Below are 144179 nucleotides of genomic sequence, written 5' to 3' on the forward strand. Positions count from 1 at the left end.
GTCAATCTCACCGGCTTGCTGTAACAAAGGATTAACCGTATTGTGTGGAAGATGATTGTTTGCAGAAAACAGTAGAACAAGTATTGCAGTAGATTGTATTTCAGTAAAGAGAATTGGACCGGGGTCCACAGTTCACTAGAGGTGTCTCTCCCATAAGATAAATAGCATGTTGGGTGAACAAATTACAGTTGGGCAATTGACAAATAAAGAGAGCATGACCATGCACATACATATCATGATGAGTATAGTGAGATTTAATTGGGCATTACGACAAAGTACATAGACCGCCATCCAACTGCATCTATGCCTAAAAAGTCCACCTTCAGGTTATCATCCGAACCCCCTCCAGTATTAAGTTGCAAAGCAACAGACAATTGCATTAAGTATGGTGCGTAATGTAATCAACAACTACATCCTTAGACATAGCATCAATGTTTTATCCCTAGTGGCAACAGCACAACACAACCTTAGAACTTTCTCATCCTTTGTCCCGGTGTCAATGCAGGCATGAACCCACTATCGAGCATAAATACTCCCTCTTGGAGTTACAAGCATCTACTTGGCCAGAGCATCTACTAGTAACGGAAAGCATGCAAGATCATAAACAACACGTAGATATAACTTTGATAATCAACATAACAAGTATTCTCTATTCATCGGATCCCAACAAACGCAACATATAGAATTACAGATAGATGATCTTGATCATGTTAGGCAGCTCACAAGATCCGACAATGATAGCACAATGGGGAGAAGACAACCATCTAGCTACTGCTATGGACCCATAGTCCAGGGGTAGACTACTCACACATCACACCGGAGGCGACCATGGCGGCGTAGAGTCCTCCGGGAGATGATTCCCCTCTCCGGCAGGGTGCCGGAGGTGATCTCCTGGATCCCCCGAGATGGGATCGGCGTTGGCGGCGTCTCTGGAAGGTTTTCCGTATCGTGGTTCTCGGTACTGGGGGTTTCGTCATGGAGGCTTTAAGTAGGCGGAAGGGCAAGTCAGGAGGGGGCACAGGGGCCCCACACCATAGGCCGGCGCGGCCAGGGGGTGGGCCGCGCCGCCCTAGGGTTTGGGCACCCTGTGGCCCCACTTCATTTCGTCTTCGGACTTCTGGAAGCTTCGTGGAAAAATAGGTCCCTGGGCGTTGAATTCGTCCAATTCCGAGAATATTTCCTTACTAGGATTTCTGAAACCAAAAACAGCAAAAAACAGCAACTGGCACTTCGGCATCTTGTTAATAGGTTAGTTCCAGAAAATGCACGAATATGACATAAAATGTGCATAAAACATGTAGATAACATCAATAATGTGGCATGGAACATAAGAAATTATCGATACGTCGGAGACGTATCAGCATCCCCAAGCTTAGTTCTGCTCGTCCCGAGCAGGTAAAGCGATAACACAGATAATTTCTGGAGTGACATGCCATCATAATCTTGATCATACTATTTGTAAAGCATATGTAGTGAATGCAGCGATCAAAACAATGTATATGACATGAGTAAACAAGTGAATCATATAGCAAAGACTTTTCATGAATAGCACTTCAAGACAAGCATCAATAAGTCTTGCATAAGAGTTAACTCATAAAGCAATAATTCAAAGTAAAGGCATTGAAGCAACACAAAAGAAGATTAAGTTTCAGCGGTTGCTTTCAACTTGTAACATGTATATCTCATGGATATTGTCAACATAGAGTAATATAATAAGTGCAATAAGCAAGTATGTAGGAATCAATGCACAGTTCACACAAGTGTTTGCTTCTTGAGGTGGAGAGAAATAGGTGAACTGACTCAACATTGAAAGTAAAAGAATGGTCCTCCATAGAGGAAAAGCATCGATTGCTATATTTGTGCTAGAGCTTTGATTTTGAAAACATGAAACAATTTTGTCAACGGTAGTAATAAAGCATATGCATCATGTAAATTATATCTTATAAGTTGCAAGCCTCATGCATAGTGTACTAATAGTGCCCGCACCTTGTCCTAATTAGCTTGGACTACCGGATCATCACAATGCACATGTTTTTACCAAGTGTCACAAAGGGGTACCTCTATGCACTTTGTACAAAGGTCAAAGGAGAAAGCTCGCATTGGATTTCTCGCTATTGATTATTCTTCAACTTAGACATCCATACCGGGACAACATAGACAACAGATAATGGACTCCTCTTTTATGCATAAGCATGTAACAACAATTAATAATTTTCTCATTTGAGATTTGAGGATATATGTCCAAAACTGAAACTTCCACCATGGATCATGGCTTTAGTTAGCGGCCCAATGTTCTTCTCTAACAATATGCATGCTTAACCATAAGGTGGTAGATCGCTCTTACTTCAGACAAGACGGACATGCATAGCAACTCACATGAAATTCAACAATGAATAGTTGATGGCGTCCCCAGTGAACATGGTTATCGCACAACAAGCAACTTAATAAGAGATAAAGTGCATAATTACATATTCAATACCACAACAGTTTTTAAGCTATTTGTCCCATGAGCTATATATTGCAAAGGTGAATGATGGAATTTTAAAGGTAGCACTCAAGCAATTTACTTTGGAATGGCGGAAAATACCATGTAGTAGGTAGGTATGGTGGACACAAATGGCATAGTGGTTGGCTCAAGTATTTTGGATGCATGAGAAGTATTCCCTCTCGATACAAGGTTTAGGCTAGCAAGGCTTATTTGAAACAAACACAAGGATGAACCAGTGCAGCAAAACTCACATAAAAGACATATTGAAAACATTATAAGACTCTACACCGTCTTCCTTGTTGTTCAAACTCAATACTAGAAATTATCTAGACCTTAGAGAAACCAAATTTTAGCATGCTCTATGTATTTCTTCATTAATGGGTGCAAAGCATATGATGCAAGAGCTTAATCATGAGCACAACAATTGCAAGGTATCACATTACCCAAGACATTTATAGCAATTACTACATGTATCATTTTCCAATTCCAACCATATAACAATTTAACGAAGGAGAAACTTCGCCATGAATACTATGAGTAGAAACCAAGGACATACTTGTCCATATGCTACAGCGGAGCGTGTCTCTCTCCCATAAAGTGAATGCTAGGATCCATTTTATTCAAACAAAACAAAAAACAAAAACAAACCGACGCTCCAAGAAAAAGCACATAAGATGTGATGGAATAAAAATATAGTTTCAGGGGAGGAACCTGATAATGTTGTCGATGAAGAAGGGGATGCCTTGGGCATCCCCAAGCTTAGACGCTTGAGTCTTCTTAATATATGCAGGGGTGAACCACCGGGGCATCCCCAAGCTTAGAGCTTTCACTCTCCTTGATCATGTTGCATCATACTCCTCTCTTGATCCTTGAAAACTTCCTCCACACCAAACTCGAAACAACTCATTAGAGGATTAGTGCACAATAAAAATTAACATATTCAGAGGTGACACAATCATTCTTAACACTTCTGGACATTGCATAATGCTACTGGACATTAGTGGATCAAAGAAATTCATCCAACATAGCAAAAGAGGCAATGCGAAATAAAAGGCAGAATCTGTCAAAACAGAACAGTTCGTATTGACGAATTTTAAAATGGCACCAGACTTGCTCAAATGAAAATGCTCAAATTGAATGAAAGTTGCGTACATATCTGAGGATCATGCACGTAAATTGGCTTAATTTTCTGAGCTACCTACAGGGAGGTGGACCCAGATTCGTGACAGCAAAGAAATCTGGAACTGCGCAGTAATCCAAATCTAGTACTTACTTTTCTATCAACGGCTTTACTTGGCACAACAAAACACTAAACTAAGATAAGGAGAGGTTGCTACAGTAGTAAACAACTTCCAAGACACAAAATAAAAACAAAGTACTGTAGGTAAAAACATGGGTTGTCTCCCATAAGCGCTTTTCTTTAACGCCTTTCAGCTAGGCGCAGAAAGTGTGTCTCAAGTATATCAAGAGATGGCGTGTCGTTATTATGAGCTCCCCCATCAGTAGTGGTACTAAGGGCTTTGTCAATTTTAGGCCTATAATAATACTTCTTTGGTTTAGGCACTTTAGAGACATACATAAACTTTTGCTCCTTACCCACATAAGCTTTCTCCTTATATTTAAGAGAAGAAAATGTTGAACCCAAGGTTCCCATAGCCTTTTCAAGTTCATCAATCCTATTGATTTGATCATCATGGACATCACAAGTTCCTAGGACACTAATTCTTTCATCAATTCCTCCTAAGGATTTATCAAGTTCATCAGTTTTATCAAGTAACATTTCCAATTTAGCTTCAATACTTGGAAATTTTTTCTCTATGGTTTCCAACTTTTTCATAACATCTTCAAGAGAGATTTCAGTTTTAACTTTATCAACAGGGGGTATTCCAAATAAACTCTCAATAATGCAACTAGCTTCTAATGTAGGAGTACTTAGGAAGTCACCTTTTGCGAGACTATCAAGAACATATCTATTCCAGCTAGAGATACCAACATAAAAATTCCTGAGTAAAATAATGGTGGAGTGTTTCTTAGTGCATCTATTATGGGCATCACTAATTCTATACCAAGCATCTCTCAAACATTCTCCCCCTCGTTGCTTAAACGTACGAACTTCAACTTCGGGATTACTCATTTTAGTTGTAGTAAATAAAGCAAACTAGATAAAGTAAATGCAAGTAACTAATTTTTTTGTGTTTTTGATATAGCAAACAAGATAGCAAATAAAGTAAAACTAGCAACTAATTTTTTTGTATTTTGATTTAGTGCAGCAAACAAAGTAGTAAATAAAACTAAGCAAGACAAAAACAAAGTAAAGAGATTGAGAAGTGGAGACTCCCCTTGCAGCGTGTCTTGATCTCCCCGGCAACGGCGCCAGAAATTTAGCTTGATGACGCGTAAAGCACACGCTCGTTGGGAACCCCAAGTGGAAGGTGTGATGCGTACAGCAGCAAGTTTCCCTCAGTAAGAAACCAAGGTTTATCGAACCAGTAGGAGTCAAGAAGCACGTTGAAGGTTGATGGCGGCGGGATGTAGTGCGGCGCAACACCAGGGATTCCGGCGCCAACGTGGAACCTGCACAACACAACCAAAGTACTTTGCCCCAACGAAACAGTGAGGTTGTCAATCTCACCGGCTTGCTGTAACAAAGGATTAACCGTATTGTGTGGAAGATGATTGTTTGCAGAAAACAGTAGAACAAGTATTGCAGTAGATTGTATTTCAGTAAAGAGAATTGGACCGGGGTCCACAGTTCACTAGAGGTGTCTCTCCCATAAGATAAATAGCATGTTGGGTGAACAAATTACAGTTGGGCAATTGACAAATAAAGAGAGCATGACCATGCACATACATATCATGATGAGTATAGTGAGATTTAATTGGGCATTACGACAAAGTACATAGACCGCCATCCAACTGCATCTATGCCTAAAAAGTCCACCTTCGGGTTATCATCCGAACCCCCTCCAGTATTAAGTTGCAAAGGAACAGACAATTGCATTAAGTATGGTGCGTAATGTAATCAACAACTACATCCTTAGACATAGCATCAATGTTTTATCTCTAGTGGCAACAGCACAACACAACCTTAGAACTTTACATCCTTTGTCCCAGGTGTCAATGCAGGCATGAACCCACTATCGAGCATAAATACTCCCTCTTGGAGTTACAAGCATCTACTTGGCCAGAGCATCTACTAGTAACGGAAAGCATGCAAGATCATATACAACACGTAGATATAACTTTGATAATCAACATAACAAGTATTCTCTATTCATCGGATCCCAACAAACGCAACATATAGAATTACAGATAGATGATCTTGATCATGTTAGGCAGCTCACAAGATCCGACAATGATAGCACAATGGGGAGAAGACAACCATCTAGCTACTGCTATGGACCCATAGTCCAGGGGTAGACTACTCACACATCACACCGGAGGCGACCATGGCGGCGTAGAGTCCTCCGGGAGATGATTCCCCTCTCCGGCAGGGTGCCGGAGGCGATCTCCTGGATCCCCCGAGATGGGATCGGCGTTGGCGGCGTCTCTGGAAGGTTTTCCGTATCGTGGTTCTCGGTACTGGGGGTTTCGTCACGGAGGCTTTAAGTAGGCGGAAGGGCAAGTCAGGAGGGGGCACAGGGGCCCCACACCATAGGCCGGCGCGGCCAGGGGGTGGGCCGCGCCGCCCTAGGGTTTGGGCACCCTGTGGCCCCACTTCGTTTCGTCTTCGGACTTCTGGAAGCTTCGTGGAAAAATAGGCCCCTGGGCGTTGATTTCGTCCAATTCCGAGAATATTTCCTTACTAGGATTTCTGAAACCAAAAACAGCAGAAAACGACAGCGGCACTTCGGCATCTTGTTAATAGGTTAGTTCCAGAAAATGCACGAATATGACATAAAGTGTGCATAAAACATGTAGATAACATCAATAATGTGGCATGGAACATAAGAAATTATCGATACGTCGGAGACGTATCAGACACCTCTCAAACCATGTATCGGTGGTTATGGTAGCTGGAAATCATCTAGGGAACTGGAAAATGTGCACTATAGCCCATGAAATTGATAGAAAAAATAAAACAGTGAGCTATAGCCCACGAAAATGGAGGCAAAAAACTTGAAAAACACGAGTTTTTGCGACTCCTCTAAAACCATGTATCGGTGGTTACGGTAGCTGGAAATCATCTAGGGAACTGGAAAATGTGCGCTATAGCCCATGAAATTGATAGAAAAAATAAAACTGTGAGCTATAGCCCCAAAAAATGGAAGCAAAAAAGCATGAAAAACACGAGTTTTGCGACGCCTCTCAAACCATGTATCTGTGGTTACGGTAGCTGGAAATCGTCTAGGGATATGGAAAATGCGCGCTATAGCCCATGAAATGGATAGAAAAAATAATACTGTGAGCTATAGCCCACGAAAATGGAGGCAAAAAACATGAAAAATATGAGTTTTTGCGACACCTCTCAAACCATGTATCGGTGGTTACGGTAGCTGAAAATCATCCAGGGAACTAGAAAATGTGCGCTATAGCCCATGAAATTGATAGAAAAATTAAAACAGTGAGCTATAGCCCACGAAAATGGAGGCAAAAAACCTGAAAAACATGAGTTTTGCGATGCTTCTCAAACCATGTATTGGTGGTTACGGTAGCTGGAAATCATCTAGGGAATTGGAAAATGCGCGCTATAGCCCGTGAAATTGATAGAAAAAATAAAACTTTGAGCTATATCCCCCAAAAATGGAGGCAAAAAACATGTAAAACACGGGTTTTTGTGACGTCTCTCAAACCATGTATCGGTTGTTACCGTAGCTGGAAATCGTCTAGGAAATTTGAAAATGCGTGCTATAGCCCATGAAATGGATAGAAAAAATAAAACTGTGAGCAATAGCCCATGAAAATGGAGGCAAAAAACATAAAAAATACGAGTTTTTGCGACGCCAATCAAACCATGTATAGGTTGTTACGGTAGCTGGAAATCATCTAGGGAATTGGAAAATGCGCGCTATAGCCCATAAAATGGATAGAAAACAAGAAAACTGTGAGCTATAGCCCACGAAAATGGAGGCAAAAAAACATGAAAAACACGAGTTTGTGCGACGCCTCTCAAACCATGTATCTGTGGTTACGGTAGCTGGAAATCATCTAGCGATCTGGAAAATGTGCGCTATAGCCCATGAAATGGATAGAAAAAATAATACTGTGAGAGCCCACGAAAATGGAGGCAAAAAACATGAAAAACATGAGTTTTTCCGATGCCTCTCAAACCATGTATTGGTGGTTACGGTAGCTGGAAATCATCTAGGGAATTGGAAAATGCGCGCTATAGCCCATGAAATTGATAGAAAAAATAAAACTGTGAGATATATCCCCCGAAAATGGAGGCAAAAAACATGAAAAACACGAGTTTTTGTGACGTCTCTCAAACCATGTATCGGTGGTTACCGTAGCTGGAAATTGTCTAGGAAATTTGAAAATGCGCGCTATAGCCCATGAAATGGATAGAAAAAATAAAACTGTGAGCTATAGCCCACGAAAATGGAGGCAAAAAACATGAAAAACACGAGTTTTCCGATGCCTCTCAAACCATGTATCTGTGGTTACGGTAGCTGGAAATCGTCTAGGGATCTGGAAAATGTGCGCTATAGCCCATGAAATGGATAGAAAAATAATACTATGAGCTATAGCCCACGAAAATGGAGGCAAAAAAACATGAAAAACACGAGTTTGTGCGACGCCTCTCAAACCATGTATCTGTGGTTACGGTAGCTGGAAATCATCTAGGGATCTGGAAAATGTGCGCAATAGCCCATGAAATGGATAGAAAAAATAATACTGTGAGAGCCCACGAAAATGGAGGCAAAAAACATGAAAAACATGAGTTTTTCCGATGCCTCTCAAACCATGTATTGGTGGTTACGGTAGCTGGAAATCATCTAGGGAATTGGAAAATGCGCGCTATAGCCCATGAAATTGATAGAAAAAATAAAACTGTGAGATATATCCCCTGAAAATGGAGGCAAAAAACATGAAAAACACGAGTTTTTGTGACGTCTCTCAAACCATGTATCGGTGGTTACCGTAGCTGGAAATTGTCTAGGAAATTTGAAAATGCGCGCTATAGCCCATGAAATGGATAGAAAAAATAAAACTGTGAGCTATAGCCCAAGAAAATGGAGGCAAAAAACATGAAAAATACGAGTTTTCCGATGCCTCTCAAACCATGTATCTGTGGTTACGGTAGCTGGAAATCGTCTAGGGATCTGGAAAATGTGCGCTATAGCCCATGAAATGGATAGAAAAAATAATACTATGAGCTATAGCCCACGAAAATGGAGGCAAAAAAACATGAAAAACACGAGTTTTGCGATGCCTCTCAAACAATGTATCTGTGGTTACGGTAGCTGGAAATCTTCTAGGGATCTGGAAAATGTGCGCTATAGCCCATGAAATTGATAGAAAAAATAATACTGTGAGCTATAGCCCACGAAAATGGAGGCAAAAAACATGAAAAACATGAGTTTTTGCGATGCCTCTCAAACCATGTATTGGTGGTTACGGTAGCTGGAAATCATCTAGGGAATTGGAAAATGCGCGCTATAGCCCATGAAATTGATAGAAAAAATAAAACTGTGAGCTATATCCCCCGAAAATGGAGGCAACAAACATGAAAAACACGAGTTTTTGTGACGTCTCTCAAACCATATATCGGTGGTTACCGTAGCTGGAAATCGTCTAGGAAATTTGAAAATGCGCGCTATAGCCCATGAAATGGATAGAAAAAATAAAACAGTGAGCTATAGCCCCAAAAAATGGAGGCAAAAAAGCATGAAAAACACGAGTTTTGTGACGCCTCTCAAACCATGTATCTGTGGTTACGGTAGCTGGAAATCGTCTAGGGATCTGGAAAATGCGCGCTATAGCCCATGAAATGGATAGAAAAAATAATACTGTGAGCTATAGCCCAGGAAAATGGAGGCAAGAAACATGAAAAACTCAAGTTTTTGCGACGCCTCTCAAACCATGTATCGGTGGTTACGGTAGCTGGAAATCATCTAGGCAACTGGAAAATGTGCGCTATAGCCCATGAAATTGATAGAAAAAATAAAACAGTGAGCTATAGCCCACGAAAATGGAGGCAAAAAACTTGAAAAACACGAGTTTTTGCGACTCCTCTAAAACCATGTATCGGTGGTTACGGTAGCTGGAAATAATCTAGGGAACTGGAAAATGTGCGCTATAGCCCATGAAATGGATAGAAAAAATAATACTGTGAGCTATAGCCCACGAAAATGGAAGCAAAAAACATGAAAAACATGAGTTTTTGCGATGCCTCTCAAAGCATGTATTGGTGGTTACGGTAGCTGGAAATCATCTAGGGAATTGGAAAATGCGCGCTATAGCCCATGAAATTGATTGAAAAAATAAAACTGTGAGCTATAGCCACAAAAAATGGAGGCAAAAAAGCATGAAAAACACGAGTTTTGCGATGCCTCTCAAACCATGTATCTGTGTTTACGATAGCTGGAAATCGTCTAGGGATCTGGAAAATGCGCGCTATAGCCCATGAAATGGATAGAAAAAATAATACCGTGAGTTATAGCCCATGAAAATGGAGGCAAAAAACATGAAAAACACGAGTTTTTGTGACGCCTCTCAAACCATGTATCGGTGGTTACGGTAGCTGGAAATCATCTAGGGAACTAGAAAATGTGCGCTATAGCCCATGAAATTGATAGAAAAAATAAAACAGTGAGCTGTAGCCCACGAAAATGGAGGCAAAAAACATGAAAAACATGAGTTTTTGCGACGCCACTCAAACCATGTATCGGTTGCTACGGTAGCTGGAAAACATCTAGGAAATTGCAAAATGCGCGCTATAGCCCATAAAATGGATAGAAAACAAGAAAACTGTGAGCTATAGCCCACGAAAATGGAGGCAGAAAACATGAAAAACACGAGTTTTTGCGACTCCTCTAAAACCATGTATCGGTGGTTAAGGTAGCTGGAAATCGTCTAGGGAACTGGAAAATGTGCGCTATAACCCATGAAATGGATAGAAAAAATTAAACTATGAGCTATAGCCCACGAAAATGGAGGCAAAAAACATGAAAAACACGAGTTTTGCGATGCCTCTCAAACAATGTATCTGTGGTTACGGTAGCTGGAAATCGTCTAGGGATCTGGAAAATGTGCGCTATAGCCCATGAAATGGATAGAAAAAATAATACTGTGAGCTATAGCCCACGAAAATGGAGGCAAAAAACATGAAAAACATAACTTTTTGCGATGCCTCTCAAACCATGTATCGGTGGTTACGGTAGCTGGAAATCATCTAGGGAATTGGAAAATGCGCGCTATAGCCCATGAAATTGATAGAAAAAATAAAACTGTGAGCTATAGCCCACGAAAATGGAGGCAAAAAACATGAAAAATACGAGTTTTCCGATGCCTCTCAAACCATGTATCTGTGGTTACGGTAGCTGGAAATCGTCTAGGGATCTGGAAAATGTGCGCTATAGCCCGTGAAATGGATAGAAAAAATAATACTATGAGCTATAGCCCACGAAAATGGAGGCAAAAAAACATGAAAAACACGAGTTTTGCGATGCCTCTCAAACAATGTATCTGTGGTTACGGTAGCTGGAAATCGTCTAGGGATCTGGAAAATGTGCGCTATAGCCCATGAAATGGATCGAAAAAATAATACTGTGAGCTATAGCCCACGAAAATGGAGGCAAAAAACATGAAAAACATGAGTTTTCCGATGCCTCTCAAACCATGTATTGGTGGTTACGGTAGCTGGAAATCATCTAGGGAATTGGAAAATGCACGCTATAGCCCATGAAATTGATAGAAAAAATAAAACTGTGAGCTATAGCCGCAAAAAATGGAGGCAAAAAAGCATGAAAAACACGAGTTTTGCGATGCCTCTCAAACCATGTATCTGTGTTTACGATAGCTGGAAATCGTCTAGGGATCTGGAAAATGCGCGCTATAGCCCATGAAATGGATAGAAAAAATAATACCGTGAGTTATAGCCCACGAAAATGGAGGCAAAAAACATGAAAAACACGAGTTTTTGTGACGCCTCTCAAACCATGTATCGGTGGTTACGGTAGCTGGAAATCATCTAGGGAACTAGAAAATGTGCGCTATAGCCCATGAAATTGGTAGAAAAAATAATACTGTGAGCTATAGCCCAGGAAAATGGAGGCAAAAAACATGAAAAACATGAGTTTTTGCGACGCCACTCAAACCATGTATCGGTTGCTACGGTAGCTGGAAAACATCTAGGAAATTGGAAAATGCGCGCTATAGCCCATAAAATGGATAGAAAACAAGAAAACTGTGAGCTATAGGCCACGAAAATGGAGGCAGAAAACATGAAAAACACGAGTTTTTGCGACTCCTCTAAAACCATGTATCGGTGGTTAAGGTAGCTGGAAATCGTCTAGGGAACTGGAAAATGTGCGCTATAACCCATGAAATGGATAGAAAAAATTAAACTATGAGCTATAGCCCACGAAAATGGAGGCAAAAAACATGAAAAACACGAGTTTTTGTGACGCCTCTCAAACCATGTATCGGTGGTTACGGTAGCTGGAAATAATCTAGGGAATTGGAAAATGCGCGCTATAGCCCATGAAATGGATAGAAAACTATGAGCTATAGCCCCCGAAAATGGAGGCAAAAAACATGAAAAACACGAGTGGTTGCGATGCCTCTCAAACCATGTATCGGTGGTTACGGTAGCTGGAAATCATCTAGGGAACTAGAAAATGTGCGCTATAGCCCATGAAATTGATAGAAAAAATAAAACAGTGAGCTATAGCCCACGAAAATGGAGGCAAAAAACCTGAAAAACATGAGTTTTGCGGTGCCTCTCAAACCATGTATTGGTGGTTACGGTAGCTGGAAATCATCTAGGGAATTGGAAAATGCGCGCTATAGCCCGTGAAATTGATAGAAAAAATAAAACTTTGAGCTATATCCCCCAAAAATGGAGGCAAAAAACATGTAAAACACGAGTTTTTGTGACGTCTCTCAAACCATGTATCGGTTGTTACCGTAGCTGGAAATCGTCTAGGAAATTTGAAAATGCGTGCTATAGCCCATGAAATGGATAGAAAAAATAAAACTGTGAGCAATAGCCCAAGAAAATGGAGGCAAAAAACATAAAAAATACGAGTTTTTGCGACGCCAATCAAACCATGTATCGGTTGTTACGGTAGCTGGAAATCATCTAGGGAATTGGAAAATGCGCGCTATAGCCCATAAAATGGATAGAAAACAAGAAAACTGTGAGCTATAGCCCACGAAAATGGAGGCAAAAAAACATGAAAAACACGAGTTTGTGCGACGCCTCTCAAACCATGTATCTGTGGTTACGGTAGCTGGAAATTATCTAGGGATCTGGAAAATGTGCGCTATAGCCCATGAAATGGATAGAAAAAATAATACTGTGAGAGCCCACGAAAATGGAGGCAAAAAACATGAAAAACATGCGTTTTTCCGATGCCTCTCAAACCATGTATTGGTGGTTACGGTAGCTGGAAATCATCTAGGGAATTGGAAAATGCGCGCTATAGCCCATGAAATTGATAGAAAAAATAAAACTGTGAGATATATCCCCCGAAAATGGAGGCAAAAAACATGAAAAACACGAGTTTTTGTGACGTCTCTCAAACCATGTATCGGTGGTTACCGTAGCTGGAAATTGTCTAGGAAATTTGAAAATGCGCGCTATAGCCCATGAAATGGATAGAAAAAATAAAACTGTGAGCTATAGCCCACGAAAATGGAGGCAAAAAACATGAAAAACACGAGTTTTCCGATGCCTCTCAAACCATATATCTGTGGTTACGGTAGCTGGAAATCGTCTAGGGATCTGGAAAATGTGCGCTATAGCCCATGAAATGGATAGAAAAATAATACTATGAGTTATAGCCCACGAAAATGGAGGCAAAAAAACATGAAAAACACGAGTTTGTGCGACGCCTCTCAAACCATGTATCTATGGTTACGGTAGCTGGAAATCATCTAGGGATCTGGAAAATGTGCGCAATAGCCCATGAAATGGATAGAAAAAATAATACTGTGAGAGCCCACGAAAATGGAGGCAAAAAACATGAAAAACATGAGTTTTTCCGATGCCTCTCAAACCATGTATTGGTGGTTACGGTAGCTGGAAATCATCTAGGGAATTGGAAAATGCGCGCTATAGCCCATGAAATTGATAGAAAAAATAAAACTGTGACATATATCCCCTGAAAATGGAGGCAAAAAACATGAAAAACACGAGTTTTTGTGACGTCTCTCAAACCATGTATCGGTGGTTACGGTAGCTGGAAATTGTCTAGGAAATTTGGAAATGCGTGCTATAGCCCATAAAATGGATAGAAAAAATAAAACTGTGAGCTATAGCCCAAGAAAATGGAGGCAAAAAACATGAAAAATACGAGTTTTCCGATGCCTCTCAAACCATGTATCTGTGGTTACGGTAGCTGGAAATCGTCTAGGGATCTGGAAAATGTGCGCTATAGCCCATGAAATGGATAGAAAAAATAATACTATGAGCTATAGCCCACGAAAATGGAGGCAAAAAAACATGAAAAACACGAGTTTTGCGATGCCTCTCAAACAATGTATCTGTGGTTACGGTAGCTGGAAATCGTCTAGGGATCTGGAAAATGTGCGCTATAGCCCATGAAATTGATAGAAAAAATAATACTGTGAGCTATAGCCCACGAAAATGGAGGCAAAAAACATGAAAAACATGAGTTTTTGCGATGCCTCTCAAACCATGTATTGGTGGTTACGGTAGCTGGAAATCATCTAGGGAATTGGAAAATGCGCGCTATAGCCCATGAAATTGATAGAAAAAATAAAACTGTGAGCTATATCCCCCGAAAATGGAGGCAACAAACATGAAAAACACGAGTTTTTGTGACGTCTCTCAAACCATATATCGGTGGTTACCGTAGCTGGAAATCGTCTAGGAAATTTGAAAATGCGCGCTATAGCCCATGAAATGGATAGAAAAAATAAAACAGTGAGCTATAGCCCCAAAAAATGGAGGCAAAAAAGCATGAAAAACACGAGTTTTGTGACGCCTCTCAAACCATGTATCTGTGGTTACGGTAGCTGGAAATCGTCTAGGGATCTGGAAAATGCGCGCTATAGCCCATGAAATGGATAGAAAAAATAATACTGTGAGCTATAGCCTAGGAAAATGGAGGCAAGAAACATGAAAAACTCGAGTTTTTGCGACGCCTCTCAAACCATGTATCGGTGGTTACGGTAGCTGGAAATCATCTAGGCAACTGGAAAATGTGCGCTATAGCCCATGAAATTGATAGAAAAAATAAAACAGTGAGCTATAGCCCACGAAAATGGAGGCAAAAAAGCATGAAAAACACGAGTTTTGTGACGCCTCTCAAACCATGTATCGGTGGTTACGGTAGCTGGAAATCATCTAGGGAACTAGAAAATGTGCGCTATAGCCCATGAAATTGATAGAAAAAATAATACTGTGAGCTATAGCCCAGGAAAATGGAGGCAAAAAACATGAAAAACATGAGTTTTTGCGACGCCACTCAAACCATGTATCGGTTGCTACGGTAGCTGGAAAACATCTAGGAAATTGGAAAATGCGCGCTATAGCCCATAAAATGGATAGAAAACAAGAAAACTGTGAGCTATAGGCCACGAAAATGGAGGCAGAAAACATGAAAAACACGAGTTTTTGCGACTCCTCTAAAACCATGTATCGGTGGTTAAGGTAGCTGGAAATCGTCTAGGGAACTGGAAAATGTGCGCTATAACCCATGAAATGGATAGAAAAAATTAAACTATGAGCTATAGCCCACGAAAATGGAGGCAAAAAACATGAAAAACACGAGTTTTTGTGACGCCTCTCAAACCATGTATCGGTGGTTACGGTAGCTGGAAATAATCTAGGGAATTGGAAAATGCGCGCTATAGCCCATGAAATGGATAGAAAACTATGAGCTATAGCCCCCGAAAATGGAGGCAAAAAACATGAAAAACACGAGTGGTTGCGATGCCTCTCAAACCATGTATCGGTGGTTACGGTAGCTGGAAATCATCTAGGGAACTAGAAAATGTGCGCTATAGCCCATGAAATTGATAGAAAAAATAAAACAGTGAGCTATAGCCCACGAAAATGGAGGCAAAAAACCTGAAAAACATGAGTTTTGCGGTGCCTCTCAAACCATGTATTGGTGGTTACGGTAGCTGGAAATCATCTAGGGAATTGGAAAATGCGCGCTATAGCCCGTGAAATTGATAGAAAAAATAAAACTTTGAGCTATATCCCCCAAAAATGGAGGCAAAAAACATGTAAAACACGAGTTTTTGTGACGTCTCTCAAACCATGTATCGGTTGTTACCGTAGCTGGAAATCGTCTAGGAAATTTGAAAATGCGTGCTATAGCCCATGAAATGGATAGAAAAAATAAAACTGTGAGCAATAGCCCAAGAAAATGGAGGCAAAAAACATAAAAAATACGAGTTTTTGCGACGCCAATCAAACCATGTATCGGTTGTTACGGTAGCTGGAAATCATCTAGGGAATTGGAAAATGCGCGCTATAGCCCATAAAATGGATAGAAAACAAGAAAACTGTGAGCTATAGCCCACGAAAATGGAGGCAAAAAAACATGAAAAACACGAGTTTGTGCGACGCCTCTCAAACCATGTGTCTGTGGTTACGGTAGCTGGAAATTATCTAGGGATCTGGAAAATGTGCGCTATAGCCCATGAAATGGATAGAAAAAATAATACTGTGAGAGCCCACGAAAATGGAGGCAAAAAACATGAAAAACATGCGTTTTTCCGATGCCTCTCAAACCATGTATTGGTGGTTACGGTAGCTGGAAATCATCTAGGGAATTGGAAAATGCGCGCTATAGCCCATGAAATTGATAGAAAAAATAAAACTGTGAGATATATCCCCCGAAAATGGAGGCAAAAAACATGAAAAACACGAGTTTTTGTGACGTCTCTCAAACCATGTATCGGTGGTTACCGTAGCTGGAAATTGTCTAGGAAATTTGAAAATGCGCGCTATAGCCCATGAAATGGATAGAAAAAATAAAACTGTGAGCTATAGCCCACGAAAATGGAGGCAAAAAACATGAAAAACACGAGTTTTCCGATGCCTCTCAAACCATATATCTGTGGTTACGGTAGCTGGAAATCGTCTAGGGATCTGGAAAATGTGCGCTATAGCCCATGAAATGGATAGAAAAATAATACTATGAGTTATAGCCCACGAAAATGGAGGCAAAAAAACATGAAAAACACGAGTTTGTGCGACGCCTCTCAAACCATGTATCTATGGTTACGGTAGCTGGAAATCATCTAGGGATCTGGAAAATGTGCGCAATAGCCCATGAAATGGATAGAAAAAATAAGCGTGTGAGAGCCCACGAAAATGGAGGCAAAAAACATGAAAAACATGAGTTTTTCCGATGCCTCTCAAACCATGTATTGGTGGTTACGGTAGCTGGAAATCATCTAGGGAATTGGAAAATGCGCGCTATAGCCCATGAAATTGATAGAAAAAATAAAACTGTGAGATATATCCCCTGAAAATGGAGGCAAAAAACATGAAAAACACGAGTTTTTGTGACGTCTCTCAAACCATGTATCGGTGGTTACGGTAGCTGGAAATTGTCTAGGAAATTTGGAAATGCGTGCTGTAGCCCATAAAATGGATAGAAAAAATAAAACTGTGAGCTATAGCCCAAGAAAATGGAGGCAAAAAACATGAAAAATACGAGTTTTCCGATGCCTCTCAAACCATGTATCTGTGGTTACGGTAGCTGGAAATCGTCTAGGGATCTGGAAAATGTGCGCTATAGCCCATGAAATGGATAGAAAAAATAATACTATGAGCTATAGCCCACGAAAATGGAGGCAAAAAAACATGAAAAACACGAGTTTTGCGATGCCTCTCAAACAATGTATCTGTGGTTACGGTAGCTGGAAATCGTCTAGGGATCTGGAAAATGTGCGCTATAGCCCATGAAATTGATAGAAAAAATAATACTGTGAGCTATAGCCCACGAAAATGGAGGCAAAAAACATGAAAAACATGAGTTTTTGCGATGCCTCTCAAACCATGTATTGGTGGTTACGGTAGCTGGAAATCATCTAGGGAATTGGAAAATGCGCGCTATAGCCCATGAAATTGATAGAAAAAATAAAACTGTGAGCTATATCCCCCGAAAATGGAGGCAACAAACATGAAAAACACGAGTTTTTGTGACGTCTCTCAAACCATATATCGGTGGTTACCGTAGCTGGAAATCGTCTAGGAAATTTGAAAATGCGCGCTATAGCCCATGAAATGGATAGAAAAAATAAAACAGTGAGCTATAGCCCCAAAAAATGGAGGCAAAAAAGCATGAAAAACACGAGTTTTGTGACGCCTCTCAAACCATGTATCTGTGGTTACGGTAGCTGGAAATCGTCTAGGGATCTGGAAAATGCGCGCTATAGCCCATGAAATGGATAGAAAAAATAATACTGTGAGCTATAGCCTAGGAAAATGGAGGCAAGAAACATGAAAAACTCGAGTTTTTGCGACGCCTCTCAAACCATGTATCGGTGGTTACGGTAGCTGGAAATCATCTAGGCAACTGGAAAATGTGCGCTATAGCCCATGAAATTGATAGAAAAAATAAAACAGTGAGCTATAGCCCACGAAAATGGAGGCAAAAAACTTGAAAAACACGAGTTTTTGCGACTCCTCTAAAACCATGTATCGGTGGTTACGGTAGCTGGAAATAATCTAGGGAACTGGAAAATGTGCGCTATAGCCCATGAAATGGATAGAAAAAATAATACTGTGAGCTATAGCCCACGAAAATGGAGGCCAAAAACATGAAAAACATGAGTTTTTGCGATGCCTCTCAAAGCATGTATTGGTGGTTACGGTAGCTGGAAATCATCTAGGGAATTGGAAAATGCGCGCTATAGCCCATGAAATTGATAGAAAAAATAAAACTGTGAGCTATAGCCACAAAAAATGGAGGCAAAAAAGCATGAAAAACACGAGTTTTGCGATGCCTCTTAAACCATGTATCTGTGTTTACGATAGCTGGAAATCGTCTAGGGATCTGGAAAATGCGCGCTATAGCCCATGAAATGGATAGAAAAAATAATACCGTGAGTTATAGCCCACGAAAATGGAGGCAAAAAACATGAAAAACACGAGTTTTTGTGACGCCTCTCAAACCATGTATCGGTGGTTACGGTAGCTGGAAATCATCTAGGGAACTAGAAAATGTGCGCTATAGCCCATGAAATTGATAGAAAAAATAAAACAGTGAGCTGTAGCCCACGAAAATGGAGGCAAAAAACATGAAAAACATGAGTTTTTGCGACGCCACTCAAACCATGTATCGGTTGCTACGGTAGCTGGAAAACATCTAGGAAATTGGAAAATGCGCGCTATAGCCCATAAAATGGATAGAAAACAAGAAAACTGTGAGCTATAGCCCACGAAAATGGAGGCAGAAAACATGAAAAACACGAGTTTTTGCGACTCCTCTAAAACCATGTATCGGTGGTTAAGGTAGCTGGAAATCGTCTAGGGAACTGGAAAATGTGCGCTATAACCCATGAAATGGATAGAAAAAATTAAACTATGAGCTATAGCCCACGAAAATGGAGGCAAAAAACATGAAAAACACGAGTTTTGCGATGCCTCTCAAACAATGTATCTGTGGTTACGGTAGCTGGAAATCGTCTAGGGATCTGGAAAATGTGCGCTATAGCCCATGAAATGGATAGAAAAAATAATACTGTGAGTTATAGCCCACGAAAATGGAGGCAAAAAACATGAAAAACATAAGTTTTTGCGATGCCTCTCAAACCATGTATCGGTGGTTACGGTAGCTGGAAATCATCTTGGGAATTGGAAAATGCGCGCTATAGCCCATGAAATTGATAGAAAAAATAAAACTGTGAGCTATAGCCCACGAAAATGGAGGCAAAAAACATGAAAAATACGAGTTTTCCGATGCCTCTCAAACCATGTATCTGTGGTTACGGTAGCTGGAAATCGTCTAGGGATCTGGAAAATGTGCGCTATAGCCCATGAAATGGATAGAAAAATAATACTATGAGCTATAGCCCACGAAAATGGAGGCAAAAAAACATGAAAAACACGAGTTTGTGCGACGCCTCTCAAACCATGTATCTATGGTTACGGTAGCTGGAAATCATCTAGGGATCTGGAAAATGTGCGCAATAGCCCATGAAATGGATAGAAAAAATAATACTGTGAGAGCCCACGAAAATGGAGGCAAAAAACATGAAAAACATGAGTTTTTCCGATGCCTCTCAAACCATGTATTGGTGGTTACGGTAGCTGGAAATCATCTAGGGAATTGGAAAATGCGCGCTATAGCCCATGAAATTGATAGAAAAAATAAAACTGTGAGATATATCCCCTGAAAATGGAGGCAAAAAACATGAAAAACACGAGTTTTTGTGACGTCTCTCAAACCATGTATCAGTGGTTACGGTAGCTGGAAATTGTCTAGGAAATTTGAAAATGCGCGCTATAGCCCATAAAATGGATAGAAAAAATAAAACTGTGAGCTATAGCCCAAGAAAATGGAGGCAAAAAACATGAAAAATACGAGTTTTCCGATGCCTCTCAAACCATGTATCTGTGGTTACGGTAGCTGGAAATCGTCTAGGGATCTGGAAAATGTGCGCTATAGCCCATGAAATGGATAGAAAAAATAATACTATGAGCTATAGCCCACGAAAATGGAGGCAAAAAAACATGAAAAACACGAGTTTTGCGATGCCTCTCAAACAATGTATCTGTGGTTACGGTAGCTGGAAATCGTCTAGGGATCTGGAAAATGTGCGCTATAGCCCATGAAATTGATAGAAAAAATAATACTGTGAGCTATAGCCCATGAAAATGGAGGCAAAAAACATGAAAAACATGAGTTTTTGCGATGCCTCTCAAACCATGTATTGGTGGTTACGGTAGCTGGAAATCATCTAGGGAATTGGAAAATGCGCGCTATAGCCCATGAAATTGATAGAAAAAATAAAACTGTGAGCTATATCCCCCGAAAATGGAGGCAACAAACATGAAAAACACGAGTTTTTGTGACGTCTCTCAAACCATATATCGGTGGTTACCGTAGCTGGAAATCGTCTAGGAAATTTGAAAATGCGCGCTATAGCCCATGAAATGGATAGAAAAAATAAAACAGTGAGCTATAGCCCCAAAAAATGGAGGCAAAAAAGCATGAAAAACACGAGTTTTGTGACGCCTCTCAAACCATGTATCTGTGGTTACGGTAGCTGGAAATCGTCTAGGGATCTGGAAAATGCGCGCTATAGCCCATGAAATGGATAGAAAAAATAATACTGTGAGCTATAGCCCAGGAAAATGGAGGCAAGAAACATGAAAAACTCGAGTTTTTGCGACGCCTCTCAAACCATGTATCGGTGGTTACGGTAGCTGGAAATCATCTAGGCAACTGGAAAATGTGCGCTATAGCCCATGAAATTGATAGAAAAAATAAAACAGTGAGCTATAGCCCACGAAAATGGAGGCAAAAAACTTGAAAAACACGAGTTTTTGCGACTCCTCTAAAACCATGTATCGGTGGTTACGGTAGCTGGAAATAATCTAGGGAACTAGAAAATGTGCGCTATAGCCCATGAAATGGATAGAAAAAATAATACTGTGAGCTATAGCCCACGAAAATGGAGGCAAAAAACATGAAAAACATGAGTTTTTGCGATGCCTCTCAAAGCATGTATTGGTGGTTACGGTAGCTGGAAATCATCTAGGGAATTGGAAAATGCGCGCTATAGCCCATGAAATTGATAGAAAAAATAAAACTGTGAGCTATAGCCACAAAAAATGGAGGCAAAAAAGCATGAAAAACACGAGTTTTGCGATGCCTCTCAAACCATGTATCTGTGTTTTCGATAGCTGGAAATCGTCTAGGGATCTGGAAAATGCGCGCTATAGCCCATGAAATGGATAGAAAAAATAATACCATGAGTTATAGCCCACGAAAATGGAGGCAAAAAACATGAAAAACACGAGTTTTTGTGACGCCTCTCAAACCATGTATCGGTGGTTACGGTAGCTGGAAATCATCTAGGGAACTAGAAAATGTGCGCTATAGCCCATGAAATTGATAGAAAAAATAAAACAGTGAGCTGTAGCCCACGAAAATGGAGGCAAAAAACATGAAAAACATGAGTTTTTGCGACGCCACTCAAACCATGTATCGGTTGCTACGGTAGCTGGAAAACATCTAGGAAATTGGAAAATGCGCGCTATAGCCCATAAAATGGATAGAAAACAAGAAAACTGTGAGCTATAGCCCACGAAAATGGAGGCAGAAAACATGAAAAACACGAGTTTTTGCGACTCCTCTAAAACCATGTATCGGTGGTTAAGGTAGCTGGAAATCGTCTAGGGAACTGGAAAATGTGCGCTATAACCCATGAAATGGATAGAAAAAATTAAACTATGAGCTATAGCCCACGAAAATGGAGGCAAAAAACATGAAAAACACGAGTTTTGCGATGCCTCTCAAACAATGTATCTGTGGTTACGGTAGCTGGAAATCGTCTAGGGATCTGGAAAATGTGCGCTATATCCCATGAAATGGATAGAAAAAATAATACTGTGAGCTATAGCCCACGAAAATGGAGGCAAAAAACATGAAAAACATAAGTTTTTGCGATGCCTCTCAAACCATGTATCGGTGGTTACGGTAGCTGGAAATCATCTAGGGAATTGGAAAATGCGCGCTATAGCCCATGAAATTGATAGAAAAAATAAAACTGTGAGCTATAGCCCACGAAAATGGACGCAAAAAACATGAAAAATACGAGTTTTCCGATGCCTCTCAAACCATGTATCTGTGGTTACGGTAGCTGGAAATCGTCTAGGGATCTAGAAAATGTGCGCTATAGCCCGTGAAATGGATAGAAAAAATAATACTATGAGCTATAGCCCACGAAAATGGAGGCAAAAAAACATGAAAAACACGAGTTTTGCGATGCCTCTCAAACAATGTATTTGTGGTTACGGTAGCTGGAAATCGTCTAGGGATCTGGAAAATGTGCGCTATAGCCCATGAAATGGATAGAAAAAATATTACTGTGAGCTATAGCCCACGAAAATGGAGGCAAAAAACATGAAAAACATGAGTTTTCCGATGCCTCTCAAACCATGTATTGGTGGTTACGGTAGCTAGAAATCATCTAGGGAATTGGAAAATGCGCGCTATAGCCCATGAAATTGATAGAAAAAATAAAACTGTGAGCTATAGCCGCAAAAAAAGGAGGCAAAAAAGCATGAAAAACACGAGTTTTGCGATGCCTCTCAAACCTTGTATCTGTGTTTACGATAGCTGGAAATCGTCTAGGGATCTGGAAAATGCGCGCTATAGCCCATGAAATGGATAGAAAAAATAATACCGTGAGTTATAGCCCACGAAAATGGAGGCAAAAAACATGAAAAACACGAGTTTTTGTGACACCTCTCAAACCATGTATCGGTGGTTACGGTAGCTGGAAATCATCTAGGGAACTAGAAAATGTGCGCTATAGCCCATGAAATTGATAGAAAAAATAATACTGTGAGCTATAGCCCAGGAAAATGGAGGCAAAAAACATGAAAAACATGAGTTTTTGCGACGCCACTCAAACCATGTATCGGTTGCTACGGTAGCTGGAAAACATCTAGGAAATTGGAAAATGCGCGCTATAGCCCATAAAATGGATAGAAAACAAGAAAACTGTGAGCTATAGCCCACGAAAATGGAGGCAGAAAACATGAAAAACAGGAGTTTTTGCGACTCCTCTAAAACCATGTATCGGTGGTTAAGGTAGCTGGAAATCGTCTAGGGAACTGGAAAATGTGCGCTATAACCCATGAAATGGATAGAAAAAATTAAACTATGAGCTATAGCCCACGAAAATGGAGGCAAAAAACATGAAAAACACGAGTTTTTGTGACGCCTCTCAAACCATGTATCGGTGGTTACGGTAGCTGGAAATAATTTAGGGAATTGGAAAATGCGCGCTATAGCCCATGAAATGGATAGAAAACTATGAGCTATAGCCCCCGAAAATGGAGGCAAAAAACATGAAAAACACGAGTGGTTGCGATGCCTCTCAAACCATGTATCGGTGGTTACGGTAGCTGGAAATCGTCTAGGGAACCGAAAAATGTGCGCTATGACCAGTTAAAATGGGCAGAAAACATGTAAAATATGAATTTTGGTGACACCTGTCTAACCGTGTAGTAATGGATCTGTCGCTGAGAAACATCCCAAAAACTGAAAACTGTGAGCTATAGCCCACGAAAATGGAGGCAGAAAACATGTAAAACACGAATTTTTGCGACGCCTCTGAAACCATGTATCGGTGGTTACGGTAGCTGGAAATCATCCCACTAACAGGAAAATGTGCCCTATAGCCCCTAAAATGGATAGGAAACAAGAAAATTGTGAGCTATTGCACACGAAAATGGAAGCAAAAAAAATGAAAAACATGAGTTTTTGCGACGCCACTCAACACTACAAGAAAAGTTCTGATACTCAACATCCAATTTTCGTCAGGTATGGCCTCTTTTTTGTCGCCTATGGGCCTAACCCGATGATATGGGTTCTGTGGTCCAAACTGCGTCAGGCAAAGTCCTACCACAAATTTTTCGGTGCGTCGTGTTTGGGCGCCCTTCCGCCACGGAAAATCGGACCGTTGCAGAAGTGTTTTAGGGAGGCCGTTGACTGCTGACGTCATGCAAACTGACACGTGGTAGACGTCGTTAACTGTCAGTTAATGCCGTTAACCGGCTGAAACCCCATGGTAGATGGTAGGCCCACACAAGGCCTGCCACGCCTTAAGTGGGCCGGCCCATTTAGTTTGCGGGCCAGGCCAGCTGACTTAGTTTGACCGGTCAACTATATAACTGGGCTGGTCTATTAGGTACGTGGGCCGGGCCTAACCTCTACAGTTGATTGGTCAAAACTTAAATGGGCTGGCCCATTAAGGACGTGGGCCGGGCCGAATGCCTTCGTTTGACCGGTCAAAGGATAGCTGAGCGGGCCCACTGAAAAGGTGGGCCGGGCCGAATGTCTTCGTTTGACTGGTCAACATGATAAATAGGTCGGCCCAGTAAGCATGTGGGCCTAGCCAAATGCCTTTGTTTGACCTGTCAAAAGGCAAAAGGGCCGGCCCACTAAACATGTGGGTCCCACTTTCCTGTTATCGGGGCGGCCCAGTTAGTAAGCGGGGTCCACCATAAAGCAAGTGGGCTGGCCCAATAAGTTAGTGGGCTGGCCCAATAAGCATGTGGGTCCCACTTTCCTTTTATCTGGCCAGCCCAGTTAGTAAGTGGGGTCCACCATAAAGCAATTGGGCTGGCCCAATAAGTTAGTGGGCCGACCCAAAAAAAAGAGGGTCCCACCATCCTGTTATCAGGCCAGCCCAGTTAGTAAGTGGGTCCACCTTAAAGCAAGTGGGCTAGCCCAATAAGCACGTGGGGCCCACTTTCTTGTTACCGGGCCGGCCCAGTTATCAAGTGGGGTCCACCTTAAAGCAATTGGGCTGGCCCAATAAGTAAGTTGGCTGGCCCGTTTAGTTGGTGGATCGGCCCATTAGCCCACTACATAATATATATAGGCCTAGTAAGGCCCAATAGTCTTGTTGGGCCAAGGTGCGTGAAGCCCGTTGTTACTTGTTGGGCCGGCCCATCTGCGAATTGCTATGTTAAGATGCCGGCCTGTTAGGCGCTTTAGGATTTAGCGGGCCGGCCCATATGTGATTTCGCTTAATTGGTCCATTGCCGGGATGGGAATTTGTGATTTAGATTGCGCCAACAACGGCCGGTTACATACTGAGAATATTTATGCAGCACATGATTTCAGTCGGATAGCCTCACTTACCACAAGCATCATAGAAATAATGCGTGAAAGAACCATAGAAACTAACTAAATATTACATCAGCTGCAAGGCTTTGAAAAATATTACATCAGCTGGAAGGCTTTGAAAAAATATTACAGAACCCAGAGAGATTGAATGGTAATTAAACCCTAGAAATACAATGAAGCGATTTGGCAATCTTTTATGTTGTCCGTGCACCACCTATATTTGAAACAAAGACATTACAAGTTAAGACAGCAACAATGGAAAGGCAAAGACACTACAATGTTGTTTGCCAAAGAATTTGGAACTCACCATTTCCTCGTTATAACAAGATCATTGTAATGCGCACAGATAGTCTACCGGTATGGGGCTAATATAGACTACCAATAAGAAAATAAAGAGTGCATGCCGCATAGCAACAGACAGAACATTTTAACGTGGACAGATGGCAAATAATAAGCTGTGAGGTTCCTATTGATGTGTATAATCTATACCAACATAAAAAAATGTGATGTTCTAATCATTAAGCAGCTGAAATAGTGCAAGATAAACAATCAATCGAATTATTTTGTGGCTTATATAATCAAGGACGTCAGAATAAAACAACATACTTACTATTTTCAAGTCCCATGCAGCTCACCATGTTGATACACTCATTGAAGATGTTCGATGTTGCCCTTATTTATAAATAGAGTTTTTTTTACTCTTCATCAAGACACGATCAGTCATGCACATACGAGTTCCAGCATGATAAACAGTATGTATGTACTCCCTTCATCCCAGTGGTATTCATGCATTAAACAACAAAAATAGTGAGCGATGGGCTACATAATTACACTATATATGTGGCTGGAATCTCTCAAGAATGTGTGTTCATGCATATATACACACACACGCAAGCCTATAGTAATACGAAATGTGCGCTGTAGCCCATGAAATGGATAGAAAAAATAATACTGTGAGCTATAGCCCACGAAAATGGAGGCAAAAAACATGAAAAACACGAGTTTTTGCGACGCCTCTCAAACCATGTATCGGTGGTTACGGTAGCTGGAAATCATCTAGGGAATTTGAAAATGCGCGCTATAGCCCATAAAATGGATAGAAAACAAGAAAACTGTGAGCTATAGCCCACGAAAATGGAGGCAAAAACATGAAAAACACGAGTTTTTGCGACATCTATAAAACCATGTATCGGTGGTTACGGTAGCTAGAAATCATCTAGGTAATTTCAAAATGCGCGCTATAGCCCATGAAATGGATAGAAAAAATAAAACTGTCTGCTATAGCCCACGAAAATGGAGCCAAAAAACATGAAAAACACGAGTTTTTGTGACGCCACTCAAACCATGTATCGGTTGTTACGGTAGCTGGAAATCGTCTAGGGAATTGGAAAATGCACGCTATAGCCCGTAAAATGGATAGAAAACAAGAAAACTGTGAGCTATAGCCCACGAAAATGGAGGCAAAAACATGAAAAACACGAGTTTTTGCGACATCTATAAAACCATGTATCGGTGGTTACGGTAGCTAGAAATCATCTAGGTAATTTCAAAATGCACGCTATAGCCCATGAAATGGATAGAAAAAATAAAACTATGAGCTATAGCCCACGAAAATGGAGCCAAAAAACATGAAAAACACGAGTTTTTGTGACGCCACTCAAACCATGTATCGGTTGTTACGGTAGCTGGAAATCGTCTAGGGAATTGGAAAATGCACACTATAGCCCGTAAAATGGATAGAAAGCAAGAAAACTGTGAGCTATAGCCCACGAAAATGGAGGCAAAAAACATGAAAAACACGAGTTTTTGCGACGCCTCTCAAACCATGTATCGGTGGTTACGGTAGCTAGAAATCGTCTAGGGAATTTGAAAATGCACGCTATAGCCCATAAAATGGATAGAAAACAAGAAAAATGTGAGCTATAGCCCACGAAAATGGAGGCAAAAAACATGAAAACACGAGTTTTTGCGACTCCTCTAAAACCATGTATCGGTGGTTACGGTAGCTGGTAATTATCTAGGGAACTGGAAAATGTGCACTATAGCCCATGAAATTGATAGAAAAAATAAAACTGTGAGCTATAGCCCCAAAAAATGGAGGCAAAAAAGCATGAAAAACATGAGTTTTGCGACGCCTCTCAAACCATGTATCTGTGGTTACGGTAGCTGGAAATCGTCTAGGGATCTGGAAAATGCGCGCTATAGACCATGAAATGGATAGAAAAAATAATACTGTGAGCTTGATGACCCACAAGTATAGGGGGTGTATCGTAGTACTTTCGATAAATAAGAGTGTCGAACCCAACGAGGAGCAGAAGGTGTTGACAAGCAGTTTCGATGAAGGATTCACTGTAAATGCTCACAGACAAGTTTTCAGGGGGTTTTGATATAGCAGATAAATAAAATACAAGTAAGTAAAATGCGAGAATAATAATTGCAGCAAGTGGCCCAATCCTTTTTAGCACAAAGGACAAGCCGGTTTGTTTACTTATGATGACCAAACGTTCTTGAGGACACACGGGAATTTAGTCTAGTGCTTTCGCTTCATATAGTTGATTAATCTTCATTGTTTTGATAAGTGTTGTGTGGGTGAACCTATGCTAATGCATCGCCCTTCCTAGGACTAATACATACTTGTGATTAAACCCCTTGCAAGCATCCACAAATACAAGAAAGTAATTAAGATAAATCTAACCACAGCCTTAAACTCTGAGATCCTGCTATCCCTCATGCATCGATATACCAATGGGGTTTCAGGTTGCTGTCACTCCGGCAACCCCACAATTAGCAAACGAATACAAGATGCATTCCCCTAGGCCCATAAAGGTGAAGTATCATGTAGTCGACGTTCACATCACACCACTAGAAGAATAACACCACAACTTAAATATCAAACCATTAAATATTACTCAACATAGTTCACTACTAACATTTAGACTTCACCCATGTCCTCAAGAACTAAACGAACTACTCACAAGACATCATATGGAACATGATCAGAGGTGATATGATGATGAATAACAATCTGAACATAAACCTTGATTCAATGGTTTCACTTAATAGCATCAATAACAAGGAGTAATCAACACCGGGAGAGTTTCCCCTATGAAATAATCAAGATTCAACCCTAGATGCTACAGCGGAGATGAGGTCCAGCGGTGGAGATGACGGTGTCAGTGGTGGAGATGATGATGATGATGATCCCAATGAAGTCCAGCTCGATGACGGTGATGATGGCGACGATTTCCCCCTCCGGGAGGGAATTTCCCCGGCAGATTTCAGCCTGCCAGAGACCTCTTTTCTCTCTGGTGTTTTCCGCCCCGTGGAGGCGGCTATGACTCTCCTCGATGTTCTCTCGCACCTTAGGGTTTTCGGTAGATGAAGTACGCGAAAGGGCGATGGCCGAGGGGGTCGTGGGCCCCCTCCCCACATGGCGGCGCGCCAGCCCTGGGGGCCGCGCCGGCCTATGGGGAGGGCCCATGGCGGCCCTCCTCGGCCTCCCCTTTTGGCTGGCTCCGTCATCTGGAAAAATAGGAGCTTCGGTATATTTTCCGTCAATTGTTGATCTTCAGAAATATTGTATCCTGACGGTGCTTTTTCCAGCAGAATCCTGACTCCGGTGAGTAATTCTCCAATAATCATGAAACATGCAAAATAGGTGAAATAACATAAGTATCATCTCTAAATATGAAATATATCAATGAATAACAGTAAATTATGATATAAAATAGTGATGCAAAATGGACGTATCAACTCCCCCAAGCTTAGACCTCGCTTGTCCCCAAGCGAAACTGAACTCAGTAAACGAGACCACATGTTTATGGAGTGAAGAGTCGATAAATAAAATACGAACAAGAAGCATCACATTTATTAATTCACACAAGACATTCTAGTAAACAACTTCCTCATATAACTCAACTTGAAACAAGTAAAGGGAAATCACAAATAAAGGTGCATAGGAAATCATAATTGGTGCTGGCAAACTTCGTTCTTGGTCAAAGAACAATTAACAGGTTGTACTTATCTTTCGAGCAGAGCCTTTATATTAGAGCTTATATGGCAGATCTTACATGCTCAGTCATAACAATCTCCTCATAATCATTGATAACCTTCAAAGTCATATTCATTCAGATAAAATTTGTACTAAACAAGGAAGAATAAAAGACATTATTAATAGATCACAATATAAATGGTTGGATCACAACAACTCAATTTGTGTCTCTAGCAAACATGTTGGCTTTCATATTCTGAAATTGCGTATGTATAGATGCTCTCAATTCAAGTGTTTTTTCCACCTATGGGGTCGTGGTGGTCCTAATTGGGGGAGAGAGTTTAATCTCTGGCAGAATGAATGTAATGCTGAATGGACAATTGTTAGCCCAGGGAAGAAAAGAGCACAAATGGCTATGAAGGCTATGGAGAATAAGATGCCTACACCCATTATGAGAAATAGGTGGTTAGAAGGGAAGAAACTCAACTTTGCCGAATCTCTTAGTTATCCTGCTTGTAGAGGGTATAAGGATCCTGTGGCTGCATCTGAAGCTACGCTATCTGCAGATAACCTCTCGCAACCTGATTCTGTTCAAGTGCAGCAGGCAGTAAAGGAAAGTTCTAAAATCATAGAAATAATTTTTGAACCATCAGAGTTATCCATGGGCAAGGAAAAGGTTATCGAGGAAACTTCTGCACCTAAAGAAACCCTGTTTGAGCAGCCCAGAAGTCTTGATGGGCTTGATGAGGTGGTTGATGACATTGCTTATAGATTTTGGGAGTGTGGTCGATGCCTTTCCATGGGCCATGATTCTAAGTCTTGTACCAAACGGGTCCGCTGTAGATTCTGTTTCAGATCTGGCCATTTTAGGAAAACTTGCTTAGACTGGTTAAAGCAAAAAAATCAATGCTGGGTGCCCAAAGTTGGTTTGTCTCCCCAGATATCCCCTGACACCGGTCCGTCCGCCGTCTCGACTTCTGCACCTGGCCACCAGGACACATTAATTGCCGAAACAGAGTCTTGCCCGCCTCCTCCACCACCGCCGACAGATCTACCTCGTCGTAGCGCCATGGCTAACTTCGAGCTCAACCCTGCGCATTGGGTTCCGCATGGTTTTCACATCATCGATGGAGGACCGACAAGATTGCCGCGCTCCTTATACAATGCCACTGTGGCTCCTGCGGTTACTCATGGTAACTACTGTGTTGCTCAACTCAATCCTCCTCCCCAGCAGCAAGATGAGATTTTTTGGAGGGATATTATTCGGGATTTCATAGTTAACCATCATCAGCGTGCGGTAGAGAACATGCAGCCGTGTTTGTTTGGTGTTGGTCTCTTTGAGCTGAGAAGTCCTGCCTCGGTTGCAGCTTTGGTGCAGCAGCAACCCTTTGAGATTGCTGATAATGTCTTTGTGCGATTCATTCATCATAATAATAGAAATAATCATCGAGCAGTACAAGGAGCGAGGAGGGGATGGATTATGGTCCAGGGGATTCCTTTTGTCTACCGCAATGATTATGATATATCCAATGCTGTGGCTGCCTTTGGGAAGTTTCATCATTGGTATCAGGATGATGTCTTCAAGGAAAGAACCATGATCTTCATCACCTTTGATTCTCCAGCTTCAGTACCGAGGGACATTGTTTTTGGGAATTATGCAAACATTGGTGATCTGAAGGAAACATGGACTGCTCCTTGCTATGTGATGGGTGTAGAGTTTGCTGATGAAGATCAGATGCCACCTGATGGAAACCCTCATCCTTTACCTGGCAATTTGGTGGTTCCAAATAATATGGTGGTCCTGCCTCCTTTTCCTCAGCTTGGATGGAACAATGCTCCTTTGCATGGGGAGCAAGCCCAGCATGATCCGCTTGGGAATGATGCACAGATGCAGCAAGAGGTAGTGCCGCAGGAGCAACCAGTGGAGGAAGTTGTTGATGATTCTATTGTGGTTGATTTATCAGTTGCAGAAGGAGCTGAAGCAGTCATGGAAGAAGGAGAGGTAAATCAGCCAGTAATGGATGTTGCTGCTTTTCAGCAGATGGTTGGTCACAATCATATTTTGCATGTTGGGCTGGTGCACATTGGCCCTATGTTGCCTCCACACATGGTCATAGAAAGGCTCATCAATTTGGCTCTCACTCGCACTTATTTCTCTGCAATTCCAAAGCCACTCATTTGTCCTCCTTTCAAGTCTGTTTTCCTATCTGAACAAGACCAGCTGTTCAAAGGGTCTTTGTCTCTTTCCTTAGGGCTTGTGCGTGCTCAGGTGACTAGAAGACCTTTGAGTATGGGAACAAGAAGGAGACAAATTGCTACTCTGACTGACTTTCAGGAGTTAGCTGACTCTGCAGATGCTAGTGATACAGTACAAGATCTGGACCCACCATCTTTCTGTGCCACTCCAATTTAGACTGTGACTCTGAAGAAGAGGGGGAGGCCTAGGAAGTCAGAGGCTGCAGTGGTTGATACTGCATACAGAAGGAGCACTAGGAGTTGTTCTAAAAGGGATGGGTGCAGGCCTGTGTCCATGTCTGACACTGCACCTCGTTCCAAAAAGAAAGTGAAGGTTCAGAAGAAGAAGGTTGAGGAAGCAGTGACTGCTATGCAAGACATCGCTACTGTATCAGCTGAACAGCCCCAACAACAGCATTCTGATGATAATGCGGTGCAGATCCCACCTGAAACACCTGTGCACATAATGCAGAATGTTGGGATTGCTTTGGGCATTGATCCTGATATGCTGACAGAGGAGAGGCTTAAAGCTGATCCTAAGGGCAAGAAGAACAAAGATGGTCTAAATGATAGCTGAAGCCAATATGAAGCAGAGGAGTTGTTTCTCCCTAGGCATGATGGTCCCTGGTGTTGCTAGTCCTTTTGGTTATGTATTAATATGTGATCAGGGTGTGTGTTTTTGGTGTTCTTGTTGGTGCATGACTTGTCAGTTATTACAGCCTGGGTTCTCTGTAATATTGCACTTAAGCTTTGACAGTTTCAGTGTTTGGGGCAGTGGAGTTGGTCTCCTTTGCTTGTTAGTCACATGGTTTTTTAATATTTATAAATGTGCCTTGCACAAGTAAGAAAATGGAGGATCTTATGTTGGAATGTCAGAGGTCTTAATTCTGATATTCATCAAAGGGCCTTAAGGTCTAAAATTGAGGAAAGCCAATGTTCTGTCATTTGTATTCAAGAAACCAAGTGTGACAATATTGATCATAAATTTATTAGAAATTTTTGCCCTAAACGCTTTGACACCTTTGCCTATTCCCCCTCAGTGGGTGCATCTGGAGGGATTTTGGTAATATGGAATTCTTCTGTTTTCTCTGCTGGTCTGGTGGAAATTCAGAGGTTTGCTGCGGTGGTAAAATTCACTTCTGTCCATAATAATGAAAGCTGGAATTTAGTGTCAGTTTATGGGCCTTGTCAGGGGGTGATGAGAGATAATTTTGTCACCTGGTTGTATAATATCCAAATTCCAGTGGGGAGTAATTGGTTGCTCCTGGGAGACTTTAATTTCATCAGATCAGAGGAAAATAGAAATAAACCTGGAGGGGATGTGAATGATATGTTCCTTTTTAATGAAATAATTGGACATTTGGGTTTGCTTGAGTTACCCTTAAAAGGTAGGAGATTCACATGGTCAAATATGCAAGCTCAACCCTTGTTGGAGCAGCTTGATTGGTTCTTCACTAGTGCTGAATGGATATCCTCTTATCCAAATACTACTGTCATGCCTCTTGCCAATACAGCCTCGGATCATGTCCCTTGTGTAGTTAATATTGATACTGTTATCCCAAAGGCATCTATCTTTAGATTTGAAAGCTTTTGGGTGGATCAGCCAGGTTTCATGGACTGTGTGAAGAAAGCATGGGATACTAGCTCTACCAAGAAGTACACCTCTGCTATAATTGCTGGAAAATTTAAGGCTTTAAGATATGCTTTGAAGCATTGGCACATGAATTTGTCTCAGTTAAAGTTCTATATCCAGCACTGTAATAAAGCTATTCTGATCTTGGATAATTTGGAAGACCAGAGACCTCTTTTTGTCACAGAATTCAATTTCAGGAAAATTGTTAAATTACATTTGGAGAAGATTTTGCAAATAGAGTGCAATTACTGGAGAAAGAGATGTACAGTCAGATGGGTAAAAGTTGGGGAAGATAATACCAAGTTTTTTCATGCTATGGCCACGCAAAGAAATAGAAGAAACACAATATCAATGATTAAAACTTCTGATGGGAGGATAGTTAATGATCATGATGAAATAGCAGCTTTGCTTTGGTCAAGTTACAGAGATAGAATAGGAAATTCTGAAGGAATAATTATGCAGTTTGATTTGCCCAGGTTAATCAGTAGAATTCAAGGTCTGGAGGAGATTTCTCAGCCTTTTTTGCAAGAGGAAATTGAGCTAGTCCTTAAGCAAATGCCACCTGATAAGTCACCAGGGCCAGATGGTTTCACTGGCCTTTTTCTGAAAATATGCTAGCCTATTATAAAGAAAGATTTCTTCAAGCTTGTGCAGGATTTTCATGAGGGTACACTGCAATTGCAGAATATTAATGAATCTTTTATCACTCTGGTCCCTAAAGTACATAGCCCTGAGGGTGTTAATGATTATAGGCCCATCTCCCTCACCAATGCTTGTTTAAAGTTCTTGACAAAATTAGTGGCCAATAGATTTCAGCAAAGAATTCTTTCTTGTGTGCATAAGAATCAGTATGGGTTTATCAAGAGCAGAACTATACATGACTGTGTAGCTTGGACTTTTGAGTATTTGCACCAGTGTCATGCTTCCAAGAAACCACTTGTGATTATGAAGCTTGATTTTGCAAAGGCATTTGATACTATTGAGCATGAAGCAATTATTCAAGGGATGATGCATATGGGGTTTGACAGTAAAACTGTTCAGTGGGTCAAAGATATTCTTTCTTCTGGGACATCTAAAATTTTGTTAAATGGTGTGCCAGGAAAGCAATTCTCCTGTAAAAGGGGTGTGAGGAAAGGTGATCCTCTGTCACCAATTTTATATGTGTTGGGATCTGAGTTATTGCAGATAGTTGTAAATGATGCCCTTGCACAAGGTTTGCTGTCTCTACCTATTGAGGTGGGGGACCCTGATTTTCCAATAGTTCAGTATGCAGATGATACCTTGCTCATCCTTCCAGCAGAGATGGATCAAGTGGTTGCTTTGAAGGAAATCTTACATAAGTTTTCTATCTCTACTGGGCTCCAAGTTAACTATCACAAGTCTAGTATGGTTCCAATTAATGTGAAAGAAGAGGATATGCAGCAGTTAGCAAATGCTTTTGGATGCCAAGTGGCCTCACTTCCATTCACTTATTTGGGTCTGCCACTGGGTACAGCAAAACCAAAATTTCAACATTTGACTCCTATTGTCACCAGGTTGGAAAGAAAACTTACAAGTATTTCTAGCTTCTTATCTCAGGGGGCTAGATTGCAGTTGGTGGACTCTGCCTTGTCATCCATGTCTACTTTCTTTTTATGCTCGATTCAAATTCCTACTGGTATATTGACTCAGTTAAATAGAATTCTTAGACAGTGTCTTTGGAGGGACAACATTGACACTCCTAAGCAGTCTTTGGCAGCTTGGGAAATGCTATGTAAGCCCAAGAGTAAGGGAGGAGTTGGCATTGTTAACTTTGAGAAGCATAATGAGGCTTTGCTGTTGAAATTCTTGGATAAATTTTATAATAAGGCAGATATTCCATGGGTCAAGCTCGTTTGGAGTACTTATTATCAGACAACTGTCCCTCAGGCTGAGAATCTTTGTGGGTCTTTCTGGTGGAAGGATGTTTGTAAGTTTATGGACAAGTATAGACAAGTGACAACAGTTTTGCCTGGTAAGGGAGATACTTTTATGTTCTGGCTGGACAGTTGGAAATTTGAGAACTCTACCACTCCTTTACATGAAAGGTATCCAAGAATTTTCTCTTATGCTTTGGATGAGAAGCTCACTGCTGAGGAGGTATATGCAGTAGCTGACGTTACACAGCTTTTTCACTTGCCTCTATCCTTGCAAGCATTTGAGGAGTTGCAGGAGTTGAGTTCTAATATGAGGCGAAATCCTCTGTCTGTGGGAAATGATTCTTGGACTTATTCTTGGGGAAGCACATATACTGCTTCTATGTATTATAAGCACATTCATGAGCACATTCAAGTCATTGGGATTTATAAATGGATATGGAAGTCGTCCTGCATTATGAAGCACAAGTTCTTTGCATGGCTTTTGATCAGTGATCGTTTAAACACTAGGGACATGCTGAAGAGACGTCACTGGAAGGTTACAGATGATACTCATTGTGAATTATGTTTTGCTAGAGCTTATGAGGACAGAATGCACTTGTTTTTTGAGTGTAATTTTAGTCAGAGGATTTGGACATATCTGCAAATAGATTGGTTGCGGGGCGGAGATATTCAAGCATCAGCTGCCAGGGCAAGAGTGGGTTTTGCTAAACCGTTTTTATGGAGGTTGTGATCCTTGCCTGTTGGAACATATGGAAGCAGAGAAATGACAAAATTTTCCAGTATCAGAGACCATCCTTTCAAGGATGGAAGAAGGGTTTTGTTCATGATATATCCATGCTTGTGCATAGGATTAAGAGGAAACATTTAGAAGAACTAGTTGCCTGGATAGGCAGCCTCATTTAGCTTTCTTTCTCTTTTTAGATCTTGTACAGTTAGGGCTAACCCTTTGTTTTCTTTCTTGTACATACTTTTAACTTGGCTTTAATAAATTACTGTGGGGTTTTTTCCCCACAGTTTCAAGGTTCAAAAAAAAAACAACTCAATTGCTTGCTTGAGATCGAGGGAAATAGGTTTACTGACTCAACATAAAAGTAAAAGATAGGCCCTTCGCTGAGGGAAGCAGGGATTACTCATGTGCTAGAGCTTTTTATTTTGAAAACATGGAAACAATTTTGTCAACGGTAGTAATAATTCATATGTGTTATGCATAAAACCTCCTATAAGTTGCAAGCCTCATGCATCGAATACTAATAGTGCCCGCTCCTTGTCCTAATTAGCTCGGATTTCCATGGATTATCATTGCATTACATATGTTTCAACCAAGTGTCACAAAGGGGTACCTCTATGCCACCTGTACAAAGGTCCAAGGAGATAGATCGCATTTGATCTCTCAATTTTGATAGATCTCAACTTGAGGACATCCATACCGGGACAACATAGAAAACAGATAATGGACTCCTCTTTTATGCTTTAAGCATTCAACAACAGATAATATTCTCATAAGAGATTTCAGGATTAATGTCCAAGCTGAAACTTCCACCATGATACATGGCTTTGGTTGGCGGCCCAAAGTTCTTCTCTAACAATATGCATACTCAAACCATTTAACTCATGGCAAATCTCCCTTACTTCAGACAAGACGAACATGCATAGCAACTCACATGATATTCAACAAAGGTGTGATAGGTTGATGGCGTCCCCAGAAACATGGTTACCGCTCAATGATGGCGTGTATTTCACACGTTCGTTGGGCAACCCCAAGAGGAAGGTATGATGCACATAGCAGCAAGTTTTCCCTCAGAAAGAAACCAAGGTTTATCGAACCAGGAGGAGCCAAGAAGCACGTTGAAGGTTGATGGCGGCGGGATGTAGTGTGGCGCAACACCAGAGATTCCGGCGCCAACGTGGAACCTGCACAACACAACCAAAGTACTTTGCCCCAACGAAACAGTGAGGTTGTCAATCTCACCGGCTTGCTATAACAAAGGATTAACCGTATTGTGTGGAAGATGATTGTTTGCAGAAAACAGTAGAACAGTATTGCAGTAGATTGTATTTCAGTAAAGAGAATTGGACCGGGGTCCACAGTTCACTAGAGGTGTCTCTCCCATAAGACGAACAGCATGTTGGGTGAACAAATTACAGTTGGGCAATTGACAAATAAAGAGAGCATGACCATGCACATACATATCATGATGAGTATAGTGAGATTTAATTGGGCATTACGACAAAGTACATAGACCGTCATCCAACTGCATCTATGCCTAAAAAGTCCACCTTCAGGTTATCATCCGAACCCCCTCCGGTATTAAGTTGCTAACAACAGACAATTGCATTAAGTATTGCGCGTAATGTAACTAGTGACTACATCCTTGAACATAGCACTAATGTTTTATCCCTAGTGGCAACAGCACATCCATAACCTTAGTGGTTCTTGTCACTCCTCCAGATTCACAGAGGCATGAACCCACTATCGAGCATAAATACTCCCTCTTGGAGTTACTAGCATCAACTTGGCCAGAGCATCTACTAATAACGGAGAGCATGCAAGATCATAAACAACACATAAGCATAGCTTTGATAATCAACATAACAAGTATTCTCTATTCATCGGATCCCAACAAACGCAACATATAGAATTATAGATAGATGATCTTGATCATGTTAGGCAGCTCACAAGATCCGACAATGATAGCACAATGGGGAGAAGACAACCATCTAGCTACAGCTATGGACCCATAGTCCAGGGGTAGACTACTCACACATCACACCGGAGGCGACCATGGCGGCGTAGAGTACTCCTGTAGATGATTCCCCTCTCCGGCAGGGTGCCGGAGGCGATCTCTGGATCCCCGAGATGGGATCGGCGGCGGCGGCGTCTCTGGAAGGTTTTCCGTATCGTGGTTCTCGATGCGGGGTTTTCGTCACGGAGACTTTTTATAGGCGAAAGGGCAGGTCAAGAGGCGGCACGGGGCCCCACACCACAGGGCCGCGCGGCCAAGGGGGGCCGCGCCGCCCTAGGGTGTGGCCCCTCCGTGGCCCCTCTTCGTCTCTCCTTCGGACTTACGGAAGCTTCGTGAGAAAATAGGCCCTGGGCTTTGATTTCGTCCAATTCCGAGAATATTTCCTTACTAGGATTTCTGAAACCAAAAACAGCAGAAAACAGCAACTGGCACTTCGGCATCTTGTTAATAGGTTAGTTCCAGAAAATGCACGAATATGACATAAAGTGTGCATAAAACATGTAGATAACATCAATAATGTGGCATGGAACATAAGAAATTATCGATACGTCGGAGACGTATCAGCATCCCCAAGCTTAGTTCTGCTCGTCCCGAGCAGGTAAAACGATAACACAGATAATTTCTGGAGTGACATGCCATCATAATCTTGATCATACTATTTGTAAAGCATATGTAGTGAATGCAGCGATCAAAACAATGTATATGACATGAGTAAACAAGTGAATCATAAAGCAAAGACTTTTCATGAATAGCACTTCAAGACAAGCATCAATAAGTCTTGCATAAGAGTTAACTCATAAAGCAATAATTCAAAGTAAAGGTATTGAAACAACACAAAAGAAGATTAAGTTTCAGCGGTTGCTTTCAACTTGTAACATGTATATCTCATGGATATTGTCAACATAGAGTAATATAATAAGTGCAATAAGCAAGTATGTAGGAATCAATGCATAGTTCACACAAGTGTTTGCTTCTTGAGGTGGAGAGAAATAGGTGAACTGACTCAACATTGAAAGTAAAAGAATGGTCCTCCATAGAGGAAAAGCATCGATTGCTATATTTGTGCTAGAGCTTTGATTTTGAAAACATGAAACAATTTTGTCAACGGTAGTAATAAAGCATATGTATCATGTAAATTATATCTTACAAGTTGCAAGCCTCATGCATAGTATACTAATAGTGCCCGCACCTTGTCCTAATTAGCTTGGACTACCGGATCATCACAATGCATTGTTTTTACCAAGTGTCACAAAGGGGTACCTCTATGCCACACTGTACAAAGGTCTAAGGAGAAAGCTCGCATTGGATTTCTCGCTATTGATTATTCTTCAACTTAGACATCCATACCGGGACAACATAGACAACAGATAATGGACTCCTCTTTTATGCATAAGCATATAACAACAATTAATAATTTTCTCATTTGAGATTTGAGGATTGTTGTCCAAAACTGAAACTTCCACCATGGAACATGGCTTTAGTTAGCGGCCCAATATTCTTCTCTAACATATGCATGCTTAACCCTATGGTGGTAGATCTCTCTTACTTCAGACAAGACGAACATGCATAGCAACTCACATGAAATTCAACAAAGAGTAGTTGATGGCGTCCCCAGTAAACATGGTTATCGCACAACAAGCAACTTAATAAGAGATAAAGTGCATAATTACATATTCAATACCACAATAGTTTAAAGCTATTTGTCCCATGAGCTATATATTGCAAAGGTGAATGATGGAATTTTAAAGGTAGCACTCAAGCAATTTACTTTGGAATGGCGGAAAATACCATGTAGTAGGTAGGTATGGTGGACACAAATGGCATAGTGGTTGGCTCAAGTATTTTGGATGCATGAGAAGTATTCCCTCTCGATACAAGGTTTAGGCTAGCAAGGCTTATTTGAAACAAACACAAGGATGAACCGGTGCAGCAAAACTCACATAAAAGACATATTGAAAACATTATAAGACTCTACACCGTCTTCCTTGTTGTTCAAACTCAATACTAGAAATTATCTAGACCTTAGAGAAACCAAATATGCAAACCAAATTTTAGCATGCTCTATGTATTTCTTCATTAATGGGTGCAAAGCATATGATGCAAGAGCTTAATCATGAGCACAACAATTGCCAAGTATCACATTACCCAAGACATTTATAGCAATTACTACATGTATCATTTTCCAATTCCAACCATATAACAATTTAACGAAGGAGAAACTTCGCCATGAATACTATGAGTAGAAACCAAGGACATACTTGTCCATATGCTACAGCGGAGCGTGTATCTCTCCCATAAAGTGAATGCTAGGATCCATTTTATTCAAACAAAACAAAAAAAACAAAAACAAACCGACGCTCCAAGAAAAAGCACATAAGATGTGATGGAATAAAAATATAGTTTCAGGGGAGGAACCTGATAATGTTGTTGATGAAGAAGGGGATGCCTTGGGCATCCCCAAGCTTAGACGCTTGAGTCTTCTTGATATATGCAGGGGTGAACCACCGGGTGCATCCCCAAGCTTAGAGCTTTCACTCTCCTTGATCATGTTGCATCATACTCCTCTCTTGATCCTTGAAAACTTCCTCCACACCAAACTCGAAACAACTCATTAGAGGGTTAGTGCACATTATAAATTGACATATTCAGAGGTGACACAATCATTCTTAACACTTCTGGACATTGCATAATGCTACTGGACATTAGTGGATCAAAGAAATTCATCCAACATAGCGAAAGAGGCAATGCGAAATAAAAGGCAGAATCTGTCAAAACAGAACAGTTCGTATTGACGAATTTTAAAATGGCACCAGACTTGCTCAAATGAAAATGCTCAAATTGAATGAAAGTTGCGTACATATCTGAGGATCATGCACGTAAATTGGCTTAATTTTCTGAGTTACCTACAGGGAGGTGGACCCAGATTCGTGGCAGCAAAGAAATCTGGAACTGTGCAGTAATCCAAATCTAGTACTTACTTTTCTATCAACGGCTTAACTTGGCACAACAAAACTCAAAACTAAGATAAGGAGAGGTTGCTACAGTAGTAAACAACTTCCAAGACACAAAATAAAAACAAAGTACTGTAGGTAAAAACATGGGTTGTCTCCCATAAGCGCTTTTCTTTAACGCCTTTCAGCTAGGCGCAGAAAGTGTGTATCAAGTATTATCGAAGGGTGATGCATTCTCAGCGGGGTGTGGAGTTTTCTCAACTAGGCATAGTATATTGGATACATAAGTTTCAGCATCTCCCTTTTCATTAGTCTTAGGCGTGCTACTCTCATCAAACAAATTTTCAGGAACTAGCCAAGCATAGTTATTTTCTAATGCATCATTCATAGCCAGGAGCTTACATGGTATTGGTGCTTTGATCTCCCCTCTATCATCAATATTATTAGTGAATCTTATTCTATCCATATCCATCTTTTCAAGGAGACTAACAAAATTAGTAGGAGAACCAAGCATATTGAATTTAGCAAACACCTTTCTAGCTTCTCTTGCTAAACCACCAAATTCTCTAAGAAGGGTTTCTAATACAAAATCTTTCTTTTCCCCCTCTTCCATATCACCAAGTGTGAAAAACATGTGTTGGATTATAGGATTAAGATTAACAAATTTAGTTTCCAACAGGCGAACTAAATGCGCAGCAGCAATTTCATAAGTAGGCGCAAGGTCTACCAAGTGTCTATCTTCAAAATTTTCAATAGTACTAACATGATTGAAAAATTCTTCTATATTATTTCTCCCAACTATAGACCCACGTCCTACCGGTATGTCTTTTGTGGTAAAATTAAAAGGAAACATGATGAAATAAGTAAAGTAAATGCAAGTAAACTAATTTTTGTGTTTTTGATATAGCAAACAAGATAGCAAGTAAAGTAAAACTAGCAACTAATTTTTTGTATTTTGATTTAGTGCAGCAAACAAAGTAGTAAATAAAACTAAGCAAGACAAAAACAAAGTAAAGAGATTGAGAAGTGGAGACTCCCCTTGCAGCGTGTCTTGATCTCCCCGGCAACGGCGCCAGAAAATATGCTTGATGGCGTGTATTTCACACGTTCGTTGGGCAACCCCAAGAGGAAGGTATGATGCGCACAGCAGCAAGTTTTCCCTCAGAAAGAAACCAAGGTTTATCGAACCAGGAGGAGCCAAGAAGCACGTTGAAGGTTGATGGCGGCGGGATGTAGTGTGGCGCAACACCAGAGATTCGGCGCCAACGTGGAACTGCACAACACAACCAAAGTACTTTGCCCCAACGAAAGCAGTGAGGTTGTCAATCTCACCGGCTTGCTGTAACAAAGGATTAACCGTATTGTGTGGAAGATGATTGTTTGCGAGGAAAACAGTAGAACAGTATTGCAAGTAGATTGTATTTCGGTAAAGAGAATTGGACCGGCCTCCACAGTTCACTAGAAGTGACTCTGCCATAAGACGAACAGCATGTTGGGAGAACAAATTACCTTTGGGCAAGTGACAAATAAAGAGAGCATGACCATGCACATACATATCAGTATGACTATAGTGAGATTTAATTGGGCATTACGACAAAGTACATAGACCGTCATCCAACTGCTTCTATGCCTAAAAAGTCCACCTTCGAGGTTATCATCCGAACCCCCTCAGGTATTAAGTTGCTAACAACAGAACAATTGCATTAAGTATTGCGCGTAATGTAACTAGTGACTACATCCTTGAACATAGCACTAATGTTTTATCCCTAGTGGCAACAGCACATCCATAACCTTAGTGGTTCTTGTCACTCCTCCAGTTCACGAGGCATGAACCCACTATCGAGCATAAATACTCCCTCTTGGAGTTACTAGCATCAACTTGGCCAGAGCATCTACTAATAACGGAGAGCATGCAAGATCATAAACAACACATAAGCATAGCTTTGATAATCAACATAACAAGTATTCTCTATTCATCGGATCCCAACAAACGCAACATATAGAATTACAGATAGATGATCTTGATCATGTTAGGCAGCTCACAAGATCCGACAATGATAGCACAATGGGGAGAAGACAACCATCTAGCTACTGCTATGGACCCATAGTCCAGGGGTAGACTACTCACACATCACACCGGAGGCGACCATGGCGGCGTAGAGTCCTCCGGGAGATGATTCCCCTCTCCGGCAGGGTGCCGGAGGCGATCTCCTGGATCCCCCGAGATGGGATCGGCGGCGGCGGCGTCTCTGGAAGGTTTTCCGTATCGTGGTTCTCGATGCGGGGTTTTCGTCACGGAGACTTTTTATAGGCGAAAGGGCAGGTCAAGAGGCGGCACGGGGCCCCACACCACGGGGCCGCGCGGCCAAGGGGGGCCGCGCCGCCCTAGGGTGTGGCCCCTCCGTGGCCCCTCTTCGTCTCTCCTTCGGACTTCTGGAAGCTTCGTGAGAAAATAGGCCCCTGGGCTTTGATTTCGTCCAATTCCGAGAATATTTCCTTACTAGGATTTCTGAAACCAAAAACAGCAGAAAATGCAAGAATCGGCACTTCGGCATCTTGTTAATAGGTTAGTTCCAGAAAATGCACGAATATGACATAAAGTGTGCATAAAACATGTAGATAACATCAATAATGTGGCATGGAACATAAGAAATTATCGATACGTCGGAGACGTATCACTCAACAAGCAACTTATAAGAACTAAGATACATAAGCGACATATTCTTTACTACAATAGTTTTTTAGGCTACTTTCCCATGAGCTATGTATTGCAAAGACAAGGAATGAATTTTTAAAGGTAGCACGCAAGCAATTTACTTGGAATGGCAGAAAAATACCACATAGTAGGTAGTTATGGTGGACACACATGGCATGGGCTTGGTTTAAGGTTTTGGATGCACGAGAAGCATTCCCTCTCAGTACAGGTTTTTGGCTAGCAAGGTTGGTTAGCAAGCATAAGGGTTGAGGGAAAACAAACAAATATACATGTGATAGAAACAATCATGCATCTTCCTTGTAAGCACAAACAATTTTAACTTCAGAATACTAAACTCATTAGCTAATAAGAAAGAAAGATAAAGAAATAATATATCTACATGTACTTCCCTCTTTTCTACTTAAGCTTCAAAGTATTGTTGCTGTTGACCAATGCTAAGTTTGCCAAAACCAAATAGATTTACTTGATGCTCCCAAAATGATACCAATACTAACAACAAGATCAATCACATAACAGAAATTGCAAACTAAAATAAGGTGTGCAAAACGTAAATGATAAAACTTCTCATTAATATTCCATAACGATAACTCACACCAAGGGATACATAGATAACCAACTAAAAGAGAGATACTTCCATACTGCAACCATCTTATATGATAACTTCCCTACTCCTGATATGACACTACTTGACAGTAAAAAGGTAAAAGATAGTGATGATGTGATACCGCGGCACTCCCCCAAGCTTGGAACAAACCAAGGGAGCGCCAATACCAATGATGAATTACTCCTTCGGCGGTGGTGGTGAATTCTTGATAAGCTTCTTAACAAGCTCCTTTAGCTCATCAATCTCGTAAGTGAGGTTGCGGATCAGCTCCGAGTTGTGCTCGACGCGGTTAAGAAGTATGTCAGACGGTGAGTCCCAACTCTTAGAGTTGTTTCCCCACTCCTCAGCTTCGGGTTTCATCCTTCCTGCAATGTTAGAACGATCCATATCCCAACTACTAGGCAATACTGCCTTGGGAATCCATTCAATTTGAGTATTATGAATTAGAGTGTGGAAAGGGTTATCGATGCCTGGAGGATTTGTCCTTGGAGCTAGGAAGCGACGTGGGACTTTTCCTCCGGTGCTAATTCGTGCGCTTCTTTTGGGGTTAAACGGATTTGCCACCACCCCGATGCTTGCGACGGTGGCGCGCGGGTATACCCGTGGGTCTTCCTCCACTTCTCCTTCATCTTCACTCTCGACTTCTTCTTTTAACTTGGGATCTTGAATATCTTCCTCCAAAGGCCCCTTGCTCTTGTTGTTGGAGACCATGATGCTTCTAGATCAAAAACAGATCCTGGCAGAAAACAGCTCGAAACGAAACACGACGAGAAGACGATATACGGACCTCGGGGGATCCGGGGGATTATATGGCAAAAAATTTCACGACAGAAGGAAAGCACCAGGTCGAACCTGAGTGGGAGAGGGACTCCGAGGAGCCGTCCCCATATGGCGGCGCGGCCAGGGTGGGGCCCGCGCCACCACGTGGGGACACGCCCTCGTGCGTCTCCTCCGCTCCGATTCGATCTCGTAATTTTTCATATTTTCTAAAAATAGCAAAAACATTGTTCGGAAAGTTAAACGCGAACTTTTTATTACCAAAACTGTTACCTATTCGAAGTCGAACTCTGCAGAACTATCAATTTGATTGATGAAAGTTTCCGGAGTCACCACTCGAATAACATCAACATCTTCATTATAAGAATCTCCAGAGATATAATGCTTGAGTCTTTGTCCATTCACCACTTGTGTGGCATCACCTTTCAGAGAACCAATTTTTATTGCCCCTGAACGATACACCTCCACAATGTCATATGGTCCTTCCCATTTTGAGTGTAATTTCCCTGCGAAAAATCTGAGACGAGACCGATACAATAGGACTTTATCTCCAACATTAAATTCTCTTTTAATAATTATTCTGTCATGCCATTTCTTAACTTTCTCCTTAAAAAGTTTAGCATTTTCATAAGCTTCACTTCTCCACTCATCTAAAGAACTCAATTGTAGCAACCTTTTCTTACCGGCAAGTTTAAAATCTTTATTAAGTTCTCTTACAGCCCAATAAGCTTTGTGCTCTAGTTCTAAAGGTAAATGACAAGCTTTTCCATAAACCATTTTATAAGGAGACATACCCATAGGATTTTTATAAGTAGTTCTATAGGCCCACAATGCTTCCTTCAACTTACTAGCCCAATTTTTCCTAGATTTATTAACAGTCTTTTGCAAGATAGATTTAATTTCTCTATTTGATAATTCTACTTGCCCACTAGTTTGAGGATGATAAGCTGAAACAATTCTATGATTAATACCATATTTAGCAAGAGTTTTTCTAAAACCACCATGAATAAAATGAGAACCTCCATCAGTCATAAGATATCTAGGTACTCCAAACATAGGAAAAATAACATCTAAAAGCATTTTTTAAGAGGTCTCACCATCAGCACTTTTTGTGGGTATGGCTTCACCCATTTAGTAACATAATCAACAGCGACAAGTATATGAGTGTTACCTTCTGAAGAAGGGAAAGGACCCATGAAGTCAAATCCCCAACAATCAAATGGTTCAATAACAAGAGTATAATTCATAGGCATTTCATTGCGTCTAGAGATATTACCAACTCTTTGACATTCATCACAAGATAAAATAAACTTTCTTGCATCTTTAAAGAGAGTTGGCCAATAAAAACCTGACTGTAGAACCTTTTGTGCGGTTCTATCTCCGGCGTGATGTCCTCCATAAACACTACCATGACACTTACTCAATATCTCTTGTTGTTCATATTCGGGGACACATCTTCGCATAATACCATCCACTCCTTCTTTATATAAGTGTGGGTCATCCCAAAAATAATGCCTCAAGTCATTAAAGAATTTCCTCCTTTGCTGTGCTGAAAAGGTTGGAGGCAAGTACTTGGAAACAATAAAGTTAGCATAATCAGCATACCAAGGACTATCTCGCGAGCTCACCGTTATTGCAGCCAATTGTTCATTTGGAAAACTATCATTAACAGGAATAGGATCATAAACAATATTTTCCAATCTAGACAAATTATCAGCAACAGGATTATCAGCACCTTTCCTATCTACAATATGTAAATCAAATTCTTGCAAAAGAAGCACCCATCTAATAAGCCTTGGCTTAGCATCTTTCTTTTCCATAAGGTACCTAATTGCAGCATGATCAGTATGAATTGTGACTTTTGAATCAACAATATAAGGTGTAAACTTGTCACAAGCAAAAACTACAGCTAATAATTCTTTTTCAGTTGTGGCATAATTTCTTTGAGCAGCATCAAGAGTTTTACTAGCATAATGAATAACATTCAATTTTTTATCTACTCGCTGTCCAAAAACAGCACCAACAGCAAAATCACTAGCATCACACATAATTTCAAAAGGTAAATTCCAATCAGGAGGTTCAACTACAGGAGCAGTTGTTAAGGCTTTCTTTAGAGTTTCAAAAGCTTCCTTACAATCATCATCAAAAACAAAAGGTACATCTTTTTGAAGAAGATTAGTAAGAGGCTTTGAAATTTTAGAGAAATATTTAATAAATCTCCTATAAAAACCAGCATGACCAAGAATACTACGAATACCTTTAACATCCCTAGGATAGGGCATCTTCTCAATTGCTTCGACTTTAGCTCTATCAACTTCAATACCTTTCTCACAAATTTTATGTCCCAATACAATTCCTTCATTAACCATAAAGTGACATTTCTCCCAATTAAGAACAAGGTTAGTTTCTTCACATCTCTGCATAACTTTATCAAGATTTCGCAAACAATTATCAAAAGAATTCCCATAGACAGAAAAATCATCCATGAATACCTCTACAATCTTTTCACAAAAGCCATGAAAAATAGCAGACATGCATCTTTGAAAAGTAGCAGGAGCATTACATAAACCAAAAGGCATACGCCTATAAGCATAAGTTCCATAGGGACAAGTGAAAGTGGTTTTCTCTTGATCTTTAGCTCTAACAGCAATTTGTGAAAACCCAGAATAACCATCAAGAAAGCAGAAATGAGTATTTTTAGACAATCTTTCTAGCATTTGATCAATAAAGGGTAAAGGGTAATGATCTTTCTTAGTAACTTTATTAACTTTTCGAAAATCAATGCACATTCTATATCCTACGACTACTCTTTGAGGGATGAGCTCATCATTATCATTAGGTACAACAGTTATTCCTCCTTTCTTAGGAACACAATGCACAGGACTAACCCATCTACTATCAGCAATAGGATATATAATACCAGCTTCAAGAAGTTTTAATACCTCATTCCTTACCACATCCTTCATCTTAGGAATTAGACGACACTGATGTTCAACAACAGGCTTTGCATCATCTTCCATGTTGACGGCATGTTGGCAAATAGAGGGAGAAATCCCCTTCAAGTCATCAAGAGTGTAGCCAATAGCCCCTCGGTGTTTCTTCAATATTTCCAATAATCTTTCTTCCTCAAAATCTGAAAGCTTAGCACTAATAATAACAAGATATGTTTTCTTATCATCTATATAAGCATACTTAAGATTATTAGGTAATGGTTTCAAATCAAAAAAAGGATCTTCCTTTGGCGGTGGTGTTGTACCTAGATCTTCAACCGGTAAGTCATGTTTAAGAATAGGTTGACGAAGGAAAATTTCATCAAGCTCATTCCTTTCTTCCCTAAAGACTTCACTCTCATGATCCTCCAAATGTTGCTGCAAAGGATTATTAGGAGCAAGAGCAATAGATGCAAGCTGTTCAACTCTAAAATCATCATTAGGCAATTCAACTTCATAAGGAACTTTGGCAAATTTAGAGAAATTAAACTCATAAGATTCACCAGCAAATTTAGTCACAATTTTCTCTTTCTTGCAATCTATAATAGCTCCACAAGTATTTAGAAAATGTCTACCAAAAATGATAGGACAAGTCTTACCAACAGCAGAACCAAGTACCAAAAAGTCAGCAGGATATTTAATCTTACCACATAGAACTTCCACATCTCGAACAATACCAATAGGGGAGATAGTTTCTCTATTAGCTAGCCGAATAACCACATCAATATCTTCAAGTTCACAAGAACCAATTTCATGCATGAATTCCCTATAAAGCTCATAAGGAATGGCACTAGTACTTGCACCGATATCGCATAAACCATAATAACAATGATCACCAATTCTAACAGAGAGCATAGGAACACTGACTTTCCTAGACTTACTAGGATGTGAAACAATATTAGAAGCATCTTCACAGAAAATGATGTGACCATCTTCTACATTTTCAGTCACAAGGTCTTTAACTATTGCAACAGCAGGTTCAACATTTATTTGTTCCTCAGGTTCTATAGGTTTCTTTGCACTTTTGTTAACCACACTAGTTATAACAGAATACTCCTTCATTTTAGCAGGAAAAGGATTTTTTTCAATATAAGCTTCAGGAAGAATGTGATCAACAGTTTTAACTTCAATACATTTACCTATAGGTGAATCAGTTTTATCTTTGTAGGGTTCATGATACTTATTAAAATTCTTCCTAGGCAGTTCAAAATGAGAGGCAAAAGCTTTATAAAAATTTGCAACAACTTGAGAGTCAAGACCGTAAGTAGCACTCATATTTTGAAATTTATCAGTATCCATAAAAGTTTCAATGCATTCATAATCATAATTTATACCTGACTCTCTACCTTTGTTGTTCTCCCATCCTTCAGTATTCTCCTGAATCCGAGCAAGAAGGTCCCATTTAAACTCTTCTTTGTTGCGCGTGAATGATCCAGAACAAGTAGTATCCAGCAAGGTTTTATCTTGAAAAGAAAGTCTTGCGTAGAAATTATCAATGATTATATTACCAGGAAGCTCATGAATGGGGCATTTGAGCATTAAAGACTTCAATCTCCCCCATGCTTGGGCAATACTCTCTCCATCATGAGGCCAGAAATTATATATGCGGTTTCGGTCTTTGTGAATTTCACTTGGAGGATAGAATTTAGAATAAAATAGAGGCACAATATCCTTCCAATCAAGAGAATTCCCATTCTTCAGCAATTTATACCAATGCGCCGATTTACCAGACATCGATATAGAGAATAGTTTCTTCCTAACTTCATCCATAGAAATACCTGCACACTTGAATAACCCGCATAATTCATGTAAAAACAGTAAATGATCTCCAGGATGGACAGTTCCATCCCCTTCATAGCGGTTATCCACAACGTTTTCAATAATTTTCATAGGTATTTTATATGGAATCACTTTCTCACCTGGCGCCTCATCCACTACCTTTGCAGTAGTAGTAGATTTCCCAAATAGGAATTCAAGAGAAGATCTCTCCATAATGAATTATAGCAGCAGGCAGAAATAAAAACAGCACGTACAGTAAAAGTTTTTCTTACCAATTCCACTTACCAATAGCGCTTCACTCCCCGGCAACGGCGCCAGAAAATAGTCTTGATGACCCACAAGTATAGGGGGTGTATCGTAGTAATTTCGATAAATAAGAGTGTCGAACCCAACGAGGAGCAGAAGGTGTTGACAAGCAGTTTCGATGAAGGATTCACTGTAAATGCTCACAGACAATTTTTCAGGGGGTTTTGATATAGCAGATAAATAAAATACAAGTAAGTAAAATGCGGGAATAATAATTGCAGCAAGTGGCCCAATCCTTTTTAGCACAAAGGACAAGCCGGTTTGTTTACTTATGATGACCAAACGTTCTTGAGGACACACGGGAATTTAGTCTAGTGCTTTCGCTTCATATAGTTGATTAATCTTCATTGTTTTGATAAGTGTTGTGTGGGTGAACCTATGCTAATGCACCGCCCTTCCTAGGACTAATACATACTTGTGATTAAACCCCTTGCAAGCATCCGCAAATACAAGCAAGTAATTAAGATAAATCTAACCACAGCCTTAAACTCTGAGATCCTGCTATCCCTCATGCATCGATATACCAACGGGGGTTCAGGTTGCTGTCACTCCGGCAACCCCACAATTAGCAAACGAATACAAGATGCATTCCCCTAGGCCCATAAAGGTGAAGTATCATGTAGTCGACGTTCACATGACACCACTAGAAGAATAACACCACAACTTAAATATCAAACCATTAAATATTACTCAACATAGTTCACTACTAACATTTAGACTTCACCCATGTCCTCAAGAACTAAACGAACTACTCACAAGACATCATATGGAACATGATCAGAGGTGATATGATGATGAATAACAATCTGAACATAAACCTTGATTCAATGGTTTCACTCAATAGCATCAATAACAAGGAGTAATCAACACCGGGAGAGTTTCCCCTATGAAATAATCAAGATTCAACCCTAGATGTTACAGCGGAGACGAGGTGCAGCGGTGGAGATGACGGTGTCGGTGGTGGAGATGATGATGATGATGATCCCAATGAAGTCCAGCTCGATGATGGTGATGATGGCAACGATTTCCCCCTCCGGGAGGGAATTTCCTCGGCAGATTTCAACCTGCCGGAGAGCTCTTTTCTCTCTGGTGTTTTCCGCCCCGTGGAGGCGGCTATGACTCTCCTCGATGTTCTCTCACACCTTAGGGTTTTCGGTAGATGAAGTACGCGAAAGGGCGATGGCCGAGGGGGTCGTGGGCCCCCTCCCCACATGGCGGCGCGCCAGCCCTGGGGGCCGCGCCGGCCTATGGGGAGGGCCCATGGCGGCCCTCCTCGGCCTCCCCTTTTGGCTGGCTCCGTCATCTGGAAAAATAGGAGCTTCGGTATATTTTCCGTCAATTGTTGATCTTCAGAAATATTGTATCCTGACGGTGCTTTTTCCAGCAGAATCCTGACTCCGGCGAGTAATTCTCCAATAATCATGAAACATGCAAAATAGGTGAAATAACATAAGTGTCATCTCTAACTATGAAATATATCAATGAATAACAGTAAATTATGATATAAAATAGTGATGCAAAATGGACGTATCAGAGCTATAGCCCACGAAAATGGAGGCAAAAAACATGAAAAGCACGAGTTGTGCGATGCCTCTCAAACCATGTATCGGTGGTTACGGTAGCTGGAAATCATCTAGGGAATTTCAAAATGCGCGCCATAGCCCATAAAATGGATAGAAAACAAGAAAACTGTGAGCTATAGCCCACGAAAATAGAGGCAAAAAACATGAAAAACACGTGTTTTTGCGACTCCTCTAAAACCATGTATCGGTGGTTACGGTAGCTGGAAATTATCTAGGGAACTGGAAAATGTGCGCTATAGCCCAGGAAATTGATAGAAAAAATAAAACTGTGAGCTATAGCCCCAAAAAATGGAGGCAAAAAAGCATGAAAAACATGAGTTTTGCGACGCCTCTCAAACCATGTATCTGTGGTTACGGTAGCTGGAAATCATCTAGGGATCTAGAAAATGCGCGCTATAGCCCATGAAATGGATAGAAAAAATAATACTGTGAGCTATAGCCCACGAAAATGGAGGCAAAAAATATGAAAAACACGAGTTTTTGTAACGCCTCTCAAACCATGTATCGGTGGTTACGGTAGCTGGAAATCATCAAGGGAACTGGAAAATGTGCGCTATAGCCCATGAAATTGAGAGAAAAAATAAAACTGTGAGCTATAGCCCACGAAAATGGTGGCAAAAAACATGAAAAACACGAGTTTTTGCGACGCCAATCAAACCATGTATCGGTTGTTACGGTAGCTGGAAATCATCTAGGAAATTGGAAAATGCGCGCTATAGCCCATAAAATGGATAGAAAACAAGAAAACTGTGAGCTATAGCCCACGAAAATGGAGGCAAAAAACATGAAAAACACGAGTTTTTAAGACTCCTCTAAAACCATGTATCGGTGGTTACGGTAGCTGGAAATCATCTAGGGAACTGGAAAATGTGCGCTATAGCCCATGAAATTGATAGAAAAAATAAAACTGTGAGCTATAGCCCCCGAAAATGGAGGCAAAAAAAATATGAAAAACACGAGTTTTTGCGACGCCTCTCAAACCATGTATCTGTGGTTACGGTAGCTGGAAATCATCTAGGGTTCTGGAAAATGTGTGCTATAGCCAATGAAATGGATTGAAAAAATAATACTGTGAGCTATAGCCCACGAAAATGGAGACAAAAAACATGAAAAACATGATTTTTTGCGACGCCTCTCAAACCTTGTATCGGTGGTTACGGTAGCTGGAAATCGTCTAGGGAATTTGAAAATGCGCGCTATAGCCCATAAAATGGATAGAAAACAAGAAAACTGTGAGCTAGCCCACGAAAATGGAGGCAAAAAACATGAAAAACATGAGTTTTTGCGACGTCTCTAAAACTATGTATCGGTGGTTACGGTAGCTGGAAATCATCTAGGGATATGGAAAATGTGCGCTATAGCCCATGAAATGGATAGAAAAAATAAAACTATGAGCTATAGCCCAGGAAAATGGAGGCAAAAAACATGAAAAACACGAGTCTTTGCGACGGCACTCAAACCATGTATCGGTTGTTACGGTAGCTGGAAATCGTCTAGGGATCTGGAAAATGCGCGCTATAGCCCATGAAATGGATAGAAAAAATGATACTGTGAGCTATAGCCCACGAAAATGGAGGCAAAAAACATGAAAAACACGAGTTTTGCGATGCCTCTCAAACCATGTATCGGTGGTTACGGTAGCTGGAAATCATCTAGGGAATTTCAAAATGCGCGCCATAGCCCATAAAATGGATAGAAAACAAGAAAACTGTGAGCTATAGCCCACGAAAATGGAGGCAAAAAACATGAAAAACACGAGTTTTTGCGACTCCTCTAAAACCATGTATCGGTGGTTACGGTAGCTGGAAATTATCTAGGGAACTGGAAAATGTGCGCTATAGCCCAGGAAATTGATAGAAAAAATAAAACTGTGAGCTATAGCCCCAAAAAATGGAGGCAAAAAAGCATGAAAAACATGAGTTTTGCGACGCCTCTCAAACCATGTATCTGTGGTTACGGTAGCTGGAAATCGTCTAGGGATCTGGAAAATGCGCGCTATAGCTCATGAAATGGATAGAAAAAATAATACTGTGAGCTATAGCCCACGAAAATGGAGGCAAAAAACATGAAAAACACGAGTTTTTGTGACGCCTCTCGAACCATGTATCGGTGGTTACGGTAGATGGAAATCATCTAGGGAACTGGAAAATGTGCGCTATAGCCCATGAAATTGATAGAAAAAATAAAACAGTGAGCTATAGCCCACGAAAATGGAGGCAAAAAACATGAAAAACACTAGTTTTGCGACTCCTCTAAAACCATGTATCGGTGGTTACGGTAGTTGGAAATCATCTAGGGAACCGGAAAATGTGCGCTATAGCCCATGAAATTGATAGAAAAAATAAAACTTTGAGCTATAGCCCCCGAAAATGGAGGCCAAAAACATGAAAAACACGAGTTTTGCGACGCCTCTCAAACCATGTATCTGTGGCTACGGTAGCTGGAAATCGTCTAGGGATCTGAAAAATGTGCGCTATAGCCCATGAAATGGATAGAAAAAATAATATTGTGAGCCATAGCCCACGAAAATGGAGGCAAAAAACATGAAAAACACGAGTTTTTGCGACGCCTCTCAAACCATGTATCGGTGGTTACGGTAGCTGGAAATCATCTAGGGAATTTGAAAATGCGCGCTATAGCCCATAAAATGGATAGAAAACAAGAAAACTGTGAGCTATAGCCCACGAAAATGGAGGCAAAAAAATGAAAAATACGAGTTTTTGCGACGTCTATAAAACCATGTATCGGTGGTTATGGTAGCTGGAAATCGTCTAGGGATCTGGAAAATGTGTGCTATAGCCCATGAAATGGATAGAAAAAATAAAACTGTGAGCTATAGCCCACGAAAATGGAGACCAAAAACATGAAAAACACGAGTCTTTGCGACGGCACTCAAACCATGTATCGGTTGTTACGGTAGCTGGAAATCGTCTAGGGATCTGGAAAATGCGCGCTATAGCCCATGAAATGGATAGAAAAAATGATACTGTGAGCTATAGCCCACGAAAATGGAGGCAAAAAACATGAAAAACACGAGTTTTGCGATGGCTCTCAAACCATGTATCGGTGGTTACGGTAGCTGGAAATCATCTAGGGAATTTCAAAATGCGCGCCATAGCCCATAAAATGGATAGAAAACAAGAAAACTGTGAGCTATAGCCCACGAAAATGGAGGCAAAAAACATGAAAAACACGAGTTTTTGCGACTCCTCTAAAACCATGTATCGGTGGTTACGGTAGCTGGAAATTATCTAGGGAACTGGAAAATGTGCGCTATAGCCCAGGAAATTGATAGAAAAAATAAAACTGTGAGCTATAGCCCCAAAAAATGGAGGCAAAAAAGCATGAAAAACATGAGTTTTGCGACGCCTCTCAAACCATGTATCTGTGGTTACGGTAGCTGGAAATCGTCTAGGGATCTGGAAAATGCGCGCTATAGCTCATGAAATGGATAGAAAAAATAATACTGTGAGCTATAGCCCACGAAAATGGAGGCAAAAAACATGAAAAACACGAGTTTTTGTGACGCCTCTCGAACCATGTATCGGTGGTTACGGTAGATGGAAATCATCTAGGGAACTGGAAAATGTGCGCTATAGCCCATGAAATTGATAGAAAAAATAAAACAGTGAGCTATAGCCCACGAAAATGGAGGCAAAAAACATGAAAAACACTAGTTTTGCGACTCCTCTAAAACCATGTATCGGTGGTTACGGTAGTTGGAAATCATCTAGGGAACCGGAAAATGTGCGCTATAGCCCATGAAATTGATAGAAAAAATAAAACTGCGAGCTATAGCCCATGAAAATGGAGGCAAAAAAACATGAAAAACACGAGTTTTGCGACGCCTCTCAAACCATGTATCTGTGGCTACGGTAGCTGGAAATCGTCTAGGGATCTGAAAAATGTGCGCTATAGCCCATGAAATGGATAGAAAAAATAATATTGTGAGCCATAGCCCACGAAAATGGAGGCAAAAAACATGAAAAACACGAGTTTTTGCGACGCCTCTCAAACCATGTATCGGTGGTTACGGTAGCTGGAAATCATCTAGGGAATTTGAAAATGCGCGCTATAGCCCATAAAATGGATAGAAAACAAGAAAACTGTGAGCTATAGCCCACGAAAATGGAGGCAAAAAAATGAAAAATACGAGTTTTTGCGACGTCTATAAAACCATGTATCGGTGGTTACGGTAGCTGGAAATCGTCTAGGGATCTGGAAAATGTGTGCTATAGCCCATGAAATGGATAGAAAAAATAAAACTGTGAGCTATAGCCCACGAAAATGGAGACCAAAAACATGAAAAACACGAGTTTTTGCGACACCTCTCAAACCATGTATCGGTGGTTACGGTAGCTAGAAATCATCTAGGTAATTTCAAAATGCGCGCTATAGCCCATGAAATGGATAGAAAAAATAAAACTGTGAGCTATAGCCCACGAAAATGGATCCAAAAAACATGAAAAACACGAGTTTTTGTGACGCCACTCAAACCATGTATCGGTTGTTACGGTAGCTGGAAATCGTCTAGGCAATTGGAAAATGCGCGCTATAGACCGTAAAATGGATAGAAAACAGGAAAACTGTGAGCTATAGCCCACGAAAATGAAGGCAAAAAATATGAAAAACACGAGTTTTTGCGACGTCTCTCAAACCATGTATCGGTGGTTACGGTAGCTGGAAATCATCGAGGGAATTTGAAAATGCGCGCTATAGCCCATAAAATGGATAGAAAACAAGAAAATTGTGAGCTATAGCCCACGAAAATGGAGGCAAAAACATGAAAAACACGAGTTTTCGTAACGTCTCTAAAACCATGTATCGGTGGTTACGGTAGCTGGAAATCATCTAGGGAACTGGAGAATGTGCGCTATAGCCCATGAAATTGAGAGAAAAAATAAAACTGCGAGCTATAGCCCACGAAAATGGTGGCAAAAAACATGAAAAACACGAGTTTTTGCGACGCCAATCAAACCATGTATCGGTTGTTACGGTAGCTGGAAATCATTTAGGAAATTGGAAAATGCGCGCTATAGCCCATAAAATGGATAGAAAACAAGAAAACTGTGAGCTATAGCCCACGAAAATGGAGGCAAAAAACATGAAAAACACGAGTTTTTAAGACTCCTCTAAAACAATGTATCGGTGGTTACGGTAGCTGGAAATCATCTAGGGAACTGGAAAATGTGCGCTATAGCCCATGAAATTGATAGAAAAAATAAAACTGTGAGCTATAGCCCCCGAAAATGGAGGCAAAAAAATATGAAAAACACGAGTTTTTGCGACGCCTCTCAAACCATGTATCTGTGGTTACGGTAGCTGGAAATCATCTAGGGTTCTGGAAAATGTGTGCTATAGCCAATGAAATGGATTGAAAAAATAATACTATGAGCTATAGCCCACGAAAATGGAGACAAAAAAATGAAAAACATGATTTTTTGCAACACCTCTCAAACCTTGTATCGGTGGCAACGGTAGCTGGAAATCGTCTAGGGAATTTGAAAATGCGCGCTATAGCCCATAAAATGGATAGAAAACAAGAAAACTGTGAGCTAGTCCACGAAAATGGAGGCAAAAAACATGAAAAACATGAGTTTTTGCGACGTCTCTAAAACTATGTATCGGTGGTTACGGTAGCTGGAAATCATCTAGGGATATGGAAAATGTGCGCTATAGCCCATGAAATTGATAGAAAAAATAAAACTTTGAGCTATAGCCCCTGAAAATGGAGGCAAAAAAACATGAAAAACACGAGTTTTTGCGATGCCTCTCAAACCATGTATCGGTTGTTACGGTAGCTGGAAATCGTCTAGGGATCTGGAAAATGCGCGCTATAGCCCTTGAAATGGATAGAAAAAATAATACTGTGAGCTATAGCCCACGAAAATGGAGGCAAAAAACATGAAAAACACGAGTTTTGCGATGCCTCTCAAACCATGTATCGGTGGTCACGGTAGCTGGAAATCATCTAGGGAATTTCAAAATGCGCGCCATAGCCCGTAAAATGGATAGAAAACAAGAAAACTGTGAGCTATAGCCCACGAAAATGGAGGCAAAAAACATGAAACACACGAGTTTTTGCGACTCCTCTAAAACCATGTATCGGTGGTTACGGTAGCTGGAAATTATCTAGGGAACTGGAAAATGAGCGCTATAGCCTAGGAAATTGATAGAAAAAATAAAATTGTGAGCAATAGCCCCAAAAAATGGAGGCAAAAAAGCATGAAAAACATGAGTTTTGCGACGCCTCTCAAACCATGTATCTGTGGTTACGGTAGCTGGAAATCATCTAGGGATCTGGAAAATGCGCGCTATAGCCCATGAAATGGATAGAAAAAATAATACTGTGAGCTATAGCTCACGAAAATGGAGTCAAAAAACATGAAAAACACGAGTTTTTGCGACGCCTCTCAAACCATGTATCGGTGGTTACGGTAGATGGAAATCATCTAGGGAATTTGAAAATGCGCGCTATAGCCCATAAAATGGATAGAAAACAAGAAAACTGTGAGCTATAGCCCACGAAAATGGAGGCAAAAACATGAAAAATACGAGTTTTTGCGACGTCTATAAAACCATGTATCGGTGGTTACGGTAGCTGGAAATCATCTAGGGATCTGGAAAATGTGTGCTATAGCCCATGAAATGGATAGAAAAAATAAAACTGTGAGCCATAGCCCACGAAAATGGAGACCAAAAACATGAAAAACACGAGTTTTTGCGACACCTTTCAAACCATGTATCGGTGGTTACGGTAGCTAGAAATAATCTAGGTAATTTCAAAATGCGCGCTATAGCGCATGAAATGGATAGAAAAAATAATACTGTGAGCTATAGCCCACGAAAATGGAGGAAAAAACATGAAAAACACGAGTTTTGCGACGCCTCTCAAACCATGTATCTGTGGTTACGGTAGCTGGAAATCGTCTAGGGATCTGGAAAATGTGCGCTATAGCCCATGAAATGGATAGAAAAAATAAAACTGTAAGCTATAGCCCACGAAAATGGAGACCAAAAACATGAAAAACACGAGTTTTTGCGACACCTTTCAAACCATGTATCGGTGGTTACGGTAGCTAGAAATCATCTAGGTAATTTCAAAATGCGCGCTATAGCGCATGAAATGGATAGAAAAAATAATACTGTGAGCTATAGCCCACGAAAATGGAGGCAAAAAACATGAAAAACACGAGTTTTGCGATGCCTCTCAAACCATGTATCGGTGGTTACGGTAGCTGGAAATCATCTAGGGAATTTCAAAATGCGTGCCATAGCCCATAAAATGGATAGAAAACAAGAAAACTGTGAGCTATAGCCCACGAAAATGGAGGCAAAAAACATGAAAAACACGAGTTTTTGCGACTCCTCTAAAACCATGTATCGGTGGATACGGTAGCTGGAAATTATCTAGGGAACTGGAAAATGTGCGCTATAGCCCAGGAAATTGATAGAAAAAATAAAACTGTGAGCTATAGCCCCAAAAAATGGAGGCGAAAAAGCATGAAAAACATGAGTTTTGCGACGCCTCTCAAACCATGTATCTGTGGTTACGGTAGCTGAAAATCGTCTAGGGATCTGGAAAATGCGCGCTATAGCCCATGAAATGGATAGAAAAAATAATACTGTGAGCTATAGCCCACGAAAATGGAGGCAAAAAACATGAAAAACACTAGTTTTGCGACTCCTCTAAAACCATGTATCGGTGGTTACGGTAGTTGGAAATCATCTAGGGAACCGGAAAATGTGCGCTATAGCCCATGAAATTGATAGAAAAAATAAAACTTCTAGCCATAGCCCATGAAAATGGAGGCAAAAAAACATGAAAAACACAAGTTTTGCGACGCCTCTCAAACCATGTATCTGTGGTTACGGTAGCTGGAAATCGTCTAGGGATCTGGAAAATGTGCGCTATAGCCCATGAAATGGAAAGAAAAAATAATACTGTGAGCTATAGCCTACGAAAATGGAGGCAAAAAACATGAAAAACACGAGTTTTTGCGATGCCTCTCAAACCATGTATCGGTGGTTACGGTAGCTGGAAATCATCTAGGGAACTGGAAAACGTGCGCTATAGCCCATGAAATTGATAGAAAAAATAAAACTGTGAGCTATAGCCCCCGAAAATGGAGGCAAAAAAATATGAAAAACACGAGTTTTTGCAACGCCTCTCAAAACATGTATCTGTGGTTACGGTAGCTGGAAATCATCTAGGGTTCTGGAAAATGTGTGCTATAGCCAATGAAATGGATAGAAAAAATAATACTGTGAGCTATAGCCCACGAAAATGGAGACAAAAAACATGAAAAACACGATTTTTTGCGACGCCTCTCGAACCATGTATCGGTGGTTACGGTAGCTGGAAATCGTCTAGGGAATTTGAAAATGCGCGCTATAGCCCATAAAATGGATAGAAAACAAGAAAACTGTGAGCTAGCCCACGAAAATGGAGGCAAAAAACATGAAAAACACGAGTTTTTGCGACGTCTCTAAAACTATGTATCGGTGGTTACGGTAGCTGGAAATCATCTAGGGATATGGAAAATGTGCGCTATAGCCCATGAAATTGATAGAAAAAATAAAACTTTGAGCTATAGCCCCTGAAAATGGAGGCAAAAAACATGAAAAACACGAGTTTTTGCGATGCCTCTCAAACCATGTATCGGTGGTTACCGTAGCTGGAAATCGTCTAGGGAATTTGAAAATGCGCGCTATAGCCCATGAAATGGATAGAAAAAATAAAACTATGAGCTATAGCCCAGGAAAATGGAGGCAAAAAACATGAAAAACACGAGTTTTTGCGATGCCTCTCAAACCATGTATCGGTTGTTACGGTAGCTGGAAATCGTCTAGGGAATTGGAAAATGCGAGCAATAGCCCATAAAATGGATAGAAAACAAGAAAACTATGAGCTATAGCCCACGAAAATGGAGGCAAAAAACATGAAAAACATGAGTTTTTGCGACTCCTCTAAAACCATGTATCGGTGGTTACGGTAGCTGGAAATCATCTAGGGAACTGGAAAATGTGCTCTATAGCCCATGAAATGGATAGAGAAAATAAAACTGTGAGCTATAGCCCACGAAAATTGAGGCAAAAAACATGAAAAACACGAGTTTTTGTGACGCCTCTCAAACCATGTATCGGTGGTTACGGTAGATGGAAATCATCTAGGGAACTGGAAAATGTGCGCTATAGCCCATGAAATTGATAGAAAAAATAAAACAGTGAGCTATAGCCCACGAAAATGGATTCAAAAAACATGAAAAACACGAGTTTTTGCGACTCCTCTAAAACCATGTATCGGTGGTTACGGTAGGTGGAAATTATCTAGGGAACTGGAAAATGTGCGCTATAGCCCAGGAAATTGATAGAAAAAATAAAACTGTGAGCTATAGCCCCAAAAAATGGAGGCAAAAAAGCATGGAAAACATGAGTTTTGCGACGCCTCTCAAACCATGTATCTGTGGTTACGGTAGCTGGAAATCGTCTAGGGATCTGGAAAATGCGCGCTATAGCCCATGAAATGGATAGAAAAAATAATACTGTGAGCTATAGCCCACGAAAATGGAGGCAAAAAACATGAAAAACACGAGTTTTTGTGACGCCTCTCAAACCATGTATCGATGGTTACGGTAGATGGAAATCATCTAGGGAACTGGAAAATGTGCGCTATAGCCCATGAAATTGATAGAAAAAATAAAACAGTGAGCTATAGCCCACGAAAATGGAGGCAAAAAACATGAAAAACACTAGTTTTGCGACTCCTCTATAACCATGTATCGGTGGTTACGGTAGTTGGAAATCATCTAGGGAACCGGAAAATGTGCGCTATAGCCCATGAAATTGATAGAAAAAATAAAACTGCGAGCTATAGCCCATGAAAATGGAGGCAAAAAAACATGAAAAACACGAGTTTTGCGACGCCTCTCAAACCATGTATCTGTGGTTACGGTAGCTGGAAATCGTCTAGGGATCTGAAAAATGTGCGCTATAGCCCATGAAATGGATAGAAAAAATAATACTGTGAGCCATAGCCCACGAAAATGGAGGCAAAAAACATGAAAAACACGAGTTTTTGCGACGCCTCTCAAACCATGTATCGGTGGTTACGGTAGCTGGAAATCATCTAGGGAATTTGAAAATGCGCGCTATAGCCCATAAAATGGATAGAAAACAAGAAAACTGTGAGCTATAGCCCACGAAAATGGAGGCAAAAACATGAAAAATACGAGTTTTTGCGACGTCTATAAAACCATGTATCGGTGGTTACGGTAGCTGGAAATCGTCTAGGGATCTGGAAAATGTGTGCTATAGCCCATGAAATGGATAGAAAAAATAAAACTGTGAGCTATAGCCCACGAAAATGGAGACCAAAAACATGAAAAACACGAGTTTTTGCGACACCTCTCAAACCATGTATCGGTGGTTACGGTAGCTAGAAATCATCTAGGTAATTTCAAAATGCGCGCTATAGCCCATGAAATGGATAGAAAAAATAAAACTGTGAGCTATAGCCCACGAAAATGGATCCAAAAAACATGAAAAACACGAGTTTTTGTGACTCCACTCAAACCATGTATCGATTGTTACGGTAGCTGGAAATCGTCTAGGCAATTGGAAAATGCGCGCTATAGCCCGTAAAATGGATAGAAAACAAGAAAACTGTGAGCTATAGCCCACGAAAATGAAGGCAAAAAATATGAAAAACACGAGTTTTTGCGACGTCTCTCAAACCATGTATCGGTGGTTACGGTAGCTGGAAATCATCGAGGGAATTTGAAAATGCGCGCTATAGCCCATAAAATGGATAGAAAACAAGAAAATTGTGAGCTATAGCCCACGAAAATGGAGGCAAAAACATGAAAAACACGAGTTTTCGTAACATCTCTAAAACCATGTATCGGTGGTTATGGTAGCTGGAAATCATCTAGGGAACTGGAAAATGTGCGCTATAGCCCATGAAATTGAGAGAAAAAATAAAACTGCGAGCTATAGCCCACGAAAATGGTGGCAAAAAACATGAAAAACACGAGTTTTTGCGACGCCAATCAAACCATGTATCGGTTGTTACGGTAGCTGGAAATCATTTAGGAAATTGGAAAATGCGCGCTATAGCCCATAAAATGGATAGAAAACAAGAAAACTGTGAGCTATAGCCCACGAAAATGGAGGCAAAAAACATGAAAAACACGAGTTTTTAAGACTCCTCTAAAACAATGTATCGGTGGTTACGGTAGCTGGAAATCATCTAGGGAACTGGAAAATGTGCGCTATAGCCCATGAAATTGATAGAAAAAATAAAACTGTGAGCTATAGCCCCAAAAAATGGAGGCAAAAAAGCATGGAAAACATGAGTTTTGCGACGCCTCTCAAACCATGTATCTGTGGTTACGGTAGCTGGAAATCGTCTAGGGATCTGGAAAATGCGCGCTATAGCCCATGAAATGGATAGAAAAAATAATACTGTGAGCTATAGCCCACGAAAATGGAGGCAAAAAACATGAAAAACACGAGTTTTTGTGACGCCTCTCAAACCATGTATCGATGGTTACGGTAGATGGAAATCATCTAGGGAACTGGAAAATGTGCGCTATAGCCCATGAAATTGATAGAAAAAATAAAACTGTGAGCTAGCCCACGAAAATGGAGGCAAAAAACATGAAAAACATGAGTTTTTGCGACGTCTCTAAAACTATGTATCGGTGGTTACGGTAGCTGGAAATCATCTAGGGATATGGAAAATGTGCGCTATAGCCCATGAAATTGATAGAAAAAATAAAACTTTGAGCTATAGCCCCTGAAAATGGAGGCAAAAAAACATGAAAAACACGAGTTTTTGCGATGCCTGTCAAACCATGTATCGGTTGTTACGGTAGCTGGAAATCGTCTAGGGATCTGGAAAATGCGCGCTATAGCCCATGAAATGGATAGAAAAAATAATACTGTGAGCTATAGCCCACGAAAATGGAGGCAAAAAACATGAAAAACACGAGTTTTGCGATGCCTCTCAAACCATGTATCGGTGGTTACGGTAGCTGGAAATCATCTAGGGAATTTCAAAATGCGCGCCATAGCCCGTAAAATGGATAGAAAACAAGTAAACTGTGAGCTATAGCCCACGAAAATGGAGGCAAAAAACATGAAACACACGAGTTTTTGCGACTCCTCTAAAACCATGTATCGGTGGTTATGGTAGCTGGAAATTATCTAGGGAACTGGAAAATGTGCGCTATAGCCTAGGAAATTGATAGAAAAAATAAAATTGTGAGCAATAGCCCCAAAAAATGGAGGCAAAAAAGCATGAAAAACATGAGTTTTGCGACGCCTCTCAAACCATGTATCTGTGGTTACGGTAGCTGGAAATCGTCTAGGGATCTGGAAAATGCGCGCTATAGCCCATGAAATGGATAGAAAAAATAATACTGTGAGCTATAGCTCACGAAAATGGAGGCAAAAAACATGAAAAACACGAGTTTTTGCGACGCCTCTCAAACCATGTATCGGTGGTTACGGTAGATGGAAATCATCTAGGGAATTTGAAAATGCGCGCTATAGCCCATAAAATGGATAGAAAACAAGAAAACTGTGAGCTATAGCCCACGAAAATGGAGGCAAAAACATGAAAAATACGAGTTTTTGCGATGTCTATAAAACCATGTATCGGTGGTTACGGTAGCTGGAAATCATCTAGGGATCTGGAAAATGTGTGCTATAGCCCATGAAATGGATAGAAAAAATAAAACTGTGAGCCATAGCCCACGAAAATGGAGACCAAAAACATGAAAAACACGAGTTTTTGCGACACCTTTCAAACCATGTATCGGTGGTTACGGTAGCTAGAAATCATCTAGGTAATTTCAAAATGCGCGCTATAGCGCATGAAATGGATAGAAAAAATAATACTGTGAGCTATAGCCCACGAAAATGGAGGAAAAAACATGAAAAACACGAGTTTTGCGACGCCTCTCAAACCATGTATCTGTGGTTACGGTAGCTGGAAATCGTCTAGGGATCTGGAAAATGTGCGCTATAGCCCATGAAATGGATAGAAAAAATAAAACTGTAAGCTATAGCCCACGAAAATGGAGACCAAAAACATGAAAAACACGAGTTTTTGCGACACCTTTCAAACCATGTATCGGTGGTTACGGTAGCTAGAAATCATCTAGGTAATTTCAAAATGCGCGCTATAGCGCATGAAGTGGATAGAAAAAATAATACTGTGAGCTATAGCCCACGAAAATGGAGGCAAAAAACATGAAAAACACGAGTTTTGCGATGCCTCTCAAACCATGTATCGGTGGTTACGGTAGCTGGAAATCATCTAGGGAATTTCAAAATGCGTGCCATAGCCCATAAAATGGATAGAAAACAAGAAAACTGTGAGCTATAGCCCACGAAAATGGAGGCAAAAAACATGAAAAACACGAGTTTTTGCGACTCCTCTAAAACCATGTATCGGTGGATACGGTAGCTGGAAATTATCTAGGGAACTGGAAAATGTGCGCTATAGCCCAGGAAATTGATAGAAAAAATAAAACTGTGAGCTATAGCCCACGAAAATGGAGGCAAAAAACATGAAAAACACGAGTTTTGCGATGCCTTTCAAACCATGTATCGGTGGTTACGGTAGCTAGAAATCATCTAGGTAATTTCAAAATGCGCGCTATAGCGCATGAAGTGGATAGAAAAAATAATACTGTGAGCTATAGCCCACGAAAATGGAGGAAAAAAACATGAAAAACACGAGTTTTGCGATGCCTCTCAAACCATGTATCGGTGGTTACGGTAGCTGGAAATCATCTAGGGAATTTCAAAATGCGTGCCATAGCCCATAAAATGGATAGAAAACAAGAAAACTGTGAGCTATAGCCCACGAAAATGGAGGCAAAAAACATGAAAAACACGAGTTTTTGCGACTCCTCTAAAACCATGTATCGGTGGTTACGGTAGGTGGAAATTATCTAGGGAACTGGAAAATGTGCGCTATAGCCCAGGAAATTGATAGAAAAAATAAAACTGTGAGCTATAGCCCCAAAAAATGGAGGCAAAAAAGCATGGAAAACATGAGTTTTGCGACGCCTCTCAAACCATGTATCTGTGGTTACGGTAGCTGGAAATCGTCTAGGGATCTGGAAAATGCGCGCTATAGCCCATGAAATGGATAGAAAAAATAATACTGTGAGCTATAGCCCACGAAAATGGAGGCAAAAAACATGAAAAACACGAGTTTTTGTGACGCCTCTCAAACCATGTATCGATGGTTACGGTAGATGGAAATCATCTAGGGAACTGGAAAATGTGCGCTATAGCCCATGAAATTGATAGAAAAAATAAAACAGTGAGCTATAGCCCACGAAAATGGAGGCAAAAAACATGAAAAACACTAGTTTTGCGACTCCTCTATAACCATGTATCGGTGGTTACGGTAGTTGGAAATCATCTAGGGAACCGGAAAATGTGCGCTATAGCCCATGAAATTGATAGAAAAAATAAAACTGCGAGCTATAGCCCATGAAAATGGAGGCAAAAAAACATGAAAAACACGAGTTTTGCGACGCCTCTCAAACCATGTATCTGTGGTTACGGTAGCTGGAAATCGTCTAGGGATCTGAAAAATGTGCGCTATAGCCCATGAAATGGATAGAAAAAATAATACTGTGAGCCATAGCCCACGAAAATGGAGGCAAAAAACATGAAAAACACGAGTTTTTGCGACGCCTCTCAAACCATGTATCGGTGGTTACGGTAGCTGGAAATCATCTAGGGAATTTGAAAATGCGCGCTATAGCCCATAAAATGGATAGAAAACAAGAAAACTGTGAGCTATAGCCCACGAAAATGGAGGCAAAAACATGAAAAATACGAGTTTTTGCGACGTCTATAAAACCATGTATCGGTGGTTACGGTAGCTGGAAATCATCTAGGGATCTGGAAAATGTGTGCTATAGCCCATGAAATGGATAGAAAAAATAAAACTGTGAGCTATAGCCCACGAAAATGGAGACCAAAAACATGAAAAACACGAGTTTTTGCGACACCTCTCAAACCATGTATCGGTGGTTACGGTAGCTAGAAATCATCTAGGTAATTTCAAAATGCGCGCTATAGCCCATGAAATGGATAGAAAAAATAAAACTGTGAGCTATAGCCCACGAAAATGGATCCAAAAAACATGAAAAACACGAGTTTTTGTGACGCCACTCAAACCATGTATCGATTGTTACGGTAGCTGGAAATCGTCTAGGCAATTGGAAAATGCGCGCTATAGCCCGTAAAATGGATAGAAAACAAGAAAACTGTGAGCTATAGCCCACGAAAATGAAGGCAAAAAATATGAAAAACACGAGTTTTTGCGACGTCTCTCAAACCATGTATCGGTGGTTACGGTAGCTGGAAATCATCGAGGGAATTTGAAAATGCGCGCTATAGCCCATAAAATGGATAGAAAACAAGAAAATTGTGAGCTATAGCCCACGAAAATGGAGGCAAAAACATGAAAAACACGAGTTTTCGTAACGTCTCTAAAACCATGTATCGGTGGTTACGGTAGCTGGAAATCATCTAGGGAACTGGAAAATGTGCGCTATAGCCCATGAAATTGAGAGAAAAAATAAAAATGCGAGCTATAGCCCACGAAAATGGTGGCAAAAAACATGAAAAACACGAGTTTTTGCGACGCCAATCAAACCATGTATCGGTTGTTACGGTAGCTGGAAATCATTTAGGAAATTGGAAAATGCGCGCTATAGCCCATAAAATGGATAGAAAACAAGAAAACTGTGAGCTATAGCCCACGAAAATGGAGGCAAAAAACATGAAAAACACGAGTTTTTAAGACTCCTCTAAAACAATGTATCGGTGGTTACGGTAGCTGGAAATCATCTAGGGAACTGGAAAATGTGCGCTACAGCCCATGAAATTGATAGAAAAAATAAAACTGTGAGCTATAGCCCCAAAAAATGGAGGCAAAAAAGCATGGAAAACATGAGTTTTGCGACGCCTCTCAAACCATGTATCTGTGGTTACGGTAGCTGGAAATCGTCTAGGGATCTGGAAAATGCGCGCTATAGCCCATGAAATGGATAGAAAAAATAATACTGTGAGCTATAGCCCACGAAAATGGAGGCAAAAAACATGAAAAACACGAGTTTTTGTGACGCCTCTCAAACCATGTATCGATGGCTACGGTAGATGGAAATCATCTAGGGAACTGGAAAATGTGCGCTATAGCCCATGAAATTGATAGAAAAAATAAAACTGTGAGCTAGCCCACGAAAATGGAGGCAAAAAACATGAAAAACATGAGTTTTTGCGACGTCTCTAAAACTATGTATCGGTGGTTACGGTAGCTGGAAATCATCTAGGGATATGGAAAATGTGCGCTATAGCCCATGAAATTGATAGAAAAAATAAAACTTTGAGCTATAGCCCCTGAAAATGGAGGCAAAAAAACATGAAAAACACGAGTTTTTGCGATGCCTGTCAAACCATGTATCGGTTGTTACGGTAGCTGGAAATCGTCTAGGGATCTGGAAAATGCGCGCTATAGCCCATGAAATGGATAGAAAAAATAATACTGTGAGCTATAGCCCACGAAAATGGAGGCAAAAAACATGAAAAACACGAGTTTTGCGATGCCTCTCAAACCATCTATCGGTGGTTACGGTAGCTGGAAATCATCTAGGGAATTTCAAAATGCGCGCCATAGCCCGTAAAATGGATAGAAAACAAGTAAACTGTGAGCTATAGCCCACGAAAATGGAGGCAAAAAACATGAAACACACGAGTTTTTGCGACTCCTCTAAAACCATGTATCGGTGGTTATGGTAGCTGGAAATTATCTAGGGAACTGGAAAATGTGCGCTATAGCCTAGGAAATTGATAGAAAAAATAAAACTGTGAGCAATAGCCCCAAAAAATGGATTCAAAAAAGCATGAAAAACATGAGTTTTGCGACGCCTCTCAAACCATGTATCTGTGGTTACGGTAGCTGGAAATCGTCTAGGGATCTGGAAAATGCGCGCTATAGCCCTTGAAATGGATAGAAAAAATAATACTGTGAGCTATAGCTCACGAAAATGGAGGCAAAAAACATGAAAAACACGAGTTTTTGCGACGCCTCTCAAACCATGTATCGGTGGTTACGGTAGATGGAAATCATCTAGGGAATTTGAAAATGCGCGCTATAGCCCATAAAATGGATAGAAAACAAGAAAACTGTGAGCTATAGCCCACGAAAATGGAGGCAAAAACATGAAAAATACGAGTTTTTGCGACGTCTATAAAACCATGTATCGGTGGTTACGGTAGCTGGAAATCATCTAGGGATCTGGAAAATGTGTGCAATAGCCCATGAAATGGATAGAAAAAATAAAACTGTGAGCCATAGCCCACGAAAATGGAGACCAAAAACATGAAAAACACGAGTTTTTGCGACACCTTTCAAACCATGTATCGGTGGTTACGGTAGCTAGAAATCATCTAGGTAATTTCAAAATGCGCGCTATAGCGCATGAAATGGATAGAAAAAATAATACTATGAGCTATAGCCCACGAAAATGGAGGCAAAAAACATGAAAAACACGAGTTTTGCGACGCCTCTCAAACCATGTATATGTGGTTACGGTAGCTGGAAATCGTCTAGGGATCTGGAAAATGTGCGCTATAGCCCATGAAATGGATAGAAAAAATAAAACTGTGAGCTATAGCCCACGAAAATGGAGACCAAAAACATGAAAAACACGAGTTTTTGCGACACCTTTCAAACCATGTATCGGTGGTTACGGTAGCTAGAAATCATCTAGGTAATTTCAAAATGCGCGCTATAGCGCATGAAATGGATAGAAAAAATAAAACTGTGAGCTATAGCCCACGAAAATGGAGGAAAAAACATGAAAAACACGAGTTTTGGGACGCCTCTCAAACCATGTATCTGTGGTTACGGTAGCTGGAAATCGTCTAGGGATCTGGAAAATGTGCGCTATAGCCCATGAAACGGATAGAAAAAATAAAACTATGAGCTATAGCCCACGAAAATGGAGACCAAAAACATGAAAAACACGAGTTTTTGCGACACCTTTCAAACCATGTATCGGTGGTTACGGTAGCTAGAAATCATCTAGGTAATTTCAAAATGCGCGCTATAGCGCATGAAATGGATAGAAAAAAATAATACTGTGAGCTATAGCCCACGAAAATGGAGGCAAAAAACATGAAAAACACGAGTTTTTGTGACGCCACTCAAACCATGTATCCGTGGTTACGGTAGCTGGAAATCATCTAGGGAACTGGAAAATGTGCGCTATAGCCCATGAAATTGATAGAAAAAATAAAACAGTGAGCTATAGCCCACGAAAATGGAGGCAAAAAACATGAAAAACACTAGTTTTGCGACTCCTCTAAAACCATGTATCGGTGGTTACGGTAGTTGGAAATCATCTAGGGAACCGGAAATTGTGCGCTATAGCCCATGAAATTGATAGAAAAAATAAAACTGCTAGCCGTAGCCCATGAAAATGGAGGCAAAAAAACATGAAAAACACAAGTTTTGCGACGCCTCTGTATCTATGGTTACGGTAGCTGGAAATCGTCTAGGGATCTGGAAAATGTGCGCTATAGCCCATGAAATGGAAAGAAAAAATAATACTGTGAGCTATAGCCCACGAAAATGGAGGCAAAAAACATGAAAAACACGAGTTTTTGCGATGCCTCTCAAACCATGTATCGGTGGTTACGGTATCTGGAAATCATCTAGGGAACTGGAAAATGTGCGCTATAGCCCATGAAATTGATAGAAAAAATAAAACTGTGAGCTATGGCCCCCGAAAATGGAGGCAAAAAAATATGAAAAACACGAGTTTTTGCAACGCCTCTCAAAACATGTATCTGTGGTTACGGTAGCTGGAAATCATCTAGGGTTCTGGAAAATGTGTGCTATAGCCAATGAAATGGATAGAAAAAATAATACTGTGAGCTATAGCCCACGAAAATGGAGACAAAAAACATGAAAAACACGATTTTTTGCGACGCCTCTCAAACCATGTATCGGTGGTTACGGTAGCTGGAAATCGTCTAGGGAATTTGAAAATGCACGGTATAGCCTATAAAATGGATAGAAAATAAGAAAACTGTGAGCTAGCCCACGAAAATGGAGGCAAAAAACATGAAAAACACGAGTTTTTGCGACGTCTCTAAAACTATGTATCGGTGGTTACGGTAGCTGGAAATCATCTAGGGATATGGAAAATGTGCGCTATAGCCCATGAAATTGATAGAAAAAATAAAACTTTGAGCTATAGCCCCTGAAAATGGAGGCAAAAAACATGAAAAACACGAGTTTTTGCGATGCCTCTCAAACCATGTATCGGTGGTTACCGTAGCTGGAAATCGTCTAGGGAATTTGAAAATGCGCGCTATAGCCCATGAAATGGATAGAAAAAATAAAACTATGAGCTATAGCCCAGGAAAATGGAGGCAAAAAACATGAAAAACACGAGTTTTTGCGATGCCTCTCAAACCATGTATCGGTTGTTACGGCAGCTGGAAATCGTCTAGGGAATTGGAAAATGCGAGCAATAGCCCATAAAATGGATAGAAAATAAGAAAACTATGAGCTATAGCCCACGAAAATGGAGGCAAAAAACATAAAAAACATGAGTTTTTGCGATTCCTCTAAAACCATGTATCGGTGGTTACGGTAGCTGGAAATCATCTAGGGAACTATAAAATGTGCGCTATAGCCCATGAAATGGATAGAGAAAATAAAACTGTGAGCTATAGCCCACGAAAATTGAGGCAAAAAACATGAAAAACACGAGTTTTTGTGACGCCTCTCAAACCATGTATCGGTGGTTACGGTAGCTGGAAATCATCTAGGGAATTTAAAAATGCGCGCCATAGCCCATAAAATCGATAGAAAACAAGAAAACTGTGAGCTATAGCCCACGAAAATGGAGGCAAAAAACATGAAAAACATGAGTTTTTGCGACTCCTGTAAAACGATGTATCAGTGGTTGCGATAGCTGGAAATCATCTAGGGAACTGGAAAATGTGCGCTATAGCCCATGAAATTGATAAAAAAATAAAACTATGAGCTATAGCCCCCGAAAATGGAGGCAAAAAAACATGAAAAACACGAGTTTTTGCGACGCCTCTCAAACCATGTATTTGTGGTTATGGTAGCTGGAAATCGTCTAGGGATCTGGAAAATTTGCGCAATAGCCCATGAAATGGATAGAAAAAATAATACTGTAAGCTATAGCTCACGAAAATGGAGGCAAAAAACATGAAAAACACGAGTTTTTGCGACGCCTCTCAAACCATGTATCGGTGGTTACGGTAGCTGGAAATCATCTAGGGAATTTGAAAATGCGCGCTATAGCCTATAAAATGGATAGAAAACAAGAAAACTGTGAGCTATAGCCCACGAAAATGGAGGCAAAAACATGAAAAACACAAGTTTTTGCGACATCTTTAAAACCATGTATCGGTGGTTACGGTAGCTGGAAATTGTCTAGGGATCTGGAAAATATGTGCGATAGCCCATGAAATTGATAGAAAAAATAAAACTGTGAGCTATAGCCCCCGAAAATGGAGACCAAAAACATGAAAAACATGAGTTTTTGCGATGCCTCTCAAACCATGTATCGGTGGTTACGGTAGCTGGAAATCATCTAGGGAATTTGAAAATGCGCGCTATAGCCCATGAAATGGATGGAAAAAATAAAACTGTGAGCTATAGCCCACGAAAATGGATTCAAAAAACATGAAAAACACGAGTTTTTGCGACATCTCTCAAACCATGTATCGGTGGTTACGGTAGCTGGAAATCGTCGAGGGAATTTGAAAATGCGCGCTATGGCCCATAAAATGGATAGAAAACAAGAAAACTGTGAGCTATAGCCCATGAAAATGGAGGCAAAAAACATGAAAAACACGAGTTTTTGCAACGCCTCTCAAACCATGTATACGTGGTTACGTGCACTGGAAATCATCTAGGGTTCTGGAAAATGTGTGCTATAGCCAACGAAATGGATTGAAAAAATAATACTGTGAGCTATAGCCCACGAAAATGGAGACAAAAAACATGAAAAACATGATTTGTTCCGACGTCTCTCAAACCTTGTATCGGTGGTTACGGTAGCTGGAAATCATCTAGGGAATTTGAAAATGCGCGCTATAGCCCATAAAATGGATAGAAAACAAGGAAAATGTGAGCTAGCCCACGAAAATGGAGGCAAAAAACATGAAAAACACGAGTTTTTGCGACGTCTCTAAAACTATGTATCGGTGGTTACGGTAGCTGGAAATCATCTAGGGATATGGAAAATGTGCGCTATAGCCCATGAAATTGATAGAAAAAATAAAACTTTGAGCTATAGCCCCTGAAAATGGAGGCAAAAAAACATGAAAAACACGAGTTTTTGCGATGCCTCTCAAACCATGTATCGGTGGTTACCGTAGCTGGAAATCGTCTAGGGAATTTGAAAATGCGCGCTATAGCCCATGAAATGGATAGAAAAAATAAAACTATGAGCTATAGCCCAGGAAAATGGAGGCAAAAAACATGAAAAACACGAGTCTTTGCGACGGCACTCAAACCATGTATCGGTTGTTACGGTAGCTGGAAATCGTCTAGGGATCTGGAAAATGCGCGCTATAGCCCATGAAATGGATAGAAAAAATAATACTGTGAGCTATAGCCCACGAAAATGGAGGCAAAAAACATGAAAAACACGAGTTTTGCGATGCCTCTCAAACCATGTATCTGTGGTTACGGTAGCTGGAAATCACCTAGGGAATTTCAAAATGCGCGCCATAGCCCATAAAATGGATAGAAAACAAGAAAACTGTGAGCTATAGCCCACGAAAATGGAGGCAAAAAACATGAAAAACACGAGTTTTTGCGACTCCTCTAAAACCATGTATCGGTGGTTACGGTAGCTGGAAATTATCTAGGGAACTGGAAAATGTGCGCTATAGCCCAGGAAATTGATAGAAAAAATAAAACTGTGAGCTATAGCCCCAAAAAATGGAGGCAAAAAAGCATGAAAAACATGAGTTTTTGCGACGGCTCTCAAACCATGTATGTGTGGTTACGGTAGCTGGAAATCGTCTAGGGATCTGGAAAATGCGCGCTATAGCCCATGAAATGGATAGAAAAAATAATACTGTGAGCTATAGCCCACGAAAATGGAGGCAAAAAACATGAAAAACACGAGTTTTTGTGACGCCTCTCAAACCATATATCGGTGGTTACGGTAGCTGGAAATCATCTAGGGAACTGGAAAATGTGCGCTATAGCCCATGAAATTGATAGAAAAAATAAAACAGTGAGCTATAGCCCACGAAAATGGAGGCAAAAAACATGAAAAACACTAGTTTTGCGACTCCTCTAAAACCATGTATCGGTGGTTACGGTAGTTGGAAATCATCTAGGGAACCGGAAAATGTGCGCTATAGCCCATGAAATTGATAGAAAAAATAAAACTGCGAGCTATAGCCCATGAAAATGGAGGCAAAAAAAATGAAAAACACGAGTTTTGCGACGCCTCTCAAACCATGTATCTGTGGTTACGGTAGCTGGAAATCGTCTAGGGATCTGGAAAATGTGCGCTATAGCCCATGAAATGGATAGAAAAAATAATACTATGAGCTATAGCCCACGAAAATGGAGGCAAAAAACATGAAAAACACGAGTTTTTGCGACGCCTCTCAAACCATGTATCGGTGGTTATGGTAGCTGGAAATCATCTAGGGAATTTGAAAATGCGCGGTATAGCCCATAAAATGGATAGAAAACAAGAAATCTGTGAGCTATAGCCCACGAAAATGGAGGCAAAAACATGAAAAATACGAGTTTTTGCGACGTCTATAAAACCATGTATCGGTGGTTACGGTAGCTGGAAATCGTCTAGGGATCTGGAAAATGTGTGCTATAGCCCATGAAATGGATAGAAAAAATAAAACTGTGAGCTATAGCCCACGAAAATGGAGACCAAAAACATGAAAAACACGAGTTTTTGCGACACCTCTCAAACCATGTATCGGTGGTTACGGTAGCTAGAAATCATCTAGGTAATTTCAAAATGCGCGCTATAGCCCATGAAATGGAAAGAAAAAATAAAACTGTGAGCTATAGCCCACGAAAATGGAGCCAAAAAACATGAAAAACATGAGTTTTTGTGATGCCACTCAAACCATGTATCGGTTGTTACGGTAGCTGGAAATCGTCTAGGCAATTGGAAAATGCGTGCTATAGCCCGTAAAATGGATAGAAAACAAGAAAACTGTGAGCTATAGCCCACGAAAATGAAGGCAAAAAACATGAAAAACACGAGTTTTTGCGATGTCTCTCAAACCATGTATCGGTGGTTACGGTAGCTGGAAATCGTCGAGGGAATTTGAAAATGCGCGCTATAGCCCATAAAATGGATAGAAAACAAGAAAACTGTGAGCTATAGCCCACGAAAATGGAGGCAAAAAACATGAAAAACACGAGTTTTGCGATGGCTCTCAAACCATGTATCGGTGGTTACGGTAGCTGGAAATCATCTAGGGAATTTCAAAATGCGCGCCATAGCCCATAAAATGGATAGAAAACAAGAAAACTGTGAGCTATAGCCCACGAAAATGGAGGCAAAAAACATGAAAAACACGAGTTTTTGCGACTCCTCTAAAACCATGTATCGGTGGTTACGGTAGCTGGAAATTATCTAGGGAACTGGAAAATGTGCGCTATAGCCCAGGAAATTGATAGAAAAAATAAAACTGTGAGCTATAGCCCCAAAAAATGGAGGCAAAAAAGCATGAAAAACATGAGTTTTTGCGACGGCTCTCAAACCATGTATGTGTGGTTACGGTAGCTGGAAATCGTCTAGGGATCTGGAAAATGCGCGCTATAGCCCATGAAATGGATAGAAAAAATAATACTGTGAGCTATAGCCCACGAAAATGGAGGCAAAAAACATGAAAAACACGAGTTTTTGTGACGCCTCTCAAACCATGTATCGGTGGTTACGGTAGCTGGAAATCATCTAGGGAACTGGAAAATGTGCGCTATAGCCCATGAAATTGATAGAAAAAATAAAACAGTGAGCTATAGCCCACGAAAATGGAGGCAAAAAACATGAAAAACACTAGTTTTGCGACTCCTCTAAAACCATGTATCGGTGGTTACGGTAGTTGGAAATCATCTAGGGAACCGGAAAATGTGCGCTATAGCCCATGAAATTGATAGAAAAAATAAAACTGCGAGCTATAGCCCATGAAAATGGAGGCAAAAAAAATGAAAAACACGAGTTTTGCGACGCCTCTCAAACCATGTATCTGTGGTTACGGTAGCTGGAAATCGTCTAGGGATCTGGAAAATGTGCGCTATAGCCCATGAAATGGATAGAAAAAATAATACTGTGAGCTATAGCCCACGAAAATGGAGGCAAAAAACATGAAAAACACGAGTTTTTGCGACGCCTCTCAAACCATGTATCGGTGGTTATGGTAGCTGGAAATCATCTAGGGAATTTGAAAATGCGCGGTATAGCCCATAAAATGGATAGAAAACAAGAAATCTGTGAGCTATAGCCCACGAAAATGGAGGCAAAAACATGAAAAATACGAGTTTTTGCGACGTCTATAAAACCATGTATCGGTGGTTACGGTAGCTGGAAATCGTCTAGGGATCTGGAAAATGTGTGCTATAGCCCATGAAATGGATAGAAAAATAAAGCGTGAGCTATAGCCCACGAAAATGGAGACCAAAAACATGAAAAACACGAGTTTTTGCGACACCTCTCAAACCATGTATCGGTGGTTACGGTAGCTAGAAATCATCTAGGTAATTTCAAAATGCGCGCTATAGCCCATGAAATGGATAGAAAAAATAAAACTGTGAGCTATAGCCCACGAAAATGGAGCCAAAAAACATGAAAAACATGAGTTTTTGTGATGCCACTCAAACCATGTATCGGTTGTTACGGTAGCTGGAAATCGTCTAGGCAATTGGAAAATGCGTGCTATAGCCCGTAAAATGGATAGAAAACAAGAAAACTGTGAGCTATAGCCCACGAAAATGAAGGCAAAAAACATGAAAAACACGAGTTTTTGCGATGTCTCTCAAACCATGTATCGGTGGTTACGGTAGCTGGAAATCGTCGAGGGAATTTGAAAATGCGCGCTATAGCCCATAAAATGGATAGAAAACAAGAAAACTGTGAGCTAGCCCACGAAAATGGAGGCAAAAAACATGAAAAACACGAGTTTTTGCGACGTCTCTAAAACTATGTATCGGTGGTTACGGTAGCTGGAAATCATCTAGGGATATGGAAAATGTGCGCTATAGCCCATGAAATTGATAGAAAAAATAAAACTTTGAGCTATAGCCCCTGAAAATGGAGGCAAAAAACATGAAAAACACGAGTTTTTGCGATGCCTCTCAAACCATGTATCGGTGGTTACCGTAGCTGGAAATCGTCTAGGGAATTTGAAAATGCGCGCTATAGCCCATGAAATGGATAGAAAAAATAAAACTATGAGCTATAGCCCAGGAAAATGGAGGCAAAAAACATGAAAAACACGAGTTTTTGCGATGCCTCTCAAACCATGTATCGGTTGTTACGGTAGCTGGAAATCGTCTAGGGAATTGGAAAATGCGAGCAATAGCCCATAAAATGGATAGAAAATAAGAAAACTATGAGCTATAGCCCACGAAAATGGAGGCAAAAAACATAAAAAACATGAGTTTTCGCGATTCCTCTAAAACCATGTATCGGTGGTTACGGTAGCTGGAAATCATCTAGGGAACTATAAAATGTGCGCTATAGCCCATGAAATGGATAGAGAAAATAAAACTGTGAGCTATAGCCCACGAAAATTGAGGCAAAAAACATGAAAAACACGAGTTTTTGTGACGCCTCTCAAACCATGTATCGGTGGTTACGGTAGCTGGAAATCATCTAGGGAATTTGAAAATGCGCGCCATAGCCCATAAAATCGATAGAAAACAAGAAAACTGTGAGCTATAGCCCACGAAAATGGAGGCAAAAAACATGAAAAACATGAGTTTTTGCGACTCCTGTAAAACGATGTATCAGTGGTTGCGGTAGCTGGAAATCATCTAGGGAACTGGAAAATGTGCGCTATAGCCCATGAAATTGATAAAAAAATAAAACTATGAGCTATAGCCCCCGAAAATGGAGGCAAAAAAACATGAAAAACACGAGTTTTTGCGACGCCTCTCAAACCATGTATTTGTGGTTATGGTAGCTGGAAATCGTCTAGGGATCTGGAAAATTTGCGCAATAGCCCATGAAATGGATAGAAAAAATAATACTGTAAGCTATAGCTCACGAAAATGGAGGCAAAAAACATGAAAAACACGAGTTTTTGCGACGCCTCTCAAACCATGTATCGGTGGTTACGGTAGCTGGAAATCATCTAGGGAATTTGAAAATGCGCGCTATAGCCTATAAAATGGATAGAAAACAAGAAAACTGTGAGCTATAGCCCACGAAAATGGAGGCAAAAACATGAAAAACACAAGTTTTTGCGACGTCTTTAAAACCATGTATCGGTGGTTACGGTAGCTGGAAATTGTCTAGGGATCTGGAAAATATGTGCGATAGCCCATGAAATTGATAGAAAAAATAAAACTGTGAGCTATAGCCCCCGAAAATGGAGACCAAAAACATGAAAAACATGAGTTTTTGCGATGCCTCTCAAACCATGTATCGGTGGTTACGGTAGCTGGAAATCGTCTAGGGAATTTGAAAATGCGCGCTATAGCCCATGAAATGGATGGAAAAAATAAAACTGTGAGCTATAGCCCACGAAAATGGATTCAAAAAACATGAAAAACACGAGTTTTTGCGACATCTCTCAAACCATGTATCGGTGGTTACGGTAGCTGGAAATCGTCGAGGGAATTTGAAAATGCGCGCTATGGCCCATAAAATGGATAGAAAACAAGAAAACTGTGAGCTATAGCCCATGAAAATGGAGGCAAAAAACATGAAAAACACGAGTTTTTGCAACGCCTCTCAAACCATGTATCTGTGGTTACGGTACCTGGAAATCATCTAGGGTTCTGGAAAATGTGTGCTATAGCCAAAGAAATGGATTGAAAAAATAATACTGTGAGCTATAGCCCACGAAAATGGAGACAAAAAACATGAAAAACATGATTTGTTCCGACGTCTCTCAAACCTTGTATCGGTGGTTACGGTAGCTGGAAATCATCTAGGGAATTTGAAAATGCGCGCTATAGCCCATAAAATGGATAGAAAACAAGAAAAATGTGAGCTAGCCCACGAAAATGGAGGCAAAAAACATGAAAAACACGAGTTTTTGCGACGTCTCTAAAACTATGTATCGGTGGTTACGGTAGCTGGAAATCATCTAGGGATATGGAAAATGTGCGCTATAGCCCATGAAATTGATAGAAAAAATAAAACTTTGAGCTATAGCCCCTGAAAATGGAGGCAAAAAAACATGAAAAACACGAGTTTTTGCGATGCCTCTCAAACCATGTATCGGTGGTTACCGTAGCTGGAAATCGTCTAGGGAATTTGAAAATGCGCGCTATAGCCCATGAAATGGATAGAAAAAATAAAACTATGAGCTATAGCCCAGGAAAATGGAGGCAAAAAACATGAAAAACACGAGTCTTTGCGACGGCACTCAAACCATGTATCGGTTGTTACGGTAGCTGGAAATCGTCTAGGGATCTGGAAAATGCGCGCTATAGCCCATGAAATGGATAGAAAAAATAATACTGTGAGCTATAGCCCACGAAAATGGAGGCAAAAAACATGAAAAACACGAGTTTTGCGATGCCTCTCAAACCATGTATCTGTGGTTACGGTAGCTGGAAATCACCTAGGGAATTTCAAAATGCGCGCCATAGCCCATAAAATGGATAGAAAACAAGAAAACTGTGAGCTATAGCCCACGAAAATGGAGGCAAAAAACATGAAAAACACGAGTTTTTGCGACTCCTCTAAAACCATGTATCGGTGGTTACGGTAGCTGGAAATTATCTAGGGAACTGGAAAATGTGCGCTATAGCCCAGGAAATTGATAGAAAAAATAAAACTGTGAGCTATAGCCCCAAAAAATGGAGGCAAAAAAGCATGAAAAACATGAGTTTTTGCGACGGCTCTCAAACCATGTATGTGTGGTTACGGTAGCTGGAAATCGTCTAGGGATCTGGAAAATGCGCGCTATAGCCCATGAAATGGATAGAAAAAATAATACTGTGAGCTATAGCCCACGAAAATGGAGGCAAAAAACATGAAAAACACGAGTTTTTGTGACGCCTCTCAAACCATATATCGGTGGTTACGGTAGCTGGAAATCATCTAGGGAACTGGAAAATGTGCGCTATAGCCCATGAAATTGATAGAAAAAATAAAACAGTGAGCTATAGCCCACGAAAATGGAGGCAAAAAACATGAAAAACACTAGTTTTGCGACTCCTCTAAAACCATGTATCGGTGGTTACGGTAGTTGGAAATCATCTAGGGAACCGGAAAATGTGCGCTATAGCCCATGAAATTGATAGAAAAAATAAAACTGCGAGCTATAGCCCATGAAAATGGAGGCAAAAAAAATGAAAAACACGAGTTTTGCGACGCCTCTCAAACCATGTATCTGTGGTTACGGTAGCTGGAAATCGTCTAGGGATCTGGAAAATGTGCGCTATAGCCCATGAAATGGATAGAAAAAATAATACTGTGAGCTATAGCCCACGAAAATGGAGGCAAAAAACATGAAAAACACGAGTTTTTGCGACGCCTCTCAAACCATGTATCGGTGGTTATGGTAGCTGGAAATCATCTAGGGAATTTGAAAATGCGCGGTATAGCCCATAAAATGGATAGAAAACAAGAAATCTGTGAGCTATAGCCCACGAAAATGGAGGCAAAAACATGAAAAATACGAGTTTTTGCGACGTCTATAAAACCATGTATCGGTGGTTACGGTAGCTGGAAATCGTCTAGGGATCTGGAAAATGTGTGCTATAGCCCATGAAATGGATAGAAAAAATAAAACTGTGAGCTATAGCCCACGAAAATGGAGACCAAAAACATGAAAAACACGAGTTTTTGCGACACCTCTCAAACCATGTATCGGTGGTTACGGTAGCTAGAAATCATCTAGGTAATTTCAAAATGCGCGCTATAGCCCATGAAATGGAAAGAAAAAATAAAACTGTGAGCTATAGCCCACGAAAATGGAGCCAAAAAACATGAAAAACATGAGTTTTTGTGATGCCACTCAAACCATGTATCGGTTGTTACGGTAGCTGGAAATCGTCTAGGCAATTGGAAAATGCGTGCTATAGCCCGTAAAATGGATAGAAAACAAGAAAACTGTGAGCTATAGCCCACGAAAATGAAGGCAAAAAACATGAAAAACACGAGTTTTTGCGATGTCTCTCAAACCATGTATCGGTGGTTACGGTAGCTGGAAATCGTCGAGGGAATTTGAAAATGCGCGCTATAGCCCATAAAATGGATAGAAAACAAGAAAACTGTGAGCTATAGCCCACGAAAATGGAGGCAAAAACATGAAAAACACGAGTTTTCGTAACGTCTCTAAAACCATGTATCGGTGGTTACGGTAGCTGGAAATCATCTAGGGAACTGGAAAATGTGCGCTATAGCCCATGAAATTGAGAGAAAAAATAAAACTGTGAGCTATAGCCCACGAAAATGGTGGCAAAAAACATGAAAAACATGAGTTTTTGCGACGCCAATCAAACCATGTATCGGTTGTTACGGTAGCTGGAAATCATCTAGGAAATTGGAAAATGCGCGCTATAGCCCATAAAATTGATAGAAAACAAGAAAACAGGAGCTATAGCCCACGAAAATGGAGGCAAAAAACATGAAAAACATGAGTTTTTAAGACTCCTCTAAAACCATGTATCGGTGGTTACGGTAGCTGGAAATCATCTAGGGAACTGGAAAATGTGCGCTATAGCCCATGAAATTGATAGAAAAAATAAAACTGTGAGCTATAGCCCACGAAAATGGAGGCAAAAAACATGAAAAACATGAGTTTTTGCGACTCCTGTAAAACGATGTATCAGTGGTTGCGGTAGCTGGAAATCATCTAGGGAACTGGAAAATGTGCGCTATAGCCCATGAAATTGATAAAAAAATAAAACTGTGAGCTATAGCCCCCGAAAATGGAGGCAAAAAAACATGAAAAACACGAGTTTTTGCGACGCCTCTCAAACCATGTATTTGTGGTTATGGTAGCTGGAAATCGTCTAGGGATCTGGAAAATTTGCGCTATAGCCCATGAAATGGATAGAAAAAATAATACTGTGAGCTATAGCCCACGAAAATGGAGGCAAAAAACATGAAAAACACGAGTTTTTGCGACGCCTCTCAAACCATGTATCGGTGGTTACGGTAGCTGGAAATCATCTAGGGAATTCGAAAATGCGCGCTATAGCCCATAAAATGGATAGAAAACAAGAAAGCGTGAGCTATAACCCACGAAAATGGAGGCAAAAACATGAAAAATACGATTTTTTGCGACGTCTATAAAACCATGTATCGGTGGTTACGGTAGCTGGAAATCATCTAGGGATCTGGAAAATGTGTGCTATAGCCCATGAAATGGATAGAAAAAATAAAACTGTGAGCTATAGCCCACGAAAATGGAGACCAAAAACATGAAAAACACGAGTTTTTGCGACACCTCTCAAACCATGTATCGGTGGTTACGGTAGCTAGAAATCATCTAGGTAATTTCAAAATGCGCGCTATAGCCCATGAAATGGATAGAAAAAATAAAACTGTGAGCTATAGCCCACGAAAATGGAGCCAAAAAACATGAAAAACACGAGTTTTTGTGACGCCACTCAAACCATGTATCGGTTGTTACGGTAGCTGGAAATCGTCTAGGCAATTGGAAAATGCGCGCTATAGCCCGTAAAATGGATAGAAAACAAGAAAACTGTGAGCTATAGACCACGAAAATGAAGGCAAAAAACATGAAAAACACGAGTTTTTGCGACGTCTCTCAAACCATGTATCGGTGGTTACCGTAGCTGGAAATCGTCGAGGGAATTTGAAAATGCGTGCTATAGCCCATAAAATGGATAGAAAACAAGAAAACTGTGAGCTATAGCCCACGAAAATGGAGGCAAAAACATGAAAAACACGAGTTTTCGTAACGTCTCTAAAACCATGTATCGGTGGTTACGGTAGCTGGAAATCATCTAGGGAACTGGAAAATGTGCGCTATAGCCCATGAAATTGATAGAAAAAATAAAACAGTGAGCTATAGCCCACGAAAATGGAGGCAAAAAACATGAAAAACACTAGTTTTGCGACTCCTCTAAAACCATGTATCGGTGGTTACGGTAGTTGGAAATCATCTAGGGAACCGGAAAATGTGCGCTATAGCCCATGAAATTGATAGAAAAAATAAAACTGCGAGCTATAGCCCATGAAAATGGAGGCAAAAAACATGAAAAACACGAGTTTTTGCGACGCCTCTCAAACCATGTATCGGTGGTTACGGTAGCTGGAAATCATCTAGGGAATTTGAAAATGCGCGCTATAGCCCATAAAATGGATAGAAAACAAGAAAACTGTGAGCTATAGCCCACGAAAATGGAGGCAAAAACATGAAAAATACGAGTTTTTGCGACGTCTATAAAACCATGTATCGGTGGTTACGGTAGCTGGAAATCGTCTAGGGATCTGGAAAATGTGTGCTATAGCCCATGAAATGGATAGAAAAAATAAAACTGTGAGCTATAGCCCACGAAAATGGAGACCAAAAACATGAAAAACACGAGTTTTTGCGACACCTCTCAAACCATGTATCGGTGGTTACGGTAGCTAGAAATCATCTAGGTAATTTCAAAATGCGCGCTATAGCCCATGAAATGGATAGAAAAAATAAAACTGTGAGCTATAGCCCACGAAAATGGAGCCAAAAAACATGAAAAACACGAGTTTTTGTGACGCCACTCAAACCATGTATCGGTTGTTACGGTAGCTGGAAATCATCTAGGCAATTGGAAAATGCACGCTATAGCCCGTAAAATGGATAGAAAACAAGAAAAACACGAGTTTTTGCGACATCTCTCAAACCATGTATCGGTGGTTACGGTAGCTGGAAATCGTCGAGGGAATTTGAAAATGCGCGCTATGGCCCATAAAATGGATAGAAAACAAGAAAACTGTGAGCTATAGCCCACGAAAATGGAGGCAAAAACATGAAAAACACGAGTTTTCGTAACGTCTCTAAAACCATGTATCGGTGGTTACGGTAGCTGGAAATCATCTAGGGAACTGGAAAATGTGCGCTATAGCCCATGAAATTGAGAGAAAAAATAAAACTGTGAGCTATAGCCCACGAAAATGGTGGCAAAAAACATGAAAAACACGAGTTTTGCGACGCCAATCAAACCATGTATCGGTTGTTACGGTAGCTGGAAATCATCTAGGAAATTGGAAAATGCGCACTATAGCTCATAAAATTGATAGAAAACAAGAAAACAGTGAGCTATAGCCCACGAAAATGGAGGCAAAAAACATGAAAAACACGAGTTTTTAAGACTCCTCTAAAACCATGTATCGGTGGTTACGGTAGCTGGAAATCATCTAGGGAACTGGAAAATGTGCGCTATAGCCCATGAAATTGATAGAAAAAATAAAACTGTGAGCTATAGCCCCCGAAAATGGAGGCAAAAAAATATGAAAAACACAAGTTTTTGCGACGCCTCTCAAACCATGTATCTGTGGTTACGGTAGCTGGAAATCATCTAGGGTTCTGGAAAATGTGTGCTATAGCCAATGAAATGGATTGAAAAAATAATACTGTGAGCTATAGCCCACGAAAATGGAGACAAAAAACATGAAAAACATGATTTTTTGCGACGCCTCTCAAACCTTGTATCGGTGGTTACGGTAGCTGGAAATCGTCTAGGGAATTTGAAAATGCGCGCTATAGCCCATAAAATGGATAGAAAACAAGAAAACTGTGAGCTAGCCCACGAAAATCGAGGCAAAAAACATGAAAAACATGAGTTTTTGTGACGCCTCTCAAACCATGTATCGGTGGTTACGGTAGCTGGAAATCGTCTAGGGAATTTGAAAATGCGCGCCATAGCCCATAAAATCGATAGAAAACAAGAAAAATGTGAGCTATAGCCCACGAAAATGGAGGCAAAAAACATGAAAAACATGAGTTTTTGCGACGCCTCTCAAACCATGTATCGGTGGTTACGGTAGCTGGAAATCATCTAGGTAATTCGAAAATGCGCGCTATAGCCCATAAAATGGATAGAAAACAAGAAAACTGTGAGCTATAGCCCACGAAAATGGAGGCAAAAACATGAAAAATACGATTTTTTGCGACGTCTATAAAACCATGTATCGGTGGTTACGGTAGCTGGAAATCATCTAGGGATCTGGAAAATGTGTGCTATAGCCCATGAAATGGATAGAAAAAATAAAACTGTGAGCTATAGCCCACGAAAATGGAGACCAAAAACATGAAAAACACGAGTTTTTGCGACACCTCTCAAACCATGTATCGGTGGTTACGGTAGCTAGAAATCATCTAGGTAATTTCAAAATGCGCGCTATAGCCCATGAAATGGATAGAAAAAATAAAACTGTGAGCTATAGCCCACGAAAATGGAGCCAAAAAACATGAAAAACACGAGTTTTTGTGACGCCACTCAAACCATGTATCGGTTGTTACGGTAGCTGGAAATCGTCTAGGCAATTGGAAAATGCGCGCTATAGCCCGTAAAATGGATAGAAAACAAGAAAACTGTGAGCTATAGACCACGAAAATGAAGGCAAAAAACATGAAAAACACGAGATTTTGCGACGTCTCTCAAACCATGTATCGGTGGTTACGGTAGCTGGAAATCGTCGAGGGAATTTGAAAATGCATGCTATAGCCCATAAAATGGATAGAAAACAAGAAAACTGTGAGCTATAGCCCACGAAAATGGAGGCAAAAACATGAAAAACACGAGTTTTCGTAACGTCTCTAAAACCATGTATCGGTGGTTACGGTAGCTGGAAATCATCTAGGGAACTGGAAAATGTGCGCTATAGCCCATGAAATTGATAGAAAAAATAAAACAGTGAGCTATAGCCCACGAAAATGGAGGCAAAAAACATGAAAAACACTAGTTTTGCGACTCCTCTAAAACCATGTATCGGTGGTTACGGTAGTTGGAAATCATCTAGGGAACCGGAAAATGTGCGCTATAGCCCATGAAATTGATAGAAAAAATAAAACTGCGAGCTATAGCCCATGAAAATGGAGGCAAAAAACATGAAAAACACGAGTTTTTGCGACGCCTCTCAAACCATGTGTCGGTGGTTACGGTAGCTGGAAATCATCTAGGGAATTTGAAAATGCGCGCTATAGCCCATAAAATGGATGGAAAACAAGAAAACTGTGAGCTATAGCCCACGAAAATGGAGGCAAAAACATGAAAAATACGAGTTTTTGCGACGTCTATAAAACCATGTATCGGTGGTTACGGTAGCTGGAAATCGTCTAGGGATCTAGAAAATGTGTGCTATAGCCCATGAAATTGATAGAAAAAATAAAACAGTGAGCTATAGCCCACGAAAATGGAGGCAAAAAACATGAAAAACACGAGATTTTGCGACGTCTCTCAAACCATGTATCGGTGGTTACGGTAGCTGGAAATCGTCGAGGGAATTTGAAAATGCATGCTATAGCCCATAAAATGGATAGAAAACAAGAAAACTGTGAGCTATAGCCCACGAAAATGGAGGCAAAAACATGAAAAACACGAGTTTTCGTAACGTCTCTAAAACCATGTATCGGTGGTTACGGTAGCTGGAAATCATCTAGGGAACTGGAAAATGTGCGCTATAGCCCATGAAATTGATAGAAAAAATAAAACAGTGAGCTATAGCCCACGAAAATGGAGGCAAAAAACATGAAAAACACTAGTTTTGCGACTCCTCTAAAACCATGTATCGGTGGTTACGGTAGTTGGAAATCATCTAGGGAACCGGAAAATGTGCGCTATAGCCCATGAAATTGATAGAAAAAATAAAACTGCGAGCTATAGCCCATGAAAATGGAGGCAAAAAACATGAAAAACACGAGTTTTTGCGACGCCTCTCAAACCATGTGTCGGTGGTTACGGTAGCTGGAAATCATCTAGGGAATTTGAAAATGCGCGCTATAGCCCATAAAATGGATAGAAAACAAGAAAACTGTGAGCTATAGCCCACGAAAATGGAGGCAAAAACATGAAAAATACGAGTTTTTGCGACGTCTATAAAACCATGTATCGGTGGTTACGGTAGCTGGAAATCGTCTAGGGATCTGGAAAATGTGTGCTATAGCCCATGAAATTGATAGAAAAAATAAAACAGTGAGCTATAGCCCACGAAAATGGAGGCAAAAAACATGAAAAACACTAGTTTTGCGACTCCTCTAAAACCATGTATCGGTGGTTACGGTAGTTGGAAATCATCTAGGGAACCGGAAAATGTGCGCTATAGCCCATGAAATTGATAGAAAAAATAAAACTGCGAGCTATAGCCCATGAAAATGGAGGCAAAAAAAATGAAAAACACGAGTTTTGCGACGCCTCTCAAACCATGTATCTGTGGTTACGGTAGCTGGAAATCGTCTAGGGATCTGGAAAATGTGCGCTATAGCCCATGAAATGGATAGAAAAAATAATACTGTGAGCTATAGCCCACGAAAATGGAGGCAAAAAACATGAAAAACACGAGTTTTTGCGACGCCTCTCAAACCATGTATCGGTGGTTATGGTAGCTGGAAATCATCTAGGGAATTTGAAAATGCGCGGTATAGCCCATAAAATGGATAGAAAACAAGAAATCTGTGAGCTATAGCCCACGAAAATGGAGGCAAAAACATGAAAAATACGAGTTTTTGCGACGTCTATAAAACCATGTATCGGTGGTTACGGTAGCTGGAAATCGTCTAGGGATCTGGAAAATGTGTGCTATAGCCCATGAAATGGATAGAAAAAATAAAACTGTGAGCTATAGCCCACGAAAATGGAGACCAAAAACATGAAAAACACGAGTTTTTGCGACACCTCTCAAACCATGTATCGGTGGTTACGGTAGCTAGAAATCATCTAGGTAATTTCAAAATGCGCGCTATAGCCCATGAAATGGATAGAAAAAATAAAACTGTGAGCTATAGCCCACGAAAATGGAGCCAAAAAACATGAAAAACATGAGTTTTTGTGATGCCACTCAAACCATGTATCGGTTGTTACGGTAGCTGGAAATCGTCTAGGCAATTGGAAAATGCGTGCTATAGCCCGTAAAATGGATAGAAAACAAGAAAACTGTGAGCTATAGCCCACGAAAATGAAGGCAAAAAACATGAAAAACACGAGTTTTTGCGATGTCTCTCAAACCATGTATCGGTGGTTACGGTAGCTGGAAATCGTCGAGGGAATTTGAAAATGCGCGCTATAGCCCATAAAATGGATAGAAAACAAGAAAACTGTGAGCTAGCCCACGAAAATGGAGGCAAAAAACATGAAAAACACGAGTTTTTGCGACGTCTCTAAAACTATGTATCGGTGGTTACGGTAGCTGGAAATCATCTAGGGATATGGAAAATGTGCGCTATAGCCCATGAAATTGATAGAAAAAATAAAACTTTGAGCTATAGCCCCTGAAAATGGAGGCAAAAAACATGAAAAACACGAGTTTTTGCGATGCCTCTCAAACCATGTATCGGTGGTTACCGTAGCTGGAAATCGTCTAGGGAATTTGAAAATGCGCGCTATAGCCCATGAAATGGATAGAAAAAATAAAACTATGAGCTATAGCCCAGAAAATGGAGGCAAAAAACATGAAAAACACGAGTTTTTGCGATGCCTCTCAAACCATGTATCGGTTGTTACGGTAGCTGGAAATCGTCTAGGGAATTGGAAAATGCGAGCAATAGCCCATAAAATGGATAGAAAATAAGAAAACTATGAGCTATAGCCCACGAAAATGGAGGCAAAAAACATAAAAAACATGAGTTTTTGCGATTCCTCTAAAACCATGTATCGGTGGTTACGGTAGCTGGAAATCATCTAGGGAACTATAAAATGTGCGCTATAGCCCATGAAATGGATAGAGAAAATAAAACTGTGAGCTATAGCCCACGAAAATTGAGGCAAAAAACATGAAAAACACGAGTTTTTGTGACGCCTCTCAAACCATGTATCGGTGGTTACGGTAGCTGGAAATCATCTAGGGAATTTGAAAATGCGCGCCATAGCCCATAAAATCGATAGAAAACAAGAAAAATGTGAGCTATAGCCCACGAAAATGGAGGCAAAAAACATGAAAAAAATTAGTTTTTGCGACTCTGTAAAACGATGTATCGATGGTTGCGGTAGCTGGAAATCATCTAGGGAACTGGAAAATGTGCGCTATAGCCCATGAAATTGATAAAAAAATAAAACTATGAGCTATAGCCCCCGAAAATGGAGGCAAAAAAACATGAAAAACACGAGTTTTTGCGACGCCTCTCAAACCATGTATTTGTGGTTATGGTAGCTGGAAATCGTCTAGGGATCTGGAAAATTTGCGCAATAGCCCATGAAATGGATAGAAAAAATAATACTGTAAGCTATAGCTCACGAAAATGGAGGCAAAAAACATGAAAAACACGAGTTTTTGCGACGCCTCTCAAACCATGTATCGGTGGTTACGGTAGCTGGAAATCATCTAGGGAATTTGAAAATGCGCGCTATAGCCTATAAAATGGATAGAAAACAAGAAAACTGTGAGCTATAGCCCACGAAAATGGAGGCAAAAACATGAAAAACACAAGTTTTTGCGACGTCTTTAAAACCATGTATCGGTGGTTACGGTAGCTGGAAATTGTCTAGGGATCTGGAAAATATGTGCGATAGCCCATGAAATTGATAGAAAAAATAAAGCGTGAGCTATAGCCCCGAAAATGGAGACCAAAAACATGAAAAACATGAGTTTTTGCGATGCCTCTCAAACCATGTATCGGTGGTTACGGTAGCTGGAAATCGTCTAGGGAATTTGAAAATGCGCGCTATAGCCCATGAAATGGATGGAAAAAATAAAACTGTGAGCTATAGCCCACGAAAATGGATTCAAAAAACATGAAAAACACGAGTTTTTGCGACATGTCTCAAACCATGTATCGGTGGTTACGGTAGCTGGAAATCGTCGAGGGAATTTGAAAATGCGCGCTATGGCCCATAAAATGGATAGAAAACAAGAAAACTGTGAGCTATAGCCCATGAAAATGGAGGCAAAAAACATGAAAAACACGAGTTTTTGCAACGCCTCTCAAACCATGTATCTGTGGTTACGGTACCTGGAAATCATCTAGGGTTCTGGAAAATGTGTGCTATAGCCAAAGAAATGGATTGAAAAAATAATACTGTGAGCTATAGCCCACGAAAATGGAGACAAAAAACATGAAAAACATGATTTGTTCCGACGTCTCTCAAACCTTGTATCGGTGGTTACGGTAGCTGGAAATCATCTAGGGAATTTGAAAATGCGCGCTATAGCCCATAAAATGGATAGAAAACAAGAAAAATGTGAGCTAGCCCACGAAAATGGAGGCAAAAAACATGAAAAACACGAGTTTTTGCGACGTCTCTAAAACTATGTATCGGTGGTTACGGTAGCTGGAAATCATCTAGGGATATGGAAAATGTGCGCTATAGCCCATGAAATTGATAGAAAAAATAAAACTTTGAGCTATAGCCCCTGAAAATGGAGGCAAAAAAACATGAAAAACACGAGTTTTTGCGATGCCTCTCAAACCATGTATCGGTGGTTACCGTAGCTGGAAATCGTCTAGGGAATTTGAAAATGCGCGATATAGCCCATGAAATGGATAGAAAAAATAAAACTATGAGCTATAGCCCAGGAAAATGGAGGCAAAAAACATGAAAAACACGAGTCTTTGCGACGGCACTCAAACCATGTATCGGTTGTTACGGTAGCTGGAAATCGTCTAGGGATCTGGAAAATGCGCGCTATAGCCCATGAAATGGATAGAAAAAATAATACTGTGAGCTATAGCCCACGAAAATGGAGGCAAAAAACATGAAAAACACGAGTTTTGCGATGCCTCTCAAACCATGTATCTGTGGTTACGGTAGCTGGAAATCACCTAGGGAATTTCAAAATGCGCGCCATAGCCCATAAAATGGATAGAAAACAAGAAAACTGTGAGCTATAGCCCACGAAAATGGAGGCAAAAAACATGAAAAACACGAGTTTTTGCGACTCCTCTAAAACCATGTATCGGTGGTTACGGTAGCTGGAAATTATCTAGGGAACTGGAAAATGTGCGCTATAGCCCAGGAAATTGATAGAAAAAATAAAACTGTGAGCTATAGCCCCAAAAAATGGAGGCAAAAAAGCATGAAAAACATGAGTTTTTGCGACGGCTCTCAAACCATGTATGTGTGGTTACGGTAGCTGGAAATCGTCTAGGGATCTGGAAAATGCGCGCTATAGCCCATGAAATGGATAGAAAAAATAATACTGTGAGCTATAGCCCACGAAAATGGAGGCAAAAAACATGAAAAACACGAGTTTTTGTGACGCCTCTCAAACCATGTATCGGTGGTTACGGTAGCTGGAAATCATCTAGGGATCTGGAAAATGTGCGCTATAGCCCATGAAATTGATAGAAAAAATAAAACAGTGAGCTATAGCCCACGAAAATGGAGGCAAAAAACATGAAAAACACTAGTTTTGCGACTCCTCTAAAACCATGTATCGGTGGTTACGGTAGTTGGAAATCATCTAGGGAACCGGAAAATGTGCGCTATAGCCCATGAAATTGATAGAAAAAATAAAACTGCGAGCTATAGCCCATGAAAATGGAGGCAAAAAAAATGAAAAACACGAGTTTTGCGACGCCTCTCAAACCATGTATCTGTGGTTACGGTAGCTGGAAATCGTCTAGGGATCTGGAAAATGTGCGCTATAGCCCATGAAATGGATAGAAAAAATAATACTGTGAGCTATAGCCCACGAAAATGGAGGCAAAAAACATGAAAAACACGAGTTTTTGCGACGCCTCTCAAACCATGTATCGGTGGTTATGGTAGCTGGAAATCATCTAGGGAATTTGAAAATGCGCGGTATAGCCCATAAAATGGATAGAAAACAAGAAATCTGTGAGCTATAGCCCACGAAAATGGAGGCAAAAACATGAAAAATACGAGTTTTTGCGACGTCTATAAAACCATGTATCGGTGGTTACGGTAGCTGGAAATCGTCTAGGGATCTGGAAAATGTGTGCTATAGCCCATAAAATGGATAGAAAAATAAAACTGTGAGCTATAGCCCACGAAAATGGAGACCAAAAACATGAAAAACACGAGTTTTTGCGACACCTCTCAAACCATGTATCGGTGGTTACGGTAGCTAGAAATCATCTAGGTAATTTCAAAATGCGCGCTATAGCCCATGAAATGGAAAGAAAAAATAAAACTGTGAGCTATAGCCCACGAAAATGGAGCCAAAAAACATGAAAAACATGAGTTTTTGTGATGCCACTCAAACCATGTATCGGTTGTTACGGTAGCTGGAAATCGTCTAGGCAATTGGAAAATGCGTGCTATAGCCCGTAAAATGGATAGAAAACAAGAAAACTGTGAGCTATAGCCCACGAAAATGAAGGCAAAAAACATGAAAAACACGAGTTTTTGCGATGTCTCTCAAACCATGTATCGGTGGTTACGGTAGCTGGAAATCGTCGAGGGAATTTGAAAATGCGCGCTATAGCCCATAAAATGGATAGAAAACAAGAAAACTGTGAGCTATAGCCCACGAAAATGGAGGCAAAAACATGAAAAACACGAGTTTTCGTAACGTCTCTAAAACCATGTATCGGTGGTTACGGTAGCTGGAAATCATCTAGGGAACTGGAAAATGTGCGCTATAGCCCATGAAATTGAGAGAAAAAATAAAACTGTGAGCTATAGCCCACGAAAATGGTGGCAAAAAACATGAAAAACATGAGTTTTTGCGACGCCAATCAAACCATGTATCGGTTGTTACGGTAGCTGGAAATCATCTAGGAAATTGGAAAATGCGCGCTATAGCCCATAAAATTGATAGAAAACAAGAAAACAGGAGCTATAGCCCACGAAAATGGAGGCAAAAAACATGAAAAACATGAGTTTTTAAGACTCCTCTAAAACCATGTATCGGTGGTTACGGTAGCTGGAAATCATCTAGGGAACTGGAAAATGTGCGCTATAGCCCATGAAATTGATAGAAAAAATAAAACTGTGAGCTATAGCCCACGAAAATGGAGGCAAAAAACATGAAAAACATGAGTTTTTGCGACTCCTGTAAAACGATGTATCAGTGGTTGCGGTAGCTGGAAATCATCTAGGGAACTGGAAAATGTGCGCTATAGCCCATGAAATTGATAAAAAAATAAAACTGTGAGCTATAGCCCCCGAAAATGGAGGCAAAAAAACATGAAAAACACGAGTTTTTGCGACACCTCTCAAACCATGTATTTGTGGTTATGGTAGCTGGAAATCGTCTAGGGATCTGGAAAATTTGCGCTATAGCCCATGAAATGGATAGAAAAAATAATACTGTGAGCTATAGCCAACGAAAATGGAGGCAAAAAACATGAAAAACACGAGTTTTTGCGACGCCTCTCAAACCATGTATCGGTGGTTACGGTAGCTGGAAATCATCTAGGGAATTCGAAAATGCGCGCTATAGCCCATAAAATGGATAGAAAACAAGAAAACTGTGAGCTATAACCCACGAAAATGGAGGCAAAAACATGAAAAATACGATTTTTTGCGACGTCTATAAAACCATGTATCGGTGGTTACGGTAGCTGGAAATCATCTAGGGATCTGGAAAATGTGTGCTATAGCCCATGAAATGGATAGAAAAAATAAAACTGTGAGCTATAGCCCACGAAAATGGAGCCAAAAAACATGAAAAACACGAGTTTTTGCGACACCTCTCAAACCATGTATCGGTGGTTACGGTAGCTAGAAATCATCTAGGTAATTTCAAAATGCGCGCTATAGCCCATGAAATGGATAGAAAAAATAAAACTGTGAGCTATAGCCCACGAAAATGGAGCCAAAAAACATGAAAAACACGAGTTTTTGTGACGCCACTCAAACCATGTATCGGTTGTTACGGTAGCTGGAAATCGTCTAGGCAATTGGAAAATGCGCGCTATAGCCCGTAAAATGGATAGAAAACAAGAAAACTGTGAGCTATAGACCACGAAAATGAAGGCAAAAAACATGAAAAACACGAGTTTTTGCGACGTCTCTCAAACCATGTATCGGTGGTTACCGTAGCTGGAAATCGTCGAGGGAATTTGAAAATGCGTGCTATAGCCCATAAAATGGATAGAAAACAAGAAAACTGTGAGCTATAGCCCACGAAAATGGAGGCAAAAACATGAAAAACACGAGTTTTCGTAACGTCTCTAAAACCATGTATCGGTGGTTACGGTAGCTGGAAATCATCTAGGGAACTGGAAAATGTGCGCTATAGCCCATGAAATTGATAGAAAAAATAAAACAGTGAGCTATAGCCCACGAAAATGGAGGCAAAAAACATGAAAAACACTAGTTTTGCGACTCCTCTAAAACCATGTATCGGTGGTTACGGTAGTTGGAAATCATCTAGGGAACCGGAAAATGTGCGCTATAGCCCATGAAATTGATAGAAAAAATAAAACTGCGAGCTATAGCCCATGAAAATGGAGGCAAAAAACATGAAAAACACGAGTTTTTGCGACGCCTCTCAAACCATGTATCGGTGGTTACGGTAGCTGGAAATCATCTAGGGAATTTGAAAATGCGCGCTATAGCCCATAAAATGGATAGAAAACAAGAAAACTGTGAGCTATAGCCCACGAAAATGGAGGCAAAAACATGAAAAATACGAGTTTTTGCGACGTCTATAAAACCATGTATCGGTGGTTACGGTAGCTGGAAATCGTCTAGGGATCTGGAAAATGTGTGCTATAGCCCATGAAATGGATAGAAAAAATTAAACTGTGAGCTATAGCCCACGAAAATGGAGACCAAAAACATGAAAAACGCGAGTTTTGCGACACCTCTCAAACCATGTATCGGTGGTTACGGTAGCTAGAAATCATCTAGGTAATTTCAAAATGCGCGCTATAGCCCATGAAATGGATAGAAAAAATAAAACTGTGAGCTATAGCCCACGAAAATGGAGCCAAAAAACATGAAAAACACGAGTTTTTGTGACGCCACTCAAACCATGTATCGGTTGTTACGGTAGCTGGAAATCATCTAGGCAATTGGAAAATGCACGCTATAGCCCGTAAAATGGATAGAAAACAAGAAAACTGTGAGCGCCCACGAAAATGAAGATAAAAAACATGAAAAACACGAGTTTTTGCGACATCTCTCAAACCATGTATCGGTGGTTACGGTAGCTGGAAATCGTCGAGGGAATTTGAAAATGCGCGCTATGGCCCATAAAATGGATAGAAAACAAGAAAACTGTGAGCTATAGCCCACGAAAATGGAGGCAAAAACATGAAAAACACGAGTTTTCGTAACGTCTCTAAAACCATGTATCGGTGGTTACGGTAGCTGGAAATCATCTAGGGAACTGGAAAATGTGCGCTATAGCCCATGAAATTGAGAGAAAAAATAAAACTGTGAGCTATAGCCCACGAAAATGGTGGCAAAAAACATGAAAAACACGAGTTTTGCGACGCCAATCAAACCATGTATCGGTTGTTACGGTAGCTGGAAATCATCTAGGAAATTGGAAAATGCGCACTATAGCTCATAAAATTGATAGAAAACAAGAAAACAGTGAGCTATAGCCCACGAAAATGGAGGCAAAAAACATGAAAAACACGAGTTTTTAAGACTCCTCTAAAACCATGTATCGGTGGTTACGGTAGCTGGAAATCATCTAGGGAACTGGAAAATGTGCGCTATAGCCCATGAAATTGATAGAAAAAATAAAACTGTGAGCTATAGCCCCCGAAAATGGAGGCAAAAAAATATGAAAAACACGAGTTTTTGCGACGCCTCTCAAACCATGTATCTGTGGTTACGGTAGCTGGAAATCATCTAGGGTTCTGGAAAATGTGTGCTATAGCCAATGAAATGGATTGAAAAAATAATACTGTGAGCTATAGCCCACGAAAATGGAGACAAAAAACATGAAAAACATGATTTTTTGCGACGCCTCTCAAACCTTGTATCGGTGGTTACGGTAGCTGGAAATCGTCTAGGGAATTTGAAAATGCGCGCTATAGCCCATAAAATGGATAGAAAACAAGAAAACTGTGAGCTAGCCCACGAAAATCGAGGCAAAAAACATGAAAAACATGAGTTTTTGTGACGCCTCTCAAACCATGTATCGGTGGTTACGGTAGCTGGAAATCGTCTAGGGAATTTGAAAATGCGCGCCATAGCCCATAAAATCGATAGAAAACAAGAAAAATGTGAGCTATAGCCCACGAAAATGGAGGCAAAAAACATGAAAAACATGAGTTTTTGCGACTCCTGTAAAATGATGTATCAGTGGTTGCGGTAGCTGGAAATCATCTAGGGAACTGGAAAATGTGCGCTATAGCCCATGAAATTGATAAAAAAATAAAACTGTGAGCTATAGCCCCCGAAAATGGAGGCAAAAAAACATGAAAAACACGAGTTTTTGCGACGCCTCTCAAACCATGTATTTGTGGTTATGGTAGCTGGAAATCGTCTAGGGATCTGGAAAATTTGCGCTATAGCCCATGAAATGGATAGAACAAATAATACTGTGAGCTATAGCCCACGAAAATGGAGGCAAAAAACATGAAAAACACGAGTTTTTGCGACGCCTCTCAAACCATGTATCGGTGGTTACGGTAGCTGGAAATCATCTAGGGAATTCGAAAATGCGCGCTATAGCCCATAAAATGGATAGAAAACAAGAAAACTGTGAGCTATAGCCCACGAAAATGGAGGCAAAAACATGAAAAATACGATTTTTTGCGACGTCTATAAAACCATGTATCGGTGGTTACGGTAGCTGGAAATCATCTAGGGATCTGGAAAATGTGTGCTATAGCCCATGAAATGGATAGAAAAAATAAAACTGTGAGCTATAGCCCACGAAAATGGAGACCAAAAACATGAAAAACACGAGTTTTTGCGACACCTCTCAAACCATGTATCGGTGGTTACGGTAGCTAGAAATCATCTAGGTAATTTCAAAATGCGCGCTATAGCCCATGAAATGGATAGAAAAAATAAAACTGTGAGCTATAGCCCACGAAAATGGAGCCAAAAAACATGAAAAACACGAGTTTTTGTGACGCCACTCAAACCATGTATCGGTTGTTACGGTAGCTGGAAATCATCTAGGCAATTGGAAAATGCGCGCTATAGCCCGTAAAATGGATAGAAAACAAGAAAACTGTGAGCTATAGACCACGAAAATGAAGGCAAAAAACATGAAAAACACGAGATTTTGCGACGTCTCTCAAACCATGTATCGGTGGTTACGGTAGCTAGAAATCGTCGAGGGAATTTGAAAATGCATGCTATAGCCCATAAAATGGATAGAAAACAAGAAAACTGTGAGCTATAGCCCACGAAAATGGAGGCAAAAACATGAAAAACACGAGTTTTCGTAACGTCTCTAAAACCATGTATCGGTGGTTACGGTAGCTGGAAATCATCTAGGGAACTGGAAAATGTGCGCTATAGCCCATGAAATTGATAGAAAAAATAAAACAGTGAGCTATAGCCCACGAAAATGGAGGCAAAAAACATGAAAAACACTAGTTTTGCGACTCCTCTAAAACCATGTATCGGTGGTTACGGTAGTTGGAAATCATCTAGGGAACCGGAAAATGTGCGCTATAGCCCATGAAATTGATAGAAAAAATAAAACTGCGAGCTATAGCCCATGAAAATGGAGGCAAAAAACATGAAAAACACGAGTTTTTGCGACGCCTCTCAAACCATGTGTCGGTGGTTACGGTAGCTGGAAATCATCTAGGGAATTTGAAAATGCGCGCTATAGCCCATAAAATGGATAGAAAACAAGAAAACTGTGAGCTATAGCCCACGAAAATGGAGGCAAAAACATGAAAAATACGAGTTTTTGCGACGTCTATAAAACCATGTATCGGTGGTTACGGTAGCTGGAAATCGTCTAGGGATCTGGAAAATGTGTGCTATAGCCCATGAAATGGATAGAAAAAATAAAACTGTGAGCTATAGCCCACGAAAATGGAGACCAAAAACATGAAAAACACGAGTTTTTGCGACACCTCTCAAACCATGTATCGGTGGTTACGGTAGCTAGAAATCATCTAGGTAATTTCAAAATGCGCGCTATAGCCCGTGAAATGGATAGAAAAAATAAAACTGTGAGCTATAGCCCACGAAAATGGAGCCAAAAAACATGAAAAACACGAGTTTTTGTGACGCCACTCAAACCATGTATCGGTTGTTACGGTAGCTGGAAATCATCTAGGCAATTGGAAAATGCACGCTATAGCCCGTAAAATGGATAGAAAACAAGAAAAGTGTGAGCTATAGCCCACGAAAATGAAGATAAAAAACATGAAAAACACGAGTTTTTGCGACATCTCTCAAACCATGTATCGGTGGTTACGGTAGCTGGAAATCGTCGAGGGAATTTGAAAATGCGCGCTATGGCCCATAAAATGGATAGAAAACAAGAAAACTGTGAGCTATAGCCCACGAAAATGGAGGCAAAAACATGAAAAACACGAGTTTTCGTAACGTCTCTAAAACCATGTATCGGTGGTTACGGTAGCTGGAAATCATCTAGGGAACTGGAAAATGTGCGCTATAGCACATGAAATTGAGAGAAAAAATAAAACTGTGAGCTATAGCCCACGAAAATGGTGGCAAAAAACATGAAAAACACGAGTTTTGCGACGCCAATCAAACCATGTATCGGTTGTTACGGTAGCTAGAAATCATCTAGGAAATTGGAAAATGCGCACTATAGCTCATAAAATTGATAGAAAGCAAGAAAACAGTGAGCTATAGCCCACGAAAATGGAGGCAAAAAACATGAAAAACACGAGTTTTTAAGACTCCTCTAAAACCATGTATCGGTGGTTACGGTAGCTGGAAATCATCTAGGGAACTGGAAAATGTGCGCTATAGCCCATGAAATTGATAGAAAAAATAAAACTGTGAGCTATAGCCCCCGAAAATGGAGGCAAAAAAATATGAAAAACACGAGTTTTTGCGACGCCTCTCAAACCATGTATCTGTGGTTACGGTAGCTGGAAATCATCTAGGGTTCTGGAAAATGTGTGCTATAGCCAATGAAATGGATTGAAAAAATAATACTGTGAGCTATAGCCCACGAAAATGGAGACAAAAAACATGATTTTTTGCGACGCCTCTCAAACCTTGTATCGGTGGTTACGGTAGCTGGAAATCGTCTAGGGAATTTGAAAATGCGCGCTATAGCCCATAAAATGGATAGAAAACAAGAAAACTGTGAGCTAGCCCACGAAAATCGAGGCAAAAAACATGAAAAACACGAGTTTTTGTGACGCCTCTCAAACCATGTATCGGTGGTTACGGTAGCTGGAAATCGTCTAGGGAATTTGAAAATGCGCGCCATAGCCCATAAAATCGATAGAAAACAAGAAAAATGTGAGCTATAGCCCACGAAAATGGAGGCAAAAAACATGAAAAACATGAGTTTTTGCGACTCCTGTAAAATGATGTATCAGTGGTTGCGGTAGCTGGAAATCATCTAGGAATCGGAAAATGTGCGCTATAGCCCATGAAATTGATAAAAAAATAAAACTGTGAGCTATAGCCCCCGAAAATGGAGGCAAAAAAACATGAAAAACACGAGTTTTTGCGACGCCTCTCAAACCATGTATTTGTGGTTATGGTAGCTGGAAATCGTCTAGGGATCTGGAAAATTTGCGCTATAGCCCATGAAATGGATAGAAAAAATAATACTGTGAGCTATAGCCCACGAAAATGGAGGCAAAAAACATGAAAAACACGAGTTTTTGCGACGCCTCTCAAACCATGTATCGGTGGTTACGGTAGCTGGAAATCATCTAGGGAATTTGAAAATGCGCGCTATAGCCCATAAAATGGATAGAAAACAAGAAAACTGTGAGCTATAGCCCACGAAAATGGAGGCAAAAAACATGAAAAACACGAGTTTTTGCGACGCCTCTCAAACCATGTATCGGTGGTTACGGTAGCTGGAAATCATCTAGGGAATTTGAAAATGCGCGCTATAGCCCGTAAAATGGATAGAAAACAAGAAAACTGTGAGCTATAGCCCACGAAAATGGAGGCAAAAACATGAAAAATACGAGTTTTTCCGACGTCCATAAAACCATGTATCGGTGGTTACGGTAGCTGGAAATCATCTAGGGATCTGGAAAATGTGTGCTATAGCCCATGAAATGGATAGAAAAAATAAAACTGTGAGCTATAGCCCACGAAAAAGGAGACCAAAAACATGAAAAACATGAGTTTTTGTGACACCTCTCAAACCATGTATCGGTGGTTACGGTAGCTAGAAATCATCTAGGTAATTTCAAAATGCGCGCTATAGCCCATGAAATGGATAGAAAAAATAAAACTGTGAGCTATAGCCCACGAAAATGGAGCCAAAAAACATGAAAAACACGAGTTTTTGCGACGTCTCTCAAACCATGTATCGGTGGTTACGGTAGCTGGAAATCATCGAGGGAATTTGAAAATGCGCGCTATAGCCCATAAAATGGATAGAAAACAAGAAAACTGTGAGCTGTGGCCCACGAAAATGGAGGCAAAAACATGAAAAACACAAGTTTTCGTAACATCTCTAAAACCATGTATCGGTGGTTACGGTAGCTGGAAATCATCTAGGGAACTGGAAAATGTGCGCTATAGCCCATGAAATTGAGAGAAAAAATAAAACTGTGAGCTATAGCCCACGAAAATGGTGGCAAAAAACATGAAAAACACGAGTTTTTGCGACGCCAATCAAACCATGTATCGGTTGTTACGGTAGCTGGAAATCATCTAGGAAATTGGAAAATGCACGCTATAGCCCATAAAATGGATAGAAAACAAGAAAACTGTGCGCTATAGCCCACGAAAATGGAGGCAAAAAACATGAAAAACACGAGTTTTTGCGACTCCTCTAAAACCATGTATCGGTGGTTACGGTAGCTGGAAATCATCTAGGGAACTGGAAAATTTGCGCTATAGCCCATGAAATTGATAGAAAAAATAAAACTGTGAGCTATAGCCCCCGAAAATGGAGGCAAAAAATATGAAAAACACGAGTTTTTGCAACGCCTCTCAAACCATGTATCTATGGTTACGGTAGCTGGAAATCATCTTGGGTTCTGGAAAATGTGTGCTATAGCCAATGAAATGGATAGAAAAAATAATACTGTGAGCTATAGCCCACGAAAATGGAGACAAAAAACATGAAAAACACGATTTTTTGCGACGCCTCTCAAACCATGTATCGGTGGTTACGGTAGCTGGAAATCGTCTAGGGAATTTGAAAATGCGTGCTATAGCCCATAAAATGGATAGAAAACAAGAAAACTGTGAGCTAGCCCACGAAAATGGAGGCAAAAAATTTGAAAAACACGAGTTTTTGCGACGTCTCTAAAACTATGTATCGGTGGTTACGGTAGCTGGAAATCATCTAGGGATATGGAAAATGTGCGCTATAGCCCATGAAATTGATAGAAAAAATAAAACTTTGAGCTATAGCCCCTGAAAATGGAGGCAAAAATCATGAAAAACACGAGTTTTTGCGATGCCTCTCAAACCATGTATCGGTGGTTACCGTAGCTGGAAATCGTCTAGGGAATTTGAAAATGCACGCTATAGCCCATGAAATGGATAGAAAAAATAAAACTATGAGCTATAGCCCAGGAAAATGGAGGCAAAAAACATGAAAAACACGAGTTTTTGCGATGCCTCTCAAACCATGTATCGGTTGTTACGGTAGCTGGAAATCGTCTAGGGAATTGGAAAATGCGAGCTATAGCCCATAAAATGGATAGAAAACAAGAAAACTATGAGCTATAGCCCACGAAAATGGAGGCAAAAAACATGAAAAACATGAGTTTTTGCGACTCCTCTAAAACCATGTATCGGTGGTTACGGTAGCTGGAAATCATCTAGGGAACTGGAAAATGTGCGCTATAGCCCATGAAATGGATAGAGAAAATAAAACTGTGAGCTATAGCCCACGAAAATTGAGGCAAAAAACATGAAAAACACGAGTTTTTGTGACGCCTCTCAAACCATGTATCGGTGGTTACGGTAGCTGGAAATCGTCTAGGGAATTTGAAAATGCGCGCCATAGCCCATAAAATCGATAGAAAACAAGAAAACTGTGAGCTATAGCCCACGAAAATGGAGGCAAAAAACATGAAAAACATGAGCTTTTGCGACTCCTGTAAAACGATGTATCAGTGGTTGCGGTAGCTGGAAATCATCTAGGGAACTGGAAAATGTGCGCTATAGCCCATGAAATTGATAAAAAAATAAAACTGTGAGCTATAGCCCCCGAAAATGGAGGCAAAAAAACATGAAAAACACGAGTTTTTGCGACGCCTCTCAAACCATGTATTTGTGGTTATGGTAGCTGGAAATCGTCTAGGGATCTGGAAAATTTGCGCTATTGCCCATGAAATGGATAGAAAAAATAATACTGTGAGCTATAGCTCACGAAAATGGAAGCAAAAAACATGAAAAACACGAGTTTTTGCGACGCCTCTCAAACCATGTATCGGTGGTTACGATAGCTAGAAATCATCTAGGGAATTTGAAAATGTGCGCTATAGCCCATAAAATCCTCTAGGCAAAAAATCGGTGGTCACGGTAGCTGGAAATCATCTAGGCAAAAAACATGAAAAACACGAGTTTTATGCCTATTTGAATCTTGGTCAAATCCTAGGTTTGACCAAGATTTAAACAAGTTTAAAACATGAAAATGAAATGGTAAGCCCTAGATCCCACTTAGTCACTCTAAAATGAAGCTTTTGGGAGGTTTTTGAAATTTTCATGTTTGAAACCCAAAACCACTTCTCTTCATAATTGACTTCATAAGACAAAGTTTAGGGTTAGGGGGTAGATACATGATTTTTGTGGTTTGAATATGTCTAGACCTTGTTTATCAAATTGAATGCTTACTATATGACATAAGAAGAGTATGTGCTTTGGTTTTTCTTTTTTTGGTTTTTTTTGAATTTTTATGCCCATTTGAATCTTGGTCAAATCCTAGGTTTGACCAAGATTTAAACAAGTTTAAAACATGAAAATTAAAAGGTAAGCCTGGATCCTACTTAGTCACTCTAAATTGAAGCTTTTGGGAGGTTTTTGAAATTTCCATGTTTGAAACCCAAAACCACTTCTCTTCATGCTTGACTTCATAAGACAGAGTTTAGGGTTAGGGGGTAGATACATGATTTTCTGGTTTGAATATGTCTAGACCTTGTTTATCAACTTGAATACTTACTATATGACATAAGTAGACTATGTGCTTTGGTTTTTCTTTTTCTTTTTTGAATTTTTATGCCCATTTGAATCTTTGTTGGGGGGATGACCCCCGGTATGCCAAAGGCATGCCGGACTTGGCCAGATTAGGCTGTTGAGGTACCGGTTTAACGGTTATTCCGGATAACAAAGATAAGCTTATGGCTAAGTGAATCTATGCCAGTATCCCAGAAGGGGTATACCGGAATAGACTAAGAAGGTACCGGAATACCGGTACAGGCTACACTGTAGCACGTCAGCAAGCTGGTCAAAGATTCTCTCAAGAGCTAGAGGACAAGGATGAGCGAAGCACTTCAGCTTTAATCGAAGCTCTGAGGCCAAAGCGGAAGATGACGTAAAAGCAACCAAAAGATGTCACCGTTCCTGATTAAAGGTCTACCGGCGTCACCTGCTGCCAAAGAGGCTTTGTAAAGTAGTTTGTCTAGTCAAAGATGCCATTAGGGTTTCCTAGGGTTTCTTCCCTTGTAAGCCACCCTCTCCCCTATATAAGGAGAGGGAGCACACCCTTGCACGGGGCCTGACCTGCACTGAATAGAGAGAGCCTGTAACCTAAGATTCATAATGCAATAGTGCTTGTACTGTTCTTCTTCTTCAACCTCTGGCCAAGGCCAAGTTCATCAAGAAAGCATCCGGCATTTCGTCCGGAATCCATCCCAACCTTACCAAAACACTCCCCCGAATCCTCTAGCGCACATTCGGCCCCAACTCAAGCCATCCCATGGCATCTGTCTGTTCACCACGACGACAGTTGGCGCCCACCGTGGGGCCAGCAGCTGCGCTTGCTGGAGTTCATATTCGGGCGGGCCTCCTCACCATCTCCGGCGAGCGTGTGGTCACTGCGCTCATCGACCGCGTCCTCGCGATGGACCTCATCAACGACAACACTGGCTGCTTTGCCAACGGCGGTAAGTTTCCCAGGAACGGGAGCGTCATCGAGTTCGGCAGCCTCCGTGTCTACTACGGCACCATCCCCGAGCGCCAGTGCCTCTCGCTGGTGCTGGTAGCTCCGGACCCACCAAGGTCTGCAGTTCGCAGCGGCCGCGCCGCCGGCAGCGTGGAGGTGCTGGTGGTTGGTGCGGCTGGCGCGAGCAAGGAAGCTGCGGCAGAAGGCGCTGGACAGACGAAGTCTACGCACACGGCCAAGCCACCGACCGAGCGTGACCAGGGGGTTGCGAGTGCATCTGCAGCGCCGCCGGAGACTCCTCTCCAAGCGGCCATGAACGTGCTGGCGACGCCCATCGCGCAGAACATCGATCCGGCAGCGGCTCAGGCGGAGCTGGAGGCGCAACGCTAGAAGCTACTCTCCGGAGGCGCGGACATCATCCGGGCGCAGCGCGAGCTGAACCTAACCCTACGTGAGTATAATGCTGCCCATGGCTTTGGTTCTGTTAGCACTCAGCCTGCTAGAGTACCGGAAAACCGGCTTAGAGCTCGCAATCTAGATCAGGATCTGCGTAAGGAGATTCTTGCCGGAAAAAGTACCTCTGCATCTTTGAGCATCGTAGAAAAGCCTAAGTACAGTAGTCCGAATAAAACCATAAAAGCTGCTAGGGCTGCTGTAGAGCTGTGTGATTCGCTTACCGGAGATGCTTTAGCAAAACAGCAAGATCGGGTTAGGGAGTTGCTTGACATGATACAGGAACAAAATGCTGAGCAGCTTGCTAACGTGAACAAACCTGCAGCATCGAAATCTGTGCGTTCGGCAAAGAATGCCGGAAGCAAGTCCCATGGGCAGGCATCGTCCCCCCATCCAGACAGAAGAAGAGAAAAAGATGTGAATGCACAGCAAATGACTGTGTATGATCCGGTACTTGCCGGAAAACAGCAAGCCGGGCGACACGAGGCCGGTAGAAAAAGCCAAGGGGCAGTTCGTGGCTATCCCGGAAATGGCTATGCCGGAAATGATTATGCCGGTAGAGGTGAAGCCGGGCAAAATTATCGTATAGCAAGAACAGCTTATGTTGAGGAGGAAATGCCTCCGCCAAGGTACCGGCAGGCAAGAGCCGCGGTGCCGGAATGTTACGATGAAGCTGATTCCGGAACTGAAAGAGTAGCAGCCTACCGGAACCCTTTGGGGGTACGCGTAGGAGAAAGGTGCCTGCCAGACCGGGATGCGAGGCACAGGCTGGACATGGTGTATTTATCTGAGATGATCGAGGCAGAAGGTCCTCCGGGCCCAAAATGCTTTGGCCCACGAATCATGAAAGAGGAACCACTGGTTCGCAACTTCCAGTTGCCCCGTGACACAAAAACATACGATGGCACCACTAAGCCGGAAGACTGGCTTATGGATTACGTGACCGCAGTGTACGTCGCTGGCGGCGGAGGAATCGTAGCAAGTGGAGGAAACCGGCGTTGGGCCGTGAGAATCGTACCATCCTTCCTGGTAGGACCGGCACGCATTTGGCTTAACAACTTGCCAGCAGGAGGTATAAATGGCTGGTTGGACTTTGAGGAAGCTTTCGTAAGTAACTTCAGCAGTACGTACCGGAGGCCGAACAGACCACAGCAGCTCGCCCTGTGCGTGCAGCGCTCGAATGAAACAGACCGGGATTGCCTGACCCGGTGGAACTCCACAAGGAACTTCTGTGAAGGTGTGATCGAGGCACAGGCCATTGCTTGGTTTTGCAATGGGTGCAGAAGAGGTTCACCGCTGTGGCAAAAGCTGCAGAGAAACATGCCGGCAACTTTGGCAGAGATGATACGAGTGGCAGATAGCTACGCATTGGGAGACCCAATGCAACCGGCGGTTCAAGCTGAACCGGCGCAAACGAGCCAACCGCGCCAAGATCAATACCGGGACAACCGGCACAACAAAAGAAGGGAAGATTTTCCGGATCGGAGGTATGGTCCACAGCAAATAGCCGCGGTGCAGGATAATTCCGGCGCCGGCGGAAGCCAGAGGCAAAAAACTGGATCGCAGCCATGGGCGGGTCCTAAAAAACAATGGGTTGAAAAGAAACCGTGGCAAAATGATGAGAGGTACACCATGGAATCTGCTATGGATCAGCCGTGCCGGTGGCACACACCAAATCCCGCAAGGCCTGCGAACCATTTGACAAAAGATTGCACTTGGACCAAAAGATTGATGGAAAGAGGCATGATGAAAGATGCAAGGGATCAGGGTACCGGAAGACTACCACCACCACCCCCGCTTACCGGAGCAAATGCTCTACCGGTACAGCCTCAGCCGAACCGGCAGCAGCAACAACAAGTTCATCAGGTGGCACAAGGTATTAACCAAGCTCCACCACCGGCACCTTTAGGCCGGAATGTCTATCAGGACCCGGACATGTGCTGTGTTGTGTTCGTTACCGAGCCAACAGATAATGCCGAATCCAGGTGGCTACGCTCTTGTTGTGGACCCAATCATGCATGGGCCAACGACTCGTGTCAAATTCAGCAAAGTACTGATAGACAATGGGAGCAGCATAAATATCATGTACCGGCACACCATGCATATGCTTGGGATAATAGAAAACATGCTACAACCAACACACACAACGTTCCACGGAATCGTTCCGGGATTGTCCTGTTCGCCCATGGGAAAAATCCGGGTGGATGTATCGTTTGGAGAACGTGATAATTGCCGGGTCGAAAACCTTCTGTTTGAGGTGGTGGACCTAGACAGTCCTTACCATGCACTGCTGGGGAGACCGGCATTGGCGGCGTTCATGGCCTCAACTCATACGGTGTATCTTAAGATGAAGATGCCGGCACCTCGTGGACCCTTGATTGTGGTGGGTAACTATAAGCTCTCGCTGGAAACCGCTTCCGCCGGATCAAATCTGGCAGAATCGCTGGTGATTGCAGAGGAAAAAAGAAGGATACAAACCGTGGTTGCGCTGGCTCAGTCCTCACAGTTGAGTGGTAACTTGGGCACACCGGCATTTAAGCCAACCAAGGAGACAAAGGACATCGTGCTGGACCCGGCATACCCTGAGCATACCGTTCGTATCGGTGCTGGCCTGAATGAGGCATAGGAAAGCGCGCTCGTCAACTTCCTCCGTGAGAATCGGAATATCTTTGCCTGGTCTACTGATGACTTGGTAGGTGTTCCGAGGGAGTTGGCTGAGCACTCTCTAAACGTCCGGAAGGATGCGAGGCCTGTAAGACAACCCTTACGCCGGTTCGCTGAAGATAGGAGGAAAATCATTGGAGAAGAGGTGACAAAGTTACTGGTTGCCGGTTTCATCGTGGAGGTGCTGCATACCGAGTGGCTAGCCAATCCGGTGCTGGTCGAGAAGAAAAAAGAGGAAGACCCCAAAGCTCCAAAGGTGTGGTGCATGTGCATCGACTACACCAACCTGAACAAAGCTTGCCCGAAAGATCCTTTCCCCTTACCCCGGATTGATCAAGTGATCGATTCTACTGCCGGCTGTGAGCTGTTGTCTTTTCTGGATGCTTATTCCGGTTTCCATCAAATTCCCCTGAAAAAGGAAGATCAAATAAAAACTGTGTTCATTACCCCGCACGGGGCTTATTGCTATGTCACTATGCCGTTCGGTTTGCGCAACGCTGGTGCAACGTACCAGCGCTGTATGCAAAAGTGTTTGTTTGATCAAATTGGAAAAAATGTGCAAGTCTATGTGGACGATGTCGTGATAAAAACTAAGGTAAAGGAAACCTTGATCGACGATCTAAGGCAAACATTTGACAACTTGAGAAGGTTCCGGATGAAACTCAATCCGGCAAAATGCACTTTCGGTGTTCCTGCCGGCAAACTGCTTGGCTTTCTCGTGTCAAGCCACGGAATAGAGGTTAATCCGGTAAAAATCCAGGCCATCGAAAGAATGACTATACCGCGAGATCTCAAAGATGTGCAAAAGTTTACCGGAAGCTTGGCATCGCTAAGCCGGTTCATAAGCAGGTTGGGAGAAAAGGCTCTGCCGCTCTATGCTCTGATGAAAAAATCCGATACCTTTGTCTGGACCCCGTAGGCAGACGCTACGTTCAAAGAACTAAAGAAAATGCTAGCAACTGCACCGGTATTGGCTTCGCCTATGGAAAGGGAACCCATGCTATTGTACATAGCAGCAACGAACCGGGTCGTGAGTGTTGTGGTTGTGGTAGAAAGAGAAGAGGAAGGAAAAACTGTGCAAAGGCCGGTATACTACCTGAGCGAGGTGCTCTCCCTCTCAAAACAAAACTACCCTCACTTCCAGAAAATGACCTACGACGTGTTCATGGCCGCCACAAAGCTTATGCACTACTTTGAAGAACACCCTGTGAAGGTGGTGAGCGAGGCACCCATTTCAGATATCATGTGCAACAAGGATGCTAGCGGCAGGATTGCCAAATGGGCAATTCAGCTATCGCCGTATGTACCGGTATACGAGAGAAGAGATGCCATAAAGTCACAAGCCTTGGCTGATTTTCTGGTCGATTGGGCGGAAATGCAATACAAACCGCCGGAACAAAAAATAGAATACTGGAAGATGCACTTTGATGGATCCAAGCTCAAAGAGGGTCTAGGTGCCGGTGTAGTTCTTACTTCACCTAAGGGAGATCACCTCCGGTATGTTCTACAAGTGCACTTCAGGGCATCAAACAATGTCGCTGAGTATGAGGCTCTAATCCATGGGCTCAAGGTCGCAAAGGAAATCGGTGTACACCGGATCATTTGCTACGGTGACTCAGATCTTGTGGTGCAACAATGTTCCGGAGATTGGGATGCAAAAGATGCCAACATGGCCTCATACCAGTTTCATGTGCAAAAGATTGCCGGATTCTTCGAGGGCTTTGAGTTTCACCATGTGCCGCGGGCGGAAAATGAAGCCGCGGATACGCTCTCTAAGTTGGGCTCCTCCAGGCAAGAAATCCCTCCCGGAGTAGCTTTGGCTTACCTAAGGGCGCCATCGATCAAACCAAGTCCGGAGTCTGAATCAATCTTTGTACCGGAGTCACACATTGTGCCAATGGACATTGACGAAGGAAACCCGGGGACTATTCCGGTAAACCCGGGGACTGTGGGATCCAAGCTGGAAGAAGCTATGCTGGTGGACAGTATGGAGGTGGATGTGCCGGTGTTTCTGGTTCGGGAAGCACCAACCCGGGTTGAACCTATTAAGGAATTCCTGATCAATGGCACCCTGCCGGTTGACGAAAATGAGTCGAGAAGGATCCAGAGGAGATCCAAGGCCTACACCATCATCAACGGAGAGGTATACAAGAGAAGTGTTACCGGTGTCCTCCAGAGATGTGTGGAACCGGAAGAGGGAAAAGAGATGCTGGTGGAGATTCACCAAGGAGAATGTGGGCATCATGCCTCATCAAGGGTGCTGGTGGCAAAGGTGTTCTAGCACGGGTTCTACTGGCCCACTGCACTGGAAAACGCTGAGGATCTGGTACGAAAATGCAACGGGTGCCAGAGGTACGCCAAGCAAAACCATACCCCAGCATCCGGCCTGAAAACTATACCGTTTACTTGGCCATTTGCTGTTTGGTGCCTTGACATGGTTGGCCCATTCAAAACTGCAAGGGGAAGCATGACCCACATCCTAGTGATGGTGGATAAGTTCACCAAGTGGCTTGAGGTGAAACCTATCGCAAAATGTGATGGGCACACGGCGGTGAAATTCTTGAAAGATGTTATCTTGCGGTATGGATACCCGCATAGCATTATCACTGACAATGGGACAAACTTTGCTCAAGGAGAGTTCAAACGATTCTGTGAGGATAACAACATCCGGTTGGATCTGTGTTCAGTGGCACACCCGCAAGGCAACGGTCAAGTGGAAAGAACCAATGCTTTGGTGCTTTCCGGTATCAAACCAAGGCTCATCGAACCGCTTGAAAAAACACCAGGATGTTGGCTCGATGAGCTACCATCAGTGCTGTGGAGCATAAGAACAACACCGAACCAGTCTACCGGATACACTCCATTCTTCATGGTTTATGGGGCGGAAGCCGTGATACCAACCGATATCATTCATGATTCACCAAGGGTTCAGCTCTATACCGAAGAAGAGGTAAAAGAGGCCCGAGAAAATGATGTGGACTTGCTAGAGGAAGCAAGAGAGCTGGCTTTGGCAAGAGCAGCCATATACCAATAGAACCTCAGGCGCTATCATAGCCGGAAGGTTAACCCGAGGGTGTTCCGGGAAGGAGACCTGGTGCTACGCTTAGTGCAGCGCACTGAGGGGCGCCACAAACTTTCACCTCCGTGGGAAGGACCTTTCATTGTGAGCAAGGCTCTACACAATGATGCCTACTACTTGATCGATGCACAGGAATCGAAGAAGGGAAAGGCGGACAGGTCAGGAGAAGAGACCAAGCGCCCCTGGAACATAGCTTTGTTGCGTCCTTTCTATTCCTGAAGATGTGCTGTAAGGAGTTCTTTTTTGTACCTTATTTGCTATGAATAAAAGATGCCGGCACCTCGAATGAATCTCGGGGACTGCCTCTACTGAAATTGCATGCAATGTGTTTATTTTTTCAATATACTGGTTTGGTTGTTGGACGTTTTCTCTTTCCGGTTTAGTAACGTGTTAAACCTACCGGAGTCTTCGACTTTGCTGCTGTCCGAAACCCGGTTTCATGGCAAGCAAGATAAACCGGAAGGATCTGAGCACGTGAAACACGTAAAGGGAAGTTGAAAACAAACAATCCGAAGAAAGCTTGACTAACCCCGGTTATACCGGTTTTTTGTGAAAAATTTCGGATTATTTCTAAGTTCAAGAAAGTGCTTACTTGGCAAAAGAACTTTGTGACTCATACGCCAAAAAACCCAGAGATGTAGGCAGAGCCAAAGCAAAAGAACCAAGCGTGCATCAGATTGGATGCGGAAACAATTCCGGAATCTTCACAGTGCAAGATCAAAGCAAACAATAAAGGCAAAGTGCTAAGGTAGCATACAAACATAACTTAATAAGTTACCGGTGTATCATAGAAGATACCGGCATAATGAGTTGTAGCACAACCAAAAGAACTTCAGAGTATTATCTTACATCAAATACCCCGGCATACCGGGGTAGAATTTAACGGACATTGTTTTGAGGCAACAGGTATGACAAACACAACGAGAATGTTCAGGCAATAGGAGGCTGGGGGTCAGTTTTAGGAGCTTCCGGAGCTTGCTCTGAAGGGGCATCGCCTTCTTCAGCATCCTCCTCCTCATCCTCGCTGGAACCTTCTTCCTCGTCATCAGTGACTTCGTCCCTGATGTCGGCAGGAGGAGGGATGAAGGTGCTGGTGCTGGCAAACTGGGCCACCCGGTACGCGCGGTCCTTTCGCTTGGCGGTTAAGGCGGGATCCGTATCGGTAGGTGCATCGCCGCGCAGGCTGTGGAGGGCGTCGAGGTCCAGTTCCTCGTACCAAGAACAGGCAACGCGAAGCGCTGCATCCGCTCCGGCACGGGCCGATGAGCATTTCCACTCTCGGAACCTTCTTCCGGCATCCTTCAGGCGATCGGAGAGGAGCATCAGGTTTGCCGGAACCGCTTCCCCAGGCCACAGCACCTTGAAGATTTGCATGGCCCTATCAGGCAGCTCAACCAGGTGCCAGTCCATAGCTCTCATGTGAGAAATCCGGGCAGCCAGCGCAACAAGATGGTCGTAAGCGTCCTAGGGCGCATCCGAGTTGCTAAGAGGTTGCTCAGCCCTGCGCTCTGTTACCTTCTTGTGCGCAAAAGTCTGGGAATCCGGGAAAAGCTCTGCAAGGAAAGAAAAAGAAGAAAAAAGGAACCGGTGTAAGGACATACTGTCAGGAAGTATAAGCTTATAAGCAAAAAGAAGGAAAGAGACTTACTGAGGGCCAGTGTATCGGCCTGAATGACCAACCGGTCATATTCAGCCTGGTCCGTTGTGAGGGTGGCGTTCCGGTCTTGCGCCTCCTTCCGCAGCCGGGACTCCTCCTCCAGCTCCTTCCGCAGTTGAGCGCTGGCGTCGGAGAAGTCCTTCAGTGACTCGTCCAGCTTGGCTTCAGCGGCAGCCTGTGCGTCCTTGAGCTCCTGCACGTGCCGGAGTTCAGCTTGCATAAGCTTATCCTTCAGCTCAGCGGAGACTTTCTCCTGAGCGTCCAGGGCCTTGCGGTGCTCGAGGACGAGCTGATCCTTTTCATCTGTAATCCGGAAGAAGAAACGATTAACCGAAAGAAACTGGTAGATTCAAGAGAGGCAAGATAAATGAAAAAGAAAATGGTACCTTTGAGCTGAGAAAGCTGGGCGGAGAGGTCCTCAACGGAGGCTTCCGGAAGCGCCGCTGTGTAAAGAGTTTATGAATATAGATTGAAAAAAGCAACCGGTACAGAAAGAGCCGGAGGCAGAGAAACAAACCTTGGCACTTGCTGTGGGCCTCGGCAAGGAACCGGTGCTCCCACAGAAGCTCCTCAAAGAGTTGCTTCCGGGTGTCCAAGGTGCCCTATTCAAGTTAAAAGATTCCGGTAAGGCTATGCCGGCGATTTGTTTCAAGCAAGTTTCGCGCTAAGAACTGCGTGCTTAACTCGAAACTCGGGGACTGGCTATGCCGGTTTTTTGTTTCCAAGAAAGTTTCGCGCTAAGAACTGCGTTCTCAACCCAAAACTCGGGGACTGGGAGGATATACATATAAACTGGAAGATTGACAACCGGCATAGGTTTGAAAGATGAAAGTTTAAAGTGTGCGGCTTACCACCACGTCGCCGCTGGCATCGTGCCAAGCGGTGTCAAACTCCTTAACGGTGTGCTTGAGCCGGCTCAGGTCCTGCGCCGTGCTCCACGGGCCGGAAGGGTCGACGACCGGAAGCTTGTCCTTGCCCAGGCCGCGGGTAGCCGGAGACAAGTCCGCCCGGTTCCACTTCTCAGCGTACTCCAGCAGCGGGCCTAGGTTGACCTCGCCATGGTTGAGCTCAGTGATCCGGCCCAGCTGAGCTGAAGCCTTCTCACTGGCCGCAACAGCGGCGCGGCCGGCGTGCAGCACTAGTGACTGCGAGCCGGAAGAGGGGGAGGTCGCCGCAGTGACCACCGCAGCAAGTTGCTGAGCGATGAGCTTTGCGCTTTTCGGGCGAGCTGGCTTGGCAGCAGCTGGTTCACCGGTGGAAGTTGCCGGAGGAGATGGTGCTACGTCCTTTGTTGGTGCAGAAGCTTCCGGCGTTTCCTTAGCCGGGGGAGAGGTTGCCGGCGCGGAAGGTTCCGGCACGGTCTTGGAGGGGGAGGCAGTGGCCTTCTTCTTCTTCTTGGGAATGGGAGGAACCAGAGGTTCCGCCCGCCCAGTATCTTCGCTACCAGCGCCGATGTTGCTGGCGCCGGTGTCTTCAGCTTCTGGAGGGGAAGCGAAATCCTCCTCCGCGCGGTGATGAGAAGTTTCAGGGGCCGCGCGCCCCGCACTTGTGTTGCCTCCCACAAGGGAGGCTGGAGATTTGCCGGCACCAGATGGTACCGGACTTGCTTGAGGAGGAGGAGAAGTCCTAACAGCATCTTTGGAGGCTTCCGGCCTCATGCCCGATGCGCTCCTGGAGAGGCTCAGAGGAGGTCTGAGAAAGAAAAAGAAAGAGAGTTGGAAAAAGCCATGGGACAAGGAAAACTTCAAGCAATGGATAAGAAGTATGAAAAACCGGAAGCTCACCCAGTAGCGACCGGCATCTTGTACCGGCGCTTCCTGCTATAGGACTTGTCGCCATCCTTCTTCTTAGAGCGCTTGGCGGGGGGATCTTCGCTGGGGCCGGCCTCGGAGGCCGGACTTTTATTCTTGCGGCCCTGGGAGGCCAAGTTGTCCAGGAACTCCTAGCCAACCTCGGCCTGCAGAGGTGCAGCATGCTCCACCACCTCGGGGTTCGTGCCAGCAGGGCGCGGGCCTACAAGAAACAGTTGGTAAGGAAACCGGTGATCAAAATTCATCAGGTGTGGCAACCTTGCCGTCACAACCGGAATCGTTTGCCGGATAGGAAGTTGGGAAGTTACCGGGAAGCTTGGTGTGCGTCGGGCCCATCGTGTGTTTCCCCTTCAGATAGGGGTCCGGATCACAATCGTCCTGGAAGCGCCGGTCGGGGGCGTAAGAAGCAAGCTCCTCCTTACGGATCCGGCGGAAGTTCTGCAACACAAAAAACAAGTCAGTATGAGAAATAAACCACAATTCTTCCGGTACAAGATCTTCCAGAGATCCCGGGGCCTTACTTGGCGCGGAGGAGAGTTGCTGCGGCTATAAGGAGCTAGACCAAATTTTCCGCTGGGCCTCAAAGTGTTTTGTCAGATCTGCCTGGCCTTAAGGACCAAATCAGAGGCGCTCAGCCGGTGAGTAGTAATCCGGGTCGGATCCATCCGGCCTGACATCTGGCAGATTTTGTGAGTGCGGCGCTGAAGGGGCAGCACCCGACACGAGAGGAAGGCCATGACCAGATCATCCGCGGAAAGATTGGTCTCCTCCTTGTTCTTCTCGACGAAAAGGCCGATCCGGATGGACTCCTTATCATCCTTAGGATTATCGAGCCAGTTCTTCATGCTGGGTGGCCCGGGAACATATTCCGGAAGGTTGATGAAGTCTTCCGGTCCACCGTTCCGAACGTAGAAGAAGGATTTCTGCAAGGTCCGGACAGACTCCAAGCCGGAGAGTTTAAAGAAGGGGCTCCCTTGACGGGGCGAGAGAATGCACCCACCGCACCGGATGAACGGTTTGGGGGGCGGAAGATTCTTATCTTGGATAGAATTCTTTCGGAGATAATAGAAGAAAGAGAAATTATCCACTGAGGGGGTCATGCCGACATACCCCTCCATGAAAGTGGCGAAGGAAGAAAGAAAAAAGATGGAGTTGCCCGGAAGATGATGGGGCTGGAGCTCATAGAAATCAAGAAAGCTCTGGAAAAAATCTGACGCCGGGAGGCCTAATCCACGCTCAAAATGAGCAGAAAAGATCACACGTTCACCCGGCTCAGGCTTGGGCTGGCGCTCCTCGCCAGGGATGCGGCACCAGACCTCTTCCGGTATCCTCCGGGAGCGGTAGAGCCAGTCAATTTCGGCCTGGGTCACGTTGGAGCCCATCCAGGCCCCGCGCGTATAAGCAACCAAATCTATGCCGGCGCCCTGGCTCGAGCTGCCGGCTTCTCCCTGGTTGCCGGTAGCTTGAGTGGAGCTACCGGTACCTGCTTTACTCTGGGCGAGCTCCGCCTCAAGCCCGTCAGAAGCGCGGTCAACTGAGATCTCCTCCCCGGAAGAAGCGGTGGGGGTCTCGCTGTGATGGCTGCCGGCAGAGGTGTCCGAAAGGTATTCTCCGGAAGACATACTGGTCTAAGAAACTCAAATCTACCTACAAACAGTTTTCCCCGGATCTAGTCACTCGCGAAGATCTACGAGTAAGAGAAAAAACAAAAGAAAAGAGGAAATAAATATCCTATTGGCCCAAGAGCAATGTGGTGAAGAAGGAGAGAACCACTGTGTCCGTGAGACTAACCTGACAGCGGCGGCGGACGAAGAAGGCGACGCTCCGCCGGAACTCAGCGAGCTAGCGGCTAAGGGCGGCGAACGGAGAAGAGGAAGAAGGAGTTGCCGAGGCGGCGCTCTGGGCGAAAACGGCGGAGAGGCTACGGTGAGTCTCTGCGGGGCAGAGCCCTGCGGAGCTTCTTCGTGAGTTTCGTCGGAGGGATGAACCTTGGCGGCGAACGGCGGCGAGAGGAGCGCAAAGGGCAAGGGCTCTGAGTGCTTGAGAAGTGGCGAATGCGAGGAAGGAGAAGAAGTGGGAACCGCCACGCCCTTAAGTAGGGAGGGCGTTCGTGGGCCGAAAACCGCTGGGCCCGTGGCGCTTCGCTCCGTGGGTTGCCACGTGGCGCGGAGCTACACGCGCGAAAAATGAAATGCCACAGGGAGGCCACACGGATCCGGAACGGCAGTGAGGATCCGGTGCGGCACATTAAATGCGAGCGCAGGAGTCGAAGGGAAGTGACCCCTGAGGCTGTGGTGTCAGAAATAGTGCGCATGTCTCTGACATGCACTGTTTCCGAGATATTCTCGACTTCGCCGAGGAGAGTTTAATGACATAGCTACCGGAAAAGATCAGTACGATGAGATGGGTTCGGCAGAGACGCCGGAAGGTTTGAACTGATTTCCGGAAGAGTTAAACCGGTACGTTAAGAAATGGGAACCTGGCATGGTCCGTCGGATAGGATCCGCCGGACTATACCAGCTTCGGGGACTAATGTTGGGGGGATGACCCCCGGTATGCCAAAGGCATGCCGGACTTGGCCGGATTAGGCTGTTGAGGTACCGGTTTAACGGTTATTCCGGATAACAAAGATAAGCTTATAGGTAAGTGAATCTATGCCGGTATCCCAGAAGGGGTATACCGGAATAGACTAAGAAGGTACTGGAATACCGGTACAGGCTACACTGTAGCACGTCGGCAAGCTGGTCAAAGATTCTCTCAAGAGCTAGAGGACAAGGATGAGCGAAGCACTTCAGCTTTAATCGAAGCTCTGAGCCCAAAGCGGAAGATGACGTAAAAGCAACCGGAAGATGTCACCGTTCCTGATTAAAGGTCTACCGGCGTCACCTGCTGCCAAAGAGGCTTTGTAAAGTAGTTTGTCTAGTCAAAGATGCCATTAGGGTTTCCTAGGGTTTCTTCCCTTGTAAGCCATCCTCTCCCCTATATAAGGAGAGGGAGCACACCCTTGCGCGGGGCCTGACCTGCACTGAATAGAGAGAGCCTGTAACCTAAGATTCATAATGCAATAGTGCTTGTACTGTTCTTCTTCTTCAACCTCTGGCCAAGGCCAAGTTCATCAAGAAAGCATCCGGCATTCCATCCGGAATCCATCCCAACCTTACCAAAACCCTCCCCCGAATCCTCTAGCGCACATTCGGCCCCAACTCAAGCCATCCCATGGCATCTGTTTGTTCACCACGACGACAATCTTGGTCAAATCCTAGGTTTGACCAACTAGATTTGAACAAGTTTAAAACATGAAAATGAAAAGGTAAGCCTGGATCCTACTTAGTCACTCTAAAATGAAGCTTTTGCGAGGTTTTTGAAATTTCCATGTTTGAAACCAAAACCACTTCTCTTCATGCTTGACTTCATAAGATAGAGTTTAGGGTTAGGGCTAGATTCATGATTTTTCTGGTTTGAATATGTCTAGACCTTGTTTATCAACTTGAATGCTTACTATATGACATAAGAAGACTATGTGCTTTGGTTTTTCATCTTTTTTTTGAATTTTTATGCCCATTTGAATCTTGGTCAAATCCTAGGTTTGACCAAGATTTAAACAAGTTTAAAACATGAAAATGAAAAGGTAAGCCTGGATCCTTCTTAGTCACTCTAAAATGAAGCTTGATCTATAGTACTAGGAAAAACCCTAGTTTAACATATTTAATCATAGATTTGTCGGTTGATTTTTTTTTAACTGGATTTTATTATTACTATGCAGCACATGTGTGTTTGCCCGTCCAGTGAAACTCGGAGGAAGAGGGATCACATGGAAGGAGATGAAGGGAGAGCAGTCACGAGACCCCTCGATCTTATTTATGGTGTCTGCCATTTTTCGGGTGATGCTGACTGTTGTGCAAGGTTTGTCAGTGTGCAGGAGGTGCGAGCGAGCGAGCGAGTCGAGCGAGCGAGGCCGAGAATGTGAGAGATGTTTTTTTTCGAGAGAGAGTGACAACCGAAGGATCCTGAAGGACCCAGACTTCCAATACGCATGAGAGCACATTTTACAACAGGACACAAAATAAACTTGTGCTCACTTAAGTGTGGGACCTCACGCATGGGAACCACACGTAAGTGACAGACCTGTTGGTGTAATAACTCGGGTGCTTATTATACTGTATTAGTACAAAGTTTCCTATGGATCCTAGGGTAAGTTTGACCAAGATTTAAACAAGTTTAAAACATGAAAATGAAAAAGGTAAGCCCTGGATCCTACTTAGTCACTCTAAAAAGAAGCGTTTGGGAGGTTTTTGAAATTTTCATGTATGAAATCCAAAACCACTTCTCTTCATGCTTGACTTCCTAAGTCATAGTTTAGGGTTATGGGGTAGATACATGATTTTAATGGTTTGAATATGTCTAGACCTTGTTTATCAACTTGAATGCTTACTATATGACATAAGAAGGCTATGTGCTTTGGTTTTTCATTTTTTTTCATTTTTTTGAATTTTTAAGCCCATTTGAATCTTGGTCAAATTCTAGGTTTGACCAAGATTTAAACAAGTTTAAAACATGAAAATGAAATGGTAAGCCCTGGATCCAACTTAGTCACTCTAAAATGAAGCTTTTGGGAGGTTTTTGAAATTTCCATGTTTGAAACCCAAAACCACTTCTCTTCATGCTTGACTTCATAAGACAGAGTTTAGGGTTAGGGGGTAGATACTTGCCTTTTCTTGTTTGAATATGTCTAGACCTTGTTTATCAACCTGAATGGTTACTATATGACATAAGAAGACTATGTGCTTTGGTTTTTTTTTTTGAAGTTTTATGCCCATTTGACTCTTGGTTAAATCCTAGGTTTGACCATGTTTAAACAAGTTTAAAACATGAAAATAAAAAGGTAAGCCTGGATCCTACTTAGTCGTCACTCTAAATGAAGCTTTTGGAAGGTTTTTGAAATTTCCATGTTTCAAACCCAAAACCACTTCTCTTCATGCTTGACTTCATAAGACAGAGTTTAGGGTTAGGGGTAGATACATGATTTTGTTTTTTTAATATGTCTAGATCTTGTTTATCAACGTTAATGCTTACTATATGACATAAGACGACTATGTTCTTTGGTTTTTCATTTTTTCGATTCTTTTATTTTTATGCCCATTTGAATCTTGGTCAAATCCTAGGTTTGACCAAGATTTATACAAGTTTAAAACAGGAAAATGAAAAGGTAAGCCTGGATCCTACTTAGTCACTCTAAAATGAAGCTTTTGGGAGGTTTTTGAAATTTCCATGTTTGAAACCCAAATCCACTTCTCTTCATGCTTGACTTCATAAGACAGAGTTTAGGGTTAGGGGTAGATTCATGATTTTTCTGGTTTGAATATGTCTAGACCTTGTTTACCAACTTGAATGCTTACTATATGACATAAGAAGACTATGTGCTTTGGTTTTTCATCTTTTTTTTGAATTTTTATGCCCATTTGAATCTTGGTCAAATCCTAGGTTTGACCAAGATTTAAACAAGTTTAAAACATGAAAATGAAAAGGTAAGCCTGGATCCTTGTTAGTCACTCTAAAATGAAGCTTGATCTGTATTACTGGGCAAAACCCTAGTTTAACATGCAGCACATGTGTGTTTGCCCGTCCAGTGAAACTCGGAGGAAGAGGGATCACACGGAAGGAGATGAAGGGAGAGCAGTCACGAGGCACCTCTTATTTATGGTGTCTGCCATTTTTCGGGTGATGCTGACTGGTGTGCACGGTTTGTCAGTGCGCAGGAGGTGCGAGCGAGCGAGTCGAGCGAGCGAGGCCGAGAATGTGAGAGATGTTTTTTCGAGAGAGAGGGACAACCGAAGGACCCTGATGACCCAGACTTCCAATACGCATCAGAGCACAGTTTACAACAGGACACAAAATAAACTTGTGCTCACTGAAGTGTGGGATCTCATGCATGGGAACCACACGTAAGTGATAGAACTGTTGGTGTAATAACTCGGGTGCTTATTATATTGTATTAGTACAAAGTTTCCTATGGATCCTAGGGTAAATTTGACAAAGATTTAAACAAGTTTAAAACATGAAAATGAAAAGGTAAGCCCTGGATCATACTTAGTCACTATAAAATGAAGCGTTTGGGAGGTTTTTGAAATTTCCATGTTTGAAATCCAAAACCACTTCTCTTCATGCTTGACTTCCGAAGACATAGTTTAGGGTTAGGGGGTAGATACATGATTTTAATGGTTTGAATATTTCTAGACCTTGTTTATCAACTTGAATGCTTACTATATGACATAAGAAGGCGATGTGCTTTGGTTTTTCATTTTTTTCATTTTTTTGAATTTTTATGCCTATTTGAATCTTGGTCAAATCCTAGGTTTGACCAAGATTTAAACAAGTTTAAAACATGAAAATGAAATGGTAAGCCCTGGATCCTACTTAGTCACTCTAAAATGAAGCTTTTGGGACGTTTTTGAAATTTCCATGTTTGAAACCCAAAACCACTTCTCTTCATAATTGACTTCATAAGACAAAGTTTAGGGTTAGGGGGTAGATACATGATTTTTGTGGTTTGAATATGTCTAGACCTTGTTTATCAAATTGAATGCTTACTATATGACATAAGAAGAGTATGTGCTTTGGTTTTTCTTTTTTTGGTTTTTTTTTGAATTTTTATGCCCATTTGAATCTTGGTCAAATCCTAGGTTTGACCAAGATTTAAACAAGTTTAAAACATGAAAATTAAAAGGTAAGCCTGGATCCTACTTAGTCACTCTAAATTGAAGCTTTTGGGAGGTTTTTGAAATTTCCATGTTTGAAACCCGAAACCACTTCTCTTCATGCTTGACTTCATAAGACAGAGTTTAGAGTTAGGGGGTAGATACATGATTTTCTGGTTTGAATATGTCTAGACCTTGTTTATCAACTTGAATGCTTACTATATGACATAAGTAGACTATGTGCTTTGGTTTTTCTTTTTCTTTTTTGAATTTTTATGCCCATTTGAATCTTGGTCAAATCCTAGGTTTGACCAACTAGATTTAAACAAGTTTAAAACATGAAAATGAAAAGGTAAGCCTGGATCCTACTTAGTCACTCTAAAATGAAGCTTTTGCGAGGTTTTTGAAATTTCCATGTTTGAAACCAAAACCACTTCTCTTCATGCTTGACTTCATAAGATAGAGTTTAGAGTTAGGGCTAGATTCATGATTTTTCTGGTTTGAATATGTCTAGACCTTGTTTATCAACTTGAATGCTTACTATATGACATAAGAAGACTATGTGCTTTGGTTTTTCATCTTTTTTTTTTTTGAATTTTTATGCCCATTTGAATCTTGGTCAAATCCTAGGTTTGACCAAGATTTAAACAAGTTTAAAACATGAAAATGAAAAGGTAAGCCTGGATCCTTCTTAGTCACTCTAAAATGAAGCTTGATCTATAGTACTAGGAAAAACCCTAGTTTAACATATTTAATCATAGATTTGTCGGTTGATTTTTTTTTACTGGATTTTATTATTACTATGCAGCACATGTGTGTTTGCCCGTCCAGTGAAACTCGGAGGAAGAGGGATCACATGGAAGGAGATGAAGGGAGAGCAGTCACGAGACCCCTCGATCTTATTTATGGTGTCTGCCATTTTTCGGGTGATGCTGACTGTTGTGCAAGGTTTGTCAGTGCGCAGGAGGTGCGAGCGAGCGAGCGAGTCGAGCGAGCGAGGCCGAGAATGTGAGAGATGTTTTTTTCGAGAGAGAGTGACAACCGAAGGATCCTGAAGGACCCAGACTTCCAATACGCATGAGAGCACATTTTACAACAGGACACAAAATAAACTTGTGCTCACTTAAGTGTGGGACCTCACGCATGGGAACCACACGTAAGTGACAGACCTGTTGGTGTAATAACTCGGGTGCTTATTATACTGTATTAGTACAAAGTTTCCTATGGATCCTAGGGTAAGTTTGACCAAGATTTAAAAAAGTTTAAAACATGAAAATGAAAAAGGTAAGCCCTGGATCCTACTTAGTCACTCTAAAAAGAAGCGTTTGGGAGGTTTTTGAAATTTTCATGTATGAAATCCAAAACCACTTCTCTTCATGCTTGACTTCCTAAGTCATAGTTTAGGGTTATGGGGTAGATACATGATTTTAATGGTTTGAATATGTCTAGACCTTGTTTATCAACTTGAATGCTTACTATATGACATAAGAAGGCTATGTGCTTTGGTTTTTCATTTTTTTCATTTTTTTGAATTTTTAAGCCCATTTGAATCTTGGTCAAATCCTAGGTTTGACCAAGATTTAAACAAGTTTAAAACATGAAAATGAAATGGTAAGCCCTGGATCCAACTTAGTCACTCTAAAATGAAGCTTTTGGGAGGTTTTTGAAATTTCCATGTTTGAAACCCAAAACCACTTCTCTTCATGCTTGACTTCATAAGACAGAGTTTAGGGTTAGGGGGTGGATACTTGCCTTTTCTTGTTTGAATATGTCTAGACCTTGTTTATCAACCTAAATGGTTACTATATGACATAAGAAGACTATGTGCTTTGGTTTTTTTTTTTTGAAGTTTTATGCCCATTTGACTCTTGGTTAAATCCTAGGTTTGACCATGTTTAAACAAGTTTAAAACATGAAAATAAAAAGGTAAGCCTGGATCCTACTTAGTCGTCACTCTAAATGAAGCTTTTGGAAGGTTTTTGAAATTTCCATGTTTCAAACCCAAAACCACTTCTCTTCATGCTTGACTTCATAAGACAGAGTTTAGGGTTAGGGGTAGATACATGATTTTGTTTTTTTAATATGTCTAGATCTTGTTTATCAACTTTAATGCTTACTATATGACATAAGACGACTATGTTCTTTGGTTTTTCATTTTTTTCGATTCTTTTATTTTTATGCCCATTTGAATCTTGGTCAAATCGTAGGTTTGACCAAGATTTATACAAGTTTAAAACAGGAAAATGAAAAGGTAAGCCTGGATCCTACTTAGTCACTCTAAAATGAAGCTTTTGGGAGGTTTTTGAAATTTCCATGTTTGAAACCCAAATCCACTTCTCTTCATGCTTGACTTCATAAGACAGAGTTTAGGGTTAGGGGTAGATTCATGATTTTTCTGGTTTGAATATGTCTAGACCTTGTTTACCAACTTGAATGCTTACTATATGACATAAGAAGACTATGTGCTTTGGTTTTTCATCTTTTTTTTGAATTTTTATGCCCATTTGAATCTTGGTCAAATCCTAGGTTTGACCAAGATTTAAACAAGTTTAAAACATGAAAATGAAAAGGTAAGCCTGGATCCTTGTTAGTCACTCTAAAATGAAGCTTGATCTGTATTACTGGGCAAAACCCTAGTTTAACATGCAGCACATGTGTGTTTGCCCGTCCAGTGAAACTCGGAGGAAGAGGGATCACACGGAAGGAGACGAAGGGAGAGCAGTCACGAGGCACCTCTTATTTATGGTGTCTGCCATTTTTCGGGTGATGCTGACTGGTGTGCACGGTTTGTCAGTGCGCAGGAGGTGCGAGCGAGCGAGTCGAGCGAGCGAGGCCGAGAATGTGAGAGATGTTTTTTCGAGAGAGAGGGACAACCGAAGGACCCTGATGACCCAGACTTCCAATACGCATCAGAGCACAGTTTACAACAGGACACAAAATAAACTTGTGCTCACTGAAGTGTGGGATCTCACGCATGGGAACCACACGTAAGTGATAGAACTGTTGGTGTAATAACTCGGGTGCTTATTATATTGTATTAGTACAAAGTTTCCTATGGATCCTAGGGTAAATTTGACAAAGATTTAAACAAGTTTAAAACATGAAAATGAAAAGGTAAGCCCTGGATCATACTTAGTCACTCTAAAATGAAGCGTTTGGGAGGTTTTTGAAATTTCCATGTTTGAAATCCAAAACCACTTCTCTTCATGCTTGACTTCCGAAGACATAGTTTAGGGTTAGGGGGTAGATACATGATTTTAATGGTTTGAATATTTCTAGACCTTGTTTATCAACTTGAATGCTTACTATATGACATAAGAAGGCGATGTGCTTTGGTTTTTCATTTTTTTCATTTTTTTGAATTTTTATGCCTATTTGAATCTTGGTCAAATCCTAGGTTTGACCAAGATTTAAACAAGTTTAAAACATGAAAATGAAATGGTAAGCCCTGGATCCTACTTAGTCACTCTAAAATGAAGCTTTTGGGACGTTTTTGAAATTTCCATGTTTGAAACCCAAAACCACTTCTCTTCATAATTGACTTCATAAGACAAAGTTTAGGGTTAGGGGGTAGATACATGATTTTTGTGGTTTGAATATGTCTAGACCTTGTTTATCAAATTGAATGCTTACTATATGACATAAGAAGAGTATGTGCTTTGGTTTTTCTTTTTTTGGTTTTTTTTTGAATTTTTATGCCCATTTGAATCTTGGTCAAATCCTAGGTTTGACCAAGATTTAAACAAGTTTAAAACATGAAAATTAAAAGGTAAGCCTGGATCCTACTTAGTCACTCTAAATTGAAGATTTTGGGAGGTTTTTGAAATTTCCATGTTTGAAACCCGAAACCACTTCTCTTCATGCTTGACTTCATAAGACAGAGTTTAGAGTTAGGGGGTAGATACATGATTTTCTGGTTTGAATATGTCTAGACCTTGTTTATCAACTTGAATGCTTACTATATGACATAAGTAGACTATGTGCTTTGGTTTTTCTTTTTCTTTTTTGAATTTTTATGCCCATTTGAATCTTGGTCAAATCCTAGGTTTGACCAACTAGATTTAAACAAGTTTAAAACATGAAAATGAAAAGGTAAGCCTGGATCCTACTTAGTCACTCTAAAATGAAGCTTTTGCGAGGTTTTTGAAATTTCCATGTTTGAAACCAAAACCACTTCTCTTCATGCTTGACTTCATAAGATAGAGTTTAGAGTTAGGGCTAGATTCATGATTTTTCTGGTTTGAATATGTCTAGACCTTGTTTATCAACTTGAATGCTTACTATATGACATAAGAAGACTATGTGCTTTGGTTTTTCATCTTTTTTTTTTTGAATTTTTATGCCCATTTGAATCTTGGTCAAATCCTAGGTTTGACCAAGATTTAAACAAGTTTAAAACATGAAAATGAAAAGGTAAGCCTGGATCCTTCTTAGTCACTCTAAAATGAAGCTTGATCTATAGTACTAGGAAAAACCCTAGTTTAACATATTTAATCATAGATTTGTCGGTTGATTTTTTTTTACTGGATTTTATTATTACTATGCAGCACATGTGTGTTTGCCCGTCCAGTGAAACTCGGAGGAAGAGGGATCACATGGAAGGAGATGAAGGGAGAGCAGTCACGAGACCCCTCGATCTTATTTATGGTGTCTGCCATTTTTCGGGTGATGCTGACTGTTGTGCAAGGTTTGTCAGTGCGCAGGAGGTGCGAGCGAGCGAGCGAGTAGAGCGAGCGAGGCCGAGAATGTGAGAGATGTTTTTTTCGAGAGAGAGTGACAACCGAAGGATCCTGAAGGACCCAGACTTCCAATACGCATGAGAGCACATTTTACAACAGGACACAAAATAAACTTGTGCTCACTTAAGTGTGGGACCTCACGCATGGGAACCACACGTAAGTGACAGACCTGTTGGTGTAATAACTCGGGTGCTTATTATACTGTATTAGTACAAAGTTTCCTATGGATCCTAGGGTAAGTTTGACCAAGATTTAAAAAAGTTTAAAACATGAAAATGAAAAAGGTAAGCCCTGGATCCTACTTAGTCACTCTAAAATGAATCGTTTGGGAGGTTTTTGAAATTTTCATGTTTGAAATCCAAAACCACTTCTCTTCATGCTTGACTTCCTAAGTCATAGTTTAGGGTTAGGGGGTAGATACATGATTTTAATGGTTTGAATATGTCTAGACCTTGTTTATCAACTTGAATGCTTACTATATGACATAAGAAGGCTATGTGCTTTGGTTTTTCATTTTTTTCATTTTTTTGAATTTTTAAGCCCATTTGAATCTTGGTCAAATCCTAGGTTTGACCAAGATTTAAACAAGTTTAAAACATGAAAATGAAATGGTAAGCCCTGGATCCAACTTAGTCACTCTAAAATGAAGCTTTTGGGAGGTTTTTGAAATTTCCATGTTTGAAACCCAAAACCACTTCTCTTCATGCTTGACTTCATAAGACAGAGTTTAGGGTTAGGGGGTAGATACTTGCCTTTTCTTGCTTGAATATGTCTAGACCTTGTTTATCAACCTGAATGGTTAGTATATGACATAAGAAGACTATGTGCTTTGTTTTTTCATTTTTTTTTTGAAGTTTTATGCCCATTTTAATCTTGGTCAAATCGTAGGTTTGACCAACTAGATTTAAACAAGTTTAAAACATGAAAATTAAAAGGTAAGCCTGGATCCTACTTAGTTACTCTAAATTGAAGCTTTTGGGAGGTTTTTGAAATTTCCATGTTTGAAACCCAAAACTACTTCTCTTCATGCTTGACTTCATAAGACGGAGCTTAGGGTTAGGGGGTAGATACATGATTTTTCTGGTTTGAATATGTCTAGGCCTTGTTTATCAACTTGAGTGCTTACTATATGACATAAGTAGACTATGTGCTTTGGTTTTTCATTTTTTTTTGATTTTTTTTGAATTTTTATGCCCATTTGAATCTTGGTCAAATCCTAGGTTTGACCAACTAGATTTAAACAAGTTTAAAACATGAAAATGAAAAGGTAAGCCTGGATCCTACTTGTTCACTCTAAAATGAAGCTTTTGGGAGGTTTTTGAAATCTCCATGTTTGAAACCAAAACCACTTCTCTTCATGCTTGAATTCATAAGACAGAGTTTAGGGTTATGGGTAGATTCAAGATTTTTCTGCTTTGAATATGTCTAGACCTTCTTTATCAACTTGAATACTTACTATATGACATAAGAAGACTATGTTCTTTGGTTTTTCAATTTTTTATTTTTTATTTTTATTTTTTATGCCCATTTGAATCTTGGTCAAATCCTAGGTTTGACCAAGATTTAAACAAGTTTAAAAAATGAAAATGAAAAAGGTAAGCCTGGATCCTACTTAGTCACTCAAAATTGAAGCTTTTGGGAGGTTTTTGAAATTTCCATGTTTGAAACCCAAAACCACGTCTCTTCATGCTTGACTTCATAAGACAGAGTTTGGGGTTAGGGGGTAGATACTTGATTTTTCGGGTTTGAATATATCCAGACCTTGTTTATCAACTTGAATGCTTACCATATGACATAAGAAGACTATGTGCTTTGGTTTTTCAAATTTTTTTTATATTTTGAATTTTTATGCCTATTTGAATCTTGGTCAAATCCTAGGTTTGACCAACTAGATTTAAACAAGTTTAAAACATGAAAATGAAAATGTAAGCCTGGATCCTACTTAGTCACTCTAAAATGAAGCTTTTGGGAGGTTTTTGAAATTTCCATGTTTGAAACCCAAAACCAGTTCTCTTCATGCTTGACTTCATAAGACAGAGTTTAGGGTTAGGGGTAGATTCATGATTTTTGTGGTTTGAATATGTCTAGACCTTGTTAATCAACTTGAATGCTTACTAGATGACGTAAGAAGACTATGTGCTTTGGTTTTTCATCTCTTTTTTTGAATTATTATGCCCATTTGAATCTTGGTCAAATCCTAGGTTTGACCAAGATTTAAACAAGTTTAAAACATGAAAATGGAAAGGTAAGCCTGGATCCTTCTTAGTCACTCTAAAATGAAGCTTGATCTATATTACTAGGCAAAACCCTAGTTTAACATATTTAATCATATATTCGTCGGTTGATTTTTTTTAACTGGATTTTTTTTAAATGATCGAGCGAGTCGAGCGAGCGAGGCCGAGAATGTGAGAGATGTTTTTTTTTGAGAGAGGGACAATCGAAGGATCCTGAAGGACCCAGACTTCTAATACACATCAGAGCACAGTTTACAACGGGACACAAAATAAACTTGTGCTCACTAAAGTGTGGGACCTCACGCATGGGAACCACACGTAAGTGACAGACCTGTTGGTGTAATAACTTGGGTGCTTATTATACTGTATTAGTACAAAGTTTCCTATGGATCCAAGGGTAGGAAAGCCAAGTTAACTCATTTACATGACAGTATTTTTTCTATGAAGCCAAGTTAACTCATCTATCAATTGGTACATTTTGGTTATATTCAAAATTTTACTTGAAACTTTTTAGCGCGGGACGGGGGCATGATGGTACCCTGAATTGGCGGGACCCCAAAAACTTGCAAATACGAGTGATGCATCCAAAAAAACACTCATCCGCTCCCCCCATGGTTGTGACCTAAATTTGAAATCAAGCCAAAGGTGGTTCAAAAAAAGGCAATCAAAAGGCATGGATTGTTCATCATTTTCTACATAGCTAGGGAAAATACCATACCTGCCATACCAGTGTTTTAGAAAAGATCCCTTCAAATAGTTTGGCAACATGTTGGACTTCGTCCAGCTTAATTTCTTCCCACATGTGACCTTGGTACTACTACACAAGAACCATGTCAAACTTTTGAATTAATTAGGGCCCAATTTTATGTATATATTTGCAACTTTTCATGCACGCATGAAAACTTTGCAAAATATGTGTATTTTGGGCTGTCGCACATATAAATGTGCCTTTACTTGTCTGCCACCAATCCAATTTTCATTTGTGGTAAAACATGTGACATGATGGCCATTTCCAAGGTTTCATGCATATACAATTTTTTTGGGCTAAATCCGCTTAAATGAAATTTTGAACAGCGGGTAGATGAAGTACATTTCAAACAAATAATTGAAAAAACATGGGTGTGTGATCCGAATGTGTGGAGCAATGGTACAATATATAATGGCCAAACACATGCATGCGTCGCCGCATCCAACTAGGGAGCACAAAACAAGGGCGAGCTCTCATGAGATTGATCAATCGACCTAAATTTGAAAACAAGCCAAAGTTATTGTGGGGCTCGATAGAAAAATTAAGGTCGAAACAAAGCATGGAGAGTCATATCATTTGTTGTTTACATACGTACTACCTCTATGAACAATACCAAATAAACATGGCATATATACACTAGCTAGCTTCTAATCTTTTTAGAAGAACCCTGCACAGTTTTTGGCACCATGTGTTTAAGTACGTTCGCCTCGCTCGCTTCCCAAAAGTGTGTGGTAGCAATATATTAATACAAGAAAACAATGGCAAAACTTTGAATCATGACTCATTTTTTTGTATATATATATATATATGTTTATGGTTTAGGATTTAGGGTTACCTTTAGGGGTTTAGGGTTTAGGCCGGGTTTATAGAGATGCACATATTTTCATTTCACAATTGTGATGTACAATATATATACTACCTAGGTAAAATAATACCAATCATGACCTTAATTTGTTAGAAGAACCTTTAAGAGGTTCTCTCACCATTCATATGTTGGAGTTTGCCTTGCTTCTTCAATTTCCCACGTGCATATATATGCACATGGTTACTGCAAGAACTAGGGCGAACTTTCGAATCGTGACCCTATTTTTTTCGCGTGCGCGCGCGCACACACACACACACACATATATATATATACAATTTTTCATTGCCATCAAGTTGCAAACTAGTTTTAAGGGCCGGTTTACCACTCATAAATATGTTTTTTTTCTTTTGGTTATTGCTCAAAGGAGCAAAATTAAATTAAATGGGTGTTTTATATCAAGGGGCTACCGCATGAAGTGCATGTGCACACTACCACCAATCCAATTTTCACAGGTCGACATATAATACATTGTAGCTACGATGGCAATTTCCAATGATCCATGAATTATCTTTGTGTGCAACCATATACTGAATTATTTTTGGGCTAAATCAGTTTTATTTCAAATTTAATTCGGAGGAAGGGTACATGACTTACAATTCAAAAAAAGGTAAATACGTGGATATGCCCCGATCGAAGATGTGTGGAAGCCCAAAAAAATTAATGGCCAAACATGTGTGTGCGCTTCGTCCAAGTAGAATAAATAATAGACACCAATAGTTTGACCTAAATTTGAAATCAAGCCAAAGGTAGGTACGATTCATAATAAATCTTCATACAATGTAATTGTCGATGTACCATTGGCTTGACTAGATTCTCATATATGTCAATATAGGGGTACCATTGGCTTTACTAGATTCTCATATATGTCGATATAGGGGTGATTAACAATAAATTAAGTTGCAATCGACTTTGCAAACAACATAGTCAACTAGGTAGAAAAGCCTATCTAAACTCAACATACAGGATATCACTTTTGTGACGCCCCGGAACCGGTACCATGAGGATTCCAGCGATCCCGCCAAAATCCGCACGATATCGATTCTGAGACGCCCTCCGACACGACGTGCGCGACGAATCACACACGTGATGCCAGAGGAATTAACACGAGCGGTAACATTACAACAAGTTTACAATAGAGCCCACAAGAAACATATATTACAACAACGACTCCAACGAGTCAAGATACAAATATACAACATAAGATCCGAATCATACAGAAGATCAAATACGTCCGAGTACGGACAAGATACAAATTGGACTAAGAGTCCTGAAGATAACCAGTGGCGTCCATAACCCTGCCCAGGCCAAGCCGGAAGGGTAACCTTGCTAACGTCGTCTTCATCGAACATAACTTCATACCTGCCCGGTCATGTCCCAAAGAAGCAGCAATAAGTACGGGTTCGTACTTAACAAGACTTCAAGACGTATAAGCATTCGTCAACAAGTCGTCCTTTGTACTTGAGGCACGCAGGGGACTTAGAGGACGCAAGAGGAACATCATAGGCAATATGGTGGGGTTAAGCGGCAGCGCGCAAGCACTAAAAACCTATAGAGACACTCTACAACATTCGTCTATCAGAGAAGGTGAGAGAGCGCATAAGCTAGCAATTCTATACTCTGCAAACATAACACAACCGATGCGTTCCCCCCTCGCAAGGAAGTACTTACAAAGGCACTCACACGGTGGACAAGTTTTATTAGGTAGCCGTTGTAGTAATGCTATATTACTACGCAAGTTATTAGCAAATTATTAGCATCAGCATAAAGGTGTAAGTTGTTCTATGATCGAGCTATACAATTCCAAGTCGTCCATAACCGCGGACACGGCTTATCGATAAGATGTACACCCTGCAGGGGTTGCCCAAATGTAACCATACGCATGCTCGACCCACTTACGACAGGTGTATGTCTCACAACAAGACCGTTCCCAGTTCAACAAGAAAGTCTAGGGGGGCCACCCAACTAAGCTACTCGTATCGAAGTCCGGCCGTACTCCGAAGCGAACTCAGGGTTTGCGTCGGCGGCTAGGCGTGCAAACCACACGCTTCGCTAAACGTCCCGCAAGGTACAGTACAGAATATAAACACCCGAAGGCAACAGGAAGTAAACACCCGAAGGCAACAGTAAGTAAAGCATGGCATACATGGCATAGGCAAATAAAACCAAGGTTGGGGCCCCCTTTTCAACAGACTTGAGAAATGGTAATGGGTGAGGGGGGTCCCAATAATCGTCCCCACGCATGGGTAGAGCGCTCAATCTCTGAACAGATAACAAGAACTCGGGTCCTAGGGGACATTAGCGAGTCAAAGTTCCGATGCTTTCGCAAAGGGGCTCACAGATGCCTCTGCTTACAATTTTAGTTGTTAACAATAAAGTAAGTGTGTTTATCTCCAACAACATATCCATAAACATGTGTCATGATTCCCCAACAGATAACCCGATAAGATAACGATAACGGTAACGAGATATAAACAGCACTAGCATGCACTACGACTCGCAAGGCAGACCCGATAACCAAACAACAGCTGTAGGAGGTGGTGGTGGCAATATGGCTACTTGAGGTAACCAGTGGATACGACACATGACAACAACGCAACTCAAGGCTAGCATAAGAGAGAAGGCAAAATAAAATAGGCGAGCGACTCCTGCAGAGACAGGAGTTTAGGATATGCTTGCCTGTTAAAGCTTGCCGAGGAACATCCGGAGGACTTGTCGTATCTCACCTCACCACTTCGTGATCCTATCTGTGAAGAAGCAAAAACTGGAACACACAACGTATGCAAGTCTTACTACTACGGATAAAGAAGATCCAGCATGATCAAATGGAGGCATGCATGACATGGCAGATATGATGCGGTGCAACTTATCCAAATTAATCGGAGTCGGAACCCCGGACAAACAATTAGGGTTGAAGTTGCATTTCTACCGTCAATTTTAAGTGTGGATTAGCATGGCAAACATGGCAGGGGTGAGCTACATCAAAGTTAAATGGAACCGGGACAACATTTATATAGTATCCCTCATATTCCATATGTTCCATATTAGGTGTAATTGCAAACTATCACGAGATTGTATGATGCATTATGCAAAAGCAAGTATGGATGGCATAATCATGTTCAGCACATTTTTCTGATCAAAATTGATATATAACACATTTTAATTGGAGTTACAGATTAAAAGTTATTACCAAATTAGGGTTTTTGCTATTTTAAAATAATTAAACACATTTTATTTAATCCAAAAAGGATCTGAAAACAAAAACAGCCGGGGGGGAGGACCCCGGGTTGAATGAACAAAGTTGCAGGGGGTTTTGTTTAAAAGAATAGAGGGAGGGGCTGCGGGTTGAGAGAGGAATAGAGGTAGGGGCCTCGATGCAAAAGTTACCAGATCTGGATCGGTTGGGAAATCTCACCGAGGGGCTGGCTAGCCCGAGGCGCTGACGGCTGGGCCCCGCGGTCGACGTGGCCACCACCGTGGCAACCATGCGGGCACGCGCGCAAAGCGTTCGACAGAAAGGCTTGCCGCGCGCGGCGCAGGCAGGCGGTCACCGCGGCGGCACGGCGCGGACGCAGGCGCTCGGAGGCATTCCAGGAGGCGAGGCTTGGCGCGGACGACGCGCCTGGGCCGCGCGAACGAGAAGGTGGCGGCGCCGCCGGTTGAAGGTCGTCAGAGACGCGGTGGCGGCGAAGATCTGCGGGTGAAGGCGGCCGACAACACGATGAGATGGAGAAACAGGAAGAGAGAGGGGGGTCAAGGGGTCCAGGAGGTGCAGAAACTCACGACGAAGCTCGACGTGTCGACGGCGAGAGCAGAGGAGGAGGGAGGCGCCGGAATTCGACGATCTCCTCGTCGTACTTGAAGATGGAAACGGCAAAATTAGGGGGGGATGAAGGCCGCCTCGGATCGATTCGTTGCAGAGGGAGGTAGAGGACGATGCAGCGCTTCGATTGGTGGCGGTGGCGCAGCGAGGGGACGGCCGGAGCAACGGCAAGGTCGACGATGTTGTGGCGGCCATGGCACGCGGTGGAGGAGAAAACCTCTCTGGTTCGATTTCGTGTTGAAGGGGAAAGAAAGGGAGGAGCGGATGGGTGCGGAGGAAAAAGGTGGGTGTGGTCCAGGGATAAAGCTGAGGAGGAAGGATCATGCGGGGGGGTGGTGGAGCCTGGCGTGTTGGTGGAGGACAGCGAAGGAAGGGGAGCACGCTCTCCTCGTGAGGAGGAAGGCGACAGAGAGAAAATAAAGGACGAAGGGGTACGGCCTGGTGGACTTGGGCCAAGGAGGGATGAAGAGAGGATGGGCCTCCGGGGGAGAGAGGAGGATGGGCCAGAGAGGGAGGAGAGGGCCCAAGGGGGTTGCTGTTTTTATTTGTTTATTTATTTAAAACCTTTTCTCTTTGCAAAACTATTTTTGCCATTGCTTTGAAATTATTTCAAATAACTTTGAATTTGAAACAAACAGGGGAGAATGACAAATCAAAATAATTAGGTTTATAAAATACTTTTATTTAGTTTGGTTTTAGGGTTTATTAGATGAAGAGAGAGAGAAGGGTTTATTAAAACCATATGACAGGGGGAAAATTGAATTAGGGTTTTGTAAAAATAGTTTTATTTTTGGGAGACCAAGGATGATATGATGCATATGCCATGATGATGCATAAAATAAAAGAACAAGCAAGAATCTATAGGCGTACTACCCTGGGCCGTTACAAACGACACCACTAACAAGGGATCGCGCCCCGAGATCCCACGTCAACCTATGGGGTAGAGAGGTGAACTACCGGATCTTCTGGCGCATCGTTGATCTTCACCCGACCTGGGCGTGGGACCTTCTTGTGGCGAAGTGTTGATCTTCTCGACACCACTAACAAGATATCTTGCTCCAGCTTGGGCGGTCGACACCACCAACAAGAAGTCGTTGTTCCGATGACGATGATGACTCCGGAGAAACAAAGGAAGGAGTAACGGTCACACGGATCCACCAATTCAGGTAACAAGGGCGAATAGTAAGAGTAGTCGGTATGGTGATCAGCCCATCCCACACTCGAAGTATTACTCTGCACGTGAACAGGAGAGTCGTGTAACAGCTCCCAGAATTTAGATTGGCGATCTTGACAAGCATCATCAGCAAGGATTCGATTGGGTCAAAGCACAAGGAATTGAAGAGGGATCACAAAATAAGGATGATATCAATCGGAGAAGACGAAGGTTAGCCGCCGGTGATGTTCTTCCATCAGAAAGGTCCTCAGAGGTCAGTCCTATTAGGTTAAGGCATAGATCGTCCAACCCACGTGGGAACCTATGACTCAGAGAAACTCGGATAAGAGAGAAGACTCAAAACTCGCAAAGATAAGAGGAGAAAGAATATAGGTAAGGAGAAAAATCAGAGCTAATCAGATCTATCCAACGAATTTTTCGAAGATAGGTTTTGACTCAAACGTCCATTGGCAAGGTTATCCTAGAGGCTGGACTAGTGGGGTACCATCAACCTGAGGCTCTGATACCAACTTGTGACGCCCCAGAACCGGTACCATGAGGATTCCAGCGATCCCGCCAAAATCCGCACGATATCGATTCTGAGACGCCCTCCGACACGACGTGCGCGACGAATCACACACGTGATGCCAGAGGAATTAACACGAGCGGTAACATTACAACAAGTTTACAATAGAGCCCACAAGAAACATATATTACAACAACGACTCCAACGAGTCAAGATACAAATATACAACATAAAATCCGAATCATACAGAAGATCAAATACGTCCGAGTACGGACAAGATACAAATTGGACTAAGAGTCCTGAAGATAACCAGTGGCGTCCATAACCCTGCCCAGGCCAAGCCGAAAGGGTAACCTTGCTAACGTCGTCTTCATCGAACATAACTTCATACCTGCCCGGTCATGTCCCAAAGAAGCAGCAATAAGTACGGGTTCGTACTTAACAAGACTTCAAGACGTATAAGCATTCGTCAACCAGTTGTCCTTTGTACTTGAGGCACGTAGGGGACTTAGAGGACGCAAGAAGAACGTCATAGGAAATATGGTGGGGTTAAGCGGCAGCGCGCAAGCACTAAAAACCTATAGAGACACTCTACAACATTCGTCTATTAGAGAAGGTGAGAGAGTGTATAAGCTAGCAATTCTATACTCTGCAAACATAACACAACCGATGCGTTCCCCCCTCGCAAGGAAGTACTTACAAAGGCACTCACACGGTGGACAAGTTTTATTAGGTAGCCGTTGTAGTAATGCTATATTACTACGCAAGTTATTAGCAAATTATTAGCATCAGCATAAAGGTGTAAGTTGTTCTATGATCGAGCTATACAATTCCAAGACGTCCATAACCGCGGACACGGCTTATCGATAAGATGTACACCCTGCAGGGGTTGCCCAAATGTAACCATACGCATGCTCGACCCACTTACGACAGGTGGATGTCTCACAACAAGACTGTTCCCAGTTCAACAAGAAAGTCTAGGGGGGCCACCCAACTAAGCTACCCGTATCGAAGTCCGGCCGTACTCCGAAGCGGACTCAGGGTTTGCGTCGGCGGCTAGGCGTGCAAACCACATGCTTCGCTAAACGTCCCGCAAGGTACAGTACATAATATAAACACCCGAAGGCAACAGGAAGTAAACACCCGAAGGCAACAGTAAGTAAAGCATGGCATACATGGCATAGGCAAATAAAACCAAGGTTGTGGCCCCCTTTTCAACAGACTTGAGAAATGGTAATGGGTGAGGGGGGTCCCAATAATCATCCCCACGCATGGGTAGAGCGCTCAATCTCGGAACAGATAACAAGAACTCGGGTCCTAGGGGACATTAGCGAGTCAAAGTTCCGATGCTTTCGCAAAGGGGCTCACAGATGCCTCTGCTTACAATTTTAGTTGTTAACAATAAAGTAAGTGTGTTTATCTCCAACAACATATCCATAAACATGTGTCATGATTCCCCAATAGATAACCCGATAAGATAACGATAACGGTAACGAGATATAAACAGCACTAGCATGCACTACGACTCGCAAGGCAGACCCGATAACCAAACAACAGCTGTAGGAGGTGGTGGTGGCAATATGGCTGCTTGAGGTAACAAGTGGATAGGACATGTGACAAGAACGCAACTCAAGGCTAGCATAAGAGAGAAGGCAAAATAAAATAGGCGAGCGACTCCTGCAGAGACAGGAGTTTAGGATATGCTTGCCTGTTAAAGCTTACCGAGGAACATCCGGAGGACTTGTCATATCTCACCACACCACTTCGTGATCCTATCCGTGAAGAAGCAAAAACTGGAACACACAACGTATGCAAGTCTTACTACTACGGATAAAGAAGATCCAGCATGATCAAATGGAGGCATGCATGACATGGCAGATATGATGCGGTGCAACTTATCCAAATTAATCGGAGTCGGAACCCCGGACAAACAATTAGGGTTGAAGTTGCATTTCTACCATCAATTTTAAGTGTGGATTAGCATGGCAAACATGGCAGGGGTGAGCTACATCAAAGTTAAATGGAACCGGGACAACATTTATATAGTATCCCTCATATTCCATATGTTCCATATTAGGTGTTATTGCAAACTATCACGAGATTGTATGATGCATTATGCAAAAGCAAGTATGGATGGCATAATCATGTTCAGCACATTTTTCTGATCAAAATTGATATATAACACATTTTAATTGGAGTTACAGATTAAAAGTTATTACCAAATTAGGGTTTTTGCTATTTTAAAATAATTAAACACATTTTATTTAATCCAAAAAGGATCTGAAAACAAAAACAGCCGGGGGGGAGGACCCCGGGTTGAATGAACAAAGTTGCAGGGGGTTTTGTTTAAAAGAATAGAGGGAGGGGCTGCGGGTTGAGAGAGGAATAGAGGCAGGGGCCTCGATGCAAAAGTTGCCAGATCTGGATCGGTTGGGAAATCTCACCGAGGGGCTGGCTAGCCCGAGGCGCTGACGGCTGGGCCCTGCGGTCAACGTGGCCGCCACCGTGGCAACCATGCGGGCACGCGCGCAAAGCATTCGACAGAAAGGCTAGCCGCGCGCGGCGCAGGCAGGCGGTCACCGCGGCGGCACGGCGCGGATGCAGGCGCTCGGAGGCGTTCCAGGAGGCGAGGCTTGGCGTGGACGACGCGCCTGGGCCACGCGAACGAGAAGGTGGCGGCGCCGCCGGTTGAAGGTCGTCGGAGATGCGGCGGCGGTGAAGATCTGCGGGTGAAGGCGGCCGGCAACGCGGTGAGATGGAGAAACAGGAAGAGAGAGGGGGGTCAAGGGGTCCAGGAGGTGCGGAAACTCACGACGAAGCTCGACGTGTCGACGGCGAGAGCAGAGGAGGAGGGAGGCGCCGGAATTCGACGATCTCCTCGTCGGACTTGAAGATGGAAACGGCGAAATTAGGGGGGGGGGGAGAAGGCCGCCTCGGATCGATTCGTTGCAGAGGGAGGTAGAGGACGATGCAGCGCTTCGATTGGTGGCGGTGGCGCAGCGAGGGGACGGCCGGAGCAACGGCAAGGTCGACGATGTTGTGGCGGCCATGGCGCACGGTGGAGGAGAAAACCTCTTTGGTTCGATTTCGTGTTGAAGGGGAAAGAAAGGGAGGAGCGGATGGGTGCGGAGGAAAAAGGTGGGTGTGGTCCAGGGATAAAGCTGAGGAGGAAGGATCATGCGGGGGGGGGGGGGTGGTGGAGCCTGGCGTGTTGGTGGAGGACAGCGAAGGAAGGGGAGCACGCTCTCCTCGTGAGGAGGAAGGCGACAGAGAGAAAATAAAGGACGAAGGGGTACGGCCTGGTGGACTTGGGCCAAGGAGGGATGAAGAGAGGATGGGCCTCCGGGGGAGAGAGGAGGATGGGCCAGAGAGGGAGGAGAGGGCCCAAGGGGGTTGCTGTTTTTATTTCTTTATTTATTTAAAACCTTTTCTCTTTGCAAAACTGTTTTTGCCATTGCTTTGAAATTATTTCAAATAACTTTGAATTTGAAACAAACAGGGGAGAATGACAAATCAAAATAATTAGGTTTATAAAATACTTTTATTTAGTTTGGTTTTAGGGTTTATTATATGAAGAGAGAGAGAGAAGGGTTTATTAAAACCATATGACAGGGGGAAAATTGAATTAGGGTTTTGTAAAAATAGTTTTATTTTTGGGAGACCAAGGATGATATGATGCATATGCCATGATGATGCATAAAATAAAAGAACAAGCAAGAATCTATAGGGGTACTACCCTGGGCCGTTACAACTTTCGTGTGATGCTTTCATTACCCTTCAAATTTGGAAGGAGGGTTTGAGCTGCAAAGTACTAGTTGTGAGGTGTTTTGCAACTAAATGTTCATGCATGGTGCTGATTCGGTCGGCCATAGCATCGACGTGATCATCTTCTTTTCATTTGAGAGAGGGACTCATTTGTCTTTTTTTATCTGTATTTAGGGCCCTCAGAGGAAATTGCACAAACCACCGCTTATAGATGTCATCGTTGGGTAAAGCACTTACTTTACCTATTTTTTGCACAAAAGTAATATGTTGCGTGGAGGTTCAAACGTAGGACTAAACTATGTAAGAGAAATTCAGATGATCGGGGATCACCAACTACTATTTTTTATTCCAAATTGTATCCAGAGTTAGTGATGTATATGTGCAAAAATAAGTAAAGTGTGTGTTTTGTGCAACAATTACAGCAATAAGTGGTGTGTCGTGCAATTTCCTCAGGCCCTTACTGAGGGCCTGGTTTGCTTTTTCTTTTTATATATCTTGACATACTCTGAGCATTCCCTCCATCCCAAAATTAAGACTCAGTACATAGTACTCCCTCTATTAGGAATCTGATTCCACATAACTTTTTAGTACATAAGCCCCCTCCTTAATTCCCATGCCGACTTAACTCCCCCAGCGAGAAACATCTCCTCTTCGCTCTCTACCCACCCGGCTGCCTCACTACTTCCCTAGCTTCCTCCCTACAGCACACCTCGCCCCCGTACGCGAGCTAGGTCCAGCCGGAGATGGGGCACAGCCTCCCCCGCTGGAAGAAGGCTCAGAGGAAGTCCGCGCAGGAGGACAGGGGTGACGCCATCCCGGATGAACTTTTCGGGCTGGTGTTCCTGTGCCTCACCTCGCCTATGGATCTCGTGCGCGCTGCGTTCACCTGCCGGCGCTGGCGCAAGGTCATCGTGGCAGAGGACTTCCGTGTCCTCTCCGCTCGCCACGGCGCGCCATCCTCCATAGTCGCCGGCCACTACCACATCAGCTTCTCCCATTGTCACTATCGTTCGTCTGGCCTTTTGCCCCACTCCGTTCCCTCTTCCTCGTCATGTTGGGCCAGGCTCCACAAATAATCTCGCGCTCGACTTCCTCCCACGGATGCCAAACGGCGACCTCAGCTTGGAGCTCGCCGACTCTCGGGGCGGCCTCCTACTCCTTGCAGACTTCAACCACACCGAACACGGAAAGCCTTTCGAGCAGCCTTCATGTCTCATCGTCTGCGATCCCCTGGTAGGTCAGTCCGTGATGATCCCTCCACCCCCTGCGGTTTCGCACACAAAATTCGTAAGCTAGTTCCTGGGCGCCGCCCTCCATGGCGAGGATGCTGCGGTGTGCATCAGTCTGTCAAATTACAGGGTGACGTGCCTGATCTATCATGACGGCATCTGCAAGACCTGCGTGTTCTCGCCTGGCCCTGGTGGCCACGCTTGGACCTCCTTCGGCGCCACCATGCCTCTCGACGCCACGCACACACAATAGTAGAAAATAGGCCTAATGTCGCGGGCCGTAAGAGCCTTTTGTCGCGGGCAGCCAGCCGGGACAACGGAGGCGCGACAAAAGGCCTAACCTTTTGTCCCGACCCACTTACCACCCGCGACAAAAGGTCCACCACGTGGCAGCCGCGGGGCGCGCAGGGGACACCCCTTTTGTCGCGGGTGGTAATACAGCCCGCGACAAAAGGCCCTCTACATGGCGCGCGCAGGACACTGCTCCTTTAAGGTTTATTGGGTGCAGCCACCCCCCCCCCTCCCCCGCCACCGCCCCTCCCTTTTATTTCATTTTTTCATTTCAAAATAAAATTCATACATTTGTGCACTACTACAAGTTGTACACATTCATTCATTATATATAGATCGAGCAAACAAATATTCGAAGCAAAAGTCTATTCGTAGATTCTCCTTACATATACATGGAGCTCACGACTACCGGGACTATAGCCCGTCGTCTATTCGAACTATTACACGGGGATCATGACCAGGTCCTACATTGATTAAACAAGCCTCTTTCGTCTATCATTTCTCTCACCAGAAGTCCCACCACTTCCTCCGCAATTCCTAATAGGTGTTCATGTGGTTGGAGCTTCTCCCGCATGAACTCGACCTATATAGGAAAATGAGATGAATATGACTATATCAATCTTGATAACGAAATATTGATGATAATAAATTAAAGTTGTGAATGTTCTCAGTGGTTATGTTGAATCTATTATGTTGAATCTATTATCGTTCTTCTCAGTGGTTAACATGCGAATGGACTCGCAACGTAGTATCCACATAGATTCATCCCCTGTGGCTGTTGGGCGCATGGTACAGGAGTAAATGTTAGCTTCTCTGCGAACTCACCCGTATTGTTCTTCTTGAAAGCTCTCCAAACCCTGCCAGGCAAAAGAATGATTGAATGAGTGTATAATTAATTGATATCTCACGAAAGATATAGCGCGGCAATTAATGATTGAAATTACCTCTGGAGCAAGTGCTGCAAGTCGCGGAACCCTTCCAGGCCTCTACTCAATGGGTCCCTTACTTCAACTATTCCCTTATCAACTTGAATGTCTAGCAGAATCCAGTGGAAACTGCACATGTTTATATATATATATATATACGTCATGAATTACACTTAACATCGAGTAAGAAAAATTGAATGTGTACAATAGATCAGTAAGACTCTCAGCTGTAGTTGTAAGGAAACAATATTGAATCACAAAAATGTTGCTCCGTTATAAACCTTAGTAGGTTTCCCCCCGTTTCTTGGGCTTTATCCCTTACCGTGTCATGATGTACTTTATCTGGGTCAACAAACCCAATATTGGTTATATTCTTTCTTCTGCATTCATCGATCTTCAGTATGCGTAAGAGAGTACATAAGATATTCTTCTGGGATATTCGCCATGATGTATATTTTGTTCTCCTTGCACGCATCAAGGTACCACTGATGCAAATTCTGCATATGCGTTGGCAGTTGACGTAGCCGCTCTTTGTTGACCAAGTCAGCCCCGTAGACAAATTTAGGGGCTATATCAGCAATGGGTAGTGCAGCATCTTGGGAACTCAGCAATTGCTCCATAGTACAACCCATTTGACCCGCTAGCGCCGCAGCTGCTTCCATATCGAAACCACCATGTTCCTGGTACACCGAGGGAACATCTAACACTTTGAGGGGTGGGATCGATTGTTTGGTCTGTTCTCTGAGCTAGGGAACTTTCTTTCTTTTTCTGCTTGTTGTCGCTTGCTTGGCCTTGAGGGGTGCACTTTTTGTACTTGATTGCTTCTTGGCTACACTTCTAGTTGATGATTTGCTTGTGCTAGCACTATCCTTCTCTTTGCCAATCTCAATTACCTTCGCAAGTGTGCGTGTATAGTCATCCTTCTTCTTGTGTAAGTCATATTGCGATGGTGTGTTCAGAAAATCAAGAGCATATGCTTTTTGCTTCTCTGTGTATGGTGCTGGGGGCTTGGGTTTCTCCTTATGAAAATGCTCATGCATTTGTTTATTTACAACGGCCTCATTTTCCTCGATAGTAAGATCGTAAGGACGGGGGGAGGAACCTTTGGTACTCTTGGGAGGGGTGACAGTCGGCGGACAGGACTCTTGACACGCTTCCGCTTAGATGTCTGCCGAGTCTTAGTGGGCGCAGGCGGCGGCGAAGGAGATGGAGATGGACTAGGGATGTGGTGGTCATACTCATGGGATGATGGTGGCATGTGACCACTCAGAGGAGGTGATGGTGACCTGCGATCACTTGGAGGAGGTGATGGTGACCTGCGATGACTAGTAGGGGATACCCAGCCTGGAAGCCTGATGTTTTTCTTATCCCAAAGAATGATGTCACCCAGTACGTCTCCGAGTGTATCCCAACCTTCACCTCCCGGGAGTTCAAGCTGCAATGACTCAAACGTCGGTACAATTGAATCCACCCCGACACGAGCATAGCCAGCTGGAATCTCATTGCCACGCCATAGTGCTGGCTCACCTTCAGGTCCTAATGCAGGTAAAACATAGCTGACCGCCACCTTAAGAGATAGGTTCCTAAACACCTCATGGAGATCACAAGGTGTCTGCTCCTTGATTCCATCCACGGGGTAGCCAGGACCGCCATCTATTGTCCATGTACATTCAGGCGGGGCCTCCGAGTCAGCCACGCTGCTTCACCGATGAGATATGCTGGCGATATTATCTGGCTCGCGCTGTCCTATAAGTTCGTTAATCTCCCGCTGCTGCTGCTCAATCTCCCACTGCTGCTGGTCAAGTTTGCGTTGGAACTCGTTTAACCGGTCATTCTGTACCTCCTGCTGGTGTTGTTTTGCTCTCACTCTGCTTCTATAAATCTCCGTGTCGCTCGGAAACCCAATCTACCACGAATAACTAGGGCCGAGGCCTCTTGTTCGTCCTCCCTTTTCAGGTTTACCGAGGATTGGGGACCCCGGACTAGCTGTCCGAAATACCCGTTATGTATACAGTTCACGATCCCATTTTCAGTGCGCCGTGAACACATAACCGAACTGATATCAAAGTTACATCATCCATTACAAAACGGAATAAGAAAATTACAATAAGGTCACATGACCAATCTTTACATAATAGCCTCGAAGGGCCTACCCTAATCACCAGAGTAGCGGAATCACTTCAGCAGCGCAGAGCCCAAGTCATCTGCCATAACCCTACAGGCAACTGACTGGGAGAACGTTCCTAGCTCGCATAGACATCATCCAATCCTTCTTCATTTGCCGAATTCCTTCAAGTCTGGCCAAGTAAATAGCCAGGGACAAAGCCGTGAGTACATTGGAATTGTACTCGCAAACCATCAAGAAGGTGCTAACAAATGCTAACTCAAGACGACAAGAGAGGAAGACTAATTTCTATTGTGGATATGGTATGTGAAAGAGAAGCATTTTTTTATAGCATCCCTACTTCTTAGTTGAAGGGGACACTTCAAGGGGTTTCTATGACATCTCTATATCTTTGTTGAAGAAGATACTTCAAAAGAGTACTACGACATAAAACACTAGGATCGGGTAACCCGATTTATTTCCTTTCCGACCATCTCCACATGGTCAACCAAAACCATCCCATACCCTTTCGGTACTTTGAAAACAAGTTCCTTTCTTTCCTTGTTCAAAACACTTTCGTAAACAGAACACATTAGGCTAAGCAACGGCCATTCCAACCGTCCATGACCGCGGACGCGGCTATTCGAATAGATTTGACTCTGCAGAGTTTGCACACTTTCCCCACAAGATCCGTGAGTCTATCATGTGGGCATCATCCCTGCATATCAACTATGCCATGACAAAAACTCGGACATATCCTTTCGCCTATTCGTCTTAGCACGGGATCCTACCCTATGGAGTATGTACCTCCCCGGCACCATGGCAGCTCACCTCACTTTGAGCGTGACTCCACCGCCACGTCAGGAGACCCATAGTATCTTCCAGACGGGTAGCCCCGAAGGCATCCCTTTATACTATTGTCTCCACCAACGACAACCCGGACTCGGGGGTAACCTTACCCTTGTATAGTTGTGTGGTGTCCCATGTTAAGAAGAACAAACTACGAGCTAAGCCCCGCGCCCATGTTGGGGTAATGTGGTTGCTCTAGTTAATTGGCATGGGTGAATACTTAGGCGCCAAAGTTTTCGAAAACAAGATTTCTCCTTCCAATCACCTTTGCCAAAGTCCTTTCCTTTCATAAGCATACACTTGGATAAAACCAACTTACCCAAGGTTTTAGAAATTCTTTCAACAAGGTATTTTTCCAAGGGGTTCCCAACCTATAGTTTTATGTAGGAACTATGACA

Source organism: Lolium perenne, chromosome 1 (assembly GCF_019359855.2).
Source record: "Lolium perenne isolate Kyuss_39 chromosome 1, Kyuss_2.0, whole genome shotgun sequence".
NCBI lineage: Eukaryota > Viridiplantae > Streptophyta > Magnoliopsida > Poales > Poaceae > Lolium > Lolium perenne.